The sequence below is a fragment of the Desmodus rotundus genome, chromosome 10 (genome assembly GCF_022682495.2).
Source record: "Desmodus rotundus isolate HL8 chromosome 10, HLdesRot8A.1, whole genome shotgun sequence".
NCBI classification, from domain to species: Eukaryota; Metazoa; Chordata; class Mammalia; order Chiroptera; family Phyllostomidae; genus Desmodus; species Desmodus rotundus.
This window is the reverse complement of record NC_071396.1, coordinates 47907086-48037490: the sequence shown is the minus strand read 5'-3', so window position 1 is coordinate 48037490 and position 130405 is coordinate 47907086. Positions and strand designations below refer to the sequence as shown.

General features: G+C 46.6%; 2 protein-coding genes across 4 annotated transcripts; one reads left to right on the top strand and one right to left on the bottom strand.

Annotated features, from left to right (window-relative positions):
• Positions 1 to 12721: 12721 nt before the first annotated feature.
• Positions 12722 to 13078, top strand: SMIM32 (small integral membrane protein 32). The gene has a single exon (XM_024575233.3). The coding sequence runs from the start codon at positions 12767 to 12769 to the stop codon at positions 13076 to 13078; it is 312 nt and encodes a 103-aa protein (XP_024431001.1). The 5' UTR covers positions 12722 to 12766.
• A 10232-nt stretch (positions 13079 to 23310) lies between these two features.
• SMAD5 (SMAD family member 5) lies at positions 23311 to 76443 on the bottom strand. 3 transcript variants are annotated; one of them, XM_053912839.1, is made up of 8 exons: positions 76315 to 76426; positions 53119 to 53284; positions 51551 to 52123; positions 45399 to 45650; positions 43767 to 43886; positions 31242 to 31463; positions 29726 to 29982; positions 23311 to 28248 (listed from the first exon to the last, which is right to left on the bottom strand). In XM_053912839.1, the coding sequence occupies exons 3-8, from the start codon at positions 51951 to 51953 to the stop codon at positions 28105 to 28107; spliced, it is 1398 nt and encodes a 465-aa protein (XP_053768814.1). In that variant the 5' UTR covers positions 51954 to 52123; positions 53119 to 53284; positions 76315 to 76426; the 3' UTR covers positions 23311 to 28104. The 3 variants fall into 3 exon arrangements, with proteins under 3 accessions (XP_053768814.1, XP_053768813.1, XP_053768812.1); XM_053912838.1 differs by lacking the exon at positions 53119 to 53284 and having other exon boundaries at positions 76315 to 76443; XM_053912837.1 differs by lacking the exons at positions 53119 to 53284; positions 76315 to 76426 and adding an exon at positions 76160 to 76301.
• Positions 76444 to 130405: the final 53962 nt, after the last annotated feature.

The window sequence follows — 130405 nt, the reverse complement described above, 5'->3', positions numbered from 1 at the left end:
GACGGTGGGGGAGAGGAGCTGAGTGACACTCACCCCTGACACCCCATGTCTGGGGACCTAGTCCAGAAGCATTCTCAGTGTAGCCACCAAAAAAATCCCATTTTCGTAGAGGCTACGTTTGCAATAGGTTTCTGGGGCACATCGCCTTCACCAGAGTCCTGATAAACACAGAAAGATTGCTGGACTTCCCTGCTCCACCGTCCCCCTGGGGCTGATGTGCTGTTTCCGCGGTTGGAGGCCTGAGGGCCAGGAGCTGTTTCTCCTGAGACTCGGTGAGGTCCTGGACAGCGGGACAACGCTCTGTTTCAGAGCGCGTCTACAGCAGCTGAACGTGGCTGCTCTGGGCCCTGATGACGTGTGCACAGCAGGCCTGGTGGGAAGGCCCTTTCCCGGCTCTGCCCAGGCTCCAGCTCTGGAAGGACCCACAATGGGCACCCAGTGCTCCTGTGGGGCCCCCGTGAGGCACCTCTTCACAGCTGTCCCAGCAGCAAGCCACAGGGTGGCGAAACAGAGAAAGGGAGAAGGGGGTCGGCATGGTGACTACAATTATCACCCTCGTTTGCGGGGTCACCACTCAGAGACTCCAGAAATAACCAGAAGACCCTTTGAGGGCGACCAATTCTGGCCGGTAAGGCTCCTGCTATAAACAGGAAACATAGAGCCTTACTTTACAGGTACGGGGTAGGGAGCTATTTGCGTTACATTAATAAAACTCAGCATTGGGTTAAGGAGACGTTCGCCACTTCCCGTGAGCACAGATCACTAATGTCACACGAACACCAGCATCTGTACCAGCATCTGCAGCAACTCAGTCTCCACACTAGTGGGGGCCGAGGGAGTGGTGACTGCCCCCACCTGAGCTGCGTCAGTCTCCGAGAGAGGGGAGGTAACTCTTGGATTGTGCCAACGACAGGACAGAAGAGGGCTGGGTTTCGTGCTCAGTCCGATCCATCACAGAGAGACATCCCATCAAGAGGGCCGCTGGTGCCTCCCCGACCTGCAGCGCTAAATCACAAGCCCCCAAAGCCTGTGGGGCCAGCTGAAGGTGACTGTTCTATCTGAGTGCTAATCTGTTCTTTTAGACACATCCTCAAGCAAAGAAGTCACAGCTTCATCACTGTCTGTCACCCACAGCAGGAACAGAGTGTGGCTTCTGCATTTCAGCAAAGGCCATGGGGCGGGGGCGGGGGGGAGGGAGGAGGCCCCCCCATCCGAAGATGCACAGACAGGTTCTCTCTGTCCTGGAACTTCTAAGCCTGCATGTCCCCGAGTGCCAGCTCAGGGGGGAATGATTTCCACTGCGCGAGGTGGCAGGAGAGGGTGGCACAGGTAGATCAGTACTGCAGTCACTCTGGACAGATTGTCAGTTTTTCTCCCAACTGGCAGAAATACCACCTTCCCGACTCCTAAAGCCCTTCCAAGTCTCTCTTCCTACTGCACACGGAGGACACGACAGATGCCCCAGAGGTGAAACAAAAGGAACCTCTTCTGGAAAATGGAGCCCGCAGGCCGAGACAAGAGGACAGCTGTGTGAGGAAGACAAGAGGACCGTCACACCCCACAGGACCTAGGAGACACCTCCACGGTCACAGGCAGGTGCCTGGGTAACTCCGAGGACAGCCAAAGTGTGCCAAGCCCCCAGGGTGTGGCGGGCCACCTGGCGCGCAGCACACGGTCAGGACAGGGAGGGTCCAAAGGTGAGCATGGGACCTGGGCCCAAGGCACTTGGAGGAAAGGGAAAACGGGGAGCAGACCCATAAATGCTCTCACACGGGTCCACCTGGCAGCAGAGGCCTGGAGGCGGCCCCATGATGTCGAGGGTGACGGGCTTGGTGGTCCATCTCCAGGGCACCTGGGACCCATGACTCAGAACCAAGGCATAGAGGCAGTGGTGGAGCAAAGCTACGGTACCCAGAGTAAAAGTAACCGACAAACAGCTTACCTGCCAGGCCTCTGAGTCGCCTCTGGACCGACTGTGGCTACGCGGGAGCAGGACCACCGCACACGGAACACAGGAGCCTGGACCTGCACCACCTCCCCAAGTCACACCTCCCGCGCCCAAGGCCAGGGGACGGCAGAGCCTCAGCCCTTGGGTGCCTGTGGACAGAGCGCAAGGGACACAAGCCCCCAGCGCGGCACCTGTCCCGGCCCACGAAGGGTTATAGCGCCTTCCCGAGAAAGAAGAACGTGGTGAATCAGGACCTCAGCGGCCCTCGCCCCCTCCCGTGTGGACGCTGGGCGTGGTCATGTGACTACCGTGAGCCAATGGGATGTCAGCAAGCACAGCCTCGGCCAAGGCCAGACGAGCACGTGCCACCCGGGGCTCCTCCCGCTGCAGAGAAGCCGGGTTCCCGACTGGAGAGGCGCTGCGGGAACGGGGAGCAGGGGAGGCCTCTAGTCCTTTCCATCCGGCCCAGCTCCCAACCAAGCCCAGCCACAGGCGTGAGTCCGCTCCACGGAACAGAAAACTGTGGGCCACAGGACCAAAAGAAATAATTAAGTGTTTTAAGCCACATAGTGTTGGAGTTCTTTGTTACCCACACAGTAGATAATTCAAACAAAGGGACCGGAGGATGGTTCGGGAACTTTTCCCACCGTCCTCAGACCAACCAAAGCAGAGGAGCCGCACTCACTCACCCCAAGAGAATGACTTATGCTGAGCGCCACCATCAACAGGGCCCTAGGTACTAGCGTGCTGGTGTTAGGGGTCCCAAATGGCCAGGTCAGCTTTGCTCCACCTAGAAAGCAACCCTGTTTCTTTCCACCAATAGCTCCCTCCCCCCCCCGCCCCCAAAAAGCTCTGGCCATCTTGCAGAAGGACGCACACGTTGTAGAACCAGCTGAATGCAGCCGGTCAGCGCAGCCACCAGCTCAGCTCACGCACTGCCTCGTGCGCAGGACTGCAGGTGCCGTGGACTCCCGGTGCAGAGGCGCTCGCAGGCTCCCTGGAGGGCGGGGAGGGAACCTGGGAACACAGAGGCAGGCTTGTGCGAGTTTTAATGAGTGGTAGACAATTCTGAGTAGCTGTCACAAGGCAGTCAGTGAATCATTCCCAAGGGGCAATGATAACTCTCCCTTCGACTTCACATCCCTTATCTCATTTCATGAAAACAACCCCGTGAGGTGGGCAAGGCAGGATGAATATCTCCTTTGCACAGAGGGAGCTCAGGTGATGCCAGGAGCCCACTGAGTGGGACCTCCATGAGCCAGAAGTCCAACCCCTGGGGGCCCCGAGCCGCATGAACAGGACTAGGTGTGGAGTGGGTGCCGGTGAAGGCCGCTGAATGGGAGGGATGCCCTTAGGCTGGACCACAAGTGTGGAAGCGCTGCCCCAGGAGGCAGCCTGGGGGTAGCAGGATGGTCCTTGCGGGGTGCTTCTCACTGCAGTCCCCAGACCTCCTGCCTCAGCATCCCCCGAGACACTCGTTAATGATGTGGACCTACAGACTGGGAACGGGGGCCTAGGAATCTGTATTTTATGGAGTAGCTGCGACGGTCAACCATATTTGAACACTACTGCCCCAGAAGTCAACTTGCCAGATGGCACGGTTTTCAAGTCACCTGCCCAGCGGTGGCGGAAATGGGACCAGGGACTCACGGTCCAGCACTCCAGCTAGCTCATTCCACCAGGGAAGTGGGACTACTCCCATTTCGGAAGGATGTGTAACATGGGGACATGTAGAAAATATGAGGGATAAAGCATCGGAGGCACCAAGAAAAAAGTGGGGGTGGATAGCCCACTCCCACTCTACCTGTACGGCACATCCATTATTAAACAGCATTATTACGAAGCGAAAACACAGTAAATGGTCAGGAAGCACTAACGAGGCTTTGGGTAATAACGTTCTCCAGGCCTAGTTTGGATTTTGCCTCCAGTTTCTTGGAGGTGAGGAAATGTCACTCTTGCATTGGAGCATGGGCAGCGTCCCCCCCACACACGCCTCTGTCCTGGGATCTCAGGGCTCACCTGGAGTCAGAGAGCAGATCCGGAGGCCGACAACCCAGCCCAAAGAAGACACCAAGCTTCCTGGGTGTCCTGGAAGGTGTTGACCCCAAGGGGGGCGCTCACACCCCATGAGGACAGGCCCTGCCAGAGATGCAGGGAGAAAAGCTGTAAGCTGACAGAAAGGGGAGAGAAAGACACAGGACTGGCTTCTCATATTTGACATCCGCCCGCTTGTTTTTTTTAATCACCCTTTCCTACTCTTCCGACAGAATCGGAGCCACTTCCGATCTGTATCAGAGGAAATGTGCTATGTAAGTGTGCTCATAATTAGACCCAGGTAATTCACTGTTTAATAATCAGCATGTTTCTCCCTCCAGCTCACTCAGCCTCCCCCTCCTTCCTCCGGTTCTATTTTCATCCGGTGGCTCCCAGGTGGGGATTCTTTAAAGGGGCCCAGCAGGTTTGTCATCCTTTCCCTTTCTTTCCAAACAGTCCCATCAGCCGAGGGTGGGCCTTTTCCTCCTCGTGATTCAGAGTGAGGCTCCGAGCCAGGGCTCTAGGGGCCACAGGAGCAGATTCCAAGCAAGGGCGCTACCTCGGCAGCCTGGGCAGTGGAAAGGCCAGGCGGAGACTCTGGCTCAGCAGATCCCAGCGCAGACCCCCTGCCTGGGGCAGAGCGGAGACCATCCATCTCCACGAAGCCAGAAATGATGAGACTATCCCTTCCACCCTGGCTGTCCTCTCAAGTGAGTGCGGGGAGGATTAAAGTGTCCTGATGATGCTATTTTCTCAGCGGCGGCATCATCATCGTGAATCACGGCCCGTCAGGCCAGCAGGGCGGGCTCCAGGATCTGAAGGAAGTGTGATGGAGGAAGCACTTAAGGACCCAGGACCCCGGAAAGGGGAGAGAAATAAAACAGCAAATTACTTCTGCGGTTTTTTAATACTGTTTTAAAAAAAAAAAAAAAAAAAAAAAAGATTATTCTCATTACAAAAGTAAACCATGGTCACTGGAGAAATTTTCAAAAACCTCAGCACTCAGAAAGAAAATGAGGATCTCCCTGAATCCCATCACACAGAGCTCATTATTTACTTGTGGTTTTCGGTACATATTTGTATCAGTCTTAATCTACAAATCCAAGTGGGTAGGAAATGTTATATTATCTTTCCCCTAGTCTCTGTGAGGAGCTCCCCAGGTCCCCACCCTGTCCCACCCCCCAACTATTCCCCTGAAATGGTCCAAGTGTCAGCTGCGGGTCCACACCCCTCCTCTCCCCGAGCTGTGCTAGTAAGATGGGAAGACGGGTGGGGGACATCCCGCCCATAGTCCTCTGTGTGGGCGTCCACCAGGCGCCTGCTGTTCTCTTTGCTCCCTGCAGGGCAGTCCTGCAGGTCGCTGCCTCAGGGAGCCTCATTCCCATTTGATTGATTTGAGAGAGAGAACATTGACTCATTGTTTCACTTACTGATGCATTTAGTGGTTGCTTCTTGTGTGTGCCCTGACTGGAGATAGAACCCACAACCTTGGCAAATAGGAATGATGCTCCAACCAGCTGAGATACCTGGCCAGGGCTCATGCCCTTCCTGAAACACCTTGGAGCCTTGGGAGCCAGAGAAAGCTAGCTGTGCCCTCTGGGCGCTTCTAAGCACACACACTTAGGTGAGCTTGTGGGAATTATTCCTCCACTTCACACCGCCGGGGGCTGGGGAAGCCATCCACAGTCTGAGGGCTTCTGCCTCAAGCATGGCACCAACGAAGGTGTTTATTCTCTCTCCCCGCACCTTTATCCTGGAAACTGTCGAGTTTCTATTAACCTTCCCAAGACAGACAGAGCCCCTCTCGGGGACGCACCAACATCCAATGTCTCCTTGTCTCCCCTCTCCTCACCTCCCAGCCCGCCCTGCCCCACCCAGGTCCAGGGAGATCTTCTCTCATGCGGAGATGGGAAACTGCCCCCCACCCCCCACCGGGGCTTCCCCTCCAGTGGACCGGTGCCTGCACCCCACAGGTGTGCCCTACTGCGGGGCGGGGGTAGGACAGGAGGCTCACATCTGCCCACGTCCTGCCAAGGAGGCAGCACCTTTTTATAATCCACCCAAGGTGCCTGCCATTTGTGCCGGCCCCAGCCCCTCCCCCACTCACATCGCATTCCAAACCTTCTATCCGGGCCTAGACTTTAGAAACTGAAAAAAATCACTTGACTGCTTTGTTATCCTTGTGGTTCCTTCCTGGAGGCAATTTGACAGTCATCTGCCACAAGGAAGGGTCTAGGTGCCGGGCAGCACAGGGGGACACCTAGGTCAATGCTCACGAACACCCATGCACACGCAGGCGCGCACACACACGTACACCCCCAGCTCCAAATCCTTGGCTGGAATCCTTGAGGTTGGGGCCAGAACCTGAATTTAAAGCGCTCCACATGTGAATCTGAAGGAGCTGGGGAGAGGAGGTACCACGAGCAGGAACCGAGGCCCCACTCCCGCAGAAGCTGCCCCACCGCCCGTGGCCCCCTTGCAGGGCAGGGCCCACGCTGCCTTTCTTGCCTGGGTGGGGGAACCCAGGCCCGGCCGTGCTAGATGGTGGGCTGTCCGATCTCAAGATGCCCTTCACACCCCCAAGTTTCTCGTTTTCCCTATTTGGTTCTAGTCGAGATGCTGAGAAAATCCAGTGCCATCTCTGGGGGAGTGTCATCTCAAAGGCCTCCTCAGGGAAGGGTCTGATGACTCTGAATCACCCAGCCCACTTCGCCCGCCCCGCAGAGAGCTCACGGGCAGCCTCCTCGGGAGGGAGGTGGGAGGCCCCTCTCCAGCAGTACTGGGGTGCAGGGACCACCCATGTCTCCCCAGGGAACCTTCCGGGGTGGAGACACCCCGGCGTCAGACCTGGGAGTGGAGTCCCGGGGTGGGGAGCAGGTGGGGTTCCCGTTGCCGCGGCATGAAATGGCAATGCTGATGGAGTTTCCAATTTAGGTTTCAAAATGCCACGGAAAGGCCAGCTTCAGTTCTCTCGCTGAACACTTTTTTTAAATAATCACATTTCCTCAAGAATCAGGCCCTGGACCTCCCCCCTGTCAAGAAGTGACAGCAAAAAGGACATTCTCAGAATTTTTCATCACCAGCGTGCTGCTGCTTTGGTGAAGGGGCCTTTCTCTGCCCCCACTGCACATCTGCAGTCCCCTCTGCCCCGGGACGCCCCCCGCCCCCAAAGAGGCCACCGCCTCAGGCAGAGGTGCAGGAAGGACCAGGACAGACAGGAGAGCTGCCCCCAGACTTTGGCCAAGGGATGGTCTGCGGCCAGGTGACTGGCTATGGGGTGGGACTTCGCCTAAGTGGAGATTGTTGGGACCCCTAGGAGCTTCATGGGAGAGAAACCAAGTTGTTTTGTTGCTGTTGTTGTTGGTTTTGTTGTGTTTAAACTTTGGGAGAAAAAGAAAACAATTTTCTTTTATGGATTAGGAATCATGTTTTAGGAATAATTTTCTAATTATTCCTAACAGAATATGCTTCCAATTTTTGTAAACTTAAATTTCCCCCCTCTTTCTAGTCAAAGATGAAAAATCCACCTCTATATTTTTTATTTAATTATATTTTACTGATTACTCTATTACAATTGTCCTAATTTCCCCCCTCTGCCCCCCTCCACCCAGCCACCCCCCACTCCCTCAGGCAATGCCCCACCCTTGTTCATGTCCATGGGTCAAGTTCTGTGGCGAGTCCAAGGACACCCACCTGCACACTCTAAGGGAAGGAGGGGAGGGGTGTGAAGAGCGGATGTTGTCAAAAGCCGCCTCTCCTCTCTGATCCCTGTTAGCGCCCACAGTGACTTCAGTTCTGCAGGAGGCCCAGCCCCGCTGCCAGGGGCCCATCCAGAAGGCAGACTTCTCTAAAGGGCCTGTCTGCAGGCTGGACCTGGTCTTCATGGGGGAGGGGGTTAGCTGGGGAGGGAGGCCAGTCCATGCAGGCCCAGAACTAACTTGCTGCAATTCTGGGAAGTCAGGCCCCCACCCGCCCATCAGGGAGCCCAGCTCAGGGCAGAGTCTGATGACAAGCTCAGGCCTGTGCCTGCTGCAGCTCCCCAGCCCAGCCCCACGCCACCAGACTGGCCAGAGAGCTCGCTCTGAAGGTGGCCAAGAGACGGATATACTGATGACAGGAGCTGGTGATGCCCTGCCCTGCAGGTTCCCAGTCCCAGAGCTTCTAGGTCTTTCCAGCTGGTGCTGTCCTCGGCCATGGGTGGGTGACTGGCGGCCTGGACCATCGCCTGTGCCTCTCTTCTGAGACTCCCAGTCCCAGCCCCAGGCAGCCCTGTGAACCACATTGCTGCCTCTCCACCCTGCCACCTGATCCTGTGAGACAGCACAGGCCACAGGATCAGGGGTCAGAGGGCAAGGCACTGTTTCTAGGTGGGGAGCCCTGTTGTGAGCGCTCCCCTTACAGAACTGCCTCTCCCCACACCCACCCTTTCTCAGTGACCCCCTCCAAGAACCGACTGCAACCCTCTTGGGCTCTGGCTGCCGACTGTCCGAGCCTACGTCTGCCCGTTACCGCTTGGAAAATCTCTTCATTTCGGAGCCTGGGGTTGGCCTACTGGCTGTTGAGTTCCGAAATGGTCATTCTAACACGCAACCTTAAATCTCCAACCACTACGGCTGCCAAAGCCACCTGTAAAAACATAATCAAAAACAAAAACAAGGAAGAACGTGGCCAGGGGTGATGGTTAAAGGAAAGGCCTTGCATTTGGTGGAGTCGGAGGAGATGTCATGCCCTCTCGGGGGGGGTCTTTTGGTTCCAAAGTGGGGAGGGCACTGTTTCCTTTCCAGGCACCATCGGCGTTCTCGGGGGCAGAGGAAGCCACTCCACAGCAGCGCCCGCTGCAGCCTCCCCCAACACACAGGGAGGGCAGCAGCGACACAGTCCAGCCTTCACACAGCAGCATGTCGCCGTGGGTCTCCACCCCAGCCTCTGGGTAATGCTGAGTAGCTTAATAACAATTCCCCTGGAGTACAGAATAAACAGAAATAGCTTCACCAAGCGCTGCAGGCCAGTGCAGCAGTCTATGAAATCGTGAGGCGCTGATGCTCCTGGTCTCCCAAGTTTCTATCAGACAGAAGCCAAATAGCCCCCGCAGTGGCAGGGAAGGCACCCCTGCGGCGCCTCTCCCGTCTCTCCGCAGACGGGCTGGAGTGGGAGGCACGGATGTCACTCAGCGACCGCGTGATGGGGAAGAGGTCGCTCTGGGGCCCCAGCCTGTGACCTCTGCCTGTCAAAGCCAGCCTCTGAGCCCTTTACAATCTTTCCCGAGACACAAATGTGCGGGCACACAGAGCGCCCTTCAGGGAAGGTCGCTCTGGCTTGGTAAAAAGCTGTGTAACCCCCTGTCTGCATTTACTCAAGTCCGGCCTTGGTTCGTTTCCTGCCCAGGGACATTCAGGGACCATGACCGCCCTCTCGGGGCTCTGAACATCTTTCGGAAAAGAAACAGCGCCCTCCCCACTTTGGAACCAAAAGAACCCCCAAAAGAGGGCAAGATACCTCCTCTGACTCGACCAAATGCAAGGCGGTTTAATCTCGTGCTCTTTGCCAAGTTTCCCATTAAAAGAAGCAACTTAACACGAGTGGACAAGCACAGGCGACAGAATCTGAGGCTCCCTTGCACCACAGCCTGGCTGTGTGGCCTCAGCGAGAGACTCCACTTCTCAGGGTTCCAGCTTCTTCCGTGGGAAAACACAGGGGACAGCAGTGCCCCTCTCCCAGGCGGCTGCAAGGGGAGTGGTCACGCTGAGGCCCAAGCCAGTGCCCGCCGGGGGAAGAGGTCCCTGAATGGCACTGGAGGCAGCTGTGGGCGAGGCTGAGTGCATGGACTCTGGAGCCCGGCTGCCCAGGTTCAAGTCCCAGCTCTACCATTCACAGGCTGCAGAACCCGGCGTGTGTTACTTCAGCAAAATTCAATATGATGATGAAGCGGCAGCTGTGGGGAGAAAATGAGCCACGCCAGTCACCCCAGGTTCAGCATTTCTCCTCCTAAACCGCAGCCTGAGCTACAGGGCACGCCCCCTCGCCACTGTCCACACCCAACCCTCTCAGGCTGCCCCTGCTCCAAACACACTCCCTGAGCACTCGCAGCATGCTTCCTGAGCAGGGCCAGAAACCGCTGCCCCGAACCCCATTTCGCAGTCCCAGATCCCACTTAGCACCTCCCTGCTGAGCTGCCCCTCCTTCCTGCCACTGCCTAGTGCCTCACCTGACTGCAAGGGTGGAATGCAGAGATAGTGGGGACAGCAGGGCCACGTGACTCCCCACGAAGACACGAGGAGGGAATTCCAGGCCAGACCCCCCCACCCCACCCCCCACACACACATAAGCCCTGCAGTCAAGCCCTACCAGGATGCCGGGGTTACGGTCAGCAGGGGCTTCACCTGGATAAACCCCCTCCACCCACCCCCATGCGGACCCTCCCATGGCTGACAGCATCAGACAGGAGGCCTGTTCTGGATTCATGTCATGTCGCCTGGGATGCTGCTGGCAGCTGCATAAAATGCTATCTGAAATAGGTCAGGCCTTCGGAGAAAGGGACACGGCCCCTTATCCAGGTGGCCCACTGCCAAGGCTGCTGCGCCACAGCTCCTGGTGGCCGTCTTGGGTTACCGGGGTGAGCCTTGCCCCGCTCGGAGCAGCTCTCCCATGTGGGAAAGCGGGGGCTAGCCTGAGCAGCAGCCAGGCGTCGGGGCTGAGGTCCAGGGCCCATGCAGCACCCTGGACAGTCTCCAGGACCAAGGTGGGCAGACTGGCACCGCTGCGCCCTGCCAGGTCCTGCTGTCTCCCACCCCTCCACCCACCACCTGCACACACAACACACAGGCCCCCTGCCCCCAGTCCAGGGAGGCCCCCAGGAGCCCATCTATGGGAGTAAGAGGAAACCACTGAAGACGGGCTCTGAAGCACACAGGCACCTTACTCCGCCAGCAGTCAACCACCCCGCAGGGTCGGGACGCGGAACCACGATGCCAGTGTCAGACAAAGAGCTCCCCAAGGTGTTTGTCCTGGGCCGAGCTGGGATTTGTGGGCATGAGCTGTGGCCATGTGGCCAAAACTGGCGCGGCACAGCTTGGTGGTTTAGGTCACTGTCACCAGGTGGCTGAGGGTAAGGTGCAGGGAGGGAGAGGGGAATAACTGACTCACTCATCTGTCCCCTCTTCCTTCAGCCAGGGCTCAGGGAGCTGTCCTGTGCACAGCACCCCTTGACAGGGAAGGAAGACAGCTGTGAACCTGGCTGACCCTGCAGGCAGCAGAGCTGGGACTGGGTAGGGTGCCACATGGAGGGAGCACACTCGCTCCCCACTGCACCTGTAGGACTGGAGTGCAAGCACCTCCTTCTGTGTTCTGCCCTCGGCTTCTCGCCTGCCTCCCCTGAGTCCCGCCCTACCAGACAGGGGAAGTCCAGGGTGGCCGGTGTTTCTTGGGAAGTGTGGGGGCTGCGGCCGCCAGGGCACTGGTTCCCCTTCTACCATTCTAGTCTGCAGGGACTGGAAGGGGTCTCAGAGGAAGTGAGGAGTTTGGACTCCTGGAAAAAGAGACGGCCCTTCTTTCTTCCTCTCTCAGTCCTGCTAACTGCTCCCTCTGTGCTGCCCACCAAGCCCTTGCCAGGGCTGCCGAGGCAGGTGGGGCAGGGCCAGCATTTCTCCTCCTCCTGCCCCTGGGCCAGAACTGGCCAGGCCAGGGCGCTGAGTGAGTGAGCTCATGATGGGGGGCGGGGGGAGCACATGTGCACTCAAGCCACAGCGAGAGAGCCGCCAGGGCCCACCAACCAGTCCCAGCTTGCCTGGGAGTGGCCTGGGGCTTCCCCTCCAGGCCACACGCCCTGCCTGAGACCCAGCAGCCAGTGGGGCCCCGGGCCGACCAGGCTTGGCTGGGACGGGGAAGGTCGGGAAGAGCGAAGGCAGGTGCCGGTGCCTGGCTGGACCATGTGTCCAAGTCGTTTTGCTGCCCACGACTCTGGCGTCTCTGCTAAGTCTGTCCTCGTTTCTTTGTCCGTCAGTCTGGGCCCCTGCGTTTCTTCTTCCTCCTCCCCTCGGTGGGTCCCTCTGTCTGTGAGTGATGTGAGTTGGGCCGGGCGGTGGCAGCCCTGTCCTCTCCGGTGCTCATTGGCTCCCAGCCGCTCCCGGGGGACAGCCCCTGCCAGTCCCGCCCCCCCGCCCCGGAACCTGCGCTCGCTCCAAGCCGCCTCGGCGCTCAGTCTCTGGCTCCAGACGGGAGCTCGGCGCCCGCAGGAGCAGGCAGGCCCGCTGCACGCCCGGCGTCTGGGCAGGGACGCGAGGCTGCAGCACCGCTCCGAGACACGGCGGCACCGGAAGACGCGGACTCCTTGCCTTCGCCCTCGGTGCCCTGGGCATCCCGAGGGTGCCGAGCAGCGACCCAAGCTGCGGTCCCGCTCATCAGGCACCTCTCACCCCAGCTGCAGCCCACAGGTGCCCCGGAGCGCGGAGCTCATTGGAGCTGGAGGTCTGAGTCGAGAGGGCGGCTGTAAAACCCCGAGACGGGAGATTCGGTGCCGCGGGTGGCGATGGTGAGACCCTGGGAAAGCCCGAGGGGCGCGGGCACGGAGCCGTCCAGCTGAGGCGATCCCAGGGTCCTTCACCGCCGGGAGGAAAGCTAAGCACGCGTGGGAGCGCCTCGACCCCGGCTCTGCAGCCCCAGCAGCCCTAAAGGCACCGACTGCCGGTCAGTAGCGCGCAGCAGGGCGGGAAGGCGCGCCATGGAGGCGCGGGGCAGCGCAGGTCCTCGCAAGGCGCAGTAAGCGGGTCGCCCGGGGTCCCGCGAGCCATGTACGGAGACGTGCTCAACGCCACTGGCAGCCCCGAGGCGGCGGTAGGCGGCGCGCTGGCCTTGGCAGCTACCCTCAAGGCGGAGGGCGCTCTGCCGCTGGAGCTGGCCACCGCGCACGGTATGCGGGACGGAGCGGCCGCAAAGCCCGACCTGTCCACCTACCTGCTGCTCTTCTTCCTGCTGCTGCTCTCCGTGGCACTCGTCGTCCTCTTCATCGGCTGCCAGCTGCGCCACTCGGCCTTCGCCGCACCGCTCCACGACCGCTCGCTGCGCGACACCCGCGCGCCCTGGAAGACACGGCCGGTGTAACCGCCCAGAGAGCCAGGGCCGGCGAGCGCTGTGTCTGGGTTTCGCTGCGAGCTGTAGGGGTGAGCCGGACAGGGAGGGCCTGACCTCAGAGGGTCGCCAGCCCTTGGGCATCCTGCGCCCTGACCCAAAGACCCTCCCCGACTGCGAGTGGCACCTGGGCGTGAAGGGAGTCGGAGGCGTCAGGGCTGCCTAGGGCCCACTCCTAGTAACCGCGGGGTAGTTTCTGACACCCGGTCAGAGTCTTTCTTCCCCGGGACAGCGGTCCAGCTGGTCCTTCCTGAAGACCCAGCGCCGAGGGGACTAGGCACCTTCCTCGCAGCCTGCTGACTTCCTCACTTTGCGCACAGAAGGGGCCGGACCCTGCTTGTCGGACTCGCTGGCCTTGTGGCTGTATTCCCGCGCCTCCCCCGCCTCCCCCTCTCTTTGGCACCGAGGGCCCCCTAGGACGCGAGCCTGAATTTAGACACTTTGTGGAATGATGGCCCTTGGGGACCGCGTGCCCCAAGGGAAGTGAGGGGGCGCGGAGCTTCACTAGGTCCCAGCCTGGTCCGAGGACCCAGTTTTCCCTGCAGGCACAGGCGGAGGGGAACCCGTGTAGAAGCACCACCCCACGGTGGGGATCCACGTCCCCCATCTCCAGGGGCCGCATATCAGCAATAAAACCTCGCGGAATTATACCCAGTGCTGAGATCGCTCTGGTCTTTGGTTGCGTCACTTCGGAAAGGGGGTGAGGGCCGGCACAGCCCGCCTCCTGCCTCGCAGTGGCCGGGTCCGTTTTCGGGTTCCTCCCTCTTCTCCGGCTCTTCGCGGCCGTCAGTCAGGTACTAGCTCTGGAAAGTGTTCCTAGAATGGGTGCCAAAGAGGAGTTGCTGCCGCCTCTGCTGGAAAAAAGTCCCTGAAACGGGGCTCCGTGGAGACCGTCCCTTCTGTTCCCTGCCCTCTCCTTTGCTCTCAGAGCCGCCCTGGGCCTGAACCTTCCAAAAGCCATTTCTGGGTCAGAACCAGCTGGTGAAGGAAGGGCCCACGGGGCAGAGGCCGGGGGCAGCTGCTCCGCACTTCTTCCCACACTGGGCAGGAGGTCAGCCCCGGAGAACACAGCCTAAAGCAGCGGGTGAGAGTAAACCCCACCAGGAGGAGACTACCTGACAGAACCTTCGAGGGGAAAGAAATACTTGTGATAATAACCCTGGCCATTTGCAAAGTGAACCTAATTCTAGGTACTCTTCTTTATAGGTGTTTCAAATAGTTTCAGGAGTCCCCTGGCTCAGTGGGGCACTGGAGCTAAAAGAGTGTTTGACTCTAACAATGATCTGGTAGATTATTTAACCCAGCGTTCTGAGCCATTTGGGGGCCACTCGGGGGTTGAGAATCTGAAGGATGCTAGAGACACCTGCCTCTGGCAGGATGCATACGGCACATGACTCTGCAGACCTTCGGTGGGGGTCGTCGGACACAGAGACCAGCCTCAGGACCCAGGCTGAGGCTGGGAGAATGCGAGCCAGGGCTGGCGTCTCAGCCAGGGCCCCTCACCTCCACTTCCCAGCCGGCGCCCAAGACCCTCCTGGCTCGTATCCCACGAGGCAGCAGAGAGGAGCAGCAGCATTTCACCCTGGGCTTAATTACCCATGCGCTGGACAGCTGACACCCGCTGAGCCCTAGTGGTGCTCGTTCTGTGATGACCTCACAGGACGTTTTAGTTTTGTCTTTGGAAATGTGGCCAGACCTCTCCAGCCTACAGTAAGGATAACCCAGCTAATCTGTGTGACCCTCGACTGCAGAGGCACTAAATGGGATAAACGCAGGAGACAGGAGGACCCTGGCTGGCAGAATGAGGTCGCACGTGCTGATGCGGGGGGCTGTGAGGGGTAGCAGACTAAGGTAGGGGCGGAGTATTCCTCTTCCACGTCTCCCCAAGGCCAGACCTGCAGGCAGTGTGCAGAGTGCTCAGAAGCACACGCTCTGCAGTCTGTCTGACTTCAAACCGCAGCTTCGCTGCTCATGGGCAGTGTGCCCCTGCACAAATTACTTAATCTGCCTTAGCCTGTTTCCTCGCCTGCAGAAGGAGTATTGTATCACCTAGCTCTATGACATAACATTAAACAACACCGCCAATGTAACGTGCTAGTACCCAACACGCTAAAGAGAGAAGCTGGCCCCCAGACAGGATGTGGTCTCCCTGGCTACTGTGCCCACAAACAAATGCAAGGGGGAAACAGGAGTGGATGACAGGCTCAGAGGTCCCCTGGCATTGCTTGGCCAGAACTGGTTAGTCAGAGTGACCCAGCAGGCTACAGGGGCCCCTCAATGCCGTCCTGGCCCAAAGCATGGCGGTCACAGCTCAAACGAGCAGAGACGGAGACCGCCTGGAAAGCACCCCTCTGATGTCTGCAGGGTTGCAGTGGCCTCAGCCACTGAAACCAAAGGCTTGACCGCTTCAGACAAAGAGGTGTTTCTGGAAGGAACTCCTAGGTAACTGGGCCTGCAGACCTGGAATCTAGAAACCAAGGCGGTCAGTGAGAGGAGCTAGTCCTCTGAGGTTCTGCTTTCTGTCAACATGGTGGCCCTGAATGATTTCACTCCCTTTTCTAGGCTGTCTTGGACTTGTGGGCGGTAAGGGGGCCGTCTCAGGTTGGACCGAGCCCGGTTCTCCCCTGGCAAGCAGGGATGCGGCTGCGCTCATGACTGCCCTCTCCTGATGGGCGGATTGCAGTACGATATCAGACATTAGGTGGGTATCCGGGAGGTGGGTCTACACACACCTCCTGCTCCCCCACTGTCCCAGGCTGCCTTGGAACCTTTGGAGAGCTGGGCATGGCAGGCGGAAAACAGGAGAGGGCCCGTGACATAGGGTCTGGGCTGCGACGCCCCTGGGAGGGCCAGGGGGGTGAGAGCATATGTCTGATGGGGGTGGGGAGGGTCAGGGGGGGGACGAGGGAAGGTGGTTGTAGAGGCCAGGAGCCAGGGGGAGGCAGCGTATCATAGTGACCAGGAGCCTCAGTCCTGCAGTGAGGTAACCTGAGCGTGGCCATCACCCTATGCCTCGATCATGTGGCTGCGTGTGTGAGAGCCCCGTCCCCTCATCTGTAAGACAGAGATAACAGTATCCGCTTCACGGGATCTGCAACACTGCACGAGGCACTGCAGGTAGTGTTCAGCTCACGGTGGACACGTAGTTAGTGCTCTGAATGTCGCTGTCATTCGTACTGACAGGACGACCACTCCAGACGTGTTCACAGGGACACATACAGCAGCTGCTGCCCCTCAGTGACTTAGACCCTTTACAAAAGGCACAAGCTGTCGCAGAACAGCCAGGGGCGCTGCCGTCCTAGGGCCGTTCTCACTGCGCTTTCCCCCGAGACTAGCACATCCACTCACGTGGCTTCGGGAGCTTTTTGAACGACTCTCTCCACACCTTGTCCAAGCCTGTCCATCTGGGTATCTCACAGGGAACCCCAAACTGACACGTCTGAAACTCACCTTTCCGCATAAACTAGGTCTCCCTCCTGTCTTCTCCATCTCAGCAAACTGCATGTGGCTGCCCAGATAAACAATACGTGGTGGTCATCTTGACCCCAGACTCTTCCCCATCCTTCCCATATGCGATCCATCGCCCCCTGATACCACCCTTCACCACCCACGCCCTCCATCTGCACCAGCACCACCCACATTCAAAGCCCGATATCTACTTTGCCTGTCCCAATACCTGCCTCCAGCCCCCATTTACATCCCAATGGCTCCGCCTTGCTCTCAGAAATTAAAACCAAGCCCTAATCTCAGCCTGCGAGACCCAGCCTCCCCTGGCCCCCGACAACCTCTCCAGCCTGACGCTCCCCTTGTAGTCACAGTGGCCTTCCCTCCCTCAGGTCTCTCTGCCTCAGCCATTAGTCTTCTGTCCTTCACCTGGCTAATGCCTTCTGACCCTTCCTGTCTCGACTTAAACATCTCTTCCTCAAAAAGGACTTGCCTGAGCTCTCAGATCAGTAGTCATTTGGAGCCCCCAACCAGCTCCCTTAACCCAGCTATTAAATAACTCATAGCCTGATGTTCCTCCCCCCGCCCACCCTGCTAACATGTAAGCTGCACGAGGTCAGGGACAGCATCCATCCTGTTCAGCACCACCTTCCCAATGCCCAGCATCATGTTAAACACAAATCAGGCAACCAAGAAGCCTATGCTGAATGGAATCCAGTGGAAAGACAGAGCTAGCGGTCAAGGTGAATTTGCCTGTGGGTTCTTCCTCTGAACACTGCACCTGTATTCTCTGCCTGAAACAAAACTTGCATCAGATGAAACAGAGCTGAGCTCCTGACTGACTGGTCCTCCAGGTGGCCAGTCTCCTGCAGGTGGGAACCCGCAGGTGTCAGCAACCGACATGTCTTGTCTCCATTACGTGACACCCCAGTTACTGTCGTATCTCCCGCAGAGACTGAAAGAACACACAATTTAAAAGTTTGTCCCTTTAGCCATTTCTGCTTGAATTACCCCTTTTCCTGCAGGGATGCTGAGATCTTAATAGTATCATTCACATGCCTTCGGAACTGCCTTGGCGAAGAATCAGCTAAGTCACTGCTTTACATACAGACTTCCTCACCTCTTCCTGGACTTGGATCAAAGGCTTCCTCCTCAGCCAGCCCCTTCCCTGGCTTTTGATCTAAAACTTCAACTGCCTTCCTGCCCCCCAACCACCCGCCCCCACATTCAAATCTCCCTTTCCTGTTTTTTCTCGTTGGAATGTACCACTGCCCTAAATCATATTTCACTGGGCTTGTTTTATGTCTCTATAACCAGAATGAAGCTCCCTGAGGGAAGGAATCTTTGTTTTTTTCAGTATATCCTCAGCCTGACATCTAATAGGCCTTCACATATTAACTGAATGAGTGAGCAAATAACCTGATACTGCTAAGGACCAGAAAAAACACAGACATTCAGGGAAATGGCAGCGGAGCCTGTTTCTAGCTCCTCGACGACTCTCTGTTCCTGCTCTCTCGCACTCCAACACTGACTGGGGACTCCTGACTAGACAGGGACTGAAAACACTGAACCATGTCAGCCTCGCTTTCCCGGGGACAGGGGGTGACTCCCTGCTGCGGCTCTGCTGCCCAGCATAAAGCGTGACATGCAGAAACACTCAGTAAATGTTTGGTGAGACTATGAAGCAGCGAGTGAACAAAGAACACTCCTCACCTCCAACTTTCTTGTTCACACAACCTTCCAGGAGTTAGCACAGCTGTCATCCTCCCCACTGGTTTCCTCAGCTCCTTCAAGGTGGCTACTCTAGTTCCTGCCATCACAGCTGCATTCCAGCCATTGGGAAGGGAAAAGGAGCAAGAACATTATTCTTCAGTGCACTAGGCCGAAAACAGCATGCAGCACTCCTGCTCAAATCCTGCTGGTCAGAACTTAGTGCCAGGACCATACTGAGCTGAGAGAGAGGCGGGACATGGGGTGGGCAGCTGGACAGAGGGGTTCTGCGATCAAGAAAGGGGAGAATGGGTGGCGGTAAGTTTCCAGCAGCTCATTAAACAGAGGACAAAGGGAAAGCCCCGTTTATTCAGATGGTCACCTTTGCGGTCTCACTATGGAGAAGCGCCCTGTACCTGCACAACGTCACCTCCACCGCTGTCACAACCGAGTCTACACAAATCCAGCTCGCAGAAGTTTATGTAAAGACAGGCAATCAAGGGATGTTTATTATTTTTTAAAAGCTTTTTATTTCTTAAAATGTATTTTATTATGCTATTACAGTTGTCCTTTTTTTTTTCTCCCCTTTATTCCCCTCCACCCTTCACTGCCCCCCCACCAGCATCCACCCTCCTTAGTTCACGTCCATGGGTCGTACATAGAAGTTCTTTGGCTTCTCCATTTTCTATACTATTCATAACCTCCCCGTCTATTTTGTACCTACCATTTATGCTTCTTACTCCCTGTACCTTTCCCCCACCTTCCCCCTCCCCCTCCACTGATAACCCTCCATGTGATCTCCATTTCTGTGATTCTGTTCCTGTTCTAGTTGTTTGCTTAGTTTTGTTTTTGTTTTTAGGTTCAATTGTTGACAGTTGTGAGTTTGTTGTCATTTTACTGTTCAGTTTTTTATCTCATTTTCCTTAGGTAAGTCCCTTTAACATTTCATACAACAAGGGCTTGGTGATGATGAACTCCTTTAACTTGACCTTATCTAGGATGCACTTTATCTGCCCTTCCATTCTAAGTAAGTTTTCAATTCCTTGCTCTTCCTCTTCTCCTTCTGGCATCCCTATGATTCAGATGTTGGAACGTTTAAAAGTTGTTCCAGAAGTTCCTCAGCCTCTCATTTCTTTGAATTCTTGTTTCTTCATTCTGTTCTGGATGGATGTTTATTTCTTCCTTTTGTTCCAAATTGTTGATTTGAGTGTCGGTTTCCTTCCCTTCACTGTTGGTTCCCTGTATATTTTCTTTTATTTCACTTTGCATAGCCTTCATTTCTTCCTTCATTTTGTGACCATACTCAATCATTTCTGTGAGCATCCTGATTACCAGTGTTTTAAACTCTGCATCTGATAGGTTGGCTATCTCATCACTTAGTTCTTTTTCTGGAGCTTTGATCTGTTCTCATTTGGGCTGTATTTCTTTGTCTTGGCGCACCTATTATGTGGTGAGAGGCGGAGCCTCAGGTATTCGCCAGGGCAGAGCAGCCCACTTCACTGCCTTGTGGTGCTGCATGTGGGGGAGGAGTCTGAGAGGGAACAATTCCCCTTGGTCGGCTCTTGCCCCACTTTCCATCACTTCCCTTACTCCCCCAAGCAAATCATGCCCTTTTAGGTGCTGTTTCCCAGGTGGGTGGGCTTGTGTACATTCTAGGACCCCATGGGTCTCTCCAATGGACTCTGCTGTGAGGCTGGGAGTTTCTCCTGCCGCAACCCCCACAGATTTTCACAGCCAGAGGTTTTAGGGTTTTAGTTTCCTGAGCTGGAGCCCTGGGTTGCATGGTTTGTCCCACTCCCCAGTTGTCCCTCCCCGCTTACCCAAACATGAACGGGGGACCGCCTGGTCTGTGAGCTGCTGCCTTGTCGTGAATCCTCTGCACCCTGGCTTCCCATCTCCGCCCCTCCTACCAGTCTGGATGAATGTTTCTTCTTTAACTCCTTGGTTGAAAGACCTCCATACAGCTCAATTTTCTGGCAATTCTGGTTGTGTTTTAAATTCACTGTTATCCTTCTTTTGCTTGTGGGAGGAAGCAAAGCATATCTACCTATGCCTCCATCTTGGCTGGACCGAGATGTTTATTATTAATTCGTCTTAATTAATGGTGGGATGGCCCAAACCCCTGTGCTTTTCAGCAAAATTAATCTTCTAGGCTGAAGTACAAATACAGGTCACTATGTTCTGTCTCAAAGGCACTACGTGTGGTGCCCCTGCCCCCAGATGTCTGTCCTTCACCCACAGCATTTGGGGAGCACAGTATGGGATCTGAACCAGGGCACTAAAATCAAACTACCAAGCTCTTAACACTGCCATCCCTGTACACTAGATAATAAAAACTATACTTTTTTGGTTATTTTCTCTTGTCAAATCCATCAAAGAAACTGTGTCCTTTCTCTGGCAAAATTAACTAATCACTTATTTTGTTAGGGTCTCTAAGCAATAATTCCAGGAACCTGATCACTTTGGGGCAAAGGTCCAAAAGTTCAAAGAGAATGTGATATGAAGGTTCTAATTTCTTGAGTTTCCCCGTCTTCTCTTCTGAGGAGTGTAAGAGATCTAACGGTTAAAGTGCTGAGCTCCAATCCATTCAACAAAGAATTCCCATTCCTCCGACAAATACTGGAGTGCTTACAAAATATCAAGAGCCGCTCTAGCAGCAAACACATGTCTGGTCTCATAAAGCTCAAATTCCCCTGAGATAGGGCAGTCTCTGTATGAGCAAAGAAACATAATACATGGAAGGTTAGATGGCAATAAATGTTATAAAGCATGAAAAACTTTCTTTCTCCTTCATGTCCAAGGTTTTTCTTCCCTTCATTTTGAAAGCCTTCCTAGACGGATCCCAATTAGCTTCCGTTAGTCACTTCGATAATCTCATTAAAAGATTTGGATAGACAGGCTTGATGTTACACGTTTTGGAAAGGCCTGCCATTCAACAAAATAGAGCGCGAGCAGAGAGAGCACAATGCTTTGGGAGCATATATTGTAGAAGTTAAGAAACACTTCAGAACCAAACGAATGTCTCTGAGAACCCTTTCAAAAGAGGAGCTCTACCTCCACACACAGTCGGCTACACCTCTGTCAAAGAAAGGAAAGGCTCAGTGTGGCGTGGTTGCAAGAACAGGCGAGAAGGATACATGCTAGTTTGTAGTTTTCTGTCCTGTTAAAATGTCTGGGTGTATCTCAGGTGAAAGTATTTGAAATGAAATAACAGATGAGGTTTTCATTGGGTGGGGAAAGGTAGAGAGTAAGGCGAAGCATAAGGCATCTTTCAAAGCCATCCCCAGACTTCAGAAAACTGCCTAGGAAACGCCTCTCAGGATGTACACACCCCCACCCGACAGAGTGCAGACAATGGAAGACGCTGACCACCGGCCTGAACCCCTCTTCCACCCGCACCCAACTCTTTCAGGTGGAGACAGTCAAGCAAGCTGCCACCAACTCTCCTTTGTATTTTCCCTAGAGCACAGGTGGCAAACAAGGCCCATGGGCCGACTCCGGCCCTCCACCTTGTTTTATCCGGCCCGGGACTTTGTTTCTGCCCAGCGGCAGCACCAGGCTCCTTGCCCCTAGTTAAGGAGTAGTTACATTTTACAGTCCTCAAATTACTTTCGGCCTGGGGCTGATGGGCCCCAGTGAAAATGAGTTCGACACCCCTGCCCTACAGCTTCATTCCCCTTTCTTTAACGCACAACCACAAAAAAGTGACTTAGATCAAAAGAACACCAGATCCGCCCCCCAAGTCAGTTTATTGAAGATAATCTTACACATTCAGCAACAACCACAAAATCACAGTGCAATGTTAAATAGGGGGAGTTTTAAAAATCCTTCCTTCTTTGAACCGTATGTACTACAGAGCTCTGAAGAAGTGCTTTCTACAAGCTTGCCCTAGCCTGCCAACGCCGGTGTTTCTACGGCGTGCACTGCATGAAAACTGCTGTCGTGGGACAGCTTCAGCCATGGAGCCTCGTGGGTAAAACTGGAGCAGAGGTCACCATCGATCCCCTCATCGCCGAATGACGTGGCTTTGGCAATTCGAAAATTACTTGAAGTCTGAGAGACACCCAGCACCACCCACTGTTCACTAAAATCTGTTGCCAGAAGAAATGTTTTTAAAAATGTTTCTAAAACAGCAAGTGAAGCTGCGACTAAATACCTCACTAAATGCCTTATTCTTGCAATAAAAGGGCATAGGAAGGAACAGAGTTGAGGAAATGGATTCCTTTGATGAAGTTTTTCTCTGAGAATAATAAGAGCTTTTATATTTATTATTTTGGTTTAAAATATTTGGTTTGGGTTTTCCTTCTTTTGGGGGGGCATGGATTTTTCACCCCCCCACCCGAGCAGAATGAGTCCGCATCTCCAGTGTACACAACATAGGTGTGGTGAAAGTCTGCGCTTGGCGGGGACGGTAAAACAATTCAAAAATTTTAAAGGAAAAAATAAAAACAAAGCTAAGTGAATAATCAAGGGTTCATCTGCTAAAGTCAAGCAGCATCAGAAATAATTCCTCTGAACCAAAGTAAAAGAATAGTAAGAGTACGAGTTCTTATATGCCAGGCACTGGTCTTAATACTTTATCTGTATTATTTAATCTTCCCCAAAGCCTATGACGTAGGTAAATGTTTACCTGAGAGATCAGGAAACTGAGGCACAGAGCTCAGAAAGCTATGAGGCCCAGGATTCAAATGCAGACAGGCAGCCTCCAGAGCCAGCTCTGCTAAGAGCTGTTCTATCTCCCAGTCACAGTCAAGGCCTCTCACTTACAGATGGATCTAGAGAAGGGAAATTAGTGGTTCAACTAAAAAAACCAGACTCTAGATCCAAATCATTTTTCAAAACAAAACAAAACTAGCAAAGAAAAACAAACCAACTCCCTTACAAACAGAAGGGAAAATAATAACCATTCTGAAGACACCCTCTGCCGTCGCTAGCGCGCAGACACAGGCCCGGCCGGAGCGCTTACGACTTCTCCTTGTAACTCCACTCAGTGAAGCAAGGCATGTCAAAACAAAGCAAAAAAGAAAAAAAGAAAGAAACCCCCACACACATTAAGCAGGTTTTGAGGTTTATTAAATTGAAGTATTAGCAAACAATATGCAAAAACGAAGTTCTTAAGAGTTATGGCTTTGAAAAGCACAATATAATAAAACCTAATACATTTTTATAAGTATCAAAAAGATAACAGAATGGAAGCATGTTGCTAGAATTTCACTTTCTACAACATAAACAGAAGCAGAACAAGTACAAACAAGAAGCAGGCCTACAGTGCAGCCATTGGTTCGGTCTTTATCATCTGCACATGAAGTGTCTCTGTAAGAGAACGTGGGCAGGTACACATAAGCCACTTTTCATTACAATCTCACCCAATTTTAAAGTAAGTGGTTTTCGCAATGCAACTTAACAAGGTCAAGAAGAAAACCACCTGCCCAACTATTTGCTTTGAGAGACCTGCAGTGTATGAGTGAATCAAAGCCACATCACCTGTGATGGAAAACCTGGCTCTGAAAGGTTTCTTCTTTTATAAAGAACGTGAGCTCATTGGGCCTCACTGGAGTTCGGTTGTCACTAATACCAGCTAGTATTAAGAAGGTGCTACCTAACAATGGGGAAAAAATCCACCTGTACACAACATTCTGAACTTTTTAAAAACAGTATCTTCAAATAAAGCCTTACAGGGCCATAGTATGATGATTTTAAGAACTTGAAGAACAGAATTATTTAGACAAGAGCCACGCAAACCTTCTTCATTCTGCCATGAATGACAGAGGAATCCTTCCCTGACGGGCTCTTTTCAACAAAACGACCCATCGCTGGTGTTCCAGTAATTGCAATCAGCAAGTATTATAACATAAGCTCTTACCTTTAAAAAATGTAATATGTAAAATCCCTCTCGTGGGTTCTTGTGAACCATCCAATTTTCAGGTAACACTTCAATCGTAACACAGTTGTATGTCAGAAGATAAGTTTCTGTCATTATGAATAATCCAGTAGAACAAAGGCTCGATGAATACTGTTACCTCTCGTCGCCAGGACATGCTGGACCTGAACTGCAGCCCGGTGACGTCCAAAGAGCTGTCCAAGTTTCCGTGCAGCAGGTGAGACTGTTTATGCACACGTAATGCCTTGAACACTCGCTTTCCAGAAAGCCTCCCCCAAATCCTACCTGCATCCGTGAGGAAAATGCTGCCGTTCTGGGAAACAACAGGCATCAAAGCTGAGATTGCCCCCTAAAGGCTACCCTAGCTCGTATCTGAGGAGACCACGCACACCAAACACTTGCACACCGCCAGGCTGTCTACTGCTTCGAAGGACCCGTGCTTACCCAGCTGCGGAGCGCGAGGAGGAAAGCCATTTCGAGTCTCACCCAGCGGGTTAGTGAGGCTTTGACTAAGAAGACAAAGAAGGGCTCTGACGAACAGTTAACAGGTTCGAACTGTGTCATCAATAATCATTAAGAGATTCCTCCTTCTTCAGAGCGTAAAAGGTATTAATATATTGTAAGTGGGAAAGTGATAATGATCCAAAGTGATACTAAGCACACGACTAGAGAAAGTAGGAAGTGGATCTGACTGCTCTATTAGATGCTCTAACAGAAGCACACACTTAAACAGGTCCTATCAAACTTGTCACAGTCTCTCTGCTATTGAGGGATGATTTCCTGTAGAAAGCTCCTCCTTCTGCAGAACACTCTCACAGGGGAACCGCTTCCCACAGGTACCCTCACATACACAGGGCCTTCTAACGGGCGCCCCAAGTGTGGTCTTGACAAAACACATTTCAGATCAGAACACCGATCAGTTTACACCCTGAAGGGATGCCGCACACTCGGATATACGGAGAGCAGATGGCTGCGCCCTCTTTCTGCACTGTCAGGTGTGGCGGGGAACCGCCTAGGGATCTCCCGGTGGCTTTCCCCTTGGAGACCAGCCAACTCTGTTATCATAGGCTTCTTATGTAACCATCATGAAACGGGCAAAATCACTCATATTCTGATGTACATATTTGACATTTTGGTTGACGCCTCCCTTAAATTTTCTCTAGAGAAGAAATGTTGGCCTCAACAGACCAGTAACATACCTGCTGGTTTTCATTTCACAACCTAAGTCAGGCAATGCCAACCCGACCGTAGTATCTATTATGCAGCAATGTGAGCCAAAGGCACCTCTTACATCATGTTCCCCCCAATTAGCATCTTTTTATTGCATTACTTCATTACTGAGATTAATTTTGACTCTATTCTTTTTGCATTCACCAAGTTGGTGGTAATTTTATTATTCCCAAACCGTCCTCTCAGCAGGCACATGTTAGTATGTGTACATGCTATAAAATGTGATCATTTAAATGGTGTTCATGTTTAATAAACCATTCTAGAGATTACATAAAAACCTGAAACTGTAATTTTCTGAAGTGGCTTCTTTCAGAGGCATTGCCTTTTCACTGGTCAGAATTTTACTCAGTTTTCAAAAACCCTCCCGGCAATTTTTATGCCCTCTCCATGGCCATGGGACAATCCCTGGGAATCCGAGAAGCAGCCAGATGAAGTTTCCATTTAAAACCCAGGGTGTGCAATTGGGAACTTCTAGGAAATACAACAGGCTTACACTTCTCCATGACACTCTCAACAGCTGGTGGCGTAAGTGCTGTCGTTCACAAGACACAGCGTCTCAGGGAAAACGTAGAAAAGGCCAGTCACATAAAACCCTCTGACTTCCAAAAGCTATGAAATCAATAAAAACAACTTTCAATTAACTCAACTGACAGTATCAATAAAACAACAGTTTCCCTCACTTCAAGCCCCCTGAAGTTGCTCACATGTACCTGCTATTCAGCGTGGGTGGTTCTGTGCTACAAATTGTCCCAAAGTTGTGCCATGAGTCTGGTAAGTTAAAAAAAAGCAAATTAAGAGTTGTTCTGTCTCCGAGCGAGCACCCTCTTCCGCGTGGCCGATGCGGCTCTGGAAGACCGAGCATGTGTGTCTGTCGTGTGAAACTGTGTTTAAGGTGCAGGGGACCGTCATCGAGGCCGTCACCCAGCAGAGGACGGTGAGTGGAGGCACTTCATCTCAAAGAACAAACCGCCCACTGGCTGCACTTTGTGAAAGCGATAAATAGTGTCACAGAGAGGAAAAAGAGAACCACATTCTCCTTTCCTCAACAAATGCACTTAGCTCCTCAGGAAAGCAGAAAGGGCAAGGCAGAAAGTCAAACCAAACCAACATTTTAAACACAAGACTGACATGGCCCTAGACACTTACAAAAGGCACCCGAAAGCAAGCTTCCTCTGACAGGTGAGTTAGGTCACTTTCCCCAGAATGCTGCCTTTGTTCTTGTGCCATAACTACCAGTCTGACTGACTGCTCCCTGGAAGAAGGGGGAGAGAGTCTGCCCCCAAGGCCTCTAAGCATGATTGATGAAATGGACATTTCAGAGTTCCCACGTCTTTCCGTTCTGAGGATAGTGTTCTGGGTGACCAGCATTCACATAGGAGCTTTAAAAAAAGCAAGCAAGGAAGAAAAGCGACAAGAGCAAGCAAGGTAACTGCCAGAACAGGCTGTGTTCTTTGACACACGAATGTTTTGCAATCAGCCCTGTCAGCGACCACTGCCAGTTCCTTTTGGTATGAGACCAGGAGTCTTGGGGCCAGACGGACGGACACAGCCCCTCCTATGGCTACAGTACATAGGTCCCTGCCTGGGGAGACCGATGCAATAAGAGCAATGGATTCAGTACATGATTTTCCAACATTAATAACATCCATAAAACTGGAATTAAAAAGGCACCTTAAGCTGGAGCTAAAGAATAACATTATTATAATCTAGGCTGAAAATACAAAAGCTAGAAAAAGCATAACTTCCTACAACTGTAATCTATAAATTGCAGTGTTTGTCAATATAAAAGGGGTACCAAGGAAGTAAGGATGAGCATCTAAGTCCAAGTCACTTGAGTGTGTTTCACAAAAGGTTACACTAAAAACTGTCACCCATCAAAGTGCAAAGTACAAGGTTAATGCATGTCAAAATTAGAGTTCTTGCAATGCTAGCCGGAAGCAGCAAACACAGCTGAACAAGTCCGCGCATGCGCTGCCACTGGCTACAAAGTAGTACTTAGGACAGGTTCTGAGTAAATGACACATACCGGCGATCTGTTGTTGGCAATCTTTTTTTTTTTTAAAGGAAATGTTATACAAAAGATATATTGAGTGAAGTCACAATACACGGACGAACATTTAGCTGTATTAAGTGTAAATTTTATGATGTCACCTAGAAAACTATCACTTTGCTTTTACCGAACACTACTTGTTAGAGCAGCGCATAGTGTTCCTGCAAGTAGATTTTTTTATAGTTCCTTTTAGGTCCCTCCCGTACGCTTCTACAGAACAATGAACTAGACTTTTTAAAAGTTGGCGGGACTAAGAAACTGGAAAAGGTACAGCTTCTTGAGTACCAAGAGTCGAAGGGAAGACTTTTCACTGTACACCCTCTTACACTGTCATCATTCTTCACCATGTGTTGTTTCACATTTAAAAAAAAAAGTTGAACACATTTAAAAAAACCGTTGGGACAATAAGGCAAATAAATGTATGTTCCAGTTTAAGATTAATGCCAAACCTCGGAACTGGGGCACAAGAATTTCTCTGCATCTTTCACAACACTTTTTGAGAGTTAACCACGTGAACACTAATACAAACAAATGTAGATTCATCACAAAATACAAATGTATTGGTCACAATTACGTAGAAAAAAATAAGATGTTTTCCATGTAAGCTCACAGTATCTGTATTGAAAGTTTCCCTAAAATTAAAACAAGTCCACTAATGACAGCATTGAAAAGAACACTTCTGCACTATGAGACAGAAGAGATGGGGTTCAGAGGGGAGCCCATCTGAGTGAGGACTTTATCCAGCCACTGAAGAGGCCCGTGAAGGTGAATCTCGATCCAGCAGGGGGTGCTGGTCACGTCCTGCCGGTGGTACTCTGCTCCCCAGCCCTGGGGAGTGAACAGACATGGCAGTGAGCACCTCTTCAAGGGCAGCCAGCTGAAACCGACTTCCGCACACTAACGGCAGATACGTCACAGCAGACACATGCAGGATGTACTCAAACAGAGGTCACAAAACCAATCTTAGCCTTCGCCACGGGGTTCAAAGTAACACAACAGCTGCTTTATTAAAAGACAGATGATTTTTTAATGATATAGAATTCCCTTAATAGAAACCGTTAGAGCAAGCTGTTTCAGATTTCTTTTTCTTTTTAAATTTTATAAATACATTCTAAATCTCATAATTTAAAAACTAATATTTCAGCAGTGATATACATTCTTAATGGGATAAATAAAACCTATAAATAGCCTCATGTAAGTTCATATCAGATTTTTTTTACCAAATTCTTTGTTTCCAGGTTTTTGGTATTTTTCTTAAATAAAAGATCAGGCACTACAGATCTGATCGATGCATGCAAGAGCAATTTAAGTGGCAATCACGTATCAATTATCCTTTAAAACAGGCAATTACAGGGACGAATTGAGCTAGAACACTTTATCCCAAAACTCCAGACAAAAGTTACAGCTTTCTTCATTCTTATTCGCCTGGAGTTATCAACTCTCTGCTTTACTGCTTATAATAGTCCTGGGCCAGAAAAATTAGGCTGGGGAGGTGGGATGGTGGGGGGATAGGGGGTCGGGGGGGCCATGGGGGAGAAAAGATTAAACATACGAAAGTCATGTTTCTGTAGGAGGGAGGGAAAGAAAGCCTTGAAGACTACCGTGATAAACCAATGTTAACGGCAACCCTACGCTAGGCAGCATGGGGACCCTGGGCTGTGGGGCTGGACGCCAAAAGGGGACACCTGCACAGGGTGCTGGAGAGCTGCTCTTCTTGGGCTAAATCCCCAAAGGCCAACTGAGTCCAGTACAGGTTGCGCAAATGCATCACTAAAATTCTTTCCACATTTTGCTCCTGAACCATCATCTTTGGAATACCAATAAAATCTGGCCAATAGTAAATGGTAATTCTGAAAAGTTCTTCAAACTTTGCAAAGCCTCAATAACAGACCTTTAGATACCAGGAAATAATTTCAGTATCCTAAAGAACCCCTAGAGTTACTCTAACAATGGGGTCAAATGATAACTGAAACGGATAAAGCTAAGGAACTACAGGAAATTTTAACAGTAAATACTCTCTAGCAATTCATAGCCTTTACCTTAAATTCTTTATAAACCCTGCCCCTATTCAACATCAAATCCAGTATCGTGCATTTTATAATGTCTGGTTTATAAAATAAAACCTTAGACCTACCATGTGGTTGAAGTTATAGAGTCAAGAATTTCATTTAAAAACCTATTAAATCAGGTTAAAAGTAATTACCACATTTCATTTAATAATGGCTTTTTAAAATTACACCCTACAGACATATAATATACATATTTACAGTGACTCAAATTAAGCTACAGGTCCCAACCTACTGACCTTGACAAAGCTCATTCGAATCGTACACATTTTGGTGAGCTCATACACTGCCTCAAACCCATGGTTGACAGACTGAGCCAGGAGCTGCGCAAATTCCTGATTGTTGAAAATTTTGAGGCTGCAGCTGCTGGGAATCTTGCAGACAGTGGTAGGATGAAAGCCATGATGGAAGTTGCAGTTCCTGCTCTGCACAAATATGCTGCTGTCACTGAGGCACTCGGCGTACACCTCACCGCCAACGTAGTACAGGTGAACCCCTAGAAGGACAGCATGACCACAGTCAACAAAGCAGTATAACGAAGCCACAGAGGCTGCATGAGGTGCAACCAAGAACAGCCATGAATCTACAGCCAACTCCCCAGAGTCCTTCAACGGAAGGTACCACTAGGTGGCCTTACGCTGCCAAAGACAACAGAGAGATTAATGTCTGCCTCAATCCAAAACTGTCCTCCAGTAACTAGGACTCAAGACTCAAGGAGGCAGCTTTATTAGGCTACAAGTTCTTAGGGTTTTCCCCGTTTTCAACGACCATCATTTATCATCTCTATGAGAGAAAGCAGTGGCAAAAAAGAAAGTGCCTTATGATGAGTCCTTTCAAAGGAATGCCTGGTTACCAACTAACACACGTAGTCACTTGGCACCGAGTGTTGTGCTCCTTTTGCTAATGGAGGGAAGAGCAACATTAAAACCGTCCTAAGGCACACATGTAAATTTAGGTCACAAAAGGAGCCTTTAAATGGCAGATTTATTTTATTTTCCTTTTAAAAAATGTTTTTGGTATTTAAAATATACATATATATACACACATATATATATGAATAGAGTTAAATACTAAAAATTCAAATTACACACCTAAAGCTGAGTTGTTCCCAACTTTCTACTGCTGCAAACAGTTCTGAAAGTCCGTCCTTGTACACACACACCTCCGCACACACGGGAGTCACAGACTCATATGCGGCTGTGACATTAACATCTCTTTTTTTCTGAGCAAATAAAAATGACCCATAGAAGAAAGGGTCCTAACACTATACACACTGATCCTAGAAGTCAAGAATTCACCAAGGAAATTCCTTTTGAAACATTCTACTGTAGTAAGAAAGTCAATGCATAGAAGTGAGGCACTTCACTCAAACTGGATTTCCTACCTGTACCCTTCAACATAATGGAAATTTCTACCCAGATATTCCACAAGTATTTGTTGTGTATTTACTATGAATCGGGCAGTTTTAGCTGCTGAAGATGTTCTAAACAAGGCAAATTTCTATAAAGTTTGTATTCCAGTCAGAAAGATATTAAAACAACAAACACAGATAGTTTGCTTTCAAATCCTAAGTACTACGGAAAAAAGTAAGCAGGGTAAGGGAAAGAGGGCTGATTATGTCTTTACTTCAAACCTGAACTTGAAGGCAGAGACTGCGCCCTAGGCTCCGTAGGCCCCAGCACCTCACACAATGGACGGTCCACAGCAAGCAGAGCAAAGGCAATTCAAGTGAATGCAGAGAAATGACAAAATTACCTTTCCCAATATGTCGCCTAGTGTTTTCAATTGTTGAATTACGGTTAACGTTTGACAACAACCCCAAGCAGAATCTACTCTTGTTATTTGAAGGGTCTGTGAATCCATCCACTAACACACTGGTAGAAGATGCATGAAAAGCTTCCCCGACACGATTGTTTAATTCATAGTAAACAATTGAACACCAGTGTTTGGGCTCTTCATAGGCAACAGGCTGAACATCTGTGAACAAACCAAACAGAAAAAAAGTTTAAAGAATAATTGTCAGAAACTCCAGATTCTTTATGTTTCCCTTAAACCTAACTATATGAAAAAGAAAATACTCAGATATTTCACTCGTCTCACTGTCCTTCCTGGCCTTGAGTCTGTATTCAAAATGCATACTCCAAAATGCTGTGAATCTGATGATTCTAAAAAGTATACAAATGCAAGGATAGACAACATCATATTCTAAATTGCTTTCTAGTAGAATCTAATCCAGGTTTAATGTCTGAGATGACAAACCTGCTTCAGCATCCTAAAAGACTTAACTATACCAAGTACCTATAAAATTATACTAAACAAAACTATGAACTAAAAACTAAGTGAGATTCTCAGCAACAGACCCTCTAGAATAGAGAGGAACTTTTTCAACTTGATAAAGAACATTTACAAAAAAGCCTATAGCTAACATCATATTTAATGGTGAAAAATTAGATTCCCTGCTAAGACACCAGTAGTAACAAGGTAAGGATGTTCTTACTACTCCATTTCAACACTGTACTGGAAGTCCTAGCTAATGTACTAAGACAAAAAATGGAAATAAAAGGTATACAGATTGGGAAAGAAGAAATAAAACTTTTTTCCACAAATGACATGACTTGTCTACATAGAAAATCTGAAAGGACTGACCAAAACAAAGAAACAAACAAACCCTCCTGGAATTAATAAGCAATTATAGCAAGGTTGCAGGAAGCAAGGTTAATATACAAACATCCAATCACTTTCCTGTATACAAGCAATGAACAAGTGAAATTTGACATTAAAAACTCATTACCATTTACGCTGGCATTCAAAAATGAAATACTTAGGGAAAAATCAAACAAAAATAGGTACAAGATCTTTGAAAAAACTGTAATACTCTAATGAAAGAAATCAAAGAACTACAAATGGCTATTCCATATTCTTGAAGCTTCAATGTTATCAAGATGTCAGTTCTTCCCAACATGATCTATTGACCAAAACTCCAGCAAATCATTTTGTGGGTATCAAGAAAATGATCCTAAAGTTTATATGGAGAAGCAAAAGACCCAGAATGGCAGACACAATGTTGAATAACACAATCAGAAAACTGACACTACCCACCTTGGAGAGTACTGTAAAGCTACAGCAGTCAAGACTGGGTGGTAGTGACAAAAGAATAAACAAACCGATCAGAAAACAGAAGAGAAAATCCAGAAACAAACCTACATAAGTATAATTAACTGATCTCTGATGAAAGAGCAAGGGCAATAGTGGAGAAAAGATAGTCTTTTCATCTAATTTAAGAACTGACATTCACATGCAAAAAGTTAATCTAGACACAGACCTTACACCCATCACCAAAACTACCTCAAAATGGTTCACAGACCTAAATGTAAAAAGCAAACTATAAGACCTGTAGGAGATAACAAGGGAGAAAATCTAGATGTCCTTGAACAAGGTGATGAATTTTTAGATATAACACCAAGACATGATCTATGAAAGAAATAATCAATAAGCTGGACTTCATTAAAAACTAAAAACCTCCACTATGCAAAAGACACTGTCAAGGGAATAAGATAAGCCACAGACTGGGAAAAAAATATTTGCAAAAGACATATCTGACAAAGAATTGTTATTCAAAATACACAAAGAACCCTTTAAACTCACAAGAAAATGATCACCCCAATTACAAAATGGGTCAAAGACACAAACAGACACCTCACCGAAGAATGGCCAATAAACACATCAAAAGATGCTCCAGGACTTCCAGTCGCGATAGCAGCATAGGCAAACAAGGCTCACCAAACACAACCACATCAAAATTACAACTAAAATAGAGAATCACCATCACTCAGAACCGTCAGAAGTTGAGTTGAATGGAAGTCTCACAACTATGGAATTAAAGAAACCACACCCATCCTGACTGGTAGTAGGGGCCCAGACTCGGAATGGGCTGGTCCCATATCCATGTGTGGTGGACAAAAATTTGGGAGGGGTGTCTCAGGAGCAAGGAGTCCCAGGCCCACATCAGGCCCCCCAGAGCAGGGTTCCAGTGCCAGGAAGATAAGCCCCCAATAACTCCTGGCTGCAAAACCAGTAGAGATTAAGTGGGTAGAAGAAACTTCTGGAATCCCAAGCAGTTCCTCTTCCAGAATGCACACACGGACTTAATCAGACTCAGTCCCTCTTAGCTCCAGGACCAGGACAGAGGCTTGAAAGGCACCAGTGGCTTACAGGGAGAAAGTGAAGTGTCTGCCATCAAGGAGAGAGCTGGGGCACAGTCTTCTCTCACACAAAAAGACAGGCCTTTGTCCCTTTTCTGAACCCTCCCCCTACAAATCCAGGAGGCTGGTGCCACATCTGAGAGTCCATCACCTGGCTAACCCTGTTTGCCCCACCCTGGAGATCCCATGAGACTCCATTCCACCCAACTTACAGGCCACCAACCTGTTTTTCCATATGAATGGCTGGTCTTGGCCCATGCTCTTCAACTTCTTAAATCCTCTCAAACAAGCAACAGCTGGCCTCAGTGAGCCCCCAACCCCCATAGCTCTAGCTAAGGGTTCCCAGGCTTGGCACTAGCAGCAGCCAGCCTAGATTCACAGCTTGGTTTCGCCTGAGAATCTCCAAGCCCAGCACAAGTAGCAGCCATATCAGATTGCTTTATAGCTCATGCAGGATGGCCCTGGGCAAAACACAGCAAGGGGCTGACCTTGGCCTACACCACCTGGGAAACCCCAGACCCTGCCCACCCAAGGAACAACTACTGACCATGTTGGAGCACCACCACCCTGCCCCCGCATAGCTGATCCTCCACAGAGGGTGGAGATTGGTGGTCGGTGGTCACAGCCAATCCTTGCAGCTGACTGGCCTGGGTAAATCCCTCCCATTGACCTGCCAAGAGTAATCAAGTCTCAACTACAAGAAGAGGTTGTACTCAGCCCACACAAAGGGCACACCTCAGGTGACAGGGGAGGCTGCGTCACTGGACCCTACAGGACACCTACTACATTAGGCCACACTACCAAGACAGGGAGTCAAAGCAGCTCTACCTAATATATAGAAACAAACACAGGGAGGCTGCCAAAGGAAGGAGACAAAGAAACATGGTCCAAGTGAAAGAATAGATCAAAACTCCAGAAAAAGAACTAAACAAAATGGAGATAAGCAATCTATCATATGCGGAGTTCAAAACACTGAATATAAGGATGTTCAAGGAACTTAATGAGGACCTCAACAGCGTAAAAAAGATCCAGGCAGAAATGAAGGAAACACTAATTAAAATAAAGAACAATTTACAGGATAACAAGAATAGAGTGGATGAAGCCGAGAATCCAATCAATGATTTGGAACATAAGGAAGCAAAAGCAACCAATTAGAACAAGAAGAAAAAAGAATCCAAAAAAGTGAGGATACTGTAAGCAACCTCTGGGACTTCAAGTTATCCAACATTTGCATCATAGGGATGCCAGAGGGAGAAGAAAAAGAGCAAGAATTTGGAAATGTATTTGAAAAAACACATACTATATTTTGCTGTGTATAATGCACACCTTTTGCCCAAATTTTTTAAAGAAAATAAGGATGCACATTATACATGGGTATAATGATTACATACCATGGGTATAATAATGGGTGTAATAATCCCATGTATGATGCGCACAAAAACGTGAGTAAGCATTATACACAGGAGCACGTTATACACAGCAAAATATGGTATTGAAAGAAAACTTCCCTAATTTGATGAAAGAAACAAACATGCAAGTCCAGGAAGCACAGAGCGTCCCAAACAAGATGGATGCAAAAAGGTCCACTCCAAGACAAATCATAATTAAAATCCTAAAGGTTAAAGATAAAAAAAGAATCTTAAAAGCAGCAATAGAAAAACAGTTAGTTACCTACAGGGGAGTCCCCATAAAACTGTCAGCTGCCTTCTCAGAAGAAACTTTGCAGGCTAGAAGTGATTGGCAAGAAATATTCAAAGTCACAAAAAGCAGGGACCTACATCCAAGATTCCGCTACCCAGCAAAGATATCACTGAATTGAAGGGCAGATACAGTGCTTCTGGGACAAGAAAAAAACTAAAGGAGTTCAGCATCACCAAACCATTATTATATAAAGTATTAAAGGGACTTATATTTAAGGAAAAAAAGATCAAAACTAAGAACGATAAAATACCAACTAATACATATCAACGATTGAATCTAAAAAACAAACTAAGCAAACAAGAAGAACAGAGACAGAATCATGGATACAGAGAGCGTTTTGATGGTAGCCAGATGGGAGGGGCGTATGGGGGAATGGGTGAGGAGGTGAGGGGATTAAGAAGTACAAATAGGTAGGTACAGAATAGCCATGAGATGTAAAGTACAGCATAGGAAATGGAGTAGCCCAAAAGCCCACACATGATCCATGGACATGAAGAGTGGTGTGGGGACTGCCTGAGGGGGTCGGGGTGCTGGGTGGAGGGGGTGAAGGGGAAAAAATTGGGACAACTGTAATAGCATAATCAATAAAATATAATTTTTTTAAAAAGATGCTCCACATTATATGTCATCAAGAAAATGCAACTTAAAATAACAATGAGATACCACCGCCAGTCATCAGAATGGCCCAAATCCAAAAAACTGAAAATACCAAATGCTGGTGAGGATGTACACTTACTCACTGCTGGTGGGAATGTACAACTGTATAGCCACTTTGGAGGACAGTCTGAAGGTTTCTTATGAAACTAAACATACTTTTGGCTTACAAGGCAGCAAATGTGCTCCTTGGTGTTCTGTATGAAAACTATGTTCACACAAAAACCTGCACAATGTTTACAGCAGCTTTATTGATTATCACCAAAACTTGGAAATGACGAACATACGCTTCAGTAGGTGAGTGAATCAATAAACTATGGTACATCCAGAAAGTGGAATATGATTTAGGATTAGAAAGAAATGAACTATCAAGCCATGAAAAGACATGGAGAAAATTTAAATGCAAATTACTAACTGAAAGAAGCCATTCAAAAAAGGCTACATAGTGTATAATTCAATGATATAATGTTCTGGAGAAGGAAAAACCATGGAAACAATAAAAAGATCAGTGGTTGCCAGGGCTTAGGAGGGAGGGAAGGAGGAACAGGCAGAGCACAGGATGTTCAGGGCAGAGAAACTATTCTGTATGGCGCTATTGAATAATGGTAGACACACGTCATTATTCGTTTATTACGACCCACAGAATGTACAACAGCAAGAATGAACCCTAACGTAAATTACGGATTTCAGGTGATAATGATGCGTCAGGCAGTGCAGATTCACCACCTGTTATAAGTGTTCCTCTCTGGTGCAGGGCGCTGGTTGTAGGGGAGGCTGTGTATCTGTGGAGGCAGGAGGTATGTGGGAATTCTATTCTGCTCAAATTTGCTGTGAACCTAAAACTGACCTAAAAATTAAAGTCTGTTATTAAAAAAAAAAAAAAAAGCTAAGTGAGCATTATCTTTGGGTGAAAGGTGGTATACATTTAAAATGTTAAGTGACAGAACTGACTGTGGAAGAAGATTTATATATAATAAAAAAAATACAGATGGTCCCCGAATTATGATGGTCCAACTTAAGACTTCTCAACTCTACAACGGTGTGAAAGCCATATCCATTCAGTAGAAACTGTACTTCGATCTCCTTGCGGCCTGGCAATACCCGGCAGGACACTGCCTCACGGCCCTGGGCAGTGGAGGCACACCTCCGATCTCGGTCAGCCGCGTGACCACAAGGGCAAACACCTGACAATCTACAGTGTGTTCGCTGTGTGAGATGATTCTGTCCAACTCTAAGTGTTCTGGGTATGTTTAAGGATAGGTAGGCTAAGCTATGATGTTTAGTAGGTGAGGTGTATTAAATGCTTTTTTGACTAAAGCTATTTTCAATTTCCAACGGGTTTATTGGGATGTAGGCCCATTTTAAGTGAAGGAGCATCTGTACTGACCAAGTTCTTGTGTAAAGTCAGCGATTCATAATGGACACAGTGGGTGGGAGGGACACGGAAGCCCTTCATCCAGTCCTCACAGGAGCTGTACTCAGGATCATGGACCCTTAATTTTCTCTTTAAAAAAGCAGGGATAAACATGTGAGAAAAACTTAAGAGTGGTTACGTGGCCTATGTGGGCAGTGTAAAAGAAGTGGTAGACTTTTAAAATTTACTTCTGATTTTTCAATTATGAAGAATTCAGAAGAGGAGAAACAGAGAACAATAAATCAATGTGGACCCACAGAGAGAAATCCCAACAGCTCAGATTTTAAAAACGTTTATACAAAAATGGAACAAGGAGGGGCCCAAAACCAAAGACACATACAAATGAATAGCAGGAAGTTATAAGAATAGTGTCAGGAAAGCTAGAGATAAGAATGAGCCAAAGGTTGTAAGGGGAAAATTGCTAAGGACAACTAAAAAGACAATTTTGGTTAGGGTAAAAAGAAGAAAAAGAACAGCTTTGTTTATGCTCAAGGCCAAGGATATATTGTTAACTGGTGATTTGAAGCACTGCAGTTTACCTTGATTTTCCTCGTGTACCTCTCTGTCAAAGAAAGAAAGAGAAAAAACAAAATATGACTGAAATGAGAAGAAATCTTGGTGAAAAAAGACATCTTTGAGGGCAAGAAGACTTAAGTGCCAAGTCGCTCCAGGGGCTCCACTGTTTAGCTGAGACAAACTACATTCCAAGGAACACCTACCATACTTCACTACTGAACTGCACTGTCTGACCTCTGGAAAACTGGAAGAAGAAAAGAGTAATGATTGCTGAGGTGAATATAGTCCTTATCTTCAGGCGGAAGATGATAATGCCATTTACTGGGTATTACCCAATGCTGTATGCTAAGATCAGGACATACATTGTCTGATTCGATCAATATACTAATAATCCCTGTGTAAGTATTCTATTTATTTTAACAAATGGAGAAACTTAAGCTTAGAGATTTCAAAAAGCTATCCTAAGTTGCAAAGCAAGTAAGTAGAGATGCAGGAATTCAAATCCAGAAATTCATGTTTTGAGACATTTTGCTCTAAATGAAGGCAGATTCTATGAATTACAAGTAAATTAGTACAATAAAATCCCTAGGTGAATTCCAAATCTTGAAGAAGCAAAACCATTAACAAGACTATTGGGGAGCCTGAAATTTAACTGTTTTTAGAAACACGGGGCTCCTGGAAAAACATAATGTGACAGACACACAGTCTTTTGGTATTATCACAAATCAGTGTAACACACACAAAAATACCATTCTTTTAAGAAATATATAAAATGGCAGTATCTTCTTCTAAACCTGTGACAAACTAAAGAATTTAGGGTCTCAAAATAAACTGGCTTTTAAATCACAATCAGGTACCACTTTATACCCATTAGGATGACTATTAGTTTTTAAAAAGTATTCACAAGAATGTGAAAAAATTGGAACCCTAATGCAGGCTGGTGGAAACGTAAATGGAGCAGCCCCTATGGAAAACAGCTTGACAGTTCCTCAGTAAGTTAAACAGAATCACCACAACTTCAGCATTCTAGTCCCAGGTGTACCATACCAAATGAGTTAAAAAGCAGACTCACACAGGCACCTGTACACCAATGTTCGTAGCAGCATTATTCAGAATAGCAAAAAGGTGGAAACAATCCAAATGCCCATCAACTGATACATGAATAAACAAAAGGTGGTATGTCCATACAATGGAATATTATGCAGCCTTAAAAAGGAATGGAATTCTGATACAGGCTACAACATGAATAAACCTTGACAACATGGCTAAGTGAAATAAGCCAGATGCAAAAAGACAAATACGCATTACAAGATTACACTTAGGGAACCAGAATGGGCAAAATCACAAAGACAGAAAATAAAATGGCAGTTCCCGAGGGGCACGGGGAGGGAGAATGGAGCGCCGTTGTTTAATGGTACAGAGTTCCGTTTGGTATCATAAGGAAGTTCTAGAAATGGATAATAGTGATGGCTGCAAAACACTGTGGATGAACTCAATATTACTGAATTGTACACTTTAACAAGAGTCCCCAAAGTACCTGAAGCAAAAACCAACAGAACTCTAAAGTAGAAATAAGTGATTCGATAGTAATAATTGGGAACTTCAATCTCCCACTCTCAAAAGTTGACAGAACAATTACAAAGAAATTTAGACAAAAGACAAATAATACTATCAACCAACTTGGTCTAACTAAAATCCATAGATCCTATGATACCCTATGACAATTAAATATATGATTTTTTCAAATGAACGTGGAAGATTCTCTAAAATACACGATATGCTCTGCCAGGTGCTGGCAAATGTTTTCTGCTCACCAAATCCAGCAACATATAAAAAGGATCACATATACCATGACCAAGTGGAATGCAAGCATTTGAGGTTTTGCAGGCCACACACTCTCTCTGCCACACAGTCTTCCTTAACGATCCTTTAATAATCTAAAAACCATTCTTAGGTCACAGGCTGTACAAAAACATGCATATAACAAGTTGCAATAAATGTTAAAAAACAGAAATCATACAAAGTATATTAAATGCCCACAGTGATATTGAATTAGGAATTAACAACTGAAAGATATTTGGGGAATTCTGAAATATTTGGAAATTGATTAACATGCTACTAAATAATCCAAGAATCAAACAAGAAATCATAAGGAAATGTTTAAATATTTTGAACTGAATAAAAATGAAAACAAAACATATCCAAACTTATGGGGTACAACTAAAGGAGTGGTTAGAGGGAAATTAATAGTTTTGAACAGCTATGTTAAAAATGAGGAAACATCTCAAATCAGTAACCTAGGATTCTACCTTGAGAAATTATAAAAGAAGCAAGCTATACCCAAAGTAAGGAGAATAAAGAAAATAATAGTGGTTACAGTGGAAATCAGTGAAAAAGAGAAAAGCTGGTTCTTTCAAAAGATCAACAAAATTGTCAATTCTTTAACTAAACTAACCAAAAAAAACCAAATAAGACACAAATTTCCAAAATCAGGAATGAAGACGTAACTACCAACCCCCCCAGAGATTAGAAATTAAAACTGCATGCCAACAAATCAGACGATGTGGATGAAATGAACAAACTTCTAGAAAGACAGAAATTACCAAAACAGACTCAAGGAAAAAACAATGACCCTGAACAGATCCATATAACAACTAAAAAAACTGAATCGGCTCAAAAAATCTTCCCACAAAGAAAAGTCCAAGCACAAATGACTTCACTAGTAAATTCTATCAAATATTTAAAGAAGAAGTGATACTGATAATTTACAACCTCTACTAAAAATAGGAGGAAACACTTCTCAACTCCTCCCACGAGCCATTACCACCCTGACCCCACGGGCAAACGAAGGCATCACTAGAAACTGCAGAGCAGGGTCACGTATGAATGCACAAGCAGAAACATTCAACCAAACGTCAGTAACCCTAACACAGCAATGCATGAAAAAGGACTACACACCTTGACCAGGTTGGAATTTATCCCTGGAATATAAGGCTGGTTTAACATCAGAAAATCAGCTCATGTAACACACCTATTATTAGAAAAAAGAACAGAACACTCCATATAGATGCAGAAAAGCCTTTCAACAACATTCAACAGCTCAATGAATAAAACTGAGAGTTCATTCATGATAAAACTTCTCAACAAACTAGGAATAAAAAAGAACTGGTAATTTACTGGCTAGACCCGCCAGAACCATGATGAATAGAAATAAGAGTAGACAGACATCCTTGTGTTGTTTCCAATTCTAGGGGAAAGCAATTTAGTCTTTTATCATTAAGAATGAGGTGGCTGTAGGTTTTTCATATGCACCCTTTAAAAATAATGAGAGAGAGAAAAAGGCATCCAGGTTGGACAGGAACAAGTACTGCTTTTTATGCATGAACAGTATGCTCCTACATTTAGGTGACTCCAAGGAATCCACGTATCACACATAAAAAACCTACTACTAGAACTTATCATTGCATTCAGCAAGCTTGAAAATTACAAGATTAACATACAAAAATCAACTGTATTCCTATATACTAATAAAGAATAATCCAAACATGAAATCAAACAAATTCCAATCACATAGGAATAAAGTTCAAAAGAGAAGCAGATAGAAAAGGCTTTTATACTGAAAACTGAGAAGACACAAATGAACGGAGAGAGATTCCACATTCATGCACTGGGAAATGACAGGATATTGCTCTAAATTTATTTAGAGATTCGATGTGAACTCTATCAAAATTCAAAGAGGGTTTTTTGGAGGAGTGAAATCAAGAAACTGATACTAAAATGATATGGAAACGCAAAGAACACTGAATAGCCAAATAATGTTAAAAACTAACAAAGTTGGCCCTGGCCAGGTGGTTCAATGGTTTGGAGCATAGTCTCATCTGCCAAAAGGTTGCAAGTTCAATTTCCGGTCAGAGCACATACCTAGGTTGTGGGTTTGACTCCCCAGTTGGGGGGCACATGATGTTTCTTTCTCCCTCTCTCTCTCACTTCCTCTCTCTAAACAACAATAAACAGCTCTGGCTGGTGTTGCTTAATGGATTTGGTGCTGGCCTGCAAAACCAAAAGGTTTGCTGGTTCAATCCCCAGTCAGGGCACATGCCTGGGTTGTGGGCCAGGTCCTCAGTTGGGGGCATGCGAGAGGCAACTGATCAATGTATCTCTTATACATCAATGTTTCTCTACCTCTCTTTTTCCCTCCCTTCCCGTCTTTCTAAAAATAAATAAAATCTTTAAAAATACATAAATAGATAAAAATTTAAAAATAAAAACCAATAAACATATCCTTGGGTGATGATTAAAACAAAAATAATGAAGCTGGAGAACTCATGCTTCCTGTTTTCAAAACTCACAGACAGCTTTAATCATCAAGACTATGAGGTACAGATACACAGCTAATGAATAAAATTGAGAGTCCTGAAATAAATGCTAACTAACTGGTAGAGTCAACTGATTTCTGAAAAAGATGCCAAAGCAACTCAGCGGAGAAATACTACTTTTTTCAACAAACACGGAGTGCTAGAAGCGACTGGAGAGCCATGTGCACACAGATGAATTTAGACCTTTACCATACAAAAACCTTAACTCAGTTAAGAATCACATAACTGAATTTAAGAGCTAAAGCTATAGATAGAACTTCTAGAAGAAAACACATTAAGAAAATTTTCATGACCTTGGGATAGACAAAAATTTCTTAGATGCAACAACAGAAAAAGAAAATAATAGTTAAACTAAACTTCATAAAAATTAGAAACTTTTGTGCTTCAAAAGATACTATTAAAATGAAAAGACAATCCAGGGTGAGAAAATATTTGCGAATCATGTAACTGATAAAGGACTTCTATCCAAATGTATAAAGAACAAGTACAGCTCAATATGACAACAGTGCAATTTAAAAATGGGCAAAAGATTTGAAGAAACATTTCACCAAAGAAGATACATGAGTGGCTAATAAGTACATAAATATGTACATAAATATGTTCAACATCATTATTCACTAGGGAAATGCAGGTTAAAACCACAATAATATAGCACCTTACACACAGTAGAATGGCTATAATAATAACTAAAAAAAGAAAATAACAAGTATTAGGAGTAAGAAGGGAAAAAGGTACTGCCACTTTCAAGAAATTTAGATGTTTTTCTTAAAACAGTTATCGTAATAGCTATCACATGACTTGGAAATTCCACTCTTAGGTTATCTACCCAAGAAAAACAGTGTCCACACAAAGACTTGTATGCAAATGTTCATAACACCATTGTTTACACTAACCCAAAACTGGAAACAATTAAAATGTCCATCAACCAATGAATGGATAAACAAAACGCGGTACGGCCACACACTGGAATGCGTGTTCAACAGTAAACAGGAATGACTGACACCTGCAACACCTGGGTGACCCGCGACAGCGTGACTTGGAGTAAAGGAAGCCAGAGGCAAGAGAGCACACAACATGGGATTCGATTCAGATGAAATGTTCGGAGAGGCAAATCTATAGATACAGAAAACAGATTTGAGGGTCTCTGAAGATGGGTTTGGGAGTGAGGACAGACTACGAAATACTCACAAGGGATATTTTTAAAGGGTTACGGAAATGTTCTAAAACTCCATTATGGTGATGGTGTAAAACTCTGTACGTTTACAAAAATCAATGAATCATACACTTAAAATGGATAAATGCTATGGCTCTAAATTCTACCTCAATAAAGCTGTTTTTAAAAAGGGGCCAAGAAGTTAAAAAGAAGCGAACAAAAGAGCAAGAACAAAAAAATGAGTATGGTGAGGATTTCCCTTACCTCTGCTGGATATACTGGGCATGATCTGAGGAATCATACTGTTGCTCGTATCCATGGGCTGGGAGCTGTCCTGACCCATCTGATCGTCTGGCGGCATATAGGCAGGAGGTGGAGTATCAGCTAAGAGAAGAAAATCAGACAAGTTAAAGACCCAGAAGACGAAAGTCTCCACCCTGCTCGGAGCTATATAAAAGAATTTAAAAACTCTCACGATCACCAGCAGGGTTCACCGCTGAGTACCACCGACACACAAAAGGCAGGGCGCTGTCTGAGGGCAAGAGAAAAGGACAAGGCAGCACGACCGCCCGCAGCTGAACCCCCCCCCCCCCGCCCCCACCCCCGTAAGTCCGCACATGTTTGGACAGTTCAGGACAGTAAGAGCAGCGCTGAAACCCACCAACGTAGACTTCAAAGTCACGAACTCTGCCTTTATTTGCTCAGAATCACATACTCGGAACAACTGCAAATACTGGAAATGAATCTGGAGGACACAATTATCCTTGTACGCTTATGTATCCACAGAGACACTTTTAAATTATCAAACTCATCACATACTGAACATTGCTATTTAAACAGGAAAATAAAGTTATGTTCCTTCAAAAACTGCCATCAACACTAAGAGCAGGATTTCTAATTTTTTTTGCAACAACCTAAAATGTCTAAATAATTCTCTCGGGAAACTGAATGTTAACCAGAAAGTCTCTTGAGTTCTGACACTCACAGCTGAAATTCTTCGCAAAAGCTACAGCTATAAATACTGAATATACTTTGTCTTTCACCCCAAGGTTTGTACAAGATACATTAGAGACAGAACTACAATGAGAACTGAATCTAGGACAAAGTATAAAAATTAGCTTTTGAACAAACACCTAAAAGCAAGTTAAACAGTTGGTACTTAATTCCTCTTAAAAAAAAAAAAAAAAAAAAAAAAAAACCCTCTGCATCAGTTGATATTTTGCGGCAGAAAAGCCACGAAGAATATAATGACTCTGCCTGCGACAGGCATTCAAGTATTTGACAGTGACAGAGGATGTGTCAGTGCATGACATTAACAGAAATTAAAAACTTGACAAATTATAATCTACTTATCTTTCTCCAGGCAAATTAGCTCATCAGTTATCTTATTAAAGATAACTGGAATTCATTTTAACCTTTCAAAGTCTAAAATGATTTGACAAGCAATGTAGTAAAGCTAAAAAAGCAGAGAGTTTAAAGTCAAAGAAAGTTGGGTCTGAACCCCTATTTATTAGCTGTGTGACTTCAGGCAAGGTACTTAACTTCTTAGAGTCAGGATCAATTTATTTTTCCACCTGTGAACGGGAATAATATCTATCTCACATGCTGTTCTGAAGATTAAATTTAATGCAATATCTTTCATCACAGTATCAGTTATATAAAAGTTATTCAATAAATGGTATTTAGTATTATAAATTACATAAAAATATTTAAATATTTTGGTATCTGCCAAAGTAAAATCCAAAACTCTTCTGTAAATCACACAACTACCAAAGAATACAGAATCAAAAGTGGCTAGCTCCTGGCATATAACAGTTCACCCGAAGGGCCATCAGTTTAAGGACAACTGCTGATCCTCAGGGAGTCATACTTCGTATCAATAAAATAAAGTCTTACCTGGCAGCTGAAACGGACTTCCTGGTCCAGAGCTTGCTGGGGAGTTGGGATAGGTGCTGCTGGCAGGTGAAGGGGGGTAGGGGCTATTCGGAGATAAGGGGAAAGGAGTGCTGTTGGGCTGGTGGAAAGAATCTGGAAAAGTTGCGTTTTGTGGCATGTGCGGTTCATTGTGGCTCAGGTTTCTAAACTGAACCAGAAGGCTGTGTTGCGGGTTGAACTCATTATGACGAGGCACTAATACTGGAGGTAAGACTGAAAGACAAAAATCAGAAGTCATCTGTCAGCAATGACAAAAGCAAAATATTCCATACTTATTAAGGGGTACACAGAAAGGATTCACGTAAGACTATAACCCTATTAATTCACTTTTAGGAAGGCCTGCTTTGTAGAACCTTGAATCTATTTATATAATAACTAATCCCAAAATCCTCTAAGCATTTGGCCTGTATATAGTGAAAGAAAACCAGAGAAGATACTGTTCCTGTTCTACTTTTAAGGCATACTTCAATACAACAGTAATACAGAAAATTTAATGCAATGAGAGTTCAACAAAGGTGAGTACTTCTAGTTGGCAATGAATCCTACAAAACGTTGTGGAAAAGACAGCATGTGAGCGGACCTCAAAGAACTAGGAGGATTTCACACAGGAGGGCCAAGAGTGGGGAGAATCAAGGAGGGGGTAGGGAGACTCCAGGAGGGAGGCCAGAAAGGACTAACAGCTGGTCCAGCCACCAAACCAGGAAGCAAGAGGGAGAGATTGAAAGTAAGGTCAGCTATTCAGATGCCTGAAAGCCTCCAAGTCTCCAACTTTGAACATTTCATGTCCCTCAGTTTGAGAGACCTCACATTTTATGTTCCTCGGTAAAGTTTTCCCGACTCAAAAGTTTTCCCGTGTAGAATCTTTCATTTAAAGTCAGTTTTCTAACCAGGACCATAATGAAAATATACACAACAAAGCCCACACATTTTAAGAGATACATTTTTTAAAAGATAAACTTTATGAATGAAGCCAAACATTCACTTTCTCTAAAGACCCGAGAGATCAATCACATATAGGATTGATCTCTTTGATTACCTTTCTCCATAGAAAACAGAATCAGACCAATTTCTTTAAACTCTTACTGAACCAACTCATCTTTTACAACTTTCTTATATTTGTAAATGTTATTTCATTTCTGAAAATCTCTTTGACATCATTAGCGTCAACAAAATCAAGGTTTGTAGGTTAACTAGGTCACACTTCCCCTCCCAGAAGCAGGATGGACCTGAGGAATCAAGAGGCTCTTACTTGTATTGTTTTTTGTGTTTTTATTTCACTGAACTAGTGTTGTGATGATGTGGTTAGCGCCTGTCTACAACGCTTTTATTCTACTCTGTATCACCAACTACCGCCCTCCTTAAAGAACGAAGGGACAGCTGCCACTGGAGAACGCGGAGGGCACTGGGCAGCAAGTCTCCACGTTTAGCTAGCCAGCAATCTGGAAGACTTAGTAAAATAACTTCTTAGGAATTCAATCTAATAAGGATTTCTTTACTTTTTTTTTTTAAGGCAGAGCTAAAAATCACTGACTTCTCCCTTACTTGTATATCTACACACATTTTTTATTATTTTATTTTTACCCCCTAAAAATACACAGATAGCTTAAAAAGATAGATAATACAAGAGATTATAACAAAAACAGCAACTTCCAAGCCTCGTCCATACTACTTCCAGAGACAATATAAACTCTTAACCATTTTTTCTAATACTTTATGTACCACTAAATAATATGCTTATGTTACTATTATTGAGTTGATGACATTATTTGTAGACTTGCTATGACAGCAAATAAAGTGGCTTTCTTATATCATTCTGTCCCATCCCCCTTCCCCGTAATAAAGTTACATTTAAAATTTTTGGTTAAATGAATATCCAGCGTTAATATTACATACAAGGATTATTCCTTCTTGAGCTAAGTATGTCCCATGATTGTATTTTTTCCTGGACAGTGCTTTTACTACAATTAATTATGGCCTTGTTCCTTTTCCAGAAGTCCAACAGACTTGTCAAACTCCTATCAACATTATTTTCCAGATACCACAAATAAACATAAAACTCTGCTGATTCCATGTTTCTCCCTGAATCCTCCATTCTTCCGCTAAAACCTAGACCGGTTGCTACTGAAGCCTCCTACAAATCTGAAGTCCTCGGACGTCCCTTCTCCTCTCCGCTGTTGGATCTCATTTCCTGAGCCTCATCTCCTTCAAGTATCTTCCTAAGAAATGGGGTGTAAGGAAGATAAATGTTGAGGCCTTGCACATACAATACATTTTGCCTTTCGTTTGTCTGCAGACAGAGTCCAGAATACATAACTTTTTGTCTCTGAATTTGGGGGGCTATACTCTATTTTCCTCTAGAATCCAAAGTTGCATTGGAAATACAATATTCTCACTTCAATCCTTTGTACATGTTCTGTATTTTCTCTCTAGGAGCTTTCAGAATATTCTTTTTATCCGTGATATACCATATTTTTTGGACTATAAGATGTACTCCCCACCCCAAATTTGGGAGGGAAATGGGGGTGCGTCTTATAGTCCGAATGCAGCGTACCTGGCTTGGGGGGGAGGGGGAGCAGTGGCAGTGGGTTTTTCCTGTTTTCCTCCTCTAAAACCTAGGTACGTCTTATGGTCCAGTGCGTCTTATTTTCAGTTCTGGAAATTATTCTAGTAGTATTTCTTTAATAATTTTTCTCTGCCATCTTCCCCATGCTCTATTTCCAGGATTATTATTTTATTAGAATGATATTTAACTTGAAGCTCATTCTGAACCAGTTAATGTTTGAATCTAAGCACTTTTCATGCATTAACTCATCTAATCCTCATAACAAAACCAGAGATATTATTATTGCTGTAGATATTATTATTCCTGTTTTATAGATGAGGAAACTAAGCCACAGAATGCTTACGTAACTTGCCCACAGGCACTTCAGTATACTGATAAAATTAGGGTTCAAACCCAGAAAGTCTGGTTCCAGAGCTGTCTTAATCCGCAGACAACACTGCCTATGAGATTAAACACTGGGCCACCTGGGTTGGCCCTCTGTTTTTCTTTTCCAACTATCTTCCATCTTTTCAACTGTTTCTGTAGTACTTTCTCACTCTACTAGATATTAGCAATGTGATCTTGTATCAGTTACTTCCCTTGGTTTCCTTATCTGTAAACTTATTAGGTTTTATTTTTGTTTTTTAAAGATTTATTTATTTTTAGAGAAAGGGGAAGGGAGGGAGAAAGAGAGGGAGAGAAACATCAGTGTGTGGTTGCGTCTCAAGCACCTCCTACTGGGGACCCATCCCACAACCCAGGCACGTGCCCTGACTGGGAATCGAACCAGCGATGCTTTGGTTCACAGGCCTGTGCTCAATCCAGCCAAGTAGCTCACTGAGCTACACCAGCCAAGGCTGTAAATTTATTTAAGTTTTACAATGTTAGTACCATTTTCTAACCCTATGAAGAAATAACCTCATAATATTAAAAAAGTGCCTGGTCCACAATGCTCAATAAATGTTCATTACTATTACAGTTACTACCACTACCACTTTACTAATACTGGAACCATAAAGTGATCCATCCTTTATAACAGATGCTTCACTTGCTTAAGCATACCAGGGCTATGCCCTAGTTTTTGCTATAGAATGAATCATGGCTGAGAAAATGGATTATTAAAAAAATAAGACATTTCTATTGGGAGATTGTTAATCACACCATGGCTATTATAATACACGAAATTCCTAGACCAGCCTCCTGGATGTATCCAGCTAGGGAATTTTTCAGACTATACTTCTCTATTAACTCTTCACATCTTCCTTTCTTCATCAATTGCTAAAGGCTACAAATCTCCTTGGATTCAGTAAGAAACTGAGAATCACCTCAAATACCAATTGGCAGCTCTAAGGCCCTTGAACTGAACTTCCCCTGGCAGCACATCACAGCTATGCATTCTGCAGTCTCCACATTCGATGTCACTCTCAGAGCCTTCTTACCATACTGGGCTTATACCATGCCCATGTGAAACCCAGTGTGGCACACAGACTCCAAGGTGACCACCATGTTCCCACCTCTGTGTACCATTCTCGCAAAATCTTCTCTCTTTGAGTGTATTACCTGTGACTTGCCTCTAACGAACAGAATATGGCAACAGTGATAGGATATATGTGGTAGCATTCCATAAGAACGTAATACCCTTCCAGCAAGAAGACCCTACTTTTCTTGCTGGCTTTGAAGAAGTATGCCGTCACATATGTGAGCTACCTATGAAGAGGCCAGGTGGCAAACAAATGAAGGCAGCCTCCAGCTGACAACAAGCAAGAATCCAACAGCCAGCAGGGAACGGAATCCTCTGAACAATCACCTGAGCTGGCAAGTAGACCCTTCCCCAGCTGAGTGCAGAGGAGGCCCAAGGCCTAACCAACACTGTGACTACAGCATTACAAAGGACCCAGTTCTGCTGCTCCTGGACTCCCGACCCACAGAAACTGTAGGACTATGAGTGTGTGTGTGTTAAGCCATTTTTTGTTATGCAGCAATAGACAACTAACGCACCCAGCTATTATCTCAGCATATACAGTTCATTCATAACTAAATACTATTTACCGAGCATCACCTACAGAGTGCCAGGTGATACTACTATTCTAGCACTGGGGGTGCAGCACAGAATTAGTCAGAGGAAGGTCCTAGTCAATTCAGTCAATAAACAAATATCTAACAGAGCATCAAGTAATGAGGGGGTATCTGAGCAAGGGCTGAATGGAGTGAGAAAACATGCCATAGAAAGATCTGGGAGAATAGTACTCAAGTAGAGGAAACAGCAAGAAAAAAGCCTAGGTGCGGAGTATGGCAAGTCCAAAGAACACAGGAAGTTTGGTAGGTCATGTAGGGTCTTGTAGAAATCTGTTCTCATTGTGACTGAGAGCCTTTAAAGTACTTTGAGCAGGGACTGACATGATTCAATATATATTTTTAAATAGCACTCTGGCTGCTACGTAGACAACAGAACGGGTTGGAGAGGGAGGAAAAGAGGCAGGGAGACCAGTGAAAAGATGACCGGAGGTGGAAGACGAGGATGCGCTGCACCGAAGCAGCGGTGCTGGAGATGGCGAGGGCTGACGTCACCGAGGTATGTTCTGAAGGCACAGCAAACAGCGTTTGTTCGTAGCCCAAATACAGGCATTAAGGGAGAGAAATAAAAAATGACTTCTAGGTAGCAATTACATAAATACTGGTGCCATTTACTTCAATAAGGACGACTGGAGGAAAAAATGGCTTGGTGGGAAATAAAATCAGAAGTCCTATTTAGACATTAAATATGATGTTTATTGGACACACTCAAGTGGAGGTATCAAGTAGGGAACTGGACACAAAAGTCGTCATCTCAAAAGAAAAGTTGACTGGGGTTCTAAACATTAGACTGAGCTTACAGATGGTTCTAAGACATGAGACAGCAGGAGAGCACATAGCAGATACAGATGAAGAGACTGTCCAGGGACTGAGTCCTATGAAACAGGAACAATAAACCAACAAAGAGCCTAAGCAACAACAGCCAGTAGGGTAGGAGAACCAGGAAACTGCAGGGTTTCAGAAGCCAATACAGAAAAAGTCCCCAGGTGGGCAGGGGGGTGGAGAGGAGCAACTGTATCAAATGATGCTGGGAGGGCAAATAAGAGGATGGAGAATGCCCCCTCTCTCCTGGATCATTAGTGACCCTGACAAGTCAAACGGTAGCAAAGAAAAGTAACTGGAGGGGTGTCAACGAAGAATGGAAGGAAAGTAACGTGAAGATAATAAAAACGGAGACCCCTCTAAAAGAACTAGAGGAGACAGCGCAGAAGATTGGTGTGAGGACGTACAAACGAGGGCAAGATGGGAATTCTTGAACTTTTACGTCAGGATGGGCAGCAGCATGACAGGCTTATGTGCTGTCACAAACAGTCTAGACGTGACGAAAACTGTATCATCTACACAGAAGCAGCTGAATTCAAAATCCAGTATTCCTTCCAAGGTTAAAATCTTTAAGAAGGAAAACACAACAATATAACCTTTTAATTACTGAATCCAGTTAAATACAAATCAGGAAAAGAGAAGATTTCTAAATTCTTCTCAAGGGAGTAAAACCTACCTGGACTCTCCACTCTCTTATAGTGGTATGGGTTGATACAAACTTCTTTTTGCTTAGATCCAAAAGGAAATTCACAAATATCCAATGGTTTTAGCTCATGATGACTCTGCAAATCAGGCCAGCGCCAAACACGACAATATATAACGTGGGGTAAGCCTTTTCGGTGAGAAACCTGCAGGCGTCCGTCCAAAGACCTGGGGATAGTGACGCATTTGCTCGGCTGTCCCGGACTGCTCAAGGCCTTCTCCAGTTCCTCCATGGCACCCTTTTTCTTTTTCAACTTTTTCACCAAAGCATCGACTGCCTTTTCCGCCCATTTCTCCTCTTCATCACCTTGCTTCCAGCCCAACAATCGCTTTACTGCTGGACTAGTAAAAGAAAACAAGCTGGCCATTGACGTCATTTGATATAAATCTTCAGAGACCTTCCTGCAACTCAAAGTCCGTAGTTACTGAAAGAAGAGGTCACAGATGAAAAGTCATACACAGGTCCTAAGCAGAAGTTCCGATTTAAAAGGCAAGAGTGACATTTATCTTCATAAATGCTATAATCTTCTTTACATTGGTTCAAGTCCTGAAAGAGAAAGGGGGGAAAAGGGTAAGATCCCTAATTTAAAAGAATGCAATTAACATACATTAAAATTAATATAATTGAAAAGTATGTTATTTTTAAATGAGAGAAAAGCATTATAAACTAAACCCAAAAAAACCCTGAGACTAGAAAAAAACTTTTTCTCTAAAGGCCTGTGATCACTCAATTCCTTCTTAGTATGAGCGAATTAGTCACAGGCAATGCCAAATAATACCAAAAGCAAAAACAGGTTGTATCACTTCCTATGTATTATTTAAAAACAAACAAACAAAAAAAACTGCCTCTAAACTTTTTAATTCCTTTGGTCAGACCAGTAAGCCCCCAGATGGCCTTCTAAGGTTTGATTCCGAGTACTTTTCTTCACTGAAACCCACGTTACGCGCTACGTTAATTCTGAGCATTACACGTCCTGATCTGAACAAAAGTCTTAAGAGAAACCTAGCTCTTCTGTAAGGTCATTGTTCTCTTTAAACTGTTTCATAAACTTATAAGGTTTGGGCAGAAGCCCTGCTCTTATTCAAGTCACATGATTAGATGCAAATTTTATTACAGCTTGTCATAAGAGAAAACGTACCAAACCTTCAAAAAAAATCCTAATACACGTTAACTGCCAGAAAAACGAAAAGTATCTATTTTTAAAACCAAGAATGCTGAACAGATTTAAAGAGAATTCAAAGGTTAACCCCGCCAAAAGGGCAATTTATAATTTTACAATTCCTATTACCTTCTGGGATTTTTTTGTAAGATTTTATTTATTTACTTTTAGAGAGAGGGGAAGGGAGGGAGAGAAACATCGATGTGGGAGGGATCAGTTGTCTCTCATGCCTCCAAGTGGGGACCTGGCCCGCAACCCAGGCATGTGCCCTGACTGGGAATCGAACCAGCGACCTTTCAGTGTGCAGGCCGGCACTCAGTCCATTGAGCCACACCAGCCAGGGCACCTTCTGGGATATTTTAAACATGTTCAGTTAACACACCTGCTCCAGGAAGACCACGACTCTGCATCATGAAGCAGCCAGCAGAGCTGATGACAAGAGGAAGGGATGTGCAGCGCGCTCCACTGATGAGAGAGAGCACGGCCCCTGTGGTGACTACGCAGCCGCCACAGAGGACGAGCAACCAGTGAGGCAGCAGGAGCAGTAGCTGGGAAAAAAGATGTCAGTGATAAGAGATGCTTCCCTTCTTGTGCCTAAAATGGCCAAATACTGCTGCAGCTCTGCCAGTGACAAACTCTACCATCAGGACTATTCTGTACTGGGAGTGCATCTTCCCAGAAAAGGGTACATGTGCTCAGTGAAAACCCAGGTAAACGTGAAAATAAAACTAAATTAAATTCAACAAGTAATTACTGATCGCTATGTGCCACATATTATGAACAGCCATGATGGTGCTTTAAAAAAAACAAAAATCACACCAGATAGGTTTCATCTTCAGCGCTGATTCACTCATTCAGCATATACTTACTGAGAGCCCACTGTGCGCCAGGCACTGTTCCTGGCACTGCTCAACTACTAGTGGCTCTCTAGACGGCTATGTTAGAACCAGGGGAGAAGGGTGCAGGGAAGTAGAGATACACTCCTTCTGTATGAATAAATATGACCAGCCCTACATAGGAAAATTTTTGCCAGGTACATAAAACTGGCTACATTAAACTAAAGATATATAACAAGAGAATGAAAGCACATTTTTTAATATCAAGTCTCAGATTATAAAGAGTTATATGCTAAAAAAACCTTTAAAAAGGGCTGAGCCCAGTTGCAGCTACATCAAGGACATAGGATTAAGCCATCTGGGTCAGAAACTAATGCTTTGGCTGAAAGAGATGAGCAGGGAAGTTTCAAAGACAAAAGGATATAAACAAAAATTATACGAACAGACGTGAACAGAGCATGTCCTAGGATAGAGAGAAGATGCGCCCGGCTGACTGAGATCTTACTCTGTAACACGGCATTATAATGGAGGCTGGATAGGGTGGTACGTGCGTGTGAGAGAGTGCAGATGAGCACTGGACAGGTATGTTGAGGAAGGGGGGGACAAAAAGAGAGGAGCCTAAAGACCAGATACGAGATTAGAAGTTAGCCACTACAAAATGCTTGATAAATGTTAACCATCAATCTAGTATCATCATAAGCATTATCATCATCATCATCATTATTAAATAACAACCGTATTATGTACTAAAAAGAAAAAAAGGAAGTTAGCTAGAGGAAACACAAAAAGACTAGAAGGCTGGGCTATTCAGTGCAGTTACCTCTGGAAGGAGTCATGGAATGGGGAGAGGCGATAGAGAGGAGTCCTGTGTGATTTGTTTTATATTGGTTTAACCCTTTAACAAAGGAAATCAATAATTTATGCATTGCTTGCACAATGCTGAAATAGAAACAGCAGCTAATCTAAAACAAATTATGATGAACAGAATGGAGTTAAGAGCACTGGTACAAAAAGCAGGAGAAAGCAACGCATGTGAGCAGAAGTCAGGACGGTGACCATCCTTCGAAGGGCATGGTGGGGGTACTGCCAAAAAAGGGAACCTGAGGGTTTCTGCCCTCCTGGTAAAGCTCCGCCTCTCGCTGTGGGTGATTAAGTGGGAGTTCAGTTTGTGAAAATGCAGCTCGCTGGACAGCTAAGACGTATACGCTTTGCTCTGTGATTTAAAATTATTTTCTTGATTTATTAAAAAGTGTACAGTGGTCGGTTTCCTTTCCATTTCCCCCCATCATCAGTTCCCCTTCTCACAAACAATCCCCTTTTATTTGTCTTTTATGTCCTTCCAGAAAAACTTGACACAAATACAATCAAATACACACACACACACACACACAGATACATATAAATCTTTTTTTTTTTTTTTTACATTATTAGCAGTTTACTAAAAGGGAAAAAAGCCAGGTACAGAAAAATGTATAAATAACGTATCTTTAAGATCTTTCCATATCAGCATAGAAAAAGCTTCCATATTATCCACAGAATTCCAGTGTAAAAGTGATCTTAAAACTGCATCAAACCCTATCATTCCTCTGCTCCAAAACCACCCAGCAGCATCCCACTACACGCAATATCCGAATTCCCTAACGGTATTTTCTGGACCATCTGATCTGGACTTCGGCTTCTTCAAACTCATTTCTTACCATTCTCTCCCTAACTTTGCACTTAACCATGCTTGACTTTTCCCTTTTTCAAGTGCTCCAAGGTCATTTCTAGCTCAAGGCCTTTGCACTTGATGTTCCTTCCTCCGGCATTTTCTTTTCCCACATCGTAACATGACTTATGCTCTCAATAAATCCAACTGCACAAATGTTACCTCCTGAAAAAGGACTTCCCTGAACACTTTATTTAAAATATATCCCACTCCCACATCGTGCTCTATCCTTTGATCCTCCTTAATTTTCTTTCATGGCATTTATCCTAACCTGATATTATAGTGTCAATTTTATTTGTTATTATGTCTTCCCCCTGGAAATGTTAGTAGGCAGGTAGCCTCATCCTCCTTACCGACTATCACGTACCCTGCACCGAGAACAGTGCCTACTTATTAAATAAGTGGATGAGGAAAAAAACAATTTGCAAAAATACACATGCCTTTATAAGAACTATATAAAATTTAAAACAAAAAAAAATGTTACTTATGGGAAAACACAGCTATAGGAACAGAATAAAAGGAAGCCTTTTTTCAGATAGACCTCATCTAATGAATTATCATTAACTTTTCCATCAAGTGTACCTTGCAATTAAAGGGAACTTCAGCTCTAGCTGGTATGGCTCAGTGGATTGAGTGTCGGCCTGTGAATCAAAGGGTTGCCAGTTTGATTCCCAGTCTAGGGCACATGCCTGGGTTGTGGGCCAGGTCCCCAAGCAAGAGGCAACCACACATTGATTTTCTCTCCCTCCCTTCCCCTCTCTAAACTAAATAAATAAAATCTTTAAAGATAACTTCAAATTTTAAACCCAGGTGACTAAGATAATGACAATTGCATTAATAGAATTAAGGACACTAAAAAAGTGGCTTAGTCAGCAGAGAAGATGGTTAAGTCTACTGAAAAGGAAGCATGACTGGAGATACAGGTTTAGCAAAGAAAAGATGGAAAACAGATCTAAGATTTTGCACTAAGAGCTGAAACAGTAAGAAAGTGTAGGTTTTCAACAGAATAAAACGAGCAGTAAGTAAATATGTGATTAGGGAACATTCACTAGTAGGAAAAAGCAGAGTTACTGATAATGTATCACTAAAATGAAGATCTTAGAACAAGATACAATGGTATGGTAGAAGATTAAACACAAGGGAGTTTTAAAAGAATGTGAACAAAGAAAAGGCCAAGGACTTTGGGGAATGGCGATGCTATTAGTTAGACTTCAAGAGATTGGCTTCAGAATTAATAAGGAGTGTCAGATTTCAAAACCTAAGGCTCAGTTTGTGTTTTCTTAAAACCTAGCAGTAGGAAAAGGGTAGAGACAAACCTTACACTCAACTCTAAATACAGAATGGTTGTAATTCTTAAACACATTTAAAGAAATTCTTTCTAAAAAAGTGTTAGAACGTTCCAAACTATGTTGTAAGTGGTACGTGCAAAGTAGTCCAAGTACTCATTATCTAAGTCTCACCTTGCAGAGTTAAAAAAGGGAACAAAATTCATCACAAAAATTCACTCGTGACTAAGCCAAAGACCTGATCAGGCACATCAGAAGGTAAACTGGGCTCCACATCATGAGGTTATCAAGAGAGATTTTTAAAAAGGGTAACAGTAAAATAACGCTCCGTACCTACCAAAATAACTAGACTTTAAAAAGAAAATAAAAGTGTTCATGACAATACAGAACAAATGAAACCTAAGCACTTTGGAAAACTGCTTGACAATATCTACTAATGCTAAACACAGATTTCTATAACCAAGCAATTCCATTCTTAAAAAACATGATGAATTGCACAGATATAATAATACTGAAGTCAGACACAAAAGATTAAACATTATATAATTCCATCTATGTGGCATTCAAAAAGAGGAAACACTAACCTACGTCATCAGAGGCAAGAATGTTAGCAGGATGGGACGAGAGAGACTCTCCTGGAGAGCTGGAAATTTTCTGTATCTTGATTTGGGTGACAACATAGACAGATGTACACATACATAAAAGCTCACTGAGTTATACACATAAGATGCATATACTTTATTATAAGACATATTTCAATTAAAAAAATCTTTTAAAAATTTCCTAATGAACTGATCACCTATAATAAAATTAGTTCCCATTCACTACAATCTTCCCTCATCATAAACCAAGAGTGAAACTGCCAATTTGCAAAAACGGTAAGATTTCACAAAGTTTATTGAACAACGTAGGCAAACAATATAGAGTCTGGAATTTAATTTTACCCTACTACTCTACAAGCAAGTTAGTGTTTCACAGACACTGACAAAGGACAGGAGAGACTCCTGGGTCAGGACAAAGAACTTTATTACTCGGGGCACAGCAGGCAGTGTCAGCATCAGCTCTGTGGTTCCCTTTGCCTCCGAGACCCATGGGAGTGATGCACTAAGGCCCGGATGGATGGTACTCCTGCAGTGGGTTTGCAATGATGAGGAACACTGAGCTTCGGGAATTCATCACTTTCGTGGAAATCAGTAAGCAAACCTACTGCTTGGGCAGAAAGAATAATTTGACTACGAAAGGGAAAAGCAGTATGTATTTTTAATGGATTAGCACCACAAATGTCAAACAGGAAGGATGCTATATAGCATGCCACTAATTATTTAGTGAAAAAAATTAAGCCTATCCATTCACACTTGATTCATTCTTTGTTCATTAAAAGAATTAATGCATGTTTACAATTATAACCTAATGTTTTTCCAGAATTTAAATTTTTCAAGACAAAGTCCCAATGAGACCTTTTAATCACAATTTAGTAGGAAATTCTGATCTGCATTTTAAGTGATTTCATTTTCCATGGACTTTTTCTTAAACCAATTATCATTGGTTTGCAAAGACCTAACTCAGCGTCACATGAGCTTTTCTTGATGACAGTCACCATCGTCATGAACCCCTTACCATGCTGCTCTGGGAGGCTTCCACAGAGAGCATGGAACAGGGACACACTGTACAGAATAGACAAAAGTGCAAGAGAGATTTTGACAAGTTACTTACATAGGTAACTTGTTTTGGACACAAGTTTCTTGAAAGAATATGGCTATTTCAAGGATTTCAACAGCATCCTTTCTACAAAATCAATTGGTAAAGCAAAGACAGTACTATTCCTTTGATGAGGAGGAGGAGGAAGAGGAGGAGAGCAGGGGGAGGAGGAAGCTACTAGCGTATGCTGAATACTCACTATGCCAACCACTGTTAAGGGCCTTGTATTTATAGTCTAAACACCATTAAAATCTCACAACAGCCAGATGAGGTAAATCCCATTATTCCCATTTTATAGATGAGAAAACAGACAAAGGGACATTAACTGTGAGTTGCTTATCTACCTAGACAGGAAGAAATAAAGCCAGGAATCGAGCCCCTGGCTGCCCAGCTCCAGAACCTACACTACTCCTAGACACTAGACACACTGACTCCTAAAAAGAAAAGCCTCCTGCCAAGGTATTTTCTTCCCTCAAAGATCTCCTCTATTGCTTCTCTTTGACTTCTCCAAAACGTTCAAATCATTGTATGTTGTCATGAAACATGATTACACAGTTGTAGACACCAAGAATAATCCAGTTCAATGTGCTCATCTTCAAGTTGGTTTTTTATACCACTTAACATAGTCTCATCAACTTCTTTCTCTACTTCAGCCCACTCACTCTTCTCTCAGTTTAGCTGAGTCAGTCAGTAGGTATGAAAGACTATCTAATGTTTAACTATTATTGCATGAAAATTATGTTTATTATTTATATATTGGTGGCCTTTTCTTTTGGACTTACAAAGCTCCAATTATCATTGGCACATTTTTCTTACACTTATCACTAGAACACAGTTACCTAAAAATGATAAGACAACACTTGACTTCATTTAAATTTTTTTTCTAAATACAAATATAAAATTTCTAGTTATAAAATATGCTTAACCACAAATACTTCATTAACGTTTGGTAGACTTACTCCCTTATATTCTTTCTCTGTGTGTGTGTGTGTGTGTGTGTGTCTCCCCCACCTCTGGCCATTGATGGAGGGTATGCCATGATACTGCTTGGTATTCTACATTTCCACTTAATATAAAAAGAAATTGCCACATATATACTTTTAATGCTCCAACTATATTTCACTCATCTTCTTTCTTAATATTTAACATTCAGATTTCAAAATGAAATTGTTATGTCGGAATTAAAACTTTTTTATAGTACCCATATGATAGATAAACTTTTGTTCTGTAATTTTTTCTGTAGAATATATCATATTCAAAATAACACCTTGGTCCACAAGCTGAAATAAAAGTACTTGGAATACAGCAATAGATTTATTTCACTATCCTCACAAAAGTCCTTGGTTATGAACTTCTCATTATGTATACAAAAAAATACAGTAAGATACTATGCTTTTATTATTTGTATATATTAGCATATACAATATAAGACCCAAGTGAACTTGCAATACATTTGAAAATAAGAGTATGATTAGGTTTCCTAGTAACTAAAAGAATTTTGAATCTCTCATTGAAAGATGGTTCAAGTTTTCATGCCCCTTTTGTTTTTCACTAGGTAAAGTGAATTTAGAAACACTGAGAACAGCCACCCTCAATTTAATTAGCTGATTGTGCACGTAAACATCCATTATACTTCTCTATATTATCTTTCAACTTAGCCTATTAATAGAGAAAATTCTCAACAGGCTATCTCTGTAATTTCAGTCTAGAAAGGTTACAGAATGCTGGGCAATTAAATTTGTTCCTCTGTACTCCCTTCTACAATGCTTTCAGGGCCTACTGAGGCATTGTATTAACAATTATACATATTAACATGTATATGTATACAAACAGACATACACATAACCAGTACTAAACTTAATCTCAAACTAACAGTCTTATTTATACAAAACACATTTACTTGAGTGTGCCTAAAAACGGCAAACCACCAAGCTAGACGCTATAAGGATTAAAGATAATCTGGGTCCAGACCTTAACTTTAAAGAATTACAAATAAATAAGCAACTAAGATGTGCCCATACCAATCTACAATGCAGAAAGCTAAAGAAATTCGGGGGACAGACCTTTGAGGAAGAGAGTAGAGGAGGACAAGCAGCAGGAGGCAGCTTATCTTAGGCATAAAAGCTACTGTTGGTAAAAACAGAAAATCCGGGTTTTCATCTACCAGAATGAGGAAATGCTACAGTTTAGTTTTCTGAAACACAGGTGGTAGAACAAGAGAACTGGCTAGAAATATAGAATAAAGCTAATCTATAACGAGGATATTAATGTATGTCCTGTAAGACATAACACTAGATTTGCATTCTAATGAACTTGGGTTCAAATTCCGGATCTAACGCTTACACCTAAATGTCCACTTTTTCCCTATTTCATATAGTGAATACCAGTTGAGAACTAAATGACATGAACACAACTCAGAGGCGTCGTGAGGTGAGGAAACTGCAGCTTTCACTGTCTCCTCTCCCAACCTGTCTGATGACCCACCACAACCTGCTGCCCTCCTTTCTCCTCCCTTCTCATTCCTTAGACTCTCCTCCTCTCTTGCCTCCTCTTTCTCCACTCCTCATCCTCCTTCGACATTCCTCAGTGCTGGTGTTGGAGAAGCTTGGCTACTACATAATACTGATGTATAAACTAACCAATAAAAATGCACTTTTCTTCTATTTTCAAAAGGACCCAATTAGCACAGACTGCACCATTTGTAGCTTTAGTACTTTCCTGTGCTTCATTCAGGGCTTTCTTTCCGCTGAGCTCTCTGCAAGTGTACGGGAAGTCAGGTGACAGCCCAGGTGTGACACAGTGCTCTACACAAAAACCTGGCTGCCGGGCAAGTTCCTATTTGTGTCCCCGCCATCTTCATCCTGGGTCACTAACACATTAAAGCTACCCTAAAGTGCACCACTGAGAACAATATATGATAGAGGTGATATATTCAGTTCCTAAGAAAACCAAAAAATCAGTAGATTTCAAAAAACTTAAATCATAGAATTATTTTCTTCTACAGCTTTCATAAGAAGCAACTATAAAAGTTATTACTTACAAATATTAAAGCCTTATTTCAATAGCACAATTAGGGATAGAAAACAAATTCTATTTCGTCTTTTTTTTGCTTTTACTGAGGCTATACTTTACTGACCTTTGAGAATTTAAAAAAAACCCTGAATGTCAAATTGAGCCTTTTCCTTAAAAGCCAAGTCTTGTTTCAACAATGCACACCTGGCTAACCAAGAAGTTAATAAAACAAAAAACACAAATGATACTGAACAGTTTCCAAGATATCTTTCATTGAATTTCTATTTCCAGCTTAAAAACCAGAGAATCCCCTCAAAATCTGAAATCCTATTAGGAAATACACAAGACAATCTGTGTAAGGTGAGTCAGTCAATTATCAATATTATAGTTCGAATGAATATGATGAAATCTAGTGATCAAACACTATCACATTTAGATCTATCTAGGGGGACCACAAATAGAACAGAAAGGAAGAGGAATTATCCCAATACAAGCGGAAAACAGGGTGGGGGGGAGGAAAAGGTAAAAAGATTATATACTTGTGAATAAGATTGCTTAAGGAGGATTAACTGTTGCAAATGACTAGTGACAGACAAAACGTGGAGGGCTTAACAAGTATACAAAAACAAAAAGGAAAACAAGTTCTGACAGGCTCCCACCCTCCCCCAACACACACATACACACACACACACACACACAATCACACCCCCAAAGTGAATAAAGGATAAGGTGTGGATAACTATGCATGATATTAGTACAAATTTTGGGAGCGACTATCACAAGACCCCAGCAGGAATGTGGCAGTCTACAATTCACAGTCCAGCTGGTAATAAAGGACAAGAACAAGAAAAACCAAGCATATCATTTAAGCCAAATGAGGCAGGGGAGACTGGGAGGAGACAATTAGCCAGTTTGTGAAGCAAAAGGATAAGGCACCACCACAGAATAAATGCCAAACGGGGAAAGGCTGAATTGAAGGCTACAGAGTCAGGCTGCTGGAAGTAATCCTACGTGAATGCAGAGTTCTATCTAAGCAGAAAGACATATTCAAAGAGGCATTAAAAAAAGGGGGCATTGGGGGAGACAAAAATGGCAACAGCACATGATCAAGTAAGAAACTTAAGGAGGAGTGGGGGGTTGGGGTGGGCAGAGAGGGAAAATGAAAAACACGGGAGAAACCCCATCTAGGAAAGGAAGACATACAAGGGCGGTGGTACACAGACCAAGGTAGTGACAGTGATAGAGATACAGATAAGGAAGGACGTATCAGGGACATTACAAATAAACAATCAATATGTCTTGGTGACGACCTAAACAGAAACAGGGGCAAGCAAAAGAAGGTAATGGTTTGAAAGCTGAAAGAATAAAGACACCGCTCACCTAGAAAGGGGAATTCTAGTTATGGCCAAGATGAGGCAAGAAGGTGTTTGGTGAGGACGGGTATAAGGAAGCGAACACTGGTGCAGCTCCGAGCAGATGTAAAATTAAAGCTCAAGAGAAAAGAAATGAATATGCAGATTTGAGGGATCATATCAATGAAGTAAAAGTTGAACCTACGAGAGTAGATATTTGATTGATTCAAAATTGACTGGGTACCTAATAAGCAGGGAACACTCTGTGCCTAGGAACTCAGGCTTACAGGGCGCTACCTGTGATCTCTAGATCTTAAAGAGTAACTGGGGAAAAGGGAAGGTGCGATGGAGAGCTTGGTGTATGTACTTCTATGGGATGGCCAACAGAGACAGAGCACTAAAATAGAGTAAAAGTACGTCCAGCAAGTCCAGAAGGCCAGTAATTGGACATACAGGAGAATGTGCTACTTCTTACACCAGAGCGTGGAGGGATTTAAGAAAATAACGATGAACCCATTCTGTGCTCGTACCTGTCCCTTACCTCTGGTTTACCGAGACCGGACAAGATGACCCTCTCACTGACATGTTTTGCCGTTTTGAGAGAAATGACTTCGGCTAGACAGAAAACTGAGATCATGGTAAGATTTAGAAACTGCTTTGTATATTAGGTTCCCCGAATCCTTCTGAAAACCCATAACTACTGATTAAACGATAACACAGAACAGTGCCTTCGAAATCCAAAGTAATGCAGTGGTACCTCTGCTGTAAGTGAAAACCTTATAAAATTATGAGATAACATGCATTACGAAAGAATACAACATTACAAAACACACACACTCACATACATCTCCTATTTCAGCTCAAACACCTCTCCTCCGAAAAGCCCCCCCGGAGCACCCCGCCTAGGTGCTCTGTCACACACTCTCACTGCATCACATAACTCTACTTTGTAGCACTGAATGCACCTATATTTTTACATTCACCTGTCCAGCCCTGCAAGGATGTAAATGAGAGGAGCCATATCTGTTTTCACCCATCACTGTAAACCCAGCGACACACGTGCTCAGTAACTGTTTAATCAAAGAGAAATCTGCATAAAGAGCTTTTGAAAGGATGTTAGTGATGGGGGTGGGGCAGGGTAAGGGATACTTTTCACTTTCCGCTTCATAAATTCTGTACTTCTTAAAGATGGTGTTTTTTTTTTGCATAGTCAGTGGAAAAAACAGATTTTAAAACCAAAGTGTAGCTGTACCTCAGTATATTAAAATACTCACTAAAGAAGATTTAACATTACAAGAGTGATTCATATTTCAAAAGAGTTTTCTTCATTATATTTAGGGTTATACAAGTTTAGAAACTGAAATTTAAGAAAAATCAATTAGAAACTAGGGGGCAAATACTTTCTGCTCCAAATAAGTATTAGTAAGAATTAATTTTTCCAAGGCATTTCTTTTCCTGCATGGAAATGAATTTTGCACCTCAGCGATGTTACAAATGCCATTCTCTGCCTGGACCACTTTCCTCAAAGCTCCAACCACTAATTTCTAGTGCTCTCGTTATTCTGGCTTCAACTTTAGCTACCTTCCCAGAGACCTTCCCTGACCACCCCAAAACCCTATGTAAATACTATGTTCATCTCCTTTGCTGTATTAACCAATTTGTAATTATTTGTTGGTTTCTGTCTCTCCTACTAGGAGGTAATCGTCTATTTATTTATTTATTTGGGTGGGGGAGAGAAACATCGATGCAATCAATTGGCTGCCTCTCACACACCCGCACAGGTGGACCTGGCCCGCAACCCAGGCATGTGCCCTCAAATGGGAATCAAGCCAGCGACCCCTCAGTTCACAGGAAGGCACTCAATCCACTGAGCCACACCAGTCAGGTAATCTTTAAGAAGCAGTATTAAACATATTCAGAGAACTTGTTAAATTCATTGAAGTTATTCATTTAAATTTATTTACTTTTTTGAGATATTTATTGAGGTAGCATTCTAGGAGCTGGGAATGCAGGAGTAAATAAAGGAGACCTAACTCCTTGTCTTCATGTAGCTTACATTCCAGTGGAGGGAGACAGACAAAATACAGTAAGTAAGTGATATAGTTTGTTAGGTAAAAAGCATTATGAAGAAAAATAAAGCATAGGAAGATAAATGAGGAGTGCTACGGGAGAGGTATGATTTTCAATAGGGTGGTTGGACTTGGCCTCACTGAGGAGGTGCCAACTGAGTCAAAACTTTAAGGCAGTAAGAGTGAGTGGGCAGACATCTAAGGGAAAACCATTACAAAGGCAACAGGCAATGCAAAGATCCAAAGTGGGAGCATGCCGGGCACACTCAGTTACCGCAAGACCAGTGCAGCCTGAGAATAAAGTGAACAAGGAAGGGAAAATAAGGAAGGGGTCAAATAGGTAAGATGCACACAGGGCATGCTGGACAGGATAAGGGTTTTGGCTTTCACTGTAAGCGAAACTGAGACCCCACTTGAGAGCTCTGAGCAGAGACATGACATTTTCTGCCTTATGTTATTAGACGATTACTCTGGCTGATGTAAACAGAATGAACTGGGGGGCGGGGGGCAGGGCCTGGTTCACTGCAGCAATCTAGGTGAGAGGATGGCGGCTTACACCAGGGTGATAGCAGTGGCATGGTGAGAAGCAGACAATTTCACATATATTTTGGGAGACTTTCTATCAGGTTCCCTGATAGAATAGATATGAGGACTGTAAGAACAGAGGAATCAACAATGATTCTAAGGTGTCAGCCTAGGCTGCTGAAAGAATGGGATTTGTCATCAACGCATTTGGGGAAGGCAAATGGGGAACTGAAGGAAGATCAGGAGTGACATTTTCTTTACATTAAATGTATGAATAAAATGTTAAGCTTCTCCATGCTTCCAATTCAAATGAAGTCCCATTAATATCAAGAACCCAAAGCTCCCGTCTTACCTTGAGGCACCTGAGCAGCACCGCCTGACCAACTGCCATAAACACACCCACCACCCTCAACGCTCATCTCCCACAGTCACACACAGACACACACTGCTCACGCCCAAACTCTGGAGGCAGATGCACAGCCACGGCAGCTTCACTTTCTGCTCCAACAGCTCCGTAGCTGCCTCAGTCCAAAAATCTCACCCGACACGGTCAGCCAAAATAAAATCTCCTGAGTACACCAGCCCACGCAAATAAACGCCCACATGGGTCACAGCCCACCATCACCTCAGCCAAACTTGTGCAAAAGAATTACAGAATGGGGTTTTAAAAAACCAATCCCTCAGGGAGAACCAAGATGGCGGCGTAGGTAGACACATTGCGCCTCCTCGCACAACCAGAACTGACGGAGAATCCAACGGCAAGGAGGTCTGACACCAAGGAAATAAAAAATAAATAGTCATCCAGACCGGTAGGAGGGGCGGAGACGGGCACCAGGGCGGAGAGGACTCACGTGGCCGTGACGGGACCGAGACTGGCGGAGTGTGGGACAAACGGGGCAGGCAGTCTGACCACTAGCAGACCCTGCGGCCCCACATTCGCACAGATAAACCGAGAGGGCCGGACTCAGAGTGGCGGAGAGTGGGGCAGGCAGAGCAGCGGGTAGCACCCAGCGTCCAGCACCCAGCGGCCCCACATTCGAGCACAGATAAACCAGACAAATGGCTGGGAGCGAAGCAGACCGCGCAACCCAGGGCTCCAGCTCGGGGAAATAAAGCCTCAGGCCTCTGATTGGGAACGCCCATGGGGTTTGGGGCAGCGGCAGGAGAGACTCCCAGTCTCACAGGAGAGGTCGTTGGAGAGACCCACAGGGGCCTAGGGCGTGCACAGGCCCACCCACTCAGGAACCAGCACCAGAGGGGCCCACTTTGATTGTGGGTGGCGGAGTGAAAGACTGAAATCCCGAGGAAAGTGAGGCAGGCACCATTGCTCCCTCTCGGCCCCTCCCCCACGTACAGCGTCACAGTTCAGCGACCAGCGTTACCCCGCCCTGGTGAACACCTAAGGCTCCTCCCCTTAAAGTAACAGATGCGCCAAGACAAAAAAAAAAAAAAAAATGGCCCAAATGACAGAACACTTCAAAGCTCCAGAAAAAATACAACTAAGCAATGAAGAGATAGCCAACCTATCAGATGCACAGTTCAAAACACTGGTTATCAAGATGCTCACAGAATTGGTTGACTCTGTTCGAAAACCAGATGAAAAAATGAAGCCTATGCAAATAGAAACAAAGGAAAATGTACAGGGAACCAATAGTGATGCGAAGGAAACTGGGACTCAAATCAATGGTGTGGACCAGAAAGAAGAAAGAAACATCCAACCAGAAAAGAATGAAGAAACAAGAATTCGGAAAAATGAAGAGAGGCTTAGGAACCTCCAGGACATCTTGAAACGTTCCAACATCCGAATTATAGGGGTACCAGAAGGAGAAGAGGAAGAACAAAAAATTGAAAACTTATTTGAACAAATAAGGAAGGAGAACTTCCCTCATCTGGCAAAGGAAACAGACTTCCAGGAAGTCCAGGAAGCTCAGAGAGTCCCAAAGAAGCTGGACCCAAGGAGGAACACACCAAGGCACATCATAATTACATTACCCAAGATTAAACGCAAGGACCTACATCCAAGATTACTGTATCCAGCAAAGCTATCATTTAGAATGGAAGGGAAGATAAAGTGCTTCTCAGATAAGGTCAAGTTAAAGAAGTTCATCATCACCAAGCCATTATTATATGAAATGTTAAAGGGAGTTACCTAAGAAAAAGAAGATCAAAAATAGGAACAGTAAAAATGACAGCAAACTCACAGTTATTAACGACCACACCTAAAACAAAAACAAGAGCAAACTAGGCAAACAACTAGAACAGGAACAGAACCATAGAGATGGAGATCACATGGAGGGTTGTCAATAGGGGAGTGGGAGGGGGAGAGGTGGGGAAAGGTACAGAGAATAAGTAGCATAGATGATAGGTGGAAAATAGACAGGGGGAGGGTAAGAATAGTGTAGGAAATGTAGAAGCCAAAGAACTTATAAGTATGACCCATGGACATGAACTATAGGGGGGGAATGTGGGAGGGAGGGGGTGGGCAGGATGGAGTGGAGTGAGGGGGGGAATGGGACAACTATAATAGCATAATCAATAAATACATTTTAAAAAATTTTTAAAAAACCAATCCCTCATAACCTCAAAAATTCATATTCATCAGGTTTGAAAGTAGGGCCCTATCTCCCACATTTTAACAAGAGTCCCAGGTTATGCAGCAGGTCTGAAAACCAACGGCCTTAGGGTGACTTGCAATGGAAGAAAGTCACTTGCCTACATTCCACATCAAGGGTAACTTTTCTATGGTTGATGGGGGTCAAATTTAAAAGCATCTTACCCTTGTGGTTCTAATATCGACAGCAGTCGCCAAGTATCAGCAGGAGAAGACCCCCACCCCCATTCCACTGTCATACCAATCCTAGACCCAGGTCTACAATGTCTACAACACATGTAAACCACAACCATACTGCAGACGGAGAAGATAAAGAAACCAAGAGCAAGTTTACTCACAAGCTCTCCTAGATTCACAAATTCAATTCTTTACAGGAACATTTATAAGGATGAAAGGATACAATCACATGAGCATCAAAACCACTTTCTTAGAGAAACATTTCAATCACCATTTTCCCAGTGGTGATTCCAATCTCCAAAAACATTAAAACTTCTTATAGTGAGCCCTGGCCAGGTAGACCAGTTGGTTAAGAGTTTTGTCCCCGATGTTCCAAGACTGCTGGTTCCATCCCCAGTCAGGGTACTTGCAGGAGTCAACCAGGAAACGTACAAATGGGTGGAACAAAAGTCAAAGTTTCTCTCTTTCCCTGCCCGTCAGTCCTCTCTCTCCATTTAATAAACAAAAACTCTTTTTAAAAAAAGTTCTCATAGTGAATGAGAACCATTCAAAGTCAGGAGCTGAACTCAAGATCCCTGACACTTTCACAGCATAATCTTCTTGCCTAGCCTCTCTTTGTGCCCACACAAGTCTATACTTTTCTATCTCCCACATCCAGACTTTTGTTTCCCAGTTTTTAATCACTCTTTAAACTTCACCTGCTCCTCTAAGTCCTCTAATTAAGCAGAGCCTGGTCTAGATGTATCACTCACCCCCACAGCGCCTGCAAGATCCCCTACATCACTACCAGATGTGTTTGAGTATACTTGTACAGGCCTGTAGGCACAGGAAAAGACACAGAGCTGGTCAATCTTTATAGTGATTTCCTTTAAATTATAAAATTGTCAAGGGCAAATACCAAATCATTACATTACCTGTCTCTGGAGCACAAAGTGCTAACTCGTGTACACAACATATATTCATTCCAATGCTTTATGAAGATGGTCCCCAGATACCTCATGTGCACCCCAGAGTTCAAGTCACCTACTTAGAAGAACAGGGGGCAAATATAGCTCTGGGTACCTTTTCAGCCCTAGGCAGCATTCATGTAATTTACACTTTCAACTCCAAGAGTGGAAATGGCCAGTGAATTAAGCAGGCACTCACTTTAGGGGGCAGAAAGATGTGAACAAAGGGAAAGAAAATGAAAGGCCAGCTTTGAAATATTTCTGCAGTGCCCCCTTTTCCTGGGAACACGCAAACCAGAATAACTAGATCTCGAGTTATTCAAACTACCAGATGGATGCTAGGCAGATCCTAACACATCATGGAAACAAAACTGAACAAAACAAAACTTGCCTTGAAAACACCAGCCACCTTCTGAGATCATGGTTAAATCTTAAAAGTGCGAGACTCTCCAGGACTCCAGCTGCTATGCTCAGAGAAAGGTGGGAAGGTGACACCAGGGTTTTCTCACTGTTATTTTCGTAATGACAAAATAATACGTATGGAAATCAAAAAGAAAAATCCAGTTAAAATCTAACCAGAGATCAAACCATTTCCAAATTTCTACAAAATATACCAGTCTGTAAATTATATATACATCATAGGCAGGGACTGGTGTACCAAAGAATTCAAGAGAAAACTTGTTTACAAAGTGTACTTTAACAACTAGCTTCCAAAAGTGAATTAAATTGTAGTAGTGCACACACAGAACTATCTAATAAAAAATTCCTTAAGATCAGCCCAGAAATAAACAAGAAAGGATAAGCAAGATAGACAAACCTTTAACTAGACTCATCAAGAAAAAAAGAAAGAGGGCCCAAGTAAATAAAATCAGAAATGAAAGAGGAGAAGTAACAACTGACACCAGAGAAATACAGAAGATTGTAAAAAATATTATGAACAACTATATGCCAACAAATGGACAATCTGAAATAAATGGATATGTTCCTAGAAACATACAATCTTCCAACACTGAATCAGGAAGTATCAGAAAATCTCAATGGACCCATTACAACTAATGAAGTTGAAGCAGTTATCAAAAAACAAACAAAAAACCCTCCCAACAAACAAAAGTCATGGACTGGACAGCTTCACAGGAAAATTTTACCAAACATTCAAAGAAGAACTAACACCTCTCCTTCTCAAACTATTCCAAAAAATTCAAGAGGAGGGAAGACTCCCAAGCTCATTTTACAAGGTCAGCATTATCCTAATTCCAAAACTAGATAAGACACTACAAAAAAAGAAAATTATCAACCAATACCCTTGATGAACATATATGCTAAAATCCTCAACAAAATATTAGCGAACTGGATCCAGCAATACAGTAAAAAGATCATACACCATGACCAAGTGGCATTTATTCCTTGGATGCAAGGTTGGAAAAAAATCAATAAATGTGATACACCACATAAACAAAAAGAATAAAAATCACCTTATCATATCGACAGATGGAGAAAAACCATGTGATAAAATCCAGCACCTATTTATGGAAAAACTCTCAGCAAAGTGGGAATAGAGGGAACATACCTCAACGTGATAAAGGCCAGATACTGCAAACCCACAGCCAGCATCGTACTCAATGGGCAAAAACTACAAGTGTTTCCCTGGAGAATGTCACCGCTCTTACTGAACACAGTACTGGAAGTCCAGGCCACAGCGATCAGACAAAAAGAAATAAGACATCCAGTTTGGAAAGGAAGAAGTGAAACTGTCATTATTTGCAGATGACATGATACTGTATATAGAGAACCCTAAAGATTTCACCAAAAAACTACTATAACTGATAAATGAATTCAGTAAGGTAGAAGAATACAAAACAAATACCCAGAAATCAGTTGCATTTTTACACACCAATAACAAACTATCAGAAAGATAAACTAAGAAAACAATCCCATTTACAACAGCATCAAAAATAAAATACCTTGGAATAAATTTAACCAAGGATGTAAAAGACCTGTACTCAGAAAATTATAAGACACTGAAGAAAGAAACTGAAGAAGATAAAAATAAGTGGAAGCATATGCCATGTTCATGGACAGGAACAATCATCATTAAAATGTCCACAATACCCAAAGCAATCTAGACATTCAACACAATTCCTATCAAGATACCAATGGCGTTATTTCACAGACCTAGAACAAATAATCCAAAATCTATATGGAACCACAAAAGACCCCAAACAGCCACAGCAATCTTGAGAAAGAAGAACAAAGTTGGTGGAATCATGCTACCTGATATCAAACTATACAAGGCCGTAGTAATCAAAACAGCATGGGGCTGGCATAAAAACAGAGACAGAGATCAATGGAACAGAATAGAGAGCCCAGAAATAAACCCTATTACCTTTACAGCCAATTAATATTTGACAAAGAAGGCAAGAAGATACAATGGGGTAAAAAGTCTGTTCAATAAATGGTGTTTGGAAAACTGGACAAAATACATGCAAAAAAAATGAAACTAGACCACTATCTTACACCATACACAAGACTCAAAACCATAAAAATCCTAGAAGTAAAATCTCATAGGCAGTTAATATCTCAGACATTTCTCATAGCAATATTTTTTCTGATGTATCTCCTCGGGCAAGGAAACAAAAGAAAAAAATAAACAAATGGGACTACATCAAACTAAAAAGTTTGCACAGCAAAGGAAACCATAAGAAAATGAAAGACAACCCACTGAATGGAAGAAATATTTGCCAATGATAACAACTGATAAAGGGTTAATATCCAAAATTTAAAGAACTCAGTATCAAAAAAAAAAAAGAACCAACCAAACAACCCCCCTCAAAAAAAACAATCCAATTAAAAATGGGCAAAGGACTTGAATAGACACTTCTCCAAAGAGGAAATACAGATGGCCAATAGACATACGAAAAGATGCTCAAAGTCACTAATCATCAGAGAAACACAAATTAAAACCACAATGAGGTATCAGTTCACACTTGTCAGAATGGCTACCATCAATAAAATCAACAAACAACAAGTGCTGGAGAGGATGTGGAGAAAGGGGATCCTAGTGCACTGCTAGGGGGATGCAGGCTGGTGCAGTGATAGTAGAAAGCAGTACGGAGTTACCTCAAAAAATTAAAAATGGAACAGCTTATTACCCACTGATTCCTCTTCTGGGAATATATCCAAAAAAGCCCAAACGCTAGTTCGAAAGAATATATGCACCCCTATGTTCTGTGCAGCAGCCAAGATGTGGAAGCAGCTCAAATGCCGGTTAGTAGATTAAAAAAGCTGTGTATATTTACACGATGAAATACTACTTGGCGGTAAAAAAGGAAATCTTACTTTTTGCAATAGCATGGATAGACCTAGAAAGTATTAAGCTATGGGAAATCTAAAGAACAAAATAAACTAACAAACAAGATAGAAATAGAGTCACAGAAACAGAGAACAGACTGTCAACTGTCAGAGGGCAGGGAATGGGGTGAAAAAGGTGAAGGGATTAAGTGTAAAAAAAAAATATCATAGACAGACATCAGTCTGGTGATTACCAGAGGGAAAGGGAGGTGGGGGAGGTAGGAGAAGGTAAAGGGGGATAAATGGTGATGAAAGGAGACTTGACTTGGGGTGGTGAGCACACAATACGGTATACAGATAATGCGTTACAGAATTGTACACCTGGAAGTTATGTAGTGCTATTAACCAAATGCACCCCAATTATTCAGTAACAATAAAAAAACTAATTTATTCTATCACAACCAAATTAGAAATACAGTAAAACCAACAGAAAAACCACTGAAACAACCTACTACAATGAAACCAAAAGTCTTCCCACCTCGCTGACAGAGGCAAAAATATATCAAAACTGAAGAGCCGTGAACTAGCTGATTATTCATGGAAAACCTAAGAGCTCTGTAATTCTCCCATTTTTTTCAAAGTTGACAAATGATAAAAGCTGTTAGAATATGAGGTGACCTGTGAGGTTGGGAAATTAACTGGTCCTAACAATCTAGTTTTTAGCAGTTCTTCAAAAAATTTTTCTATCTTAACCCTCCAACTAAGTAAACATCTCTCTCAGATTCAGAGTTCTAGACAACAGCAATGAACCAGATAAGCTAGCACTAAAATTTTCAATAGCTGCTGTTCTATTAACTCTGAGAGTGGAAAAACAAGGTGTAAAAGGACACTAATAGGCTCCCTGGGGTCATGCATCATCTTCCTTGGTGACAGCACCCCATCTCAGCGCAGGCTTCTTGAGTCCTAACCTCCCAGACACTCTTTTCTCCATAATATTAAGACTGGTGGGGAGAAGATTCATTCCTCAGCCTCTACTGTCCCTTATAAAAGGACATTTGAACAAATAACTATTTGGCTTCTTTGTGCTTAGTATGGGCAGGGGGTGGAGGGGTGGGGGGAGAGAGAGAAAGAGGGAGAGAGACAAGACGCCCTCTAGAAGAGAACAGGGAAGACCGATAAACCAGGGGAAGAAAGGCAGCTACATCCTAATGTACTCAAGTCAGCTCTGAAATTCACTGAAATGTGTGGCTCACTGCCTAAACCAACAAATACATCTGGTAATAATAAACACTGATAAGTCATAAACAAAAAGGGCTTTCTTAATTCAAAGACTCTACAAACTATGGTAACATTAAAATTTACATAAAACACAATCAAACAACTTGTGTGAAATAACATTTTTTAAAATTGTATTTCAATTTCAGTTAGTAAGAAATGAAAAACTGTTGGTATTTTACTGCCTAGTCTTGAAAAGACTAAGAAGCCAGTATCTTTGAATTAACCAAGTTACAAACCTGTTTTCGGTAGACAGAAAAAACATATTGCCTCTGTTTAACGCAAAGGACAGAAAAGATCATCACTGCAAATCATAATGTTTGGGTTCATGATGAAAACAGGAAACAGACAGGCGGCCCAGGTATAATTATGGTTATAGTCTAATGTGCCCCAGGTTCAGCCAAGAATTAAAACCCAGCAAAGAGGCTAAGCAGAATTTACGTGCCTCCACCTTGCAACAGAAGGCAACTCTTAATAATATTCCCAGCAACATGTTACATAACCAACAGTAAACAACAATCTGATTCAAACCTCATTAGTAACAACATTCTGCCACTGTCTCCCACTGAAATTAATAGCTGGCTGTGCCAGAGGGGAAAGAAATGCAGCACATATCAATCTACCCATTTCTGTGGCGCCTACCACAGTGCCCCAGACAAGCAGATAATACCACCGAGCTACACAGATTCTACAAAAATATGGTTTTTTTCTTTTCTTTTCCAGTGCCCTGCTCTTCCTCTTTTTAACCAGATCATATCATATGGATGCATTTAAATTCTAAGAGGAAAGTCTGTTGAGAAGGTTCATCTAACTTTTACTGCCTATTTTAGCTATGCTCTGAAAGAAATAGAGGCAGAAACGATGAATGGATTTTTATAGCAAAGATAAACCCTAACAACGGCTGTGTGAAAAGGAAAGGCACAGGGAGAGAGCAGCAATGGAGAGGGGAGGGAAGGAAAGGATACTACAACCATGCAAACAATCATAAACAAAAATGAAATTAAAAATCGAAACAAAATATATAAAACTTATGAAGGTTACATATTAACTTCTCTCTTAGGAGTGTTTTGTATTCTTGTAATCTCCAAGTTTGCCTTAGAGGAAACAGTTAGCCAAGGAGTAAAAGAAAGTATATAAAGTAATTTGTTCAGATCTAAAAATAACTCCTCACTTAATCTGGAACCCACTTATTTCACACCGATAGTGGAACCAAGAGCTGTGAAACAATGGCATGTGTCTGAGTATCAGTTACTGCACAAGGAACACTAGCATTGGTATCTAGCAGAAATTTTAAACTACTTGGATGTTACTATAACCACTGGGAGTAAAGTTTTCAACCTTTCAGTTTTCCAAGTAACATTAAAAACTAATTCACTCTAGGCGATCTGGGTACTTCAAGGAAATTCACGTACTCTAGTATTTTTTTTTTTTTTAAGAATTTTTTAAAACAGCAACTCAAGGATCCTCTCCTCTCGACTCCTATGGGGCCAAGCCACAGCCTCTCCCCTTTCCAATCTTTGTTGCTAGATAAGAACACGTTCGGTAGTGATCAGCAACAGGCAGGAGTGAAAACTCAACCAGGCTGGAAAACTTTTTCCATAGAAAGATAAGGTAAACAAGATATACTCAGCACCACACCCATTTCAAGGCACAGGCGGCCAGGAATGCTTTTTTCCTCCTCTAGACCTCCAGCTGGTCCGGAAACAAAGCCTCCGCAATCAAGATAGAGATCTGGCCCAGGGTGTTCGGGCATTCCTCACCTCCGGGCTGGCCTACAGCTCCGCTCTCCAATGCCATCCAAACCAGAATTGGGACATTTTGTCAGGAAGCGGGCACACGTCCAAATACCCACTATCCTCGTCCCACTTCTTTTCTGCAACCAAAATCTGTTTTGGCTACCGAGCATGCTCCAACTTAGGACGGGCGCCACACTGGAGTTTTCAAAGCTTAGGCTCCAAACTCCACGTAGTAAGAGCAGCAGCTGAAAGGGGACAGGAGGAAGAGGGGAGGGCGAGGGGGAGAAAGTGGCATCGGAATCGTGAGTACTGAGACCGAAGGAAGGACCCGGGCAGGGGGTGAATACGATGAGCACGAACGCACTGCTTGGCATTCTCCTTGCAGCTATGCACAAGTTTTTCATGAAGTGGAAGAAATCTCTGCAAGCGGTGAAAACTGGCACGGCAAGTGGCAGAAACCAGGTCTCACACCCAGCAGAGCGCCGGAGCAGGTCGCAACTGCCCAGGGCGTAATTCCCACCGATAAGCGTGGATCCTTATCTTTGAAACACAAAGCGACGGCGGCGCGGATTCATCGAGCCGCTGGTCAGCTTTGCACGGCAGCCGACCGGGCTGCTCGCCCGGGCCCAGCAGCGCACGGAGGGTGTGCACTGAGTGGTGCTTAGATGGGGACAAACAAACCGGTCCTCTGCACAGAGGCGGGCCCGGGGACGCCCCCCCCGCCCCCGCCCCCGCCCCGCCGTGGGCGTCCGAACGCCCCGTCCACAGTCCCGGGGTTACCGCGGCGCCGGGACCCGAACCAGCCTCCGCCCCGCCCCCGCCCGCGGGCGAGGCCCTGCGACCCGACGGGCTGCCCACCGCCGCCCGCCTGCCCGGACCCCAGCAGGCCGGGACTCGGCCTACCTCCCGCCCCGCAGGCCCGGGTGGTTTCCGCTCCGTCCGCGGCCGAACGCCCCCGCCTCGACCCGAGTCCGGCCTCTAGGGCTGGAGGGCGAGCAGCGTCCGGGAAGAGCCTGCAGCCCCTGCTCCCGCCGGCCCGCCCCGGGCCCCACACTCACTCTCCGGCCGGCGGGGCGCACTCCCCGGCGCCGTCGCTGCGCTTCCCCTCAGTGCAACTTTATTAGCAGCTCGGTGGCGGGACACGCGCACGGCGCCCGCTCGCCCGGGACCCGGATGAGGGAGGGAAGGAGCGGAGGACTTCCCCCGCCCCCCGCCCCGGGGCCAGCGCGTGCGCAGAAGCCGCCGTGTGACCGCCGCGGGCGGCTGGGCAGGGCCGCCTGACTCCGGCGGCCGGAGGGACCTCGGCGCTGGGCTCGGCTCCGGCCGACCCCGGTTTCCGACCATCCCGAGGCTTCTCGCCACAGTGGCCAGGCTAAGGATGATGGCGGGGAGGGGGGTCGGCTAGTTCCCACCACCACAACAGCCACGAGTCGTCTCCTCTAACCACTTTATAATAAAATGATTGTCCTCGACACGGACAGTTGGGGATTTTCTCAGTGGTCTACAAAGTGTAAATAAAGACATCGTCGTCGGGTGCAGCTTTGCTACTTTTGCCGACTTGTAATATAAATCTGAGTGAAGAACGTCCTCTTTCTGTGAAAAAGGGGCTTCAAAACACGTTTCTGAAAAACATTTAAATAATTGTTTTTATTTTAAAAGTTCAGTACCGATTTTCCAATATTCTGCTATAGGCTTCCTTTTTAAATAAAGTAAAAAAAAAAAAGGGGGGGTCATTTTTAATCCTCTCATACCTTAGCCCAATGCACCACGAGCTCCTCCTAGCCCTGCCTGCAAAACGTACCCCCAGCCTGACCATTAGCGCCACCTTCGCCGCTGGGGCCAGGGTGCTCCCATCTGACACACACAGTGGACAGTTGCTACTTTGCTCCAGGCTCCTTCAGCCGGTTTTTTTTTTTTTTCCGCTGTGAAGAGACAAACGAAATGTTGCTGAAGTCCGCGTTAGGGCGGCCCTGTCGACTGTGGACAGAGGCCCTGCAAGGCGGGGCCTTGGGTCAAGGTGGGCACCAGAGAGGGCGCCTGCTCTGATCAAAGGGGGCAGCTGCTTTTCCACTCCGTCAACTGTCACCAGGGGGAAATGCAGGAATAAGGACCCGGTGCTGGCAGGTCTTCTGATTTCTCGAAAACAGCTGGAAATCTGCATTTTAATGAAAAACTTTGTTTTATATGTTTAGCAACTCCTTTCATTCCTTCTCTCTGTTACACTCGCTTTCTCAGCCATTCAGGGGGCCGACCCTGTAGGAGCCAAGCAAAACAAATTCATGGTCCGGATTTAGCCTGCTGGCCATCATTTGCAATCTCAGGTCTGCATCTTAAACCCCTTTACTACATCATAAACTTTGTGAAAGTAAAGTCTGTGTACTTTAACTCTTTGTCACACTCTCTGATTATTTGTTGTTAATTCAGAATTTTCCAGCCCTTGGAAGGCACATATTTCTGGAGCCTGCATGGGTTTACAACTCCCAGAAGTGCCTATAACCCTGCCTTGGAGGATGCTTCCCGCCCCTCCCCCCCCAACTGATGTTTGCAGAGTGCTTCGTTGAGTAGTATAAGACATAACAAGTTGGTTTAAATGTTTTGTACACTAGAGTCACTTCTTACTGCAAACAGATAGTAAACTCCTTCCCAAAACAAATTGCTTGCTGTCTTGCAGTCCCTGCACAAACGAGAGGAACAATGTGTTATTATAGGAAGCCTTTTAATAATCACATTTATAATGTCAAAGCCAACAGTTTTGCTTCCTGAACTGTGTGTCCACATCCTGATCAAATCAACCAGAGACTCCAACCTCTCCAAGTTGGTTGCTATGTGGGCTCCACTTAGGTCTTATGTTGGAGATGATAACCTACAAGGGAGGAATGGAAACTTTATCAGCACACCAGCTGCCTGCCGCCCACCGCCCACCCCCGGGGCTGAGCAATTAGCCGGACCGCGTAGGGTATAACATCAGGCAGATCACTAAATACCCACATAGTTGAAAAGATACCACGCAGAAAATGAACAGGCCTGCCAGCACCAGAGAACTAGAGTAAGGAAGTCCCTGTTTGGGGCAATCAACTGAGATCTAAAAACAAATGAAGAACGAGATGATCTGGACCAATAGATAATCCGTAAGGTATCAAAAGAGGCACATCCCTTTTTAGTTTAGCAGTCTTGCGATAAAGATCAGATAAAATAAATACTCCATTGTACTGGACCTGTAGAGAAGCCAGACTGTGTCTGGATAACTGAGGCCCGCGCTCCTCAGCGAGGGGCGCCTGTGCACGTACTCCATAAGGTTGGAAGACAGTCTCGTCACGGCACCAAGGTGGTGCTACTGGCACCTACTGAGCCGACTCCACGGGTGCTGCTAACTTTCTACCCGACACACGACAGCCTCCTTCTACCAAGAATTATCCAGCCCCAACTGTCAACAGTGCTGAGATCGAGAAACCCTGATTCAAGCCCAAAATCGTTTTTCTTTAATTGGGTTAATGTTTAGGGGGAAAATGGGCCTTTTCTTTGAATTTTTCCAGTAATTGCTTTAATTGCTCGTTTGGTGGACAGAGCCAGTCTAAATGTTTAGTCCATGACCTGCCCCCACCTTGAATTTTCCAGATCCAAAAAGGAGGTAATTTTCAGGAAATATGAGACATGAAGAACTGGAAGAATTAACTCAGTTTTTCCATATTTTAATTTTTTTATTTTAAAATGTAGGGCAATTTGTTTTCGATTTTAATATCCTTAATAAATATCTTGATTCTACCGTTCGCTGAAGCTCAGAAGACTCATCCTAAATGACCAGTCCACACCCAGGAGAACTGGAAGAATGTGATCATGTTTGCAGGGGTCACGCAGCACAGAAGCATCAGCGGATGCAAGTCGTCGGGGAGACTCAGCCGGTAGCCACTACCTCAGACAGTCACGGCAAGCGGACATCAGAGCAAGAAATAGATTTCAGTTTGAGCCACTCCTCCAGACAGTGTCCTGGAAACAATAAAGCTGTCTTTCCAAGTTCTGAAAATTCTATATATTCTTCAACTGCCAGAGTGCCCCACCCCCACCCCTTAATATGGGAAATGGTGCAGGAGCCAGAGTTAAATGGGGAAACGCCGGGAGAAGAGAGAGCCTCCCCCTCAAGAAATGCAGTGCAAAGACATAATCCACAACCCCATCCAAGAGAGAAAAAAAATCATGTTACCATTTTCAAAAGAACCTCCTGTTAGTTCTTAACAGAAGGAGCAAAGTCCTGGGCCAGCCAGAAGATACACTACAATGATTTCATCCGGTATTTGAGCGGATTTTTTTCCAGTGAAATTTGAGTGTTCTGATGTGAAATGTTTCTTTAATAACCCACAGACCCTTATTTTCACAACTCAGAAGTTGAGAATCTGACCAGGTTGAAACAAGGAAAAGGAAAGTAAAAGAATGACAGCTGTCTCCACCAGGAGCACGGGCATCTCAGGGCTACAGAGCCCTTGAAGCTCCAGGGACAGATCGGAGAGACTCTGTGAGCCCCTGGAATGAATGTGAACATTTTTGTGTACATATCTATGTACAAGTTTCCTGCAAAAAAAAAAAAAAGTCTATAGCTTTAGTCAGAGTCTCAAAGGGTTTCCTGACCTCCAAATGTTTGCAGATGCTTAAAGCAGTGCTTACTTTATGTGTGGTGCAAATTTAATGTGTCCATTTTGAGTTATCTTCTCTTTTTCCGAGCAACATAATTGGGAGAGTCCTCTCTTGGGAAGGCTGCCTGATGGAGAGGGTAGGAACCCGGCTTGCCTATCTCTAGCCATCTGCTACATGAAAGAGGGCCTCCCATGGCTGGAATCCAAAACACAAAATTAAAAGGGTTGCTTGCACCCAGGGTCGTAAAACAAAGAGGCTTTCTAAAGCAGGGCTTGGAGTGAACACTCATTTCTTCCTGACTTAAGCAGCATCTGTTCTTCCTGATGGCAAACACTCTCCACGTTAACTCAACTGACCTCCACGGTTCTGCATTCTCAGTTTTCATCCTCAGAGACGTAATCTCGGAAGAGCCAAACCACATGTGCGCTCCACCACAAATCCAGAGCAGCAGGTGAAAATTGGGGAGTGCTGTGGAACTGGGGAGAGGTGAAGGAGACAGAAACTTCACGTTCTCTAGGATGCCTTTCAACAGCATAAATCTCCGTTATGAGAACTCTGAAGCCAGACTTCCTGGTTTGAACACAGACTGTCTTGCTACCTGTGTGAACTTGCAGAAGCTTTAGCCAGTCTGTGCCTCAGTCTCCTCATCTGTGAAATGGGGAGAGTAATAGTATCGATTGAATAGAATTATTATGAGGATTAAATGAATATAGACCTGTTAGGTGCTCAGAACAGTGCCTGGCACACGGTAAGTGCCACACAAATGTTTGTTTTAAAAACATCTATTTTCATTGACATGCCAGCAACTTCTAAAAAATTCTTTGCAAATTCATTTGTTACATAAAATGTATATTCATTGTATCTGAGAGTAGACCCTCTTCTCTTCCTACTTTAATAGCTGATCTTATTCATTGTCAGGCCTCTGGTACAACCTATCACAGATAATCCCTAAATTTCCGTTTCCATTTTGGACTTGAACTTCAAGCCCTTAAACTACCCTCTTAATGTCTCTACTGGACTCCAGATTTTGGATTTTGTCTGGCTGCCGTGCTCTCTAATCCCCTTTCTCCTGCTTCCTGTACGGTGCCATTGCTCTCCTTTACCAACCACAGCCCCAGACATCCCACCGCAGGGTTGGGCACGTGGCCCAGCAGGGCTGGCATAGTTCTCCATTAGCCCGGCCACTGTGATTGGTTCGTAGACAGGCATATTGGCCAAGCAAAGTGACACATGCCATCCCTTAGCCTGATGTATGGATGTTGAAAGAAAGAAGTCTTTCTTCTTGTCATTGCTAAGGTGAGGGTGACTCCAAGGCTGCCAGGGACCATCTGCTACCACGTAGTGGGACTTTGCTTGGATATGAAGCCAAAGAGATGACACATGGAGAAGCCATGGATCCTGCTGTGCCCAAAGCGCTGAAGATCCTCCTTGCACTTCCGCATCACATCAGCCTGTGCATTCTGACTTCGTTTAACTAGTTTTGCTCCCATCACTTACAACATCTGCACTTGGCAGTCTCACTGGACGTATCAGGTCCAGCTCTGAGCCCCTGATGGTTGTCATTCTTCCTCCCCAACCTGGCCCTGCTCCAATCTTCACCATGTCGATAAACGGCAGGCCCATCACATAGCAGCTCATACCTGGCAGTCATCTGTGGTGTATTGGACTATTGTCCTAATTCTTCACTCCTGCCATGTGGTAGAATTACACAGTTATACCCTTTGCCGCGTGACTTTGCAGTATCTTTTCCTAGAGAAGGTGGCATGTACTTCCTGGCCCCTTCGATGTTGACTTTGGCCATGTTGATTTAGCCAGTGGACATGACATGAACCTAGTCTTTAGCTGCGCTTGATGGATGGCTTGGTCTATTGTACCTTTGTCATTTACCCTTAGAAGAATGGACCAGGTAGCCATTGGTCCAGAGAGGATAAAAATACACGTAGAGCAGAGCCGATCCCAACCCAGAGTCTGGAGCCTAGTTCGACAGACCGGCAACCTGAAGCTCCACTACCCAAGCTGACTCGCAGACCCCTAAGTGGGGAAAAACCAATGTTTCTTGTGGTTCACCACTGAGGTTCTGGGGCTGGGTGTTTTGCAGCAATAGCCGACTAAAGCACTCTTCACTTGTCCCTGTCTCTGACCCTCATGTATTTATTCATGTATTAACTCTCTCTTCCGATGATGTAACAAATATTTAGGGAATGCCTACTGTGCATCAAGCATGGCTTTTTTTAAAAAAAGCATTTTACCTATTTGTTTATTTTTGAGAGAGGAGAAGGGAAGAAGAGAGGGAGAGAAACATCAATGTGTGGCTGCCTCTTGTGCGCTCCCCACTGGCGACCTGGCCCACAACCCAGGCATGTGCCCTGACTGAAAATGGAACAGGCAACCCATTGGTTTGCAGGCCAGCACTCAGTCCACTGAGCCACACCAGCCAGGGTGCATCAAGCATGCTTTGGGCACCAGAAACAAGACACTAAACGAAACAGGCCAAAACTCCCAGCTCTCATAGAGTATGCAGGCAATTTTTTAAAATATGAAAACAAGTACAATTTAGTATGATGTATGGTAATAAGTACTTGGTAGAAAAAGAAACCCATGAAGTGGGTTGGGGGGTGCAGCATGGACATAAGGAAGAGCCAGGGCTGGGGTTTGATGCAGTAGGCAAGGTTACATCGGTTGTCCTCCCATTTCCAACCCAGCAACACGTCTCATCAGTTCTACCTTCAAACCATATTTGACACCTACCCACTCCCTCCACATCTACTACTGAAGGACAGTCAGGTCCAAGTCCTAGTCCAGGTCACGCACTCTCTCTGCTCACCTGCACTATGTTCGCCTTCAACTCAGCCTCGCTCCAAGCCTTTGATCACATGACAACTACTACATGTTGAAAATGTAAATAAGGTTGTGGTCACTTTCAAATTAAAGCTCTTCGAGGTCTTTTCATTTGGCGAAGTCAAACTCGCTACCGTGGCCCTGCCCTGAGTGACCCAGTCCCTGCCCTTGCTGACATCCTCACCTGTGCCTTGCCCACACTGGCCTTCTTTCTGTCCCGCACATGCCACAAGCTCTTCCCCAACTCAGGGCTGTGCGCCTGCGTTCCCCCTGCTTGCTCTCACTCTCCACCTGGGTAACTTCTGAAATGCTCTGCTTGTCACCACTTGTCACCTATCTCCTCATCAGGCTGGGTCTCAGCTTAATTGTCCCTCTTTTACAAAAGCCTTCCATAGCCACCTCTGCTCCACCTGGCCTTCCACCCCATCTGGATTGGGTCCCCATTATACACTTCCAAAGCACCCAGCTCCTTCCAGGTTGGGACTCACTTCTCACATGTTGTGACTTGATCAAAGTCTGTATTCCCCATTGGAATTAAGCTCCTCGTCCCAACAGAGTCCTCAACACTTAGATCAGGTTCTAAAGGGCTGTGTGCCCTCAATAAAGAGTCATTCAACTTCCTGCTCCAATTTTTGTTTTATGTTTGCTTCTAGTAAAATCACTTTGTTTCCATTTCCTTTTTTAAAATTTCCTAATCAAATTTTAATATGGGATAGGGCATCCCACTCTCTCTACCTCCCACGCAGAAACTCAGCCCTTAGAGTTAACATCCATTCATTCACTTGTTCAGTCAACTTAAAATATTGATGTAGTACCCACCTTGTGCCTGGCACTGTGCCGAGTACTGGCAATACAAAGGGAAGAGGTACTTGGTCGGCCTGGGGAAACTCGCAGTCTCCTGGGGAATGTTTGCGTGCGTTCATCTTCAAGATGCTTGACCATTTAAACATGGAAGAGTCGGAGACTTGAGTATCAGAATCTGTCTCTGCAAAACTGTAAACCCAGGTATTTACAGTGGAGGAGCCCCTTGTTTTATAAAAAGCTCTCGCATATAATAGGCCATTATTCAGTCATGAAAATGTAAAACAAAGACCCTTCTCTGAAACGCTGAAGGGTTAAACTATTCAGTAGCGTCATTTGAAAGGTTGGTACAGGCAGGGCTGCCTCCATCTAGACTACATTTCCTGAAATGTTTCATTGCTAAGTATGGATTTTTTTTTTAAAAAAAAGCTTCATAGCCTTTACAAAAGTGTTGCATGTTTATTGAAAAAAATCCAAACTATAGAGAAAATGCAAAAAGAATAAAAATTATTTAAAATCACACAAACAGCAATAAACAATAAGTTAATGTAACATCTTGCCAGGCATTTATGAGTATAATGGCTAATACTGATCGAACAGGTACTTTATGCTAAGTACAGAGCAATGTGCTTTATATGTTTTATTAAGCATCACAGTAAACTTACAATGTAGTTATTTTTGCCAACATTATCAGCCTCCTTTTTATAAATGAGGAAACTGAGGCACTAGCCACTAAGGAACCAGCTGGTGTGACTGTGCATATTTCCACAACCTACTTGGGCTTATGGCTCCCAGAAATGTGTCTAACTCTCTGCCTTGGACAGAGTTTATTGTTATTTTTGCTTGTTTGTTTTTTTAGTTTGTTTTTTTAAGAATCGATGTTTTCCAAAGTGTTTTGCTGATCATTGAAAAATATAACAGGATTTGCGTGTAATACTCTGTACCCTATGCCCCATTCCTTACTGCGTGCACTCTGGAAAGTCTTACATTCTCTGCTTCCCACCAGCCAGTCCCTTCCAACTCCTCCCACCTCCCCCTCTACCGCCCTACTTTCCCCTGGCAGGAAACTGGTCTCTTTGCTGTCCCCACAGCTGCTGACTTGCCATCACATCCCCATCAACACACCTTGGCTTTCACAGCAAGCTCTGGAGGGAAACTTCCCTCCTGCAGCCTGGCCTCTCCGTCCTTCCCAGGCCAACTTGAACTCCTCCTTCTCAAGGCCTCCTGCTGCTCCAGGGGCTTTTCCTGATGGTAGGCGTTATGGAAGCTGCAGAAGGAAGAGCTACGCAACACAACGTAGGGTGGTAAGATGTGAGGGATTTCACAGCCACTTTCCAGATAAGAAAAGGAAGTCAACTCCTGAGTGTGTACAGATCACCAGAAATGGACTGGAATTCAAGCCCAGACGAGCCCGACACCCAGGCTCCTGCTGTAACGACTGCGTGTGATGCCTGCTCCCCCATCTCAGTCTCCCCGAAACACTCTAATCTTTTGCACCCCAACAAAAGGGTGCTGCTGAAAGCTATGATAATAGCTAGGGAACCACAATACTCTGTGAACTGAACTGGGAAGAAACAATAGGTTACTAAGTAAGAGAGTGAATGAATGCACGGATAAATAAATAAATGTGTCAATGGACACAATTGTGATTTTTAAACTGAATATGTGGCGTTTGGTGATGGTGAAGTCACACAGAGCAAGGAAGCCGTAAAACTTTGTATTTATTCTAACAGTCAGGTAAGGGCCCCGAGCAAGCTCAAAAGGCCCTGGGTGAATGGAGTTACTGTTCCAACATGTTTATCTTGAAGTGTAGTGAAACCTATTAATTCTATTTGTGTAATGACTAATGCCTCTGTGGATGTATCACTTACAATATGGTGGCATTACTAATGTGCCACATTAAAGGTGATTTGAACCGATGAATCAAATCAGTTAAGCTCCTCTAAGTCAACTCTGGCTGCCCAAGTCACGTGGTGCCCTGTTCCATTGTAGAGAGGAGGCGTGCTGAAAGCATGTTGATCTCATCGGTGTTGCTTCCGCAAACCTGCTTTTGTAAGCGCACTATGCACTCTGTACTGAAAACCAGGGTGCAGATGCTTTGCACATGAGGTAAGAAGGCAACAAAGTCTCCTGCCCTGAATGTGTCCCAGCCGGCACAGTGGGAGCCCGCTGCCAGGACATTCTGTCAAAAATGAGATGTCTGAACTTCAATGTGGTCCTGGCTGTGATGGCTCCGGGGTCTGAGCAGAAGCCATCTGGGGACTGCTTCTGGTTTCCAGGACCACAGGAAAGAAACCTATTTCTCTTATAGGTTACACATTTATCTTACTTGCTTATGATTGCCGGATGAATTTGTATTATATGCACTATAATGGTAAGAAAATTGCTCCATACGTTCCTCTATTTATTCATGAAAAATAAGGTTATTCAGAGATAAAGCTATCAGTGGAAAAGTACACCCACTTCTCTCCTTGACCCTCCCCCCATCTCTTCCTTCAGTCAGTCCCCTGTTCCTACCCCTGGTTTCATGGGTGAAACCTCCCTTCTGATTCATGTATTCACTAAAAAAAAACAACAACAACATTTCTGGACTGCTTGCTATGTGCCAGGCTCTGGGCTAGACACTGGGAATGCTTAGAATGAAAAAGCAGGCAGAGCCCCTGCTCACGTGGAGTGCAGTCGGGCTGGGAAGACAGCCGCAGACGGCTTGGTCTCGGGTCTGCCCCAATAAGATGATCCCCAAACAGCCTCTTGATTCTATGATCAGCATTGGCTGAGCTAGACTTCCTACACTGCGCATTTTTCCACTCCCTCTACTCACCTCGTCATCGCATGCCTGGAATCCATTTTGGACGTCTATAACTACTCTTGGGGAAGCAGATATACTCACACCCTGCTTGATTTTGTGGTCTTCGCAACACTGACAGAGCCACAAACAGGTTGGAGTAACTAGAGGCACCCAGACAACCCAAGCACCCACGTCGCATGGACTCCTGGAGGATCTCGCGCCTCGGGTGCTGGTTCTCACCACACAGGCACATGCTGGCCGGGCCTTTGCCAGCTGCCATCGTTCCCTGTAAGACCCCAGCGGCCCTGGAACCACTGGGATACCACAAACCATCTCATCAGCAGCTCAGGCCCCTCCGCCGCGTGAGCAGATCAGGATAACAGGCACTAGACACAGGTTTGTTTTGCTGAGTAGTTTCTAGCTGCCACTTTTAGAGACTCTTAGCAGACTTAAGGAGACACCAAAGAGGCCCTTTTTATTTTTCTGCACAGCACACAATAAGGACAAACACAGAGAGAAAAACTCACTCCTCATCCTCACACTGGGGGTGTTTTTACTCCTTAAAATTGAAAGCAAGGGATGAACACAAGTGACTGGTGGTCAAGAAGGCATATTACAAGGCTCTCCAGCAGTGCAGGGTGGCGAGGAGAGTGGTTTCCCCGGCCACGAAGTCACTCTGGTCCCAGGGCTACTGGAACAGTAGCTCAGGGTGTGATTGGGTTCTCAGCCAGCCCTAAAATGACCTTCCTTCTTTGCGCTTTTCCAGAATTCCTGGTTCTGGACGGACTTCCCAAGAGAAACTCCCAAGCCCACCACCGCCCAAAATGAATTCTATTGGGTAGAACTTGATGCCAAGCCTCCTCACAAAGCATTGGCTTCTCTCGCACCCAGCCCATTGGCGCCTTGGCAGGGGCACCACTCCTCAGCCAGGCAACTGTGGACAGAGCCACAGGGCTGCTTCTACTCACACCACACAGCACAAGTCAAAACCACACTTGCGGGACTGAAGTGGCCAGGTGGCCTTCCTGACAAGGCTGCCGTGGGCACGGCAGACACCTGAGCTTCCTGGGCTCCACTTCTGCCAGCCCAGCACACGAAGCGGGGGCCAGGGAGCCTGCCTGGTGCAGACAGCTTCCCCCACGGGAGGCATCCCGGGACTTATCATTCATGCGCGCATTCATCATACTTGTACTGATAGCTTGCAACGTGACAGGCTTTGTAGCGGATGCCAGACACAGTGGTGAGCAAAAACAGACCCGGGTCCTGCCCACACAGATCGTACAACCTAGTAGGAGAGACAGGTATTAATCAAATAAGCACGTGGTATGAAAAGGAACAGGAGCCAATGAGCGCACAGAACCGGGGGCAGGGAGGACGGCTCTGATGAAGACGGGCTGGAGCTCAGATCTGAAGGATGAACAGGAGTTCATTGAGGGGGAAGTCTGGGGGGGGAGGAGCGGGGAGGAAGTCTTCCAGGCAGAGGAAGGAATAGTGTGTGTGAACACCTCAGGTACAGGAAGGTGTGGAGGAGACAATGAGAAACTGAGGGAAGAACAATTTTGGACAGAATGGGAGTGGACGTGGCCTGGAGAGGTGGGTGGGACAGCCCAGGGCTGGTGCTTTGGACTTGCCCTAACTGTGCGTCACAGGTCACAGCTGGGCCTCCCACAGCTGCCTGCCCAGTGAAGAGCAAGGCTGTTGGCATCGGAGGTGCACAGGTGTGGAGGAGAAGGAGACAGGAAGATGGGGTGACTCAAAGGACGAGCTCTCCACCAGCATCTCAGGAACACGTCACTGTCTCACCTGTGGCTTCTAACCGAGGCCAGGCTGGGACCACTCAGCCACACCAGCACACTGCCAGTGGCACTCCCAAGGCTTGTATCACTTTCTTGTTTTGCTGTGACCCTGTAACTGTAGGGACCAGGGCCCCACTCACATGCACAGCAACTGATAGGAAGGGCAGGGATGAGATGGACTGTCAGAGGAGCTGGGAAAGTACGACTGGGACAAACAGGCCCCAGGGAGGACCAGGAAATGATGCTTTTTCCCTTCCAGGTGTTAAATGTCGCTTCCTTCTGGGGTAGGGTGCAGGGGGCCTCTGCCATGACTCCTAGATGACTAGACACCCCAGAGCCCCCGTGGGAAGGGCTATTGCACCCGGCCTTATTTCTGTGACGCAGAGACGGGATAAGGACATGTCTGTCCAATTCTTTGCCGCGCTGCTTGGGACATCACGGTGCACAGTAGCTCGCAGCGTTTGTTCACTGAATTCTGATGCAAAACATACAAAAGGCAATTTTATTTTTCTCTTATTACCTTGAGGGAAAAGTGTAGGAGGAATGCCCCAAATTAACAGGGAAAACAATCCCGTTTTTCCTCTGATTATGTGTTAAGTGGGTGGAGAGGACTTGGGGCTCCTGCAGACTTTGCTCCCATTCTCTTAAAAGACATTGATTTTATTTGTTTGTTTGAATTGTGGAGACTTCACTTATTTTGACCAGGTCAGTGTTCCAGCACAGGTTGGCACCCACACAAATTTTCACTGGAGAGGTGGGTCTCTAGGCCCTTCGGTGTGTGTGTGTGTGTGTGTGTGTGTGTGGCCCCTGTGTCTGGCTGGCCAGTCAGGGGTCAGCAGATTGGTTCAAGACCACAGAGTGAATTCTGTAAACATTCCCCTTATGAAAGCACTGGAAATAGCACTTCACTGTCCTCTGGACCTAGAGGACAATTCGTGCCTGCGAGTCCCAACAGTAGAGAGGAAGGGCTCCTATTTAATGAGGTTACCCCCACAAAAGGAAAAGAAGGTGCTCATTCACTAGCTCATTCTCTGCAGCTGGGACCTGGGAACAGGCCCCAGGATGAGTCCAGGTCCCCTTGCCCTCTCTGGCATGGGGAGAGGGATTCAGTGGTCTCGCCTGCTCACTACCTTCCAGCTTACCCGGGAGCCCTGAGCCTCCCCCGGCCCTTTGCGTCTGGGCCCTGGTGCAGCAGGCAGAGCTGCGTGCGCTCCTGCACGGTGGGGGATCTGCCTGGTGGGAGCACTCCTGATCTCCAAGAACCCAAGAACCTCTCATCGTAATAAAGGGAATTCCTCACATCTTATCTCATCTTCTAGAACCCCAAATAAGCATGGCCTCATTCTTATTGGATCATTTCAGCACCCCCACAAGGAGAGCCGCACACAGTGGGCCCCTGACCCATGAATGAAGGTGACAGACAAGAAGTCTCCCTGTGAGGCTGGAAGGCGGCTCTCCACGGGCGGTACGTGCTCCCTTCCCAGCAGAACTCACAGTGAGCGCGGTTCTCTACCAGGTCAGGCCTTGTGCCCTGTGCCACTGCTCAGTCCACACAGCCCCAAGATTCCAAGAGGGCACCTCCAGATGCCCATAGCGCCCTTCCTGGCCCCCAGGCAGCCCCTCGGATCTCGGCTAAGTGTGGGAGCTCAGCCACTGAGGACGATGAGCTGCAAAAGGCAGCAGAGCGTGGGCCGGCGGTGAGGGCCCAGGAGCCTCGAGGGGGTTCTTCCCGTTCTCCTCCCGTGACTTCCAGCCTCTGGCCTGGGGGAGTCAGGCCAGAGGGTCCTCCTGGGACAAAGAAAACTAATGGAAGAAGAGTGGGATGGGACAGGAGCCCTGAGGCTCATGACTTGACTGTGAGGGGGACTCCGCATGTCCGAGAGGAGGCTGCAGGACGGGGGCTGGTGGCAGCGGGAAGGGGCCTTCAGAGTCAACCGGAGGAAAGGGCCTGAGAGTCTGAGCCCACGGGCAGCGGGCTGCGTTTCCTGAGGAAGGAAGAAGGCCCGCGAGTCCGGGCAAGGAGTGCAGGGCATCCTACCAGACGGTCTGGCGTGTTAGGTTCCTGTCCAGTAAGAACGAACAAAGGTCAAACCGAGACAGTCAAGTGCACATTTTTATCACGGTCACTTCAGATCCTCTTCATCTTAATTTCTCATTGTTTCTTAATTAGCAGGCTCTTCAGTCCCTTCAACCCTGAGTTTCTCTCTTAGTAAAGGATTGAATAGTTAGGAAAGAGAGGGATCCCGTCCCGTGAGAAACCCTTCATTCTTGACAAGTTCACCCTCCATCTGTTTCCAGGTGACTCATTCAGAGGCTGTGTGTGTGCGCAGGGGGGTAGTGGTGGCAGCGGTCACGTGTGTCTCCATGGAAATCATTTGTCTTCCTCACTGCCCTGCCCCGCCCCCCATCCACTTCTCTCCATCCTCCCTGCCGGCCCCCTAGCCCACAGCACCACCCTCTCTTGTCTGGAGGGTCTGCGAGGGGGTTCATTCCCACCCACCTTGCAGATGTCAGCATTGCTTCCTTAAGAAAGCCCGTCCTGCCCCCTGAGTCTAGAGCAGTTCCTTTGCGGTCGTTTCCCTAGGACTTGATCATCTTTCCCAGTACCCTGGTCCATTTGTTCTTCTATACTCAGATCCAGACTATTCGATCAAAGGGTGTCTCCCTCATCAGACTCCGAGCTCCGCAGAGTTAGACACGCCTGCCGGTGTTCGCCAGTGTGTCCCTGGAAGCTAGCCCTGGGCTCATTCCACAGCGGACGCCCCTTCCCCGTAACTCACATCCATCATCGATAGGGAAGTAAAGGCTCTGGAAATCCACAGGATGGGTCTAGTTCCTTTTTTCAGGGAGGAGACTGTTGAAACATTCTAGGGTAGCTCACATGACGCCCCCAACTCCCCTCACCCCAGCTCCCGCCATGAATCTTCTCAATGTCAAAAAGCCTCAGATGAGAGTTCTGGCTTTTTTTTCTCAGAAATAACATTAAAATGGTGTAAGCTCTCAGAAGAGGCAGAATTAAGGAGACTGAAGACTTCCCATCCCACGCCACCTATTTGATAGGTTCGTCTGACTTTATTGAAGCAACAGCAGCATGTGGTTTCTTCTTCAGATCCAGGAAGCTGTTGACGATGCCCTGCTGGGAGGAGGCCCCCTCCGTGGCGAGAACCAGCAGATCATGAGAAGCGACAGGCAGAGCCTGCTCAGCCATCTGGTTCCCAGAACTGAGGGTCCCCAGTGGGCTGTCAGATATTTCTTGTCCAGCTTGCGTGGAACCCAAACCTTAAGAAATATAGGGTTATAAGGGGAAACACGGGAGTTTTCCTGGGGCCTCCGGGAGGAAGGGAAGAAGAGGAGACCTACCGTGTGAGTACTCTGCCTGGGAGATGCACTGGGGCCTAAGGAGGCCCTGCCTGCCCGGCTGGCTCGGACCCAGATCTATTCTTCCCAAGGGGAAGCTGACTCTGAGCACAGCCTCTCTGGGCCCCCAGCTCCACGGGAGGGAAAAGAAGGGGTCGTCTCTACACCCAGGCATCTGGAGCAACTGCTCCTCTGCCCTGCGGCTCAGAGTACCCCTCCAGGGGGCAGCTCAGGCCGTGCCAGTCAGCAGGTGTCTGCCGCCCTCATGGGGAACAAACCCGGTGCTGCCCGCACTCCAGGATCTGGCAAAACTTGGCCACTACCGACCAAGGACTCTACAAAAGAGCCCATATTCAAACACCTCTCTGGATTCTTGCCTCTGCATGCCAACCTAGCGAATGCCCCCAAGGTCAAGCAGGCGGGCTCGGCACCTTAGATTTATCTACCCTAGCAGGGGTGTCCGACCTGCAGTCCGCAGGCCGCACGTGGCTCAGGATGGCTACGAGTACGGCCCAACACAGAGTCGTAAATTTACCTAACATATTATGAGATTTTTTGTCATTATGTGTCGCGGTGTATTTAATGTGTGGCCCAAGACGACTCTCGACAACTCTTCTTCCAGTGTGGCCCAGAGATGCCAAAACCTTGGATACCCCTGATTATCAGGGTTTGTTTATGTACATTTCCTTAACCATCTTTACTAGGCTTTAAAAATTTAACTTAATATATCTTTATTGGGAACAAGCGAGCATTATATAAATAAACTTTGTATTAGTTTATTTATAAACCTGGCTGGTGTGGCTCAGTGGATTGGGCATGGGCCTGCGTTCGCCAGTTCGATTCCCAGTCTGGGCACCTGCCTGGGTTGCAGGCCAAGTTCCCAGTAGGGGGTGCACAAGAGGCTACTAGAACAATTGATGTTTCTCTCCCTCTCTCCCTCCCTTCCCCTCTCCAAAAATAAATAAATAAAATCTTAAAAAAAAAAGAAATAAACTGTAGAAAGTGCGAGCCTCCTGTATTCTCCCCTTCCCCATCAAGGTAATGATTGTTAACAGTTCTGTCTGTTCACTCAGATCTTGTTTCTGAGTGAACATATGCTAATAAAAGGGGTTCCTCTACATTTAATATTTTGCAATCTACCTTTCTTATTTAATATATATTTGAAACCTTTCCATGCCACTATAATCTATATACTAAACCATCCCAGTATTTAAACAGCTCCGATAAATAACGTTTTCATAAGTAAAGTCTTGTTGCTTTCCTGTGATTACAAACCCTGTGTAGCAGTGTCCTGGCACCTCTGCGCATTTGGGTGGGCACGTGGGTTGTTTCCGGTTCTTTTCTATTACTGGCATGCTGCGCCAATCAGGCTGGGGCCTCTGTGCGTGCGCATGCGTGCTTCTGTGGGACAGATTTCTCCAAGTAAAAGCAGGGTTACAGCGTGGGCGCATCTCTCGTTTTGAGACGTACTGCCAGACTGAGCTCTGAAAGGTTGTGCCAATTTCACTCCCACTGGCAGTGTGTGAATCACTTGGTTGTGCTTTAATGTTGTCCTTGGCTTTATGGAAGGACGTGCTGAGACACAGCACATGGATGCCACTCCCACACTGGCTGTGGGATATGTGCTCAGCATGGACCATATCACTCAGCACCTGCCGTAAAGTCCCACCTGAGGCTGCAAGGGAGCAAGGAGATGGTCCAAGGAAACTTCTGAGATGGGCTTTATGAGAAGTCCTGAAAAACAGACAGAGGTGGGCAGATCGCTCACTGGTGACACCCTGTGTCCTCTCTCCTACCCAAGGAGCATATCATTTTCTTAGTGGCTGTGTCGTATCCCCCTCTATACCACACACACACACACACACACACACACACACACACACACAATGACATTTCCCAGCTTCCTGTGCCCTGGGCTCCATCGGGTCTCCAGATAAATGGTCCCAGGCTCACTGAAGGTTCCATTACATCCCTGCCTGGCTCTGCGTCGGTGGACAAGCATGCAGCAAGCTCACAGTACGGTGTGACTGGTTAGATCTCAGCCGTCTTGTGAATCATTTTGTCTTTAAAACCTTCCATTGCTCTGTCTGCTCAGCCCACGCGTCTCTGTGTGATGCAGGACTACTGTGGGAAGGTTGGGCATTTGATCCACGTGACCCAAAATGATCAGAAAAAGAAGCAAAGTACAAGCCCACTCTGGGCCTCTGGAAATAAGTTTGGATTAGTCACTATAAGGCAAGAAAGCCCTGAATATAACACATCACAGACAACAGTTAACACTTGATCGGTGGTCACCCTATACCAGCTGCCATTCCAAATACGTTTTATATGTATCTTGTTTTATATACAATTTTACTTAGTTCTGTCATCAATCTTATGAGGTATGAATTATTGCCTTAGTCTAACCCCAGTTAACCGAGTTAACCAGGCAGTCTGATGATCCCTCAGTTCACCCCACCGAGCTCTCACGATAACACGTCTCATTTTAGAGAGCGTTCCAATTATATCGTCTCATTGGCTGTTCAAACGAAGCAATGCTGGGAGGCTGGGAGGATCGGTATTAACGTACTCATTTGACAGGTGGGGAAACTGAGGCCTGGAGATGTGCCTTGTCTCAAGCCCCAACCCCATGGGAACGGAGGGGCTGGAATGTGAAGTCAGTCCCTTGACGTTGGGGTTTTTCACATGACACCCCAGTTGAATGTCTATCCTTAGGTTTCTGGCATTTCCTCCAAGCACAGGGCTTGAAGCCCTGGGCCCTGAGCCATCGCAGGTGGCTCCCAGCCAGGTGACAGGATCTGTAGACAAGCTTGGTCCCGGCCTGAGGCCTGGTATTCCTCAGGCAATTATTTTCAGAAGCCATTGACGTCTTGGTTGGCTAGAAAGCCTGGCTCTCACCCACTGCCCAGGAACTGAGCTGCTCATTGGTCCATGGCTTTATGAGTGTCAGCTGCTTTTTCTCATTACCACTTTCAATTAACTCATTGTTCTGAGCCCCAGCTAGCAGGCCCCCTTGGGAGTCATTCGCATTAACGTGGGGGCCCTGGTTTCTTTCCTTTTTTTTTTAGAAGAAAAATTCAGGTTTTGTGAAGTGAACAACCAGAAACATCAGGGACAGGGCCCCTGACTGTGGGTCCAGGACAGGCGGGGCACACATTCCCCACAGCGACTCTGCCGGGCTGGGGCGCCCTGGCAGCTAGACACACTGAACCCGTCCTTCAAGGCCCAGATCTGCCCTTCTTGGAGAAAGCTGAGGCTGCAGAACTAAGATGCCGGTGGGAGAGGAAGCCCAGTGCCCACGGGGCTTGCTGAGGAGCCTCCTGCCCTGTGGGGACCCACTCCCGAAGGAAATGGGTCTATAGTCTTCCTCACAGAAGAGAGTTGGAAGACAACTGAAGCGTATTAAACATCTGCTACCGGCCTAGTGCGATGCCCTCATTTACATAGTCCCCATGGCAACTAGATCAAGTAAGAACTATTATCCCCAATGTATAAGTAAGGAAACTGAGGCACCGAGAGGGACAGTGACTGGACCAAAGTCACGCATCTAGGAATGGGGGAATGGAGATTTATAGCAGTAAACACGGATGCAGTGGGGAAAGCAGGGGTGGGGATGATGGAGGCACAGGACTTTGTGTAATTGAGTGATAATTTCTGAAAATCCCATTTTAAAGGTTTCCTGTGATGACCCACTAGCTCTTTCATGCATTTCTTTGGGGAACGCTTGTTCCCTATTGCCTGTCCAAGAGTGCTGACTTGAAAACCAGAGTCTTTTCTGGGTATGTTTCCTCTTGTGATTTTTGTTTTCTTATTTGTTCGTTTTTTTACCCTCACCTGAGGAGGACATGTTTGTTGGTTTTGGGGTGGGGGGAGCGAGGGAGGGAGAAGGAGAGGGAGAGAAACACTGATGTGAAAGAGAAGCACTGCTTGCCTCTGATACGCACCCTGACCGGTGATCAACGCGTGACCTTCTGGTTACAGGGCAACTCTCCACCCCACTGAGCCACAGCGGCCAGGGCTTTCTTCTCATGTTTCCAAAAAAGAAAGGCTTCTGCTTCTTCTTCCCCTGAAGGTGTTTATTGGGTGGCTGGAGGATACATGTGAGAAAAGCCCCACCCTTGCTTTGGCTGCTGCTTTACGGATAACATTGTAGCTCAGAGTGACCCTGAGAAATAGGCCAAGATGATCGTTTCCAGAACAGTGGGATGGGAGGCAGGGAGTGGGCAGGCCAAGCCCAGGCCTTTGACCGCTGCCTTCCTTCCCAGAAACATCTCAGGGGAGGTCTAAGTACAACCCAGAGTGGCCCCCGAGCTGGGATATCCCACTCTGCCATCAACCAAGGGACCTGGGGCGCAAGTCCCCTGCCCCCAAGAACAGCCTCAGTTTCTCCACCTGGAAAAGGAAGGAATTAGATGAGTTGCCGTGTGCGTTTTCTCCCAGTTCCAAAGTCTTCTGCTTTGTCTCAGAGACAATCTGGGTCTCTCGTTAGTCTGGAAACTGCAAAAGCTGCCTCACCTATTATTTTTCCACACCCAAATGCTTTGGTGCTAACAGAATTTTTCATTCATTCTCCTTTACATGTTACTTTAAGTTGTGAATGTAATTATCTCTGTCTTTGACCAAGGCCATCTACTCTCTACTGGATCTGAATTTGGTGGTAGACCAAGTGAACCTAAGGGCTGAACCACCACCAGCCCCGCCCACACCCTCTCGGACAGCCACCAGCGCTGGGTTCACTGCACAGGGCATATAAATCCTTGGCACGTTTACAGCAGTGTGCCGCGGCCTTCTGTCTCTCCTCCGGAGGGAGTTCACGTGGGTGAGCCAAAGGAGATGGAGCGTGAAGAAGCTGAAAGATCTAAAGGGGAGGAAAGGCCGGAAGTTTACAGGGAAGATGGCTAATCCTTACCAATGGGGTGAAAAAGTCAGACATCTGGTTGCTGGTTGTGCTTCCTGCAGAAATTCAGGGCCAAAGGTCTCCTCCAAGTTTGGGTCTGGGTGGGAGGGGAAGAGAGGGAGTCGGAGGGTCAATGTGAGACAGAAATCCTGCAGCCGGGGGAGGGAGAACAACTGTTCCTATATTCTTTCTGCTCAAATCTTCTTCCAAGAGTGGGAAGGAGATTTGGCACAATACTCAAAGCAATCCAGCTTCCGGGGAGTGAGCAGCATCTGAGGCCCTTACAGGCTCGCCCTTGGCCCCGCTCCATGTTTTCAGGAGGAGCTGCAGGGCTGGAATCCAAAGTCCTGCCAGATGATAGAAGCTGGGAGTGAGCCTGGAATTCGTCGTTAACAGTGCAAATTAAGGAGAAGGCACATAAACATGTACCTGGATGCCTTGTGTGTGCCCCTGGCTGGAGTAAAGACCTTGCATCTTACTAGCACTTGTGTTTTGAGATCTTACAAAGGACAGTGTCCTACATCTGACTCCCAAGGTCCCGTCCTGTGCGGGATGAGTGAGTCAGACCTGGGATGTTAATTCCCATTTCACAGAAGAAGAAACAGGCTCAGCAAAGAGGAGTACACTTGACCCTTGAACAACGTGGGTTTGAACCGCCCCGGGTCCCCTTATGTCGATTTTTTTCCCAGTAGCTTTGCAGTTGGCCCTCCTCTTTACCCCCTGGTTTTGCACCAGCAGGTTCAAACCACGCAGTTCAAGGGATGACTGTAATTCACCCCACATCACACATCCTCATGAGTGATGAGGCCTCCAGGCCTAGGCTTTTCCCTCCAACACCTATATTGCCAGGAACTACAAGTGGGAACCGGTAGCTTTCTGTCCAAGGTGCTGCTTCTGGGCCACATAGTGTAGAACCAGCTCTTTGTAACAGAACTCCTGAAGCATTTGGTGGTGATTGTTGGTCCAGTGCCTATTTATGTCACAACCAACCAACACAACTTTCAATTCAGTTTTCCTAGAAATAAACTTTGATCATTAGTTCTTAATTTATGTTAATAATTATTGAATGAATACTACACGATTAGCCCTGGCTGGTGTGGCTCAGTGGGTTGGAGCATCATACTGTGAACTGAAGGGTTGCAGGTTCGATTCCCGGTCAGGGCACATGCCTAGGTTGCAGATTTGGTCCCTGGTCGGGGTACATATGGGAGGCATCTGATCGATGTTTCTCATATCAATGTTTCTCTTCCTCTCTCTCTCTGTCGCTTCCCTCCTCTCTAAAAAAAATAATTACACAAGTATTTCAATTTCTTACACATTAGAACAATATCAGGAGAAGAACACTATCAAAAACCAAATGAGGGGAAATAGTTTTTATTTTGTTTGAACTTTCAAATAAAATAATGAGTTGGCCTTCCTTCCATTCATCATTCAACAGAGACTTATTGAGCGCCGAGGCTGGTGCTGGGGACACAGCGGTGGACCAAGTGAGCATGAACTGTGACTTCAGGACGATATACAAATTAACACGTTGGAAAATAGAATGATGTCTCTTCATATGTGTCCAGACAAAAAGGAAAGTGCTATGGACAGAAAAATTAATAGGGCGACCTGTATTCAAGATGGGGAAGGAGGCTGGGAGGGAGAGCCCAGCGAGCAGAGGGAGGGAAACAGCATATGCCCTCAGAGTGTGTGCCCTGGGCCTCGAAACGCAAGAGGAAAACCCACGTGGCCTGAGCTCCTGGGAGGCTCCGGAGATGGCTGCTCAACCAAGAAGCACACTCAGCAACACGCTTCAGAGGATGCTTTCCCTGCGAACCACAGTTTTCTCATCTGTAAAGTGGGGAGAGTGATGCTGAGCACTGAGACAATGATCAGATTCCAGGGCAGGAAAATGGAAATCGCAACCCAAGGTCAGCAATGTGCCCGTATCATATCAGCAACTTTGCTTCATCGCAATGCCTCACCGATCTTCCTCGGTGGTGGCTGGAGCACTTTGCTTTAGGTTTCTCCTGCAATGAAAGCATGCTACAATCTGTACACAAACACCTGAGAGGTGGTCTGCAGGAGGAAGCTGCAGAGTGTGGGTCCCAGCACCCACTTCACATTTGGCTTAGCAAGGTGCAGTGATTTGCCAGGGCCAGGCGGGTATTGGGCAGTCGAGCCACAAGTAGAAATCAGATCGTTGGATTTCTCAACACGGAGGACTCTTCCTGTAATGCCTCCCCTCTTTCTATGGCATACTCATTAGCTCAGAAATATATGGGGTGTTATGTGTCTGAACCCTCTGAATGGCTATCCAGACAGCCTATTCTTAGAATCAACTGGGTTTTTTTGTTTTCTAAACACAGGGAATTACTGTGGGGAGGAGCAGTAGGGAAAAGCCACCAGCTGACATCAAGAGGGAGGTGGAGAGGCTGAGACATGGGCCTGCAGCTCCTACGGGTTGGCTGTCTGGGGACAGTTACTGTGATGGGAAAGCACGCCACACCCTGTCACAGCTCCAGACAGGAGCATCCTTGCGTCACAGCATTTGATGGAACTTTCCAGAAAATTCCATCAGAGAGGACATGCCACAAACGGGAGAATAGGGGCAGATGAGCAGTCTCAGCTCCATGGACCCCTGCACTGTCTCTGTTCGTACGGTGAGGTCTGTTTAGCACAACGAAAGCCAAAGTGCTCACCATATTTAACATGTTCTATTTAATAAGCCTGAAAAATAGGCACTTCAGTTGAGAGTGTTTTCATAAAAATAATGGAGGTTTAAAGAAAAATAATTAAGATACAAAGGAAAGGGCCATTTCACTGGCAGGTCAAATTGCTGCTATGAAATGATAGCGCTTACCGCACACGGAGGGACAATGACATGCCAGGTTCTGAGCCGCGCACTCTGAGGACACAGGTCACTACAGCGCTGTGAGCAGCCCCTCTCACGGTCCTGGTTTTATGTACAGCAGAGCTGGGCTCACAGGGTTAGGACACTCGCAGCCAGGCCCACAGGAAAGCTACAGAGCTAGGACTGGAACTCAGACCTCCCTAACATCAAAGCTCATGTTCTCAAACAAGTGTCCCTAACCGCTTTGTTTTTGTGTGAGTACCACGTAAAGGGGGTTGGGGCGGACGCGAGCTTCAGAGGAGTGTCTCCATCTACAAAACAGCAGGCCTGCCCTGGGCAATTCCTTTCCTGTTCCCTGCTGGTTACCGACATTAATTAGAAAACTTCCTTTCATTTCCAACTGCCCACTCCCCTCCTCCCAGAGACCTGAAGCCCCTACCCAGGGCTATCTCCTTGTGAACAAAAGGGTTCCTCACTTGATGTGATTCTAATGCATCCTCACGAGTGTGGCTTATCTCATTATCTGTTCAGCATTTACAGAGCAGCCGTGAAAGCTATTTCCCTTGGAATCCAAGAAAGAATTTGGACCCTTGAGTCATGAATTCCTCAGTGACCCCAGCTTTGCTTTGTGTCTTTATGGGAGAATGTGACATCTTGAAATATGGAGGTGATTGTCTTGGGGAAAGGTGTTGCTTACAGAGACAAATAAAAAAAATGACGGTGAATTCTGAGTATTTTCTAATTAAGCCACTTGCTTTATGTCTTTGAGAAGTAACCTTGATCTGTGGGTATAGCCTCAAACAAGGTGCTCTGGTGCTGCCTGAGGCTCGGAAAATGAAAGACCGGGTCTCTTCTGGAGAAAGGGGGCTTTGCTTCTGTGTGATCGCTCTGGGCTGAAAGGGCTTAGAAAGGAGGCCTGGAGCCCCCACAGCAGGCGCAGAGGCAGGACGCAGCCCCTTCACCTAGAACGGGGAATGCCGTCAGTTCCCTCCCCTATAAAGCAATCACAATTAGAGACTCTGTACCATAAGGTTATGGGGGGATTAAACGAGATAAAACATGTAAGAGCACAAAGTAAATTCTTAATATAAACATTAGCTATAATACCAGTCACACCGAGGCGCCAAATACTGAATGAATCAATCACACAAATTGTCACAATATGGGTGACATAAGTGTCACAAAGTGTAAGGTGCAATAAGAAATCATAATGGCAGAACATAGCCTGGGTGGTCGGGGGACTCCCTGGTAGAAGTGAAGGTGAAACTAAGACCCAAAAGAGAAGATGAATCTTTCAGATGGGAGACAAAAAATATTCAAATTGTGCTTTGCAAAAACCAATTATGTCAGAATCCCCTTTAGTGCTTAGGTATTATAACTTTAATTTAATTTATTTTTTTAAAGATTTTATTTATTTTTAGACAGACAGGAAGGGAAGGAGAAAGAGAGGGAGAGAAACATCAATGTGTGGCTGCCTCTTGCACGCCCCTCACTGGGGAACCCAGCCTGCAACCCAGGCATGTGCCCCAGCTGAGAATCGAACCCATGACCCTTCGCTTTGCAGGCCCATGCTCAATCTACTGAGCTACACCAGCTGGGGCAGGTATTATAACTTAAAAATATCTGCAAATGTAAAAAGCAAATATTTATATGTCAACACTGTCCTACCTTTGTGTATCTTTGATTATTAATAAGGTTAAATATATTTTCAAATATTTATTGGTCATTTGAGTCTTTAATTATTTTATTTATGGTCTTTGGCCAACTTTCTTTTTGAAGGGGGTCTATATTTTATTTTTCTTATTTATTTTAAAAGCTCATTATATATTTAATATATTAACCCTTTGTTATATCATCCTGACATTTTCCCAAATTTGTAATTATCTCAATTTTGTACTGCTCTTAGAGAAAGTATTATGTCCAAGTCTATTCATATTTTTAATTTAAAAAATATGTTCATTGATTTTGGAGAGAGAGGAAGGGGGGGAAGAGACAGACAGACAGACATCACTGTGAGAGAGAAACATTGATGGGTTGCCTCCCATGTGTGTCCCGATGGGAACCAAACCCCACACTTTTGGTGTGCAGGACGGACCCTCCAGCCCACGGACCCACGCCAGCCGTCGCTTCATGCACAGTTTGATAAGTACATTTATTATTGTTGGTGGTGTTTGTCTGTTCAGAGATTTCTTGCTCCTAATATCAGATAAAGACTTGCCTATATTTTCTCTTTTATGGCTTTATTTTTGATTTGCACACTCATAAAAAAATTTTAAATCTCTACAATCTTTCAATTATGTTTTCTTGGTTCTCGCCCACTTATTCTGATCCTTATTTAGGACGGCCTACACTTCTTGGAATTAGTCTTTATTATTCATCCTCCAAGCAGATGATTTCCTTTCTCATAATCTTTATGGCTTTTCCCATTTCCTTTGAATTTTCTATAAGACTGAGAAAGTTTATCTTCCATGTGAATGATTTAATTTTCTGGGCCTTTAGCTTTTTATTGCCTCCACTTCAGACGATTTTAATCTTACCATTAATATATGAGCTTCCTAGTCCCTCTTATATTCCTTTTCATCTCGTCTTGTTTATTTCTCATGATTTTCTACTTCTATTTTATAGTACGTATGTTTAATGAAGGTTCCAGGTTTCTAAAATTTTCTTCTGTGTTCTTCCATAAATCATTGTTTCCTTGTTACATTTTTCCTCTGAATTTTTAAGATGTTATTTGTTCCTACATTCTTCGCTAGGGTTTTGGCTGTCCCTTGTCAGGTTCCCCCTTCTCTGCTTGGTTCTGCACAATGAGAGAACTAGCCATGGAGTCAGGTGAGTGGGCCAACAGCTCTGTACCACTTACCGTGAATTTACCAGTAGAGCAAGTGGACACAATAGCTCGTGACCTAATTCCCAGTGTTCAGTAGAAATAACCGTATTGATTTTCAGCAGAACCTCTTATCAGAAAAAAAAATCTTACTCAGAACACCAACATAAAAATCCATTAAAACATAAAAGCTTGATTGAAGTAAGCAACAGAGGCGAAGAATATCACTCCCGCCATGCGCCGTCTCTGCTGTCTGAAGGTGAACTTCCTCCTCCTTCCCAGTTCTTGGCTCTCTGAGGGGTAGAATTGAGGGCATAAGTGAGAAATGCAAACCCTCATCAGGGGCTGTTATGCAGATTTCTTCTCTCTTCCTTGTCAAAGCTTTGACCTTGGGACCTCAGCCCTTCAAAATTCCCCACACTTCGCTTCCTCTTCCTCTCCTGCCCACCCCAAACTCCCTGCCCTCCCTCTTTCTGTGATTTGCAGTCTCTGGATGGAGGTAGAACATGTGGGTTTGGGGGGAGTGGGGCCTGGTCGTCCTCAGAGCTCCTCAAAGGCAGTCTCGGGGTTTGCTGAAAGCTCCACCTGATTGTGCAGCTGTTGCGGAACCCCAGGGGGGTAAACAGTGGAGGCTGCTGGAGATTCTCTGCCTTCTTTTAGGAAGCGGGGATCCTTTGTTTCATGGGTGAAGCAGGATTGTCATTTTTTCCCCTTTACCCCACTCCGTTAGCCCTAGATTTGGTGGAAATCCTCCCCAAATTCAGTTTCTAGTTGTCCTTCAGGCAAGGTGAACCTTGGGCCTTTTTGGTGCCTTCACAAATATTCTGCTAGCTTGTACTTAAAGCTGCGACTTCCAAGAATCATCTTATGATTCCTCCGAGAACCATGGGGACCCTAGGACCGCTCCTGCCACATCTACAGAAATGGTCTTATATTTAAATTTCCCTTTACATTTAGTTTTAAATTTCATCCTTCAGCATGTTGATTTTTTGGTTCATAAGATATTTACTATATCATCATTTATACTGGGAGGATAAACCCAAACATTTTTACCAATAAAGTAGCCGTGGTCAAAACAGCATGGGGAAGAAGACAGCGTGGAGACCGCTGGTCGGTAAGGTACTCTGCCACCTCCGTCACTCCCTCTGGGCCCAGGCCCAGGGGAGGAGCAGGAGGCCACCTGGGCAGCATCCCTCCTGCCCTAGACTCCCAGCCAGGCTCTTCCCCACCCGGGGCTCAGACACAGGTGTGGGCCCCCTTTCTTTCCAGTTTGCTACAGCCATGACCTCGCTTTAGGATATTACGTTCTGTTCCAGAGCCCAACAGAGTCAGCATTTAGCTAACGAGCACCATATTACTGAGAAGGTAAAAGGCCTCTTTGTTTCACACCCGGCCCCCCTTTATGGAGGAATGTGGCTTCCTGAGGTAAATTAATTTGCGGAAGGAGTCAGAATAACCAAATGCTTTACAATGAGCAACCCTTTATGCCAGTCAGGCTGAGTGGGGCTCAGGGAAAATATGACATGGTGTGTTTTTCAACTTACACCTATGGAAAAATGCTGCTGAAAGCCTTTATTACGGTATTCTAGCCACGAACTCTGAGTGGCTCTGAAACAACCTCCTGCATTCTTCCTCACGCTCTTGCAACATCTTTAGAAGAGATACAAGGGTCAGGGCACTGGAGAGAAGAAAGCAGCGCGTTGGGGTGGCGGAATGCTGGCCCCGGCCCCAGTGGGGCAGGCTGTGCAGAGGGGCCGCGGAGCATCCGGCAATGGACAAAGGGCAAGGCTTCCAAAGAGTAGAAGAGTCGCTAACGAGGGAGACGTGTCAGAGAGAAAAACTGCGTGTGTACACGCGTGTGTGCAGGCATGTCTGTGTGTAAAGCTTTTGTGAACTCGCACTTTTTAATGTTATAAAAATAATTCATCCTTGGAGCAAAAATTCAAACAGTATGGAGGGAACAGATAGGTAAGCTGGGTTCCATAAACTGTCAGAAAATCAGACATATAGGGTCCAGCACAAATAACGTCCCTTGTTTTTATTACAAAACCTTTTATTACAAAATCCTAAGCATGCAATTCTGTAACATAACAATATCACACTCAAGCACAACCTATGACATTGTAGGTCAAGTGTTCAAATTAAAACTATAATGACCACAGTCGACCAGGCCTTACTTCTGCCAGACCCTGTACGTACATATATTCATATATAACGCTTAACTTCAAATGAGAGCTCTTACTTTAAAATGGGGGAAAATGCTTTTATAATGTATTCAAACTAGTAAATCTAAACAATTTTCAAGAGCCCCCCCTGAGTCCTCCTTTTCTCATCTTCTTTGAATACTTTTGGAAGAAAAGCCATTTTTCAAAGCAAATGCAATTAAGGTAATAGAACAGATGAAATTTTCAAAAAATGGAACAATGAAAGCCTGGTACATAGTAGACACTCAATAAATATTCATTGGACTATCTGTTTGTGAACTAAAACTATAGTGCTTTCCACGCTTGCTTCTCAGACGCGCCCAGCAATCCTTGAAGCTTCCCAATAGCTTTCAAATAAAACAACAAAGAGATAGTTTATGTTGTTTGCAATAAAGAAGCTTAATTACTATTGGGAATCATTTCGCTTCCCCTGCACCATCTCCTCACAGAATACCCATGCAAACATATAAAGAACTGTATAAATATTTCATTAGAACACTAGACACCAGACTACTGGGCCATGGTTTGAAACTCAGGAGGACTCTCCATCAGTAATAGCCTGGAACAAGCCCAGAGGTCGATTACTGAAGCCACACGGAGAAAAACCAAATGAGGGGGATTTCTGCCTGTCCTCAGGGTGGCCCCCTCCGTGGGTTAGGTGTCGCCTTCTTTCACTAAAGAAAGGAGCCACCCCATCACCAACCCCAGCATGAGCATGGCTTTCTAGGCACTCAAGCAAAAGAAAACTGGTGTCACACAAAGGAACAGAAGTCAGGCGGTGTCAAACTTTTCCTCAACAACACCATCTAGCAGAAAACAACGGAGCAAAACCATCAGCATGAGGGAGGAAAGTCTGCAGCTGTTTCAGGGAGGGGAGCCGCATCCCCAACAGGTACTATGCACCTTTGGAGGCAGATCTCATGACAAAAGGACAAGAAATCTCTGAAATGGAAAACTTTACAATATGACCTGAAACCTTGGTTGAAAAACTAACCAAGGAACTAGAAAAAGAGAACAATTATTGCTTAGAATGGAATCTGTATGCTGGAAAACCAAATGAGGGAAGATGCATCACAAGTACTCAGAGGCAAAAACCAAAGTAATGCAAGTCGGGGGTACGAGGTAATCTTCATAAAGGGTAGCTCTGGGAGATCCATATGCAGTGCAGGAGCTCCTAAAGGCCAAAGGCATAGAAGGAGAAAAATACCAATTAAAGAAATAATGAGAGGAAACTCTCAGTTCTAGAAAAACTTATATTTTAGGACAAAAGGGCTCATCAACTTCCAAGCTGCACTAAAAAACACAAAACTAGCCCTGGCCGGATAACTCAGTTGATTAGAGCATCATCCCAATACACCAAGGTTGTAGGTTCGATCCCTGGTCAGGGCACATACAAGACTCAACCAATGAGTACATCAATAAGTAGAAGACAATATCAATGGTTCTCTTTCTCCTTCTCTCTCTACCCAGCCCCCACCCCCAGCCCCCACCCCACCCTTCCTTTCTCTCTCTCACAAATCAGTTTAAAAAAACCTAATCGTATCCTGGTGAAGTTTTCCAAATTCAAAGTTAAAGAGAAAATTCAAAATGTTACTAAGCACAGAGAAAGCTTACTGACAAAGGAAAATAAATCAGATTGGTCTTAAACTTCTCACCTGCAACAGTGGAAACTAGAAGACAGTGGAACATCAACTTAGATTCTTACATCCCAAGAATCTCATGCCCAGCCAAGGTATGACCGATTCACGTGTAAAGACCACTTTTCTGTATATGCCAGGACTCAGAAAGTAACCTGCTATTTTCTGGGGGCTGGGTGAAGTTTAAATCCGAAAACAAGGACTACCAGCTAAGATGAGCTAAAGGGTACAAGAAACATTTGGGAACCTGAGTGTGGTCGCATTTATGGTTGAATCTAACAGCAGCGATGAGAAGGTGACGGGGTAATGACATCAGTGTAAATTTTAAGAAAGACGGGAGTGACTAAAAGCTGTGAACACGATTCACACAGAGGAGTGTCAACAAAAGGTTCACGTGGGACGTCACTTACTAGAGGAATACAGGTTTAAGTTTCTTGGGAAAAATTAAAAGTGAATAGTATGGGAGTTAAATTCTCCTACCAAATGATTACCAAGGAAAACAAAGTCAATAAAATAACGCAGGTACCTCTGTGCATGTGTCTGGAATTAACAGGACATGCAGCAAAATATTAGCAACCAGTGGCAGGTTTATGGGTACCTTATTTCTTCCTTAATTCAGAAAAACTAATGGAACAATAAAATCTATGTGTGGAGGCAGGACAAGTTCTAGGGGTCTGTTTTGGACTCCTTTGGGGGACGAGCCCTCTGGCGTTCCTTACTCCCATTTCTGGTCGGCGTGGTTGGGTGAGATCGATCTGGGCAGGCTGTTCTGCCCCCTGGCAGGCAGCTCAGGGATGGGTATGTGATCCAAGCTGAGACTCAGAATTCCCACAGTGATCTAGCTCTGGTATCGGAAGTTAGCAGGAGGCCATCCTTGCCTGACCCGGAGTGCAGCCGCATCAGAGAAAATCACTAAGGAAACCGAGGAACAGAGAGAGCCTGACAGACCAAAAGAGACAGACAACTGAGGACAAGTCTGAACCCCCCTCCCCTGCTCGTTTACCCCGTAGGCCCCCCAGTTGTTTGACTCCATGTATTTCTCTTAGCTCGAGCTAATTAGAGTTGGATTGTGTCACTGTAAACTGGAACTGTGACTATGGCAATGTCCCAGCCCCTCTAAGTTCGGGACATGTTTACTAACACAGCCTGTCTGGGTTTACTTTAATTAAGAATGCTTTCCCTTGCCCGTATGATATGAGTTCAGCCCAAGATAAATTTTTTTCTATGAAAGCAGCTGCCCTTCGTACTCTCTGTGTGAGTAAGAAGAGCTTTGGGGGCTCCTCCTCCTACCATTAGCTACGGCTTGTCTGTTCTACCAAATGGTGTTCTTTGGGGATGGTGCCGCTGCCCTCTTCAGGCTCCAGATCCTCATCTGCATTTTTTTGAGGGGTAGGCAGGCTTGACCTTTTTTGTTTGTTTTGTTTTGTTCTTCATTTGTACTTCTTTTTAAAAATATATTTTATTCATTTATTTTTAGACAGAAGGGAAGGGAGGGAGAAGGAGAGGGAGAGAGACATCAATGTGTGGTTGTCTCTTGAACACCTCCTACTGGAGGCCTGGCCCACAACCCAGGCATGTGCCCTGACTGGGAATCGAACTGGCAACCCTTTAGTTTGTAGGCCGGCACTCAATCCACTGAGCCACACCAGCCAGGGCTTCATCTGTACTTTTTAAGTGGAGACCCTTGCTCACGGAAAGTCCATCTCTCCCAGCGTCCAGCCTCATCCCCCCTCACTCTCTCCCTCCTTAATGAACCCCTGTCGCCATGCCTTTTTCTTTCGTGACTTCAGAAATGCCAGGCTTTTACCTTACCTCGAGGCCTTCGCCCACACTGTTCCCCCTGCCTGGAACTTTCTTCTGAGACCCGTTCCTTTCTTCTCTTGGCTGCCTCTTCGTGGATCCGCTGAAATACTACTTGTGATGTTCCTTCTTCCTACTTCCTAGACAATCCAACCTAAGATCTAGCATCAACTTTCCTTTTTCTCGTACTTTTCTCTCACAACATTTATCACAAAATATAATTGTACAGTTAGCTGTATTTTCATAATCGTGTGTCTAGTCTCTCTTTCTTTTCCTAGACTACATGCTCCCTGAGGGCGGGGAAGGCGCTACTTTGTCCATAGCTCTAACCCCAGGATCTAGAGCAGTGTCTGACCCGTGGTCGGCCCTCCCCAGATAGCTGCTGAATGGATGAGTGCGGGTTCACGACCGGCCGTCAACACACTGGACAGTTCCTGGAACGCAGTCAGGAGAGGTCTGCTTTCAGGAACAGGGCATCTCTCATGAGCTTGCCAGTGAGACACTGCCTAGATTAATAGCCCTTGCATTGGCTTCAGCACAACAATTAAAAACAGAATCAGGAAGGAGAGTTTTGAGGAAAGCTCTGGAGTCTGGAAAGTAAATGGGTGGCAGGCAGCTGAGGAAGGCTCCACATTCCCATCAGTCTCTTGCAGACTTCGGCCAGAATTCACCTGTATCTTCTACAGGGAAAGTTTCCGGGCCTCCATTCAACCAGGTTAACTGCGTGACTCACGGCACAGCCTAAAATTTACCTTCACAGTATGAGAGTGTTACCCACCCAAGTCAGAGGCAGTGTTGGAAACCCTGAAGGAGCAAAGTTGTAGGAACTGCCTGATGAAGGAGATGGACTGTCAGATCAGAAGGGAAGAGTGTGCTTTTAGTATTGGAAACATGTTTTTTAAATTTTATGAGTATTTTTGTATTATTTCTCACAGTACAGAGTAATGCCAGAGCAAGGGCTTTGGAGTCAGCAAGACCTGGGCTTGAATCAGGTGCTGCTACTTACTGTGTGACCCAAAGCAAGTTGCTTAACCTCTCTGGGCCTGGAGGATGTTTTCCTCTCGGAAAATGAAGGATAATGTCAGAGCCTACCATGCAGGGTTATAGTGAATGTGTGGGCATTGCAATGTCATCACCCACGCAAAGCACAGTGCCTGGCACCACTGAGCACCCAAGATGAGTTAGCTATTGCTATCTTATTGTTGCTGCTGTTGTGCAGGTAGACACAGTACCCAGAATGGTGGCTGTCACACACATAGCAAGTAGCAGTTGACCGCTGCTACTCCTTTGGGTCCAGCCAAGGTGATATTCAAATATGTAACAACCCTGGCATGAGCCAATCAGAGGGAGGCTAAGCATTAAACTTTTGGTGGTTAAATTTGTGGGAAGTGAGCGGCCAGGTACCACGGGACAGAGGTGTGGTGGGGAGGCAGGGATGGCTGGGTGATGGGGTTCACTGTGGGGATCCAGACAGTGGCTAGTCACCCACCAGTTTGGAAGGGATTCTACACGTAACAGCCGGGGCAGCTGCACCTCGTCCACTAGCTCCCCGTGAGCTGTGGAGTCGGTACTGAGTTAGAGCTCATGGGATCCAAACCCTCGGGCACTGCTGGTCCTCACCCGGTTAGAAACCCACCTGTGAGTGCTCCCTCGCCCCGCCAGGGTCACAATCAGGCCTTGGCCTCTTCTTCTGGATGCTTCTTTGGTCACTTTGACACAGGAATCACTGACTCCCTCCACGCCCAGCGCCTCCTAGCCTCAACAACAGCCCCACTACAACACTTTGTGGGGACTGGCCTTTCCCTGGAAACTCTTCCCCATCCTCAAGGTTCACTCGTGTTCCTCGGTGTCCCAGCCTTACCAGGCAGAGGTGGGGGCTCCCTTTCCCCCATCAGCAGTACAGCAGGCATCCACCCCTGTTGTCTGCCATCCCCCAACCCCAGCCCGAGACGCCCAGGGGCCCTGAATGTTTGCCCCATTCATTCCCACTCCCCACCAGGGCTCCCAGGCCCTCAGAGGCCCTGAGGCAGTAGGGCTGGGCCTGCCTTCCCAGCCCCAGCTGACTCCCACTCAGGAAGCGGCCAGTCTCTATTTTGAGCAGAGGAACAGGTCACACCTCCCTGGGCCAGGACACCTCCTCCCTTGCCAAGAAACCACATTCTAACTGGGCTTAGCCAGTGATCTTTCAGTTCCGGTCTGCAAAAGCCTCAGGACATTTCGAGTTGCCTAAATCATCTGAGCCTCCAACAAGTCAATCTTACTTTCTCTTTCTTCCCAACGGTCAGCTAAATATAGCTCCACACACAATAGCTAACCTTGGAGGGCTGATCGCTTGGACAGGCTTGGCCTATTGTCTCAACAGCTGCCTACACTCGCAGCCAGAGGCCTGCAGCCCCAGCTGGGAGCAGCCGGGAGGGAGGGGCCCACGAGGGGACAGTGAACAAGTCCAGCCCCTCAGGCCCCACGTGTCCTGGCCCTGCTCAGCCATTTCTTCGCTGGGCAGTTTGGATAGCCGACTTAAGGCCTCTGAGCCTTAGTTTTCTACACTGTCTAAATATTGTAAATTTGTTGGGATTACTGTATATATTTGCTGAGAACCTGACTCAAAGCTTGGGTCACAGTGGCTGCTAAAAAATCCTTGCTGTTTATTATAGCATCTGGTGACTTTTTGAAACCTCTGGGTGTTTGGGCAGTTGGGAAAAACGTCCTTTTTCTTTCTCTCTCACAGATGCAGCACACTCACATGCACACGCTCCGAAGAGGCTGTTTGCTCCTCATCTTTCTTAATGTTTAGCTCCTCTTCACTAATATCCCATCGCTAAGCCCGCTTAATGTTTGTGGGGCAAAAAGCTGGGTGATAGGGAGGCCCATACACTAAGGGCCTAAACAGTAAACAGTTTTATTGGGGTAGAGTTGGCAGTATAATCAAGTACACATGGCAGGTTTTGACACAGGTGCACACCCATGAAACCACCACCACAATCAGACAGCGAACACACCTAATACTCCCCGAAGATTCCCTTAATAGTTCTGCCCTCCTATGCCTCCGGCCCCGCCCCCACCACCCCCAGGCCACACTGCTCAGCTTTCTGTCAAAATTAATTTACATTTCTTTAGAGTTTCATATGGAGCCATATAGGATGTACCCCTTTGGTTTGGTTTCTCTATTTTTACGTAATTATTTTGAGATTCATTCAAGTTGATGCACAGATGCATGTATGAATATTTTAAAATTTCTAGTTATTGATTTAAAGAGAGAGAGGGGAAGGGAGAAAGAAACATCAATTTGGTGCCCCCACTTATTATATGTATTCGTTGGTTGCTTCTTGTATGTGACCTGATTGGGGATCGAACCCACAGTCTTGGTGTATCGGAACAATGCCCCAACCGAATAAGCCACCCAGCCAGGGCCGTGTCCAAACATTTCATTCCCTTCTACTATTGAGTAGTGTTCCATTGTACAGACATAACACAGATTATTTATCCATTGACCGACTTAGGAATATTTAAGTTGTTTCCTGTTTGGGGCTATTGTAAACGAAGGTTCTAGGAATATTCATGTACAAGATTTTATTTCTATATATGCTTTCTTTTCTCTTGGGTAACTACCTGGTAGCAGAATGCCTGGATCACATGATCCGTCTATGTTTGGCTTTTTAAGAAACTGCCCCTTTTTCTCTCCTACAGTGGTTAGCCATTTTCCCTTCCCACCAGCGGCATGTGAGAGTCCTAGTTCTTTCCCACTTTTGCCAACACTTGGGATGGTTCGTCTTTTTCATTCTAGCTACTGTAATAAATGTATAGTGGTTATCTTATTGTGGTTTTAATCTGTATTTCCTTAAAGACTACAGATGCTGAGAATTTTTCTGTCGTGGGCTTATTTGTCATCCATATATCTTGTTTAGTGAAATGTCTGTTCAAAACTTTGGCCTATTTTTTAAAAATGATCTGTTCATTTTCTTACTAGTGAGTTTGGAGGGTTCTTTCATATTCTGTATATCAGCCCTTTAGCAGGTATATGATTGCAAAAATCTTTCCCTCAGTCCTCGGTTCCTTTTAGTCCATTAACGGTATCTTTCAAAGAGCAGAGTTTTAAACCTTGAGGAAATTCAATTAATCCTTTTTATCTTTTATGAATGTTTTTGATCTTATAGCTAAGAAATCTTTGCCTAAATCAAGGTGAAAAGATTTCTTGTAACAGTTTTGTGGATCTTAGTGTTTTACATTTAGGTCTATGATCTATCGTTAGTTGTTTTTTTTTTAGTAATTCCATGTTGTATGTTGTGGGAGTTATAGCTCAGACCTCTTTGGCATGAGGACAACAGATCGGTTCAGTCCCACTTTCTGAAAAGACTCCACCTTCTCCACCGAATTGCTTTGGCAACTTTGTCAAGAATCAGCTGTCTACTTACCTGGGCCTGTTTCTGGGGTCTTCATTCTGTTCCTGTGATCTATTTGTCTATCTTTATGCCATTATCACACTGTCTTGATTATTATAGTTTTAACATCAGAGGGTGTTAGCCCTCCAATTTTATTCTTTTTTTTTTTTTCAAAGTTGTTTTGGCTAATTGAGGTCCTTTAAGTTTTATATGAATTTTAGAATCAGTTCAACTTTAAAAGATTTGGGAAGGGCCCTGACTGGTATGGCTCCATGGGCTGAGCGTCATCCCACAAAGCAAAGTGAAGGTCGCAGGTTTGATTCCCTGTCAGGGCACATGCCTGGGTTGCAGGCCAGGTCCCCAGTTGGCGGTGTGCAAGAGGCAACTGATGTTTCACACATCGTTGCTCTCTCTCCCTCTCTTTCTCCCTGCCTTCCCCTCTCTCTAAAAATAAATGAATGAAATCTTTTAAAAAATCTTAGTAGGAAAAGAGGGATTTGGGGGAAAAAAGATTTGGGAAGGGAGGGAGAAAGAGAGAAAGAAACATCAACTGTGTGGTTGCCTCTCATGTGCCCCCTACTGGGGACCTGGACTGCAACCCAGGCATGTGCCCTGCCTGGGAATCAAACTTGTGACTCTTTGGTTCACAGGCCAGAGCTCAATCCACTGACCCACACCAACCAGAGCTCTGGGTTCCTTTTTCTTCTTTCTTCCTTTCTTCCTCCCTCCCTCCCTCCTTCCTTCTTCTTTTCTGACTTACTGTACTGACTAGAGCCTTCAGTATAAGGTTAAATAAAAGTGGAAGAGCTGACCTCCTGCTTGGTTCTTGGTTTTGGGGGGAAAGCCAGCTAGTCTTTCACACTTAAGTGTGATGGCAGATGCAGGCCTTTCGTAGGTGCCCATTAGCAAGTTGAAGAAGTTTCCTACTGTTTCTAAGTTACTGAGAGTTTTTTTAAAAAATCAGGAATGGATATTGGATTTCTAAATGCCTTTTCTGCATCTATTGCTGTGATGCTATTTTTTGTTTATTTCTTTGTGAAATTTAAAAAAATTTAATATAGTGAATAATCTTCAAATGTTAAATCAGCCTTCCTGGGATAAAACCCAGTTGGTCATGATATGTTTTAATAGATTGTTGGATTCCATTTGCTAAAATTTGGCATCTGTGTTTGTGAAGGATAATGGTCTGTTGTTTTTGGTAATGAGTTTTTCTGGTGTGGTATTAGGGTAATGGAACCTCCTGGGTGTGGTTGGCTTCCCCCTGGGTGTGGTCTGTTCTCGGGAAGGATCCCTGAGGAAAAGGTGCATACGGACCCTGGAAGACAGCAGGGCTGTTCTGCCAGGTGACTTAAGTGTTCCGGCTACCTGGAATACAACCTCAGGGCAGAGTTCTGAGTATGCGTTTTCCCTCGGCTCCTGGACAATTCCTTGTTGCACTCCAGATGGCACAGCAGGCAGGGGTCTTTAAGCACAGGGCACAGGGCGGGGGCCCCTTTTGCCCCGGACTGAGGCACATCACCTCCACAAAGCCTTCTGGAATCCTGACTAGCCATCATCTGGAATCTTTGTCCACTTTGAATCAAACCTCTCTTCCTCCTAGAAACTTCCCTGTGCCACTCACCCTGGTAAAACCCTCTCTAGTGGGCTTTCAACTTCTCTCTGTGACTGCCTCCTTCCCAACAGCACTTAGACACACTCAATGCTCTTCTCTTAAAAACCAACAACAAAACAAACCCCTCCCCAGTCCTAAGACCCTTACCACCCCTGCCTTCCCTCCCCTTCCACAGCCCAACTTCCAGGCAGGGCTGAACACCCTCATTCTGTTTCCACATCTCACGTACCCCACAACAGACAGGGGTCTCTCATCCTCATCACTCCTGCCAAAGTCACCACAAGCACTGCATCCCTGGGAGACCTTCTCTGCTCGACCATTCCCAGCCTTTGGCATCACTGCAGCCTGCTCCTGCATCCTGCTTCTTCTTCGGTTGATTCTCTAACACCCAGTCTTCCTCCTGCCTCTCTGGCTTTATTTCTTCCCCAGACACCTACGTATTGGTGCTCACCTGAGACCTAGTCTCTCCTCTCACTCCTCAGACCGATCACCCGACTCCAGATGACTTACCCCACTACCACCAGCAGCCACTGCATTTGCCCAGGCTGTGCTTGGTGTGACCCCAGAGCACTGCGTGACCCCAGAGTGCGCTGCTCATATCGTGATCATTCTAATGGGCGATGCTCAGGTTGGAGTTATGCACAACCTGGCCATACAGAGCTTCCCCATTTGGACACGTTCCAAGCACACCACCTAACATCCTACAGAACAATGGTCTATTACATCTCTTGGCTGTACGGCCTTAGAAGGCTGAATTCAACCCTCAATCCTCTTTGAGGGGCCTGGCGCATGATAGATGATTTTCAAGAGTGTGTTTGTTGAATGGATGAGCCCACCAACTAATGCCAGCCAGTGTAGACTTCTCCATTGAGAAGGGCCACCAAGCCATAAATGAGCGGTTGTACTTCCTTCGGGCTATGTGTCCTTTTGGACTAGAGGACGGGACTGCTGGTTAACCCTCCGATCAGCAGGCAGTCCCATTCATGGGGCCTGATGCTAGCTGGGCACCCCAGCATCCTACTCTGGCTCTCTGAGCCTCAGTTTCCTCATCCAGCAAATAACGGGGTCTGACGCATAGATCGTGGAGAGGAAGCTTCCCCTGCCTCCTGTCTCCTTCCCTCCACCTCAGGATAACATCTCTGCCTAAAGGTCACCCCAGCAAAACATTTTCATATTGATCATGGAGGGGAAAGGAGCCCAAACCCTGGAAGGTATGTCCTGTCTCTCAAGTCTAGCTCTCAATGTCAATTCTACTCCCGCTTGTCAGTGTCATTTATTTATTCATTCATCCATTTGCAAAACAAACATTGAGCGCCCGCTACTGCCAGGTGCTGCGGCACGCCCCAGGAGACCAGGGTCCTACATAAGACAGATATGGTCTCCCTGCCCTCACGATAGCGCGCTGTGCCACCCCTGGAAGCGCCTGGGTTTACCCCGGCTGGTGAGGCTCAGCTGGATAGGTATCTTCCCACAAAGCAAAAGGCTGGTGGCTTGATTCCAAGTCAGGGCACATACCTGGGTTACAGGCCAGGTCCCTGGTTGCTGGTGTGTAAGAGGTGACCATCTATTTCTCTCTCACATGGATGTTTGTCTTTGTCCTTTCCCCTTCCTGTCAGAAGGGGGGAAGAAAAAGAAGTGGCTGGGTTTACGCGAGTGTGCACTTGCTAATAAGTAAAAAACACAGGCTGATGTGACAAAGGAGGAGGAGGGGGATGTGGAAAGGAGAGAGGTGGCCCTTTAGACAGTCTTCAGAGAAAGGCCCCCTCTTGTGTGTTAGAGAATCACTGGAGGGCGGGGAGAGCTGAGAAACAGTGAGGGAGCTAGAAAGGGCATGCTTGGGGAGCCAGAGATGGCAATGTCGTCGCAACAGAACTAGGGAAGAGGAGAGGGGCGCCGTGCACCATCAGAAAGGTCGGCGGGCGCCAGAGCACCCAGAGAGCGGAGTCTGGGCGGGAGGCTGAGAGTGCGAGGTCTTTCAGCACTCCCCGCGGGAACACAGGTGCCCCGCCTCGGGTTTCCAAAGACCTGGAGTTCCTTACTGTCCAGGGGCACTTGCCCACCAGGGGGAGTGCCTGGGACGCACCCGCTGTGTCTGCCTTCCTGGGGCCTGTTCTCAGCTCTACACCCACGCTGCAGGCCCAAAGCCAGGGCTTGATCAGATCAAGGGCTGGGGATGGAGAGGAGGGGAAAATGATGACTTCAGCAATTGCTCACTGAGCCTACTACGTGCCTGGCCTGAATGAGGTGCATTATTACAGCATAACTTCCGAGGTTTCATCAGGGACACACTGTTAGTAGGCCCATTTTTGGATGGCAGCTTGGCAATTGCCATTTTAAGCATGTATGCTGCTGAGCCCAGCTATTCCACTTCTGGGAATTCATCCTTGGGCAATGCTTGTTCTACTTGCTCCTTTTCATGAAGAGGCTTTGCACATGGGTGTTCACTGGAGCCCTATTTGTAAACTAGAGGAAAAAATCATAACTTCCGTGTCCAGTCCTACCAGGAGAACAACAAAACAAATCGGGGTTCACGCACTCTCGGGGAGCTATTGTAAATAATGAGGCATCCCAGACGTCGCCGTGGGGATGTCTCCCAGACACTGCAGTTTCCCACAAAGTTGGTGTAGTGCAGTCCCAGGCCATCAAACAAAACCCAGCCATAAACAAGCTACATAGTTTTATTTACCTTCGTATGCAAATTGATAGAAAGAGAACTGGCAGGAGGCAAAGCGAACCTTTTAAAAATAGCTGTTTCCTCCGGGGAGGGATCTGGGTATGTAGCTGGGATTAGAGTGACTTTCATTACCTGCACAGTTTTTAATTTGTCAAGTGGTTTCTGTTTCACGAAATGAATATAAAAAATCAATTTACAACAAGCTTGAAGTTGAAAGCACACAGCTAGGAAGTGAAGGAGCTGGGCTTTGACCCAGGCTGGGGATTATAAAGCACAGTTCCTGGTGTAATGCTGTCCTACTCGCCCCCGTGACTCGCTCCCTTAACAAAGGCTTTGGACCAGGCGCTGTGCTGGGTACGAGCAAACAGCAAAGAATAAAATGGAAGGACTTTGTCTAGTGCAGTTTACTCATTGGTTGACACCCTTTAAAGCAAGGTAGAGAGACCCTATGCGTAACCCTTCCCTTTTCCTGAGAGTTTGAACTTTGGTTCTGTCCCTGAATAATCCTGTCACTTTTTGTAATTCCTAACATTCCAATTGTTTAGACTGAGTCTCACTCAATTTATTCATCTGCAAAATGGGGCAACATTACCAAACTGAGTTGTTTTGGCCATTCAGTGGGTAAATGTTTAATCCAGAGCTTGATATTGTGACGTGTGCCCGATGCTGGGGACACTATTGTCCTGGAGGTGCCAGTCCCTCTGTTAGCAATTGTGTGGGCAAGGCCTCCGTGTAGCTCCTGAATCCTCCCAAAGGGAGGAGCACAGGCAAGGGGTGGGGGGTGGGGGCGGGGAGAGGAATGATTCACCCCACCTCACCCTGGACAGGCAGTTTCTCCTGAGCTATGAGGCTTTAAAGTCTTCACCCCCAAGGCTCCATCCTGGGCCCTGGTGCTTCTAATAATCATTCACTAATTCACTCACCTCCCCACCCCCAAATCATTTGCTGATCCAAAACCCTGTCCCTGGGGCCCAGCTCAGGACCTGACCCAGAGATGAAAAGAGCTGGCCTCAGCCCTTGAAAAGTTCACTGGCTGCTCCTGGGCTGCGTTACGAAAGGTCTTGGGCTACCCCCATCTGCGCAGGGACTCCCTGAAAAGTTTCTAGAAGAGGCCTCTGCCATCTGGTTGCCTGCCCAGGGACCATGGCCTGCGAGGTGCTCACCGGCAGCCTCAGCTTTCCCTCCCACTGCGCATAAGGGTCCCTTTCTGCATGCCGGAGAACCTAGAGGCTTTCCTCTACTCCTCGGACAGGCTCTCTCCGGACACCAAGCAGGGAGCAGGCGGGACTGGTGACGCAAAGAGCTCAGAGGCGTGGAGCAGAGGCAGCCCAGCCCCTCCACGTCACTCCACTATAGTTTAGAGGCTAAGATTGCATCCTGCCTCTTGGGTCGGCTTTAGCTCAAGCGGTTACTTCGTCATGGCAGACACTAGTTCCTGCCCTGGGGTTCGAGACCCGCGGGTGCTTTCTGACCCTTTTGTTCCAAACTCTCTGCCCTGGATTCCGTATAGTTTCCAGGTCCAGGGATTTTAAATGTGTGCCCCGTCGCTCTAACTTTTGGCCAATTAATTAATTGGTTGGGCACTCTCAGGCCAAGGTTAGATATAAGATGGCAAACAAAAAAAAAAAAAAAGGAAAGAAAAGAAAAGAAAAAAGTCACCAGCAGGAGACTCATTTAAAGTCAGAACCCCAGGAACTCAGGCCAGGGTAACTACTACAAGGAGACAGACTCCAGAACTTTATTAACAACCACTGTCATTTGCTATTTCATCTTTAGAGACTATTTTCTTTGCGTGCACCAATGTCCACAGAACCTACTCAATCGACCATAACTAGTGATACCTTCCCCTCCTTACTCTCCAGCCACCCCAGATTTTTCTTTCAGGACCTTGAACACCCCTGGCTCACCTGTGCGGGGGCTTACTCATGTGGAACATTCCCCAGCAAGCCTCCCTCCCAATCAAAAGGCGATCTCTCCTATCCTTCCTCCACCTCTTGTTTCCTTCACAGCATTTGTGCACATTTCCAGACGTTTTATGTGATTTTGTTTACTGGGAGGGGGAGCGGGGGCGGGGGGGGGGGTGGTGCTCCTCTGTAGGATTGAAACCGCAGGAGGGCAGGGACCTCCGCCTCTTGCTGTCTAGGTGCCCCCTCCCCCCACCCCATGTGGAACTCCCGTGAGTGGAGTTGCAGGGCCAGCACTTGGCACTGCTCAAGTTCCTTTCTGAAAGGGGCAGCTGATACGGACCTTGGTTCTCAGGGTAGGAAATCCTGCATCCCAGGGACAGAGGGATGTCACTGAAGGTGGAGAGGCTTCCTGGGGACGCTCTTGGGGACCTCAGACCAGCAGTCTGTCCTTGCGATCTGCCCCACCTGGCTCTGAAGATGCCACACACACCTTCAATCACGCCACATTTTGTCACACTTCTGAGTCTAGGCAACAGCGCTTCCTCCTCAACTCCCCCCTCCCCACCTCACCACACACTGATGAGCCTGCCAGCTTGGGCTCAAGTCTGCGGCCCCACAATCCCTGAGCCCATGCCGCAGCCACAGAGTCCCTGGGGCCACACACCCCTGGGACACTGGGGCTCCAGGCCTCCACAGTACCCGGATGCAACTCCAGAGGGCAAGAGCAGAGAGGGCCCTCAGAGGCTGGTGCACCCCCTCTGCTCCCAGACGAGTGGCCACAGGACCTCAAAAGGGGGCTGGTGGCAGTGAAATACCCCCGAAAAAGCACCTCCTTTGGGCAGAAAATAGTCCTGGCACACAAAGAGGAGCCCCGAGAGCCACGAGACCTTGAACCTTTCAAGAGAGAGAAACAGAACCGAACAAGAGGGGCAACTTGAGCTAGACCTAGCTTTGAAGCCAAGACATTAGCAATGATGAGGGTGGAGATTAAACTTGACATTTTGATCAACTCTTATTTTCCAATTTTCCATAAAGAACACAGATTATTTAATGTAAAACAAGACAAACAATAAACCATTCTGGCTATAGTTTGGAGAAGGACCCCCTCCCCTCACAGGTATCTCCGGAGAATCTGGTTAAAACTTCAGATCCCCAGGCTCTGCCTCAGAAGGCTGAGTCGGGATCATTGGGCGGTGGCCAGAATCTGCATTTGTAAAGAACTTTAGGGCGGCTATTTCACTCCTCCTCTCCTCAGACCGCCTCCCCAGTGGGTGGCCCTGCCTTGTAATGCATATGAGTTTAGCACAGAATTTCCTTGCCTTCCCACCACCAAAGCCAACGAGTGGGCCCTAAGCTCTCCACCTGCTTTTTCACATTTCTAGTGCAGCAGGTGTCAGGGCATCTGACACCTGCTGTCTTTGATTTTCCTCTTTTCTTCACTCCCCCAAAGTCAATCCACTAAGTTCTTCCGGTTTTACTTCTAAAGTGCATCATCCATTCAATCGCTTGTCGTGGCCACTGTGCCTTTCACATAGACTCCTTGACAGGACCCAGCTGGGCTTCCTGCTTTCTCTCACCCCCTCCAGTTCGCTCTCTGTACAGCACGGTGGCCTTCCTTTCCAATTTTCTATGATTAAGAAAAGCAAGGAAATGCTCGATGCCACTAGGGTCAAATCAGGACACAGGAGCTAGCTGGTCCCGAGGAGCATAGGGAGATGACCTGAGTCCCCTTGGATCCCTAAATCTGAATCTCAGGAGGATGGCTGGAGACGCACCCCATCCTCAGGCGGGGAAACTACTGACAGTGGAAACGGCATCTATTTGGCAGAGGATGAAGTGGACACTCTCTCTCTTCTGCCTTTCCTATCGGTGGTGTCTTTTGGTTCTGCCTTTGTTTCAGACTTGAAACACAGCATCAGCTTCTCTTCTTTTCTGTGAATAGTAGATCCCTTATCTATTAAGAGACCTCCAGGTTGGGTGGGGCTGCACCCTGCTGCATCTTTGGCTCATCTTGCTGATGTCCTGGTTTTTAAAAGTTTCCATTGCAGGGCCAGGCAGAGGTGCTAGGCTTTGACTGTGAGCCTCCTGTGACCTCCCCCAGCCCTGGGGTGGGGCACTGGAGGGCTGGGCCTGTTCTCCAGGAAAGAAGAAGGGGGAACTCTGCCTCCCTTCACCCAGGGCCTTTGTTCTCTCCTTCTGCCTCGGGCTGTAACTGAGCTCCCCCCTCTCTTCAGGGGCTGGGGGCTCCAGTTCAAAGAGGCACGCTATCTGGGCTCTGCACTTAGGAGACCATTCAGAAGGCCCCAAGGAACCCTGCTGAGAAGTCAGTAGTTCCTAGGAGACAGAAATAGTTCTTGAAAAGGGTACCTGGTGACCTGTGGGGAGGGGCATCCTGGCACCTGACTTTTAGGGTGGGCATGGGATTGGTGGGGTGGGCTTTTTTTTTGAGGGTAGAGAAAAGGATCTCAGCAATCCTGAGAGCTGGACCAGTGAGTCTGAGCTGTCCCCTCCATCCTTCTCCTGTTTTTCTTATCCTCGTTGTGTCCCTGGTGACAAGCGCTGTGCCAGGCATGGAGCCGGGATCAATGACGAGATAGTGCATAAATGAAAGCGTACAGATGAGCCCAGTGGCAGCTGTCCCAGGGGGACATTCAGAACCGAAGGCTCTTCTCTCACTTGAGTTCTCCTGGGGCTGGTGTGGTGGGCGGAGCGGGGCAGAGGCAGTGGAGTCAGTGTGTGCTCACCTAGTGACGCAAACTGGTAAACGCTTCATACCCCAAGTGGCTGTCCCCTTCAGGATATCTAACCAAGCACCTCTGCCCAGTTTTGCAAGAACACGGGCAATAGGCAGAGCAGCCCCAATCCCCACAGTTACCCCACCCACGGCCCGACAACTAACTGGCTGTGTGATCCAGGGCATGTGATAATTTCTCTGAGCCTCAGTTTTTTCTTCTGCAATATGGGGGTTCACAGATAATATTACCTACCTCATAGTTGGGAAAATATTATTTGTAAATATACCACTAACTATATGCATTTACCATGCAAATGACAAGGAAAAAGTTCTGAGATGTAAATTAAAATTACAGCGGCAACAGAATGAGAAAGAGACGGGACAGGTAGCCTGCTCATTGCCGTGGCCCAGCTCTGACAGGAGACAGGTCACATTCCTGTGTGTCTGTTGCAATTTAGGATCAACTTCCAGGTGGCTCTTTCCGAGATTACCCAAAAGAGAGAACAGCCAGGCGCCTTTGGGCCCCAGGAGACCCAGCTTCCTATTTGCACGTGAACTTTCCCAATCTGCTACCCACAGCTAATCCACAGGGAAAGACACCTCTTCCTGTGGAGCCCTCTCTGCACCATCCCAACTGAGCCCCGCTTCACCTTCTCCAGTCGCCCCCGTCTACAGCTAATGTAAATCCTTTCAGAATCGCCTGCATCGTTCTCCTCCCGTGAAAATGCTCGCAACACTCCAGACGCTGGGCATGCTGTCTTCCCCACCTAGACGTGCTGCTGGGGGTTTAGACTCCAGGGCCCAAGACGGGTCTTTGTTGCTAGCCATGGCTGAATGAACTCGCTCTTTCTTTCTCTCTAAGATTTTATTTATTTATGTTTAAAGAGACAGGAAGGCAGGGAGAAAGAGAGAAACGTTGATGCGTGAGACAAACATCGATCAGTTGCCTTTCCCACGCCCCCAGCTGGGGACCTGGCCCGCAACCCAGGCCTGTGCCCTGACTGGGAACTGAGCTGCTGACCTTTCAGTTCTCAGGACTGCACTCAATCCACTGACCAGCCCGGGCACAAGCCCTTTCTTTTAATAAGACTTGCAGCCATGGAAGTTAAAACTTTTAACACATACATATGTTAGTTAACATACCATTCATTAATACAATGAATGGTATTACCATTTCTCTCCCCAGTGTGTGGCTCACACACACTGTGTGCTTGGCACACGCAGGCATTCAATAGTTATTGAAATACTGAATGTTCAAAATGATACTTGTACTCCCCTCCTTTCAGGGAGGTGCCAGCTTTCCCTATTTCCCCAGACCAGGGAAATCCCACTGCTTTCTACAAATGAGTGTTTAGGCTCCAGAAACGGATGCATTAAACTGAGAGAAAAAAAAAAACCCAACCCAGCAAACTCTGTATTGCATCTCCCTGGCAGCTGTTGGTGAACCAATAAATAGACATCTGGAGGGAAGGCTGAGCCAGATCTCATTAAAAGCCCAAAGTCAATGGCTTTCCTCCAAGAATGTTGCCTTTTGCATATCTGCATAATGATACCAGCGTGCCAGCCCCTGACTCTGTCAGGGAACCGGGGCATTCCTGCTGGGATCCAGATGTGGCTGGCAGGGCCCTCGTCTGCTTCCTGCTCAGCCGCCCTGGCCTCCCCGGTGTGGAGCCCAGAGCAGAGCCTGGGAGCCAGACACCCCTTCTCTGCTGGCGCTGGCCCAGCAGATGTGGCCCTTTCCTCTAATAATGGTTCTTATAATGTCCCCTGCATGGAGTCACCTGGGAGGCTTATTAAAACTGCAGGCTCCACACCCCTTGAGTTCCTAATCCAGTAGGTCTCAGGCCCAGGGCCCCAATTTTTGTTGCCAACAAGTTTCAAGGCGATGCTGCTGGTCCCGGGACTACACTGCGGGAAACGTGGACCTAGAGTCGTTCTTCCCAGTCTGCAGGGACACTTACCATTTAAAGTATGTCCCCAAGATCAGTAGCCCTGGTGTCACCTGGAAACTTGTTTGAGATTCAGAATCTGAGGCTCCATCTGATCTATTGCATTAGAATCTTCATTTTAACAAGTTTGAAAGCACAGAGGGAGGGGGAAAATATGCAAATTCCTGGGTGGACCCTCCCCCACTCCCAGGGCCCAACCGGAAGCAGAATTTCACAGGTAAGCATCTGCACAGGTAACAGAGTTCCCTAGGAAGTTCTTACAGGGCAGAGTTACAGAACATTAACATCACCTGGGGAGGTGTTGAAACTACTGAGGTCTGACTCCCTTAAGGACAATTAAAAGCAGAATCTCTGGCCAGTGTGGCTCGGTTGGTTGGAGTATTGTCCTATAACTAAAGGGCTGCGGGTTCAATTCCTGGTCAGGACACGTGCCTGGGTTGTGGGTTTGATCCCCAGTCCTGGAGCACAGAGGAGGCAGCTGGTTGATGCTTATCTCATATTGATGTTTCTCTCTTTCCCTCCCTCTCTCCCTCCCTCTGTCTCTGTAAAAGCAATGAAAAAATGTCCTTGGGTGAGGATAAAAAGAAAAGAAAATCAGAATCTCCGGCATGGAGGTCCAGGCTTCAGGAATTTAACAGCCCCACAGGATTCTTGCGTGTAAGATTGGGGCTGAATGCCTGCCTTCCCCTCCGCGGCGAAGGCGGTGGCTAGGAGTCCGCATCGGAGCTGGCTCCATCACCCACTCGGTGAGCTCTCCAAGCCTCAGTTTCCCCCTCTGTAAACTGGAACAATGATAAGATAATAAATGGGAATGTGGGGATCACTCTCCTTCAGCCACACGCAGCCCTTCTGTTGACAGCTCGCCCTCCGGGAGAATGCCTGTGGAGGAGGATGCTGCCACGCCCCCAGCTCTCGGCAGGTCTCTGGTGGGCCTGGGACAGTCCCAGATACACACGGGGGCCTCTCAGGGCCTGGCCCCTAATCCCAGCCCAGGGCCAGGACTAGGGCTTTCCACGGAGCGAGGCCTCTGCAGGGACTGAGTAACTGCACTCACAGGATTATTCCCAAACTCGACTTTTCTGATGTGGAGAACACCGTTAGAAAGATAATAAAAGGGCTTTATTACTTGTTCACGGGTTGAAATGCCTATATTAGTTTGCTATTGCCGCGTAACAAGTCACCACAAATTTAGTGGCTTCAAACAACACCCATCGATCATTTCACCGTTCCCTGAGAATGCTGGGGGACAGCTCAGGGTCTCCCAGCTAAAAATTGTGGCGTCAGCCGGCTCCTACCTGGAGGCTCCGGAGAAGGAAGCACTTCCAAGCTCCGGTAGGTGGTCATAGAACTCAGTTCCCTGCAGGTGTGGCTCTGAGGTCCCCACTTCCTGGCTGGCTGCCAGCAGCCGCTCTCAGCTGCCGGGAGTCCCCTCCATTTTCAAACCTGCAACTTTGCACCCAGCTCTTCTCAGTATTCAGATCTCTTTGATTTCCTCCTCGGCCACCAGCTGGGGAAAAACGATCTGCTTTCAAGGGGGCTATGTGGCTAGATTGGACCCACCTGGATAATCTCCGGTTTGCCATCAGTGGAATAAATTAGGGGGCAAAGGTCATAGGGGCCACATTAGAATTCGACCTACCACCAGGCCTGCCTTGTTTTTATTTGAAACTTATTAACAGTTTGTTTTGGCACAATAAAAGATCACCATATGTTATGTACACTCACGCTTCCCTCAAAAACATCTGGAAGGGCCAGCTCCAATCACTTGACCATGGTTGTCACTGGTTGTTGGAATTAGTCTGAACTTGTAGAGGTAATCTTAACTTTTTCTTTCTGCACCTCTATGTTCCATAAAGCTTTTGCCTGGAGAAAAGTGTTGATTTTGTAAAAAGGAAAAAGTTATCTTCAAAAGCAAAGGAGTCGACTCTACCTGATGTTAACAGATACTAAATTAACACCAATTTAAGTGGTGTGTTCCCATGCAAGCACAGCTTTGCAGATCAGAGGAAGAGAAAATGTGGCCCCGAGACTCGGGCTGGTGTGACTGGGGAACTAACTCATCTGCCGACCCGTCTCCGTCTCCGGGACGAGTCTACGGGAGGGCAGAGCAGTGTGGTGGGGAAGGCAACGATTGCTGGACTCCAGGTGGTGGGAGAAAAATGTGGAGGTAAAATTATTCAGTACGAATAATTCTCCTATCTTAGAGTTCACCACATTCAAACTGGCTTTGAAAGGTAACAAGAAAATGATAAACAGGTTAGGAAATAAAACTAAATTCACAAATGTGAGTTTTCTGAAGCTGAAAACAAGATTGGAAAGATGACAAAATGATTTTAAATTATTCACTGCTATAAATTTCATGATTTCAAAAAAAAATAAAAGGTATAGGCTATTGATAAAATACCGTCAAAGATGTCCTTCATTTTGGGGGTGTTTCTCCTGGCTGAGTTCTCTCAAGTATGTAGACTATCGGCCACAAATAAAGGTGTTTCCACGTTACCCAGATGCCCAGGGGTTCCCCCCGATGGGCTCTGCCATGCCGAAATGCTCTGTCCCGACATCCTCAGGGCTTCTCCCCTGGGGAATGTGTGCTGAGGTGGGCTCCGGGGAAGGCCTTGTCCCCACATCACACCTGCTTATGGTTTTTCTGTCCTCTCTTGCCCTGCCGTTGAGGGACAGCCTGTAGACCCTGCTGCAGACCCAGAAACGGTGCCGTGGTTTGATGGCCTACTCGCCTACTCGTTCTCTGTTTATTGATGGCCTACTGTGTGTCTAAGCAAGACGGCCTGGGGCAGACGACTTGCTCGCTGCACTCAAGAAGTCGGCAGCTCTGCAGATCTCAGGTCCGTGTGAAATGTACGGAGAGCAGGGCTCCAGGGGCAGTGGTCAGCCTCGAAAAGCATGGTTGCAGATACCTGCGCACAGTCCTGGGTGGGGGGGCCTGGGCTGGACCCCGAGCAGGAGTGTCTGGTTCTGTTAGGAGCCCCGCTGTAGGCTGGAAGTCGGTAGGGTCTGAATGAAGGAGGGCTGGCTCCTGAGCTGCGACCGGCACTTCAGACCCCGTTATTTCCGTCGTCAGCCGCGTTCTGAGGAGCTGCCCCCACACGACTGAAGAATGGGGGACTAGGGGGCTCCCCCAGTGCCCGGTGTTCGTGCCCTGCCACCCCCGCAGTGTGACTAAGCCCGTTCTCCGTCACCAGGGCTGTTTCCCTCACCCGCACTTCTGGGAGCCTGGCTGAGAGCTGTCATCCGGGAAGGTCCCTGCAGGCAGGCGGCTTCCTTGAACGAATTATTTAGGAGCTGTTGCCAAGACGCCACAGGGACTCACTGGCGGGAGTGAGAGTGGTTTCCCATCTGTTCACTCAAAAACTCATTTCCGCCCAAATGAGGATATTTAATCAGACGGTTTTCCCCTCTGTCTCTGCTGTTCCCAAATCCCAAAACTTCTTCCTTTTAACAGAACTGGAGGCAGAGGATCCTGGAATTGGGGGGTACTCTCTAAGCAAGAAACTTCTCTCCAAAGGGGTTGGAGGGTCGGGTCACTTGGTCCAGATGAGGTGACCCACTCTGCGGTGTGACTAAGCATCCAGGTGACCGTGCTCTGGGCCCAGGTGTTCTCTTCGCCCGGGGCTGGCTGATGTACAAGCACCCTCTCTCCACTGGGGAGTCTTCCCAGTCAAAGTGGTCAGGGGCACAGCTGGGGGGCTGTCCTGGGGATGGTGATGCCGCCAGGCCACCATCGGCTTTCCTGCAAGCAACCCACGGAGAGTGCAACCTGGGTGTGTACCCTGACCAGGACTCAAACCCATGAATCTCTGGTCCACAGAACAAAGCTTTAGCCAACCGAGACACGCTGGCTAGGGCTGGGCCCACCTTCTTAAATGAAGGAGACGTTTGTTCTCTGGGAATCAGGCTCTGAGGTAACAGTTTGTGAATATTTGCTATGTGCCAGGCCCTGTGCTAGGTGCAGGCACCCAGGAGAGGGACAGGAGCCCACCTCAAAGCGGCCTACCACCCCCCACCCCCCGGCCCCTGGCTGGGGAAGCCCCACGGAAGTGGGAAATCGCTTCACGCGAGTGATTTGGGCTGCAACGGTGGGTGCACAGGGGAGGAGGGAGGGCTTCCAATCCGGGCTCGAGGGCTAACACTCAGCAGCTAGATCATTTCCAGTTCTTTGTTCCCCTGCAGGGTTCTCAGTCCCTGAAAACGGCACCCATTAAGCACTCAAACCACAAAATCTGTCCTTCTCACCCTTTCCCCACTCTCTAGAGGCAGCCCTCTTGCCTCCCGAGAATGACATTGCCAGGGTTGCTGATGACATTCATGTGGCCACACCCAATGGGCACACCAATAATTTGACCCAGCTGACACTTTCTCCTTGCTGAAAGGCTCTCCTCTCTTGGCTTGCGGGAGTGACACTAGTTCTCAGGCCCGCCGCAGCTTTCTGTCCCTGCGCCAGGCCCCTGCCCAGGCCGTCTCCTTTGTCTGACAGACACTTCATTACTAGAGGGTTGTTGACTCTATTTGCTGGGCTGTGCTTCACACCCCCGTGACTGTTCTGTAACTGCCAGTCCGTACTTCTTAACCCCTTCCCCCTTTTCGCCCATCCTCCCAACCCCGTTTCCATCTGGCCACCAGCAAAATGTTCTCTGTATCTACGAGTCTGTTTCTGTTCTGCTTGTTTATTTTGTTTTTTAGATTCAACTGTTCATAGATATGCATTTATTGCCATTTTATTGTTCATATTTCTTCTTCTCCTTCTCCTTCTTCTTCTTAGAGAAGACCCTTTAACATTTCATTTAATACTGCTTTGGTGATGCTGAACTCCTTTAGGTTTTCCTTGTCTGGGAAGCTCTTTATCTGCCCTTCAGTTCTCGATGGTAGCATTCCTGGGTAGAGCAGTCTTGGCTGTGGGCCCCTGCTTTTCATCACGTTGAATACTTCTTGCCAATCTTTATGGCCTTAAAATGACACATTCTGTACGAGGTATGTTTTACCACAATAAAGAAACATCTGACCATAGCACACCTTCCCATCTCTCCCCCAGCTGAAACCCTCCAGGGGCTTCTCCTTGTCGTAAGAAAATTGCCTAAAATTCCTACCACAGCCTACGAGGCCTGGCATTGTCTGGCTTCCAGACGGCTTCCCGGGGCATTTTCTCTACTTTCGCCACTCTAGTCACACAAATCTCTGTGGCACTTGCCTAGAGACTCTGCACACTGTTCTTTCAGCCAAACTCTTCCCAGCCCGTCATCCCCCAGGTGTCAGCGTGAGCTCCCCCGTCTGCCCCACTGAGGGCAGGCTTGGGCAAAGCAGCCGGCTGGGGTGCAGAAGGCTCTGTGGGAGTGACCCAGGCCTGAGGCTGCCTCGGGCCTTAGGCCTGTGGACGTGTGTAGGGGGCTGTCCCAGACTCCCAGGCCGTGCCACTCATTCTCTGAACTCCCTGCATCCGGGCTTTGGCCAAAGGTCACCATGGAGCGGGGCTTTCTTTCCACACTGGGCAGGGATGGCCAGAGGCAGCCCCATTGACTCTCGGGTAGGGCACCAAGCCCGTCCCTCACTCCGTAGCCCTCCCCCCTCGCTGTGGGAAGCCCGTGGGCATGGTGTCTCGGGCTCAGTGTTGCAGGCACAGTGCTGCAGGCAGCACCTCTCAGAGCGTGACATCGAGTTGTGGCTTCAGGCACAGAGGGGTTTTCCTCTGCGTGGAATCCCGTGCTGTTCTCTTCTTTCCCGACATCCACGTGGCTGGGGCAGCCCTGGCTGCCGTGCAGCCCTTCCCGGCTCTCCAGCAGCCTGTGACCACATTATGGTCAGGCTGTGCGAGCAGAGACCAGACCGCTGGGGCTTTCCAGGAGGGGTGGGGTTTTCGAGTCCTTTCTGGCCACCCTGGCACCCATGTCCTGCTCACCCAGGGCTGCCTGGGCTCCTCCTCCAGGGACCCTGTGGGGTGGGGCAGATGGGGCAGACTGGACGAGAGGGTAGGACCCGGACTCGCATGGGCCTGGACTGTGTGCCAGCCTCTTCCTGTTCTGTGACCAAACTGCTTGATCTCTTTAAGCTTCTATTTCCACCGCAGTGAAATGAAAGTTCTACCAGTGCTCACCTGTCTCACAGCACTGATGTCAGGAAGAGTGGAGACCACGACTTCAGATCCACAGCCCGGCGTGGTGGCAGGGCTCTGCTCCCACAGCTGGGCAGGCCAGAGGGGCCAGGTCTAGACGGCCTCTGCCTCCTGTGTGGGGAAGGCCCACCCAGCTGAGTTGGTCTTTGGACCCTAACACAGAGCATCTTTGCAGTCCCTTCTATGCATCCCAGAGGCTTGGTAGCCCCAGAGTAACAGCAGAGAGAGAAGGGGCCAAGCAGAGCTCTTTCCCTTCTCCCTCTCCTTCTTCCTCCTGGTTGGGGTGCAGCGGGCAGGGCTCAGACAAGGAAGGCCTGGCAACCTCCTCTGGCCTTCTGACAGACGGGGCAGGGGCAGCACGCTCCTTCCTCCGGCAATCACCCACCCCCAGCCACAGCCAGTGGCTGACCCCTTAATCCATCTCCTGGGGGCAGCACTGAACACTTAGCCCACTGAGTCTCCAGGGAAGTTGTGTGTGTGTGCTGTTTAGGACCCCAGAATGGGAGCTTGACCCTCTCGGCTGGGAGGAGAAGGCGGGGCAATGGCAGTCACAAGGAGGACTCACAGGGAAGCTGAGAGAAGAGTGGAGCTCCCCTTTTTTCAGAGGCTGGGTGGGGGCAGGGCAGAGGTCGAAGTGATAGATGGAGGGGGTTTGGCTTTTTTAAGGGATCCTGTATGATTTTTATTTTGTATCTCATCACTCGGGTTCTGACATGCGTGCTGAGCCAGGCCATCGCCACAGCTGCCTGATGGCCAGGCCAGGCCGGATGAGCAGCGCCGGCAACACCTCCCCTCTCAGGACCCCTTCTCCCCAGCCTGACCACTTACCAGGTTGGCTCCTTCACCTTCGCCTCCTTCCGTGTGTCCCATCCCCTGGCCCCCACTCCCTCAGATTTCTTCACCTTCTGCACAGAACCACAGGGCTGCCCTTCCAAGCCCGCGTGGATCGCACACATGCAGCAGCGCCATTGGCTGACAAATGATTCTCTTCTAGCTGTGCAATGAATGAATGACTTTATTGGATGATGTGTAATGTCTGTACAGCAGGGCCGTCCGCTCGGCCACCTCTGTTCCCAGCAGTGGACAGACGAGCAGCGGTGTTGGCTCGTTGGGTCCAGCAAGTGAAATGAGCTCCGCCTGCTGGAGAGAGGCAGCCTTGGCCCCGGGAAGTGTGGGAGGGCAGGAGCATCCCATTTCCCAAGAAAGTGGGCAGCCTTTGGGAAAAGACACACACACAAGGCTCTCAGCTGCCCTGATCCTGAGCAGTCTCGGCATGATGAGATTAAGAATACCGCCCTGGTTGGGGTGGCTCAGTGGATTGAGGGTGGGACTGAGAAGCAAAGGGTCACCGGTTCAATTCCCAGTCAGG

Bases quoted from the DNA above. Each gene is read 5' to 3' on its own strand.
- SMIM32 (XM_024575233.3), top strand. From the start codon at position 12,767: ATGTACGGAGACGTGCTCAACGCCACTGGCAGCCCCGAGGCGGCGGTA.
- SMAD5 (XM_053912838.1), bottom strand. From the start codon at position 51,953: ATGACGTCAATGGCCAGCTTGTTTTCTTTTACTAGTCCAGCAGTAAAG. The intron at 31,464-43,766 runs GTAAGGGAAATC...GTTTGTTCACAG, and splicing joins GCCCAGTATATCCAGCAGAG to ATGTTCAGCCTGTTGCCTAT. The intron at 29,983-31,241 runs GTAATTTTGTCA...CTGTCCTTCTAG, and splicing joins TAGGCGACATATTGGGAAAG to GGGTTCACCTGTACTACGTT.